The sequence below is a fragment of the Strix aluco genome, chromosome 18, assembly GCF_031877795.1.
Source record: "Strix aluco isolate bStrAlu1 chromosome 18, bStrAlu1.hap1, whole genome shotgun sequence".
Taxonomy (NCBI): domain Eukaryota; kingdom Metazoa; phylum Chordata; class Aves; order Strigiformes; family Strigidae; genus Strix; species Strix aluco.
The window spans coordinates 10,337,434-10,481,612 of NC_133948.1; the positions used below are offsets into that span (position 1 = coordinate 10,337,434).

At 43.7% G+C, this 144,179-nt stretch overlaps 1 protein-coding gene and 1 long non-coding RNA gene across 2 annotated transcripts; one reads left to right on the top strand and one right to left on the bottom strand.

The window, feature by feature from the left end:
- The first annotated feature begins 1,066 nt into the window (after positions 1-1,066).
- On the top strand, positions 1,067-82,449 carry HIC2 (HIC ZBTB transcriptional repressor 2). The gene is made up of 3 exons (XM_074843880.1): positions 1,067-1,398; positions 66,798-66,941; positions 73,175-82,449. Exon 3 carries the CDS (start codon positions 73,211-73,213, stop codon positions 74,921-74,923), a length of 1,713 nt encoding a protein of 570 aa, XP_074699981.1. The 5' UTR covers positions 1,067-1,398; positions 66,798-66,941; positions 73,175-73,210; the 3' UTR covers positions 74,924-82,449.
- Positions 20,221-89,115, bottom strand: LOC141931562 (uncharacterized). Its single transcript, XR_012625621.1, has 3 exons — positions 89,030-89,115; positions 29,022-29,104; positions 20,221-20,267 (listed from the first exon to the last, which is right to left on the bottom strand). It is a non-coding gene; the product is annotated as an uncharacterized LOC141931562 (long non-coding RNA).
- Positions 89,116-144,179: the final 55,064 nt, after the last annotated feature.

Below are 144,179 nucleotides of genomic sequence, written 5' to 3' on the forward strand. Positions count from 1 at the left end.
TATTAGAGAATTCTTAGAGATGTGTTAAATGGTAGGCTCAGCTTCACTAATGAATGACCTTGCTCAGGCTACAGAGAATTTTGGTTATGGGTGGCTGTGAGGGCACAGAAGAAAAGAAAATGTCATCTCACACTTGCAGCTAATATGGTGATTCCTACATGGGACGGTGGAAGAACTCCTGTGCCTGATTAGAATAAAAATGTTTATATGCATTGCTCCTGTTATTGCAGATTAATTAGCTACTGAAGAGGGGGGAAAGTGCTACAAAGGTATAGTTCAGATTTCTGCACAGTTGTACTTTGTGGCAATGGTCAGTAAAATGAAGATGATATCAGTTCACTTAACATTTTACAAAATAATAGCTTGAGCTTGCAGGCTGTGCACATGCTTAGTGTAAGCACCTGAATAGCCCCTGCTTGCTCAGTGTGATTACTGATGTGCTTAAAGTTAAGCATGCATGAAAGTCTTTGCAGGACCAGGGATGCAAAACACAAATAACTTTTCCCCTCGATACGCTTCCAATAGGTAAATAACTAAAAAAAAATGCACAAAACAAAACTTCAGATTTCTACAGATTCTATGGGTGCAAAGGCCATGTCTTCATCTGTGTCTTGGATGGTGCAAACTGCACTGTCAGTCCTTAACAAATAGACAGGAGTGATAAAAAGCTAATATGCAAATTGCGTTATACACGAGGATGTTTTCTTAATTAGTGTATAAAGCTCATTTCAGATTCCAATGCATGTACAAACTATCATCTATATAATTTCTCTTAACACACACTTGAGACCTCATCAGTGGTGGGAGAAATAACCTTAACAAATGCCTTTTTCATTGCTCAAAACCTGGGAGGGAGCAGCAGTATTTGGGTCACGGGGAGGTAGTGGTCGGGCTCCGGGCTGGGTTTCGGGGTGTGGGTGGCAGGGAAGGGGGGGCGGCTCGGGGTGGGGGAAGCCCTGGTCCCTCGGTGGGAATTACCCAGCTCCCCGTCCCTCTCCCAGCCCCGCCGCGGCAACATTTATTGCAAAAGCAGGAAATTGCTTATTACTAAAGTAGCTGGCAAGGGAGCGGGAGCCGATGCTGTTCCACACTGGCACAGCACTTGCTTAGCTGCTGCTCTCCCTGCCTCTCCTTGTTCCGCTCTTTCTTCTTCTTCTTCCCCCTCTTTCTCTCCTCTCTCCCTCTCTCTCTCCTCTTCTTTTTTTCATTTTGGCTTCTATTCAAATGTGGGTCAGGGGTGAGCGGCTCCCAACGTCACAAGCTTGCAAGATGGCGCTGGGAGGAAGGCTGTGAGATGAGGAACAGGCTGGTATAAACCGAGAGGACAGGAGAGGGAGAGGAGGAGGAGGAGGAGAGGGGAAGGGGAAGAAAAGCTGCTGCTCCAGATGCAATAAGAAGGTAACGCGGAGCGGGGCGCGGGCGCGGACGGGGGCGCGGGGCCGCGCGTCCCGCTCGGGCGGCCGGGCGGGCGCTGCCGGGCTCCGCGGTGCAGCCCAGCCCCGCTCCCCCGCTCTTTATTTGCAGCCCCGGGGATTTGCCCATCTGCACGGGTCCGCTCGGGAGAGTCGCCGGGGTGGCGGGGGTGTCCCCTTGTTCCCTGCCCTGCAGCAGCCGTGCCCGGCACCAGCGGTAGTTCCATTGAAAAAAAAAAAAAAATAAAATACAGCTCAATTTCTTTTCCCCCTTGCCCCCCTCCCTCCGTGCCCCGGGCCCCCTCCCCTCGTTCGCCCGGCGCGCTGCCCCGTTGCTTGCGGGGCCGGGGCGTGCATAGGGTGTATTCGCCACCGTGCCTGTCTGGGGATCGCAAATGTTGGCGATTTGGTTGAAGCGGCTGGAAACTTTCCCCCTCCTCCCGTGCCATTTGTGTGTGTGCGCACGGGTGTGCGCTGCCCCTTCCCCGGCGGCGGTGGGATCGGGGCGGGGGGCCGCAGCTGCTGCCCGCCGGGGCCGGCCGGCGTGGGGGTGACCGGCGGGGCGGGCAGGCAGCCCCGGAGCAGCAGCCGGCTCCCCATCCCCACTCGCCCCTTGCAACTGAACCGTATTTTTTTTGTATTTCCCCCCCACCCCCACCCCCCGCGAAAGGAGGGAGCGGAGCGTCGGGGTGCCGGGGGGCGTGTTTGTGCCGGGGATCCGGCCGCATTGTGGAGGAGAGGGCAGGGAAGGGGCTCCCGGGACTTGCATCGCCTCCTTCCCCCCCGCAGTCCGTCCGCGGGGCTGCAAGGCGACGAGCCAGGCCGGCATCCCCCGGCCCCAGCGCCGGCCCCTGCCCCACCGAGCACCCCCTGCCCTACCGGGACCGCGGTGAACTTTTGCCCTGGCTCCCCCCTTCCCCGCCGCCCCCCTCGGCCGCTCGGGATCGCGGAGGGAAGGACCCGCCGGCTCCGCTCGCTCATTGCCCGTGGCTGCGGGTCTCTGGCTTTTGTTATGGCACCGTCTCGGACGCAATGGACGGAGCGCAGGATCGCGCACCCTCCCGCGGCCGGGGGCTCGCAGGACCCTGCCCGCCCGGCTTTGTGCCCCCGGAGGAAATGCGCGCTTCCCCGGCCCCGCCAGCCAGGCGCAGAGCTGTCCACCCAGTTTGGGGGAAAAAAAAAAAAAAAATTTAAATTGTACGCCCAGGCTGGCAATATTGTTGCCGAGGCGCGGAACATTGTCATTCAGGGAGCCGGGAGGGCTGATCGCTGCCCGGTCCCGGGCGAACGGCGCCGCGGAGCCGGGCCGGGTTCCACATCCCCCGGCGCGCCGGTGCCGCTGGCAGCTCGGCGGCGGGGGGAGCCGGGCGTTTTTTGTTGTTGTTGTTTTGCTGCTTGCATTTAAAAGCAAAGCAAAGCAAAGCCAAGCCGGCGGGGGGAGTGGGGGTGGGGGGAGGCTGCGTGCGCGGCCCCCTGCGCGGTGCGCGGCCCCTTGCGCGGTGCGCAGAGCCCCGCGGGCGCGCAGGGCGGCCGCGGTGCCCGCAGCGCCCAGGCTGCTCCCTGCCCGCTCCCGGCCCCTTTGTATGGGGCGGGAGAAGTCAATTATTGACTTCTGCTTGGAGCGGTCCCAGGTGGAAGTGGGCACCGCGGCTCTCGGCGCGCCCCCCGCGCTCCCCGTTATCGCGGCCGCCAGCCGCGCTCCTCCCGGGGCCGCCGGCCACCGCGCCCGGCCCCGCCGCCGGGGGGACGCGTATTTACACGCGGGGATTCGGTGACTCGAAACTTTCTGCCTCGAAACCCGCAGCCGTGGAAAACTCGGGCTGCCTCGGCGCTTGGAGAGGCGGGTAACTTCGCGTTCAGGATCTGCGAGTGGGGCGGGTGTATACCTTTACATCAAATTAATGAATTATAGATGGGACCAAGTGTTTTAGCAGACGGTTACCGAAATCACCCCGCATGTTATTTAGCTGTTAGAATAAATCCGAGAGAGCAGCCAGTTAAGAGCATCAAAATTACATTCTGCTAATAAACTGTCCTTTGACCAAAACTGGTTTAAATTTATTGCGGAATGCTGTTTATATTTGAATGGCTCCCATGTTTTTCCACAAATTAAAGGGAAAAACAATATGCAATAGTCACTTTCATTGGAAAATGTCAGAACTATGAGCAGATGTTTGCTGTGCTTGATAAATGCAGTGTATAAACAACTAGTATTTCAAGATGACTTATTACTATTTTTTATGACTCAGAACTATTGTATATACTAGAGCAGCTCTGGAGAGAAAGCTGTAAATGACTCCTTAGGATTTCACAGCAAATCTACATGGAGAAAATGACATATGGAAAGAAAATTGACTTATTTCCACAACTGCAAGTGGCCTCCTTTTTGCGCCTTTTCATTAGCAATCTAATTCTAAAAGCATTAGGAGCAATTATTTGCAGTGGTGCCTGACATTCTAGGTCTAATTATTTAAATCAGTTTAACTTTTGATGGTTGACCCATTAGGTCAAATCTGTGTGCCCTTTGTTATATTTATTAAAAAAAAAAAAAAAAAAAGGAGGGGAGGGGGGTCTTCAAACTTGCCACCTGCTACTGACATATCATTTTAGCTCTGGAGGAGATCAGCATTAAGAATAAGCAACCTCTTACATTTGTTACTTTCCATTCTAACACGGGTAAGGAAACCCCGCATAAGTGCCCTGTTCTTTTGCGTCTAAAATCCATTGCTTAATCACAGCAGACTTGCATGGCCGCAGGGGTGTGAGCAGGAGGAATGGGAGAATCCGAGGATATAGCAGGTTTTTCTTATGTCATGCTTCCTAATCTACGTGAAATGCAGACGAGATGCACATACATAAAAGGGATGATTTTTCAGTGTTTGGGGGAAAAGCTTCTTCCAAGGATCTGTGAGAGCTCTAAATCTTTAATGCATAAAGAAATAGCTCACGTTAGTATTCACATACGTTGCTGGGCAGAATGACTTATGGATGTGTAGATAGTAATAAGTATCGCAAGACGCTTGAAGCACTTGGTATCACGTGATACGCTGTAGTGTCAGTGCTGAATTGTTTGGCAGAAGCCAACGTGTGACAAGGGGTGGGGGGAGAGAGAAGGAGAGAAAGAGAAGGTGAGAGGCCTTATTCCAAGAGCGTACATGTTCAATTTATTTTGATCAGTCGTTTAAAACAACTAGAACACAACCTAATGCTAATCAGTTTTTCTGTGTAACGGATTGAAACTCCCTAAAACAGCCACCACAGCCCAAAATTGGTGGTCACAGCATGAAATTTGAAGTTATGAACAGCAGATCTTGCAGTAAGAGTTCTCATTTTCTAGCACCTTTACAGCCCATAGTAATTAAGAACTGTCAAACATAAACTGTATGTTGTGCATTCCTTTGACCTTGTGTAGAAAATAGTATGTGGCTGTTCTTTGAGCTTCTGCTACCTTCTTTGATGATAGATGTAGGGAAATAGGATAATGTTTGAAAACCGAGGGGCATTTGCCTTCATATCAGAAGTCCTGTTTGTGCTGACTGCAGCATTTAACCCTCATCCAGTCTGATGAACATATCGTCGCTTGATAGGTAGAGGTATTGGTATGACAAGGTTGTCATGTTTTCTCTACAGAAAACCAAGTTTCCCATCCCCATGCCAAATCTGACAAAGCGTATGAACAAAATTGCAGTTTTTGACAACATCCAGGGAAGAACGTTGCCACAAAGTGGCATTTCAGTGCAGCAGCAAATGTGGTCTTGGAGTGGGAGAAAGCAGAATCACATTTGTGACATGGCCATTATATTGGCTGTATTGTGACAGGGAAAGCTCAATGGGAAGAGGGACCATTTCAGCATCAGCAGACATGCCTACCCTGCTGGGCTTGGAGAAAAATTAACAGGGCTCAGCTGTGGGATTGCAGCAGCAGTGTTGACCCAACCATAAGCAGAAGAGTATCTTTTAAAAAATAGAGATGACTTCTGCTTTGGTTTGGTGTGGAATGAACACCAGTGATTAAACCACTAGGGCTGCTTAAATTGGTTTTTATCTTGCTGTAGTATTGGGAACAAGGACAATGCATTGCAACAGAGATTTCACTCTGCTGTGCAGTAGCTCATTGGCAAAGCAACTGCATTGGTTTGTTTAGGTCTTTTTTTAATCAGCGGTGACAGTGTGCTTACTTCTCTCAAAGGCAGCAGAAACAATGTAAAAAAAAAAAGTGTTCCTGAGAGTTGTATTTTCTTGTTCAGTTAGCATCTCCAGGTTCCAACAGGATGCCAATTTTAAACTGGGTTTCTTTCCTTGAAGTGTACGCGTATTACAAGCTAGCTGTCCAAACTTGTAAGTTACTCACGCTTCTTGTTTGTAATTCCTGGAAAGAAAATTCACCCTCCAGTGCTGGCTCCCACAAAACAAGGAAGAAATGAAACAGTGAGGTCAATCCTGGATTTTAAGCTGATATAAAATGATTGTTACAATAGCTGTAAGGAGGAGACTACAACACTGCAATAGCTGTACCTGCTGTAAGTGACAGGTGGGAGAAATTTTGTTCTTTTTCATCTGTGTTTGGATGACGGCCCAGTGCTGGCCACAAACTGCAATCCAGGATTAATCCTCACATAGTGTTTTCTTTCTGTATATCAGATTTCTCATTTTGTTAATAAGCACAGCCTAGCATGCACTTCAAGTCAGCTGTTCTGGAGTGGAAGCAACAGGGTTTTGCATTATTGAAATGACGGCTCTCATGCTTTCCTAGAGCCCGTATTGTTTGACCAGGGCAGGGCGGAGGGTGATCCTTGTAATCACAAATCCTAAACAGGGATTCTGGTTACTGATTTTACTTAATGAAAAGGGGTGGGGAATCTAGTTTATCCAGGATTACATATGTACTATATCACATTTTCTGATGTGCACACTGTGGATTTGAAGGGGCTGAAGAGTGATCTTTTAAACTGAAAACCTCAAGCAAATGTTCGGGGATGGACCTATTGTGGGAAACTTCCTTCAGCACTGGCTCTCTTGCTAATCCAGAAAGGACAAAACTGCTCAGCTCTCCTGCAGAAAGTGTCAGAAGACACGTGCACTGACAGCTAACTGGGAGAGGAAGGGTCCTTGTCTTCAGCTGGCAATAAGAAGTGTTCAGAGAAGTGCAGGGAGTTTCCTGCTCAAAACTGTCATCAGGGGCTGCTCTCCCAATAAAAATGGCCCTGAAAACAGGGAGTACTTCTTGCTTCTGTTGCTAAATGTTCTGAGAGATCTATGCAGGAGCTAGGAACAACTCCCTCTTGTTTCTCCAGCTTTAGATACTGGATGGAAAAACTTGCCAATGTTGTCCTCACCCAGGTTCTGGATGGGAGGTGGAAGGCATTTCATGTCAGTATGCTGGCCTGAGGCATTCGCTGGCCTTCAGTCTCTTGGGTAAAGGAAGAGGGGGTAGCTTTCAATAATATATCAGTTTGCCCTATCCACTCCCTTCCCCCACTGAACCAAACACTATGCAAGATAAAACTGTCTTCAAATCAGTCTTTTGCCATGAGTTTTAAAAGAGATACATGACGGACTGACTGGGGGAAGAGGCCTCATATGGTAAACAACCTTACTCTGCTCTTCATGCTGGGTTAGTCCCATTCATTCCTGGACTGGTTTAAGATGACAGGGGTGTACAGCAGATTCCTTCCCCTAAATGTGTGCTCATTTCCCGTTGTATAAAGAACCATTCAGTGTGTGGATTCAGTTTTCCAGGAGTCACATAAAGACACTGCCATGTAGGACTCCACTTACTGCATTTCCATCTGCTGTCAAGATGCCACCGGCCAGTTTGACAGTTTGGAAATCTTTTCTCTTGTCCGATAAAGAACAGAATAATTTGCATTGCCAATTTTAACTGAGAATTGAAATCAGCCAACAAGAAACCTTATTTTAAAGCTTGCTTGTTTGTCTACATGGTAGTTACTCTCCAGTGGAAAGACTGGATCTCACTGGTTTGTACCTATTAAAACACATTGATGTGCAACTAAAAATAACTTTAAAGTAAATTTGGTATTATTTTCTGTTAAGCAGGAGGACAGGGTTTAACACATTCAAGCCATGATTTAGCATGTGAATCAGAAACTATTTACTATGTTATTGTTTCTGAGAAATGTATCAAGCAACTTCTTACATAACATTAAATTAAATGAAATGCTAAACCTGAGTATTTTGAAGTGTTGAATACAATTATTTGGAAAATATTTTCTTACCAAAATACTTTCTGACATCCTCCTATGTGACTTATTCTGTGATTCTTATTCATCTCCATTTTAAATGCAAAGCAAACGAAATGTTCTTCGAGCAAAAGGAAATTGATTATTTTCTGGTTACGCTGCTCTTTTATGAGTTTAGAACTAGCAAAAATTAGTCTCTAACGCCTAGTTTTAATTTGGAGGGAAGTAAGCTTTCCTGCCCTCCTGCCCCTCCTCAAATCTCAATTGCTTTCTCCAGTCTGAAAGAACTAGTTATTGAACTAAAACTGAAAAAAACATCCTCTCTGTCCCTTTACAAGAGGCTCCTGATGCGAAAAGGTTAGTTAACTGCCCAGGATTGGATGAAACAATAAAGTAGTGGCTTTCTCTGTTTAGGGATTGACTTTCCTCAGAACTTCACTAGCAAGCACATACAATTGCAGACTGACTTCTTTTTTTTTTTTTTTTTTTAAATATTTAAAAGAAGGTTTGAAATTATGCCAGTGTATAGTGAGGCTTGAACTTGTGCTGTTTTTATTTAATGTTGCTTCCCCTACCCCTGGAAGGGTGAGGTGCTTTGTTATTCCTAGTTTCTGTTTACTCTTATAAAGTATTCAGAATGTTCCTCATGTGGAACTTTTTGCATCAAACTTCTCAAGTCCTTGAAAAAGGCTCTTTGTTCATTTTCTAGGCAGTTCAAATGGTCTTTGATAATGTGATATTAGTGACATGATTATGCCCAGTCCTCAAAGAAAAATGTGGATGTTCTTCTAAGCAGGAAAAATACCTACCAAAGTTGTAGATGGCAGGGAATCCACTAAAAAATATAAATGTGCGTGCACATCTATGAAGTGTATGTAGCCAGAAGTGTAGTACCAAAATGCTCAGTAAAAGGACTTTTGGCATGAGAGTGAGACTTGTCTTGTAATTCTTCAGATGTCAGCAGACTGATGTTTGGCTGAGCCTGTTTTAAAAGTAATGTCACTTATGACTCCAAAAGTTTTACCCAGAAAACTTGGTTATAAGTACTTACTGTTAGGAATTTGTGGAGTGGTTGAATGTATGCACGCATTTAATTCTTCTGGGTGAGCTTCTGGTGTGCTATGGTCATGAAGGAAGTTAAGCAACTTAAGTATTCTTCATCTTTAAAGTATGGAGAATACAATGTCCTTGGTTTGTCTTGTATATTTATCTTATAAATGCTCATCATATTTAAAAGTTTGCACAACAGGACCCTGACCTTAGCAAGGGCCTGTAAATGCTGTCATCAGACACATAATTCCAATAAAACTTCAAAATGGTAAAGTTGCCAAAGGACTAATGTTTTAGTATTATGCAAAACCCATGGTGGGGGAGGAAGAATAGAGAAGATGGCTCTCCAGTCCTTCAGAAATGCTACATTTCTTAGTCTCCACTGCACTTTATCAAACAAGGCTTTCAAAATTGTAGTGAAAATTGAAACATGCCAGCTATAAAAATTATTCACTTTTTGCTACAGCATTGAAAATATTAATGAGACTGTATGCCCCTGCAGTGAACACTGGGTTTTTTTGGAAGGTCTGTTTTGCGCTGCCAGTCTCTTCCTGGGAATAAATAAATGCCTCTAAATAACCCCTTTCAGGATGCGCAGAGCAGCAGCTTGTATTTTTTTGTCTTTCCTCCCTGGCTTGTATGGTGCAGTGCCAGCGTACTGCGTGACGCAACAGTCTTGGAAATTCTTGGAAAAGCACTTCCGTTTGCTCTAGGTAAAAATTGTGTTGGCAGCAAAACTGACTCTGCTGTTCATAAGCTGGCAGCATTCTTAAGTGAACTCCAAGAAAAGCAGTTTAATGTATGCGGTTCTGCACATCCATCCAAGATGCAGAGGTGTTTGAGACTGTTGGCCTGTTATTATGGGTGGTGCCTCTGGAGAAGGAATGTCTTGAGTATTTCCCCAAGTGTGGACCTCTTTTTAGTAGTTGTAGTCAGCTGCTTATCCCAGTCATGCTGGGTCTCCCAGTTTCTGGTTGCTACTTTTAAGTGATGGGTTTAATTGCCATAGTGATATTCCTTAGTTCCTGAGTGAGGGAAAAAGTGACCTGAGTGTGGAGAGAGGACTATAAGCCATTATGTTCATTCTGACAATCTCTGTGTTGGTGGCTAAATCAAAGAGTTGAGTATGAGAATTTGTTTGCCACTGATTTGTGGTTTGATTCTGGAAAAATCATTGAATCTGTCTGTACCTCTCTATCTCTACCTGTGTAAGGGCATGACATTTTGCAGATGGGCTGAATTGCCATTAGCATTTAATGAACAGTAAATAACAGTAGTAGCCGCTATTGTCTAATATTTCACCCTGTTAATTGTGCAAGAGGATTTCAAGCTGAATGCTGTGCTAATAATTCAGTGTTTTGTAAGTGGAACCAAATGCAGAGAAAGCTAGTACATTTGATAGTGCTGTAGTACTGGGAATCATGCTGTTATTTAAAAGCTGCATGGAGGTGTAACTAACAACAGAGTATAGTCATGGAAGGAAAATATATTTTAAGGGTCCTGCTGGAACAGTGATCACTGGAGTATGGAATTAAAATATTTGCCTATCCAGCAAAGAGATCCTTTCCACCCAAGGGTCTCAAAATGCTTTAATAATTAGTAATCTGTGACTTACAGCTGTGTCTCTGGTATCTTCATGTAACCTTTTTTGAGATGTTTATATGACTTTCTGAAAGCTGCACAAGGGTTCTTCCCTAACAGAACAGAAGCCATGGCCATAGCTAGACAAACCAGCTTTCATTCCCAGTAGACGCAAATGACTGATTAAGCACCCCAGTTTCTCTCTTTCACTTGTAATAAATATTCAAAATCTCCCTTTCCCTTCCAAATTTTGAGAGTTCATATGAAATGGGACCTGGGCTACATGACGCCAGCTGTACCGTTTCAAAAGACTTATCAGTAGTTTTCTACCTAGTACCCAGAGCATCTAATACCATATGCCAGAGGCTTGGGATGTTCCCCTTCCATGAACTGGTTGGACAAGAAAGGGGGAAAGGAGTCCAGGTGAGTCCAAGCAAGTTTCCATGTGCATCTGCTCTGCCATTATTCAGAACATTTGCCTATTTGTGCATGCTTCCTCTGCGGTTACACATGGACCCACGCTACCTCTGTTTGTCTAAAACAGCTTGGGTTGTACCCTCACCAAAAAGCTAAAAAAACTCAAAGCACCCCCCCTAAACCTTATTGGAGCAAAAGCAAAGCACATCCCCTTTTGAGGTGGAGGGGAAGCTGCTTCACTGCAATGGCTTTGACCATCAAAAGTGGCGAGTGGGAGGGTATCTGACAGTGTTAGCTCTGTAGATTGACTGGCTGGGGTCATGTTTTTGTAAGTGAGAAGGTAGCAGCTGTCCTTTGTGGCATGCAGGACGCAGCATTTCAGGGGAACTTGCAGATTTTTTTTCCATAAGAACTGCTCCATGCTGTGCCATGCTGCTGTCCCACCCTTCCCTCCTCTATGCTTTGAGGGGGGGGGAAGCGGCTGGGTGCCCATCAGGAATGCTTGCACTGGCACGGGGAAAGCAAGTCCGCCTCTCCTAAACTTACTGGAGACTAATCAGTCAAGTTTGTTACTTTAATTTTGTTTTCAGTTCCCAGTTTTTAAATCTTCAGGGAAGAAAGGATGGCAGCATCTCAAGGGAAGTCAGTGTAATGCCAGGGTGTGGGGTTTCTGTAATTCAGTGCCTGTCTTAGTATTTTTCAACAAAATGCTTGAAATTAAAGAAGTGGAGAGGTAGTATGAACATGGTGGTTTTGCAATAAAATAAAAAAATGAACAGTGCAAACTGGTTGTTGGTCAGATCACAGTCTTCAGAGGAAACTGTCTCTAATAGATGTCATTGTAAGGGTAATGCTGCACTTGGCACCAAAAATTAGATTTAATGCCATAAATGGAGATAAAGCACACTGCAGCTGACAATATACTTCCAGACCGTGTCCCTGGCTAAAGAGCTTGCAATGCAAGGCACAAATAGGTGCAGTATAGATAACTGACTGGGGGGGGGGTCAGATTCTGCAAATGCTTACTCAGGCACTTTGCTTGAACTCAGCGTGACTGCTGGAGTAAGAGCTTGCACAATCCAGCCTCAGGAGTGGGGCTGGAGTCTTATAGCTAGCTGTTGGGTAAAACAGAACTGCTTGGGGGTTTTATTTATTTTTCAAGTGCCTGGTGAGGCAGGCTTTAAGTAAATGCCCGCTTCCGACCCTGACTTGCATGTCTGTTTATTTGCTGTAATCACCTGTAACCTGGAATTGCAAAACTCCTGTGGATATACCAGTGATGCCTTTGTAAAGTTTTCCTAGCAAAAATTCAACTGGATTTTAAAAGCACATGCTTCTTTCAAAAGCTAAGCTATAGCTTAGCTATGAAGTTCAGTCCTGCCATCCTGGTGGGCTGAGAACATTTTGGAAAAGGTCAGAGGGCCACATTGAATGCTATGGGTCCAATTTCCCAGGCTGATTTGTTGCCTGAACTCTTTGAAGGGAGCGGAGCACCTGCAAATCCCCTTCTGGGGATTCCCTTAAAATGTGGGGAAGCCTCCAACAGGTGTGTGGAGCTGGCATGGCCTTGGCCCAAAGTGGGGAGAGGTGTGGCTGGGATGCGTCTGAACCTGTACTTGGGCTGCAGCAGGGAATCAAAGAGGCTGTAAGTGGTAGCTGTTCTCAGCTCCTCTCATTCCCCTGAGCGCAGGGGAGGGATGCTAACCTTCCCCAGGCAGAGTTCAGTAAGCTATTCTCCACTTTTCTGCAGCCTGTTAGGAAGTAGGCAGTGGGCAAGGGAGTTGCAGCTGCTTGTCCCCCCCCTCTGAGAGGGAGCGGGTTGGCTGCCAGGGCAGATGCTGACTAATTGTATCAGGAAAGAAGTGGGAGGCGATAGAGCTGATTCAGATCCCTGGTTTAAAAATCGTGAGCCTGGCTGAGTGGATGCCTGATTAATGTATTTTCTTCTCAGATTCATTTGCTTTGAGGTCACAGTTCAGAGGCTCAGGAGAAAACAGGCAAGACATTACAAGTCTTGCTGGATATGTCACACGCTCACTGCCCAGGTGCTCTCCATGTAAAAGGCTTTGACAAAGTGAAGTCCCAGATAGACTGTGGTACTACAGTGTCAGAGAAGGCTCTGTCTGGGATGTCTGATTGGGTAGGGGTTTGAATCTTTCTTCTTCTTAGGAGGCAGTTCACTGGCTGGCATAAAAAAGTTATTCCTTCTGATGAGTCATTGAATCTTCTTCATAAGACCCTTTGTTTTAAAAACTTAATGTTTAAGGGATAGACAAAGCATTTCTTTTGCTTTCACTGAAAAGAGTGTAAGCACTTCATCTGAGTAGGAAAGAAAAGAACAATTATTCATATGAAATCAGTCTCTACAGTGAATGACTGAACAAAAAAAGTCCAACTGGAAGAGTACATCAGTTCTACTGAGGGCAACAGACTTTTACATTCTGTTCATCCCCAGAAGTCTGAGAGAAAAATGTGGTTTTTCCCTCCTGCCTCTTGTCAGAGGATTTGGCAGAAAGAAATCTACCTCCTTCCCAATCTAGTTTTTAGAATGTATTTGCTCTTTAAGAACAAGTCAGCACAGTAATCCTGTTTCATGTTAACCACTATGAAATACAGTGTTAACTTTTTAGGCCTATAGTGGCAGGAAATGGGATTTAAGATTTTTTTCCTTGAGCACAGAAGAGTTTAGGAGCAGGATTTAAAAGAAAAAATCCTTACAATCCTCTTTCTGAGTCTATTTCCGTAAAGTAATCTTTGAATTCATCTCATTTGCCTATTATGCAATTTGATGTATGATTTTAACCATGATAATCTTTAAATACAAGTTGACACTTCAGATCCCTGTGCTGGCTTCAACTCTTAGTCCATAGTGTCTGCTTATTTCGATTTACGCTTTGGTTGTCTAGCCTGATGGATTCTTTGCTTCCTCCAGAATCCTCAGTAGTGCATATATTTGCTTTTTCCAACCATTTCTACATATTTGCTGTATCACTGTAGTCTCTTCATTCTCTGGGTTGTGCCTATTCCTATCTGTCTCTTTCCATACAAACTTTGTACCATGTTTTGGGCCATCCTTCATAAATGTAACAGTAATTTCTTCACTGTAAGCTACTCCAGAACTTCAGAGGGTCACCAAATAGTCTAGGGTTACATCCATGCAAGTGTTGGTGTAGCATCTGTTTGTGCGTGAAGATTCTCTTTAGAATAAGATCTGTGTTTCAAAACTCTGCAAACATCCTCTCTATTATAATACTTGGCACAAATCTTTTTCCTCCTGACTTGTATGAAACTGATATCCCAGTAAATAAGAAAGTATCATTGCAGATGCTTTTAGGGACAGGGAAAATGAGTAACATCTACTGCAGGAAAATCTTCTGGCTGTCCTACTGATGATGTCCTTCTGCTTCCCTTAGTATAATTCTTAATGTTCGATTAATTCTTCTGGAGCAGAAGGGTCATATGATAAAGTTCTAAGGAATATTCCAAAAGAGCAAACTTGAATGTGTTGCTGCTTTGTCTTCGTAGATACCAGTGGTTAGATTGAAGCCTATGGCTTTACAATTCCCACTTGTTCTTGACCTCAAACCTCCAGCCTATGTCTAAGTCTTGCTTTCCAGAACTGCATGCCCTTATGTCTAGGGGAAGCTTGTGACTGATGGAAGGTTTGATATCAAATGCTCTCAGATCCTATTGAAGTCAGTATGTTGAGGTTGCTCATTGCTAAGATCAGGCCCAACAGCTAAGATGGAATTTGCAGTTCAGATCCCTCCTGCAGGTTACAGAGCCTTAGAGAGAAGCAATAGACAGTCTCATTCCCTGCCATGGACAGTCTTGAGCTTTCTTATTAAATTGATCATTATCTGTTATACACACACACACACATGTGCACTCTTTCTCCAAGTTAAATACATGTGAATAATACCAGACATGAGTGTCCTGTGTGGAATGACTGAACTCAGTTACGCTTGGTGTTCAGTTACAACAGGAAAAAATGGGTTTTGGTACTTAGTGCTGAATAGCAGAGGCCAACTCATCAAGTTTTTCTGTTGCAAAAATGCTATGTCTGAATTTCTTAAATAGTGTGTGTCTATAACAGGCCCAGAGACATGACAGCACACGTGGAGCACATGAAGGGGAAGACATAGGACATGAATTTTTCTGCAGGTTTTAACAAAGCCACAATCTTCCATGCCCTCTCTGCTCTGCCACACAGCATAAAAGCCCCAGGGGGTTTGTTTCTAAAGTCATCTGAGAGCTGCCAGCACAAAATGAAAGCCCCAAGGGTTTCTCCAGTCATTGAAGGGGCATCCACAGCCTATAAATGTAAAAATGCAACTGAGCTGCACTTTGAAAGTGAGAGGACAGTGGCCTGGCACAGTCAGTGGGGAGTCACTGAACAGTCAAGACTGACACAGTGTAGAACTCATGAACTTCTGCTTAAACAAGTCACTTGTTTAACCGGTACGGGACTTACTATGGGGCACAAACATCCCGAATGTTCCTCTACCACCTTCCCCATGGCTGTGCGTAAGTCAGCTCCCCTTTGGGTACACCTGATGTGGCACGAAGCCTGCTGGAAAACCCCGAAGTCATGCTTCATTTCAGACCTGGGCATGTGGGATGGTCTAACAAGTAACCTGAGTAACCTCTGCTGTCTTTTAAGAGGGATTGCCCACCTCTGTGTCTGGAGGCAAGGCTCTGCATGGCCTGTGTGAGGAACAGCCTGAGTTTTTGGCTCCATCATACAGGTACACAAGCCTTGGAAGTGAGTGATGTTGTTGCTTTCCCTGGAGGCCTCAGCTTGCAGCTCACCCTGAGTGAGCCGGGCACAAAGCGCTGTAGGAGGGAGCTGGAGGGCAGCGTGGGCAATGCTCTTGCTCCAGCCCTTGGCTGCTTGAATCCCCAGCAGGCAGAGCTGGCCACCGTCACAGACAGTTGCACCTGATGTGTGGGAGTTACTTGGCACCTTGTGGATGTAGTTTCCCATTGATTTTTGGTGGAATTGATTTATAGAGCTATTTAATGGAATTGATTCTTTTTACAACTTTTTTCCCCTCTTAAAGACCAATTGTTTTTCTTGAGTGATGGCTACAAGTTTGTGTTTATGTATTAATATGCTCATGCACCCGCAGTCCCAACTGTGTTCTTTCTACTTGCACTGCAAAAGAAAGTCTCAATCTCAAATGCCATCTTAAATTTTAATATTATATTTGATGTATGACCTGGAATAAATTAAACGTGCTAGAACTTGCAAGATGAAATCCTAGTGGTGGGTATAACCACAAAGCAGTGTTCTATTAAGCCAAGGACTGTCGAGAATGTCTGTTGTGGTTGTGTCTGGGTTACGAGTGGCTCCCTTTGGTTTAGTGTAGGTGGATATTTTTATTCTGCCTGGCTTGTGAACAAGGGGATGAAAATTCAGAATTTACCTACAAGAAGTGTAAGACTGCTGAGTTTTCCCTTTACAAGCCCATAGGTAGGAACCACATTTTTATCCTAAACCCAATATTTTTATTGTACTTAATGTCTTTCATTGATTGTCACTCCAGAGTGGATTATACTAAGAAAATATGATATTCTGTACCTGGAGGAATACTATGAGAAAGTGTGAATATCATAATTCTCTGGTACTGTTTTGCACTTTGCAGGTCAGTTCTGTCAGTAAGTTTAACTTGCAAATTTGTGTTGTGGTTTCAGGCTTCTTTCTTATTTCCTTCCTTTCTGTCTTTCTTCTTTCAAGAAGCACCAAAATAAATTTGGGCAGGATCCTAGCTCTGGGTGGAACTCCTGAGCAGATATTATGCCACCAAAATTTCCAAATCAGAGACTTAAACATGTGTGCTGAGGATTTAGTATCCAGCTAACAACTGCCTCTCAGGATACAATGAAATAAATAATCTCTGAAATAGCCAGCACCCAAGTCATACAAGGTATCAGTAATCCAGAAGTACCTCCTTGAATGGCAATGTGAAACAAACATCAGCCATCACAGTTGTTCTGTGTGTGATCCCTGTGTGAAATTTAGCTAAGCAATTTGGCAGCTCTATGTAGTACTAGCTGGAGCTTCCAAGTGGTGGTCTGATGTAGCCCAAAGCATGTACATTTGGTTAGTCTAGTTATCACCAGAGAAGTGACAGAGATAGAGTCAGCACTAGTCAACATCCTATTTGAATAGAAAAGCTCTCAACTTCATGACTGCTTATCAAAACTTCCACCCTTGGCCAGCTATAATCTGTAGCCATCTAAAAACTGTTGAGAATCCAGCAGGGCCCCCTACTGTGCATTTAACTTACACTGTGAGTTTAACAGGATGGCCAAGAATAATATCATTAGTATGCTGAATGTGCAACTGCTGAAGAAGTGGGTTGTACATGTGAACAAAGCTTAGCAGGAAAACTGTAGATGGTACGTGCATGATGCAGAGCAGATAATAGCAGTTTATCCGGTTGTCTTATATCTACAACTCTAAATCCCACATACCATTAATTTTGGAAAAGTACTCCAAATGTAAGCAAATTGCTCTGACCCAGATTTTAAACTGGTAAAGGAACCTGAATTCACATGCAAGACAATATGGGCCCTTTTGCAAAACATGGTATTTAAATGTGGCTTGCTTAGAGAAGCTTCCAACAACAATCAACCTTCACCATGTGTCCCAGAAGACAGCAAAGACTTTATTCAACACCTTAGTGATCCTAAATGGCAGTCTTTGAGAGGGAAAACTATATCATTACTTTGTAAATGAAACCTGCAGCAGTTGAATTATACTGTAGTTTTACAGAGGTGTTTTATATACCACAGCCACATTGTAAACTAGATTTTGTTTGCTTGGAATTATACTAGTGATTTGTAGTCTGTCTCTGACAGATGTGTATGTGTCTCTCTCTAACCATCACATGCCCTAAGCAATTATGCAGAGTTAACAAAACCTAGAGAAGGCAACTGCTCTTATCTGTCTTGCCCCATGCCAAGTCTTTGCTTTCCAGTCTCTGCTGGGAAATAGTAGAAATTCCAGGCATTCTTTGGAAGGGAGAGGGTTAAGTTTAAAGAGAAGGGTATCTTGTCTTTCACCACTACTGGGGTGGAAAGATTTTAACTGTGCCTGCTCCCTAGAGGTGCTTCGTTATGGGTGTGATGATATGGCCTTGGCATGTCCTTGTGGGATGGGATGGACATTAAGGATCTGTACTGCCAAGGTTCTTCCTTGTCATATGGACAGATTCTGGCACTGTGATTCTCAGGACGCCAGAAAAAACAGTTACATGAGAATAAGGGATTTCATAGTTGGTGTTATGTAAATTGATCTATAGCAAAGTCTTTATATAAAGGCATTGTTTGGCTTAGGGACTGCAGAGCCCTAAGGCTGTCACTGGGTGCTGTACAAGCACAATCTCTTCCCTGAAGACTGTCACAGTCTAAATGGACAGTATAGGCAAAAGGTGAGAAAGGAAGCAGGGACATGAAGAGATGCATTATTCAGCCAAGGTGGTGTGACAGATGGAGAGAACTAGGAGGAGAACCTAAATTCCTTCAATTCCAGTTTACTTTGCTACCAGAACAGACTACTGTTATTATAGCACTCTTTTTTGCATCCTAACTCTTCCAACTAAATTAACTTTCCTTGCCTCAAGGACTGACACAGTCCCTGTACAGTCTTCTGGTGTATTTTAGCTATTCCAGAGAACTGGAACAACAAGCACACAAACAAGTTACTGCACACTGACTGATCATTGCTTACCCTGTATGTGAGGCTTTAGCTCATGGCAGTGAAAGGTAACCAGATAGAACAGCTTTGTGCTCAGGACAAAGCCAGCCACACAAGTAGAAGTTGTTTCTGGATTTGCACAGTTACCTGTCAGTCTTGCTAGTTCTGGAGATGCCTACCTTCTGTTTCGGCCTCTGGGTGCCTGGTGCTGCACACAAACAGGTGTAAGGCTAGGCAGTGCTAATGCCTCCTCACTCTGCTCTACCTGGACTGTGTCTGAGCTGTAGCCTGCTCTCCCATTAAGTCATAATGGTGTAAGTTGGTTTTGACTGTGTAACTTAAAAAGAGGAACATTTAAGTCTGACCAGACTAAGTCTGACCTCTGGCCACCTACTCTTCAGAACACAGAATGGACCCCGTTTTCACAAGTCTCCTTGAGACAAAGTGCCAGTGAGAGGAAACAAATGCAACTTCTTACTGCCCTGTACTCTGCCCTGGCTCCATAGGTTGGTTTCATCAGAAAGCTCCTGTGGTTGCCCACTCTAATCTTGCTAGTGTTTTAAATTCCTTGCCAGACTCCTACCTTACTAAGAATTGGAGGGATTGCATTTCTGTAGTGCTTGGACTCTGAAGGCTACGAGATGGAAACAAATACTCCTGCTCCAGAAGATGGTAGACAGGACCAAACAGTTACTTACTCTTTGTGTGTTGCCTTGGTAAATTTAAAGACTTCCGTGTATTAAATGATGCAATAGCAAATTCTTTACAAAAAATAAAATGCCTGTAATCAGATAATGGTTGCTCTGGTGCTAGCAGTAACATGGCATTGAATATCTCTTGGTTTGGCTTCCACAGTTCAGGGGTGAGGGGAACTGGAATGGTGTTTACTGAGCCAATAAACTTCTCACTAAACATAATTCATGGGCTCTAGCTGGCTAATAACCAGGACCTCAATGCTCTAACAGTTGGCCCCATACATTTTAAAACAAAGCTTTATTTGAAGTGAAAACTTTAAGAAAAATAAACTTTAGGATTTAGTGGCCTCTAATATTATCCACCTCCACAGGCCATGAGAGATCTCATAACTAGAGAGTGCATTTTTAAATATTTGTATTGCAGTCTCTTTGACCAGTGCTAAAAGACTGCTTGCTCCAGAGATTGCCTCAGTATCATTTTTTGTCTGTTGTTTTCAAACTTACAGGAATCCATACACTTCTTTTAAAATAGCCCAGTGCAGGGATTTTTTCCCCTATTTATGTTTAAAAGGAGTTTCTGCTGGCCATTTCAGTGCTCTAGGCAGTCAGCATTTCTTCAGTTATAAGAATAAGGTGAAGCGCTGAAACAAGGCCTACTCTCTTTAAGATGGTGTTTTAAAAATTATTTTCATAACCTTTCTTACAGTCCTAGTTTTTCTCTGGAGAGGAGAGATCTTCATCTGAACAGGTTTATTTAAACACTTGCTAGATTATGTAGCAGGATTTCCCTCCTCTCCTCATGAATGGAGACCTGTGCTTCTGCAGGTTCACTCAAGGAGCGCTCCTCTTCAGAGCACTACAGAACTTAAGATCTGGACTGGTTTCAGATCCCCATCATTTCCCTGTGTGTAGAAGAGTATTCTTGTGTTCTGTGTTTGTTTAGTTTCTCATGAATGAAATCTAAATTCTTAAAGAATCCCTAGCAATTCTGAGAGGGGTGTGGGTGAGTGGTGGTTCTGCTCTTTGGTGCACATATAATTTATAATGCAAGCAAAGTAGTTCATTTTTAAGGACTGCGAATCAGTTAATTCAGATTTGTGCTAATGGCTTTACCTTCTCTGGGAGACCTTGCCACTTTGTGCTTCAGCTTCTTCCTTGGATGGATGAAGAACAACGCCTGCCTGCCTCCTGTCAGATGCTTTGAAGTCTGTAGATGAAAGATATCATATGAATGCAAAGTACTTGCCAGTTAATGTCAGCAAGTCATTTTGCTTGTACCTTGATGGAAAAAGCTTTATTGTAGGCTTACAATGAATGGATCTGCATATGCACCAGTAGTTCTTTCCCTTTTACTTAAGTCTTTTGGACGATTATATTGACTGCCTCTCAGAAAGATAGAGGGAGGTTAAATAACAAGCAATAAAAGATTATCAGAGGAAATTTCTTGTCGTGTGATACCGTAAAGATAATACTTAGTAATATTTTGAAAAGGAAAGAAAATAACCACTATGCACCCATTCACAAGGAGTTCCTGCTAAATACGATCTCATTCTCTTTCAGGGATTATTTTCTGATGCAGAGCTAAGCCTACTTCCATCAATGCATAGAAAAGTTCTATTATTATACACTGATTTGATAAGATAATATAATTAGTGTCTTGGTTCATTGATGCAGACCTCTACTGTCCAAAAACAACATTAGGTTATTAAATCAATTCTTGTATTTGTTACAGTAATAAGTTAAAATAGCATTATTTAGATACCGCTTGTCTAAACTTAGATAAGTCATTCAACTGTATCTGTGTTTGCTTATCCACATTCTTCTTCTATCTTTAAAAACCAGCACAAATTCACTATGTAGGTGTAGGCTTTGGATATCCTGGCTTTTATTGTTTGGTGTGGCAAGGTCTTCCCTGTCAGTTATTTGTGTCTTGTCTGTGCGGCTCTGTCTCCCCTGCAGCAGATGGGCAGTAAGGAAATGAGAGCTCCAGTGGATAAATGCAGCAGCAGCAGCAGCACCAGCAGCTGCTTTCAAGAACAGTATCCATGAAGCAGGTCACAAGTGAGATAGTGTCTGGGCAGCTAATCTGGACAGATAGGTATCTACCAGCAATTTCTGCTGACACACAGATTGGGAGACCTGGAATTGAAGGCTAAACTGGCACAGAGCCAAAGTCAACAGAGAGAATTTTTAGGTAGAAAGGCAGGTCTAAATTTCCCCAGATTGTAGTTGTCTTGGGGAGCTTGGAAGCCTTCTGGCTCCAGAGAAGGAAGAAAGAGGCCTTGCCAAATGCCCTTTTGAAGTATAAATGCTATCCCAAGCCCCTAGTTCATAGGCTGATACAGGTATTTACTATTCTGCTGGAAGTGGGTTCACTTACTCAAAGGTTGCAGGGAATTGGTTTTGTAGGTAAACTTTGATGTGTTTTGCTTCTTTTTTTTTAGCTTTAGAGGCACAGATCCTATAGGACGACTGATTTAGCTTGACGCTGTGTTACCATTGTGTCTATTGAGATCTTTTTTTTTTTTAGATATTGCATTTTGTATTAACTTGGGCTGCAGACCACAATTCTGCTCTGTCCCCTGGTTTTGTAGCACATTTACTTGCATGGGAACATCCTGCTTCTTGAATGTTTGAGGACTTCCAGGATAAGAGCTGAGCCCTGCTCAGCTTTGTTCCCAAATTCTGCAGTGGAACACAGAAATCTTTGAGAATGCAAAGGGCCAAGTTGTGCTGCTGTGTGCTTCTGGTGTGCTGCTGGCATGACGGTGCAGGGCCAGATGGAGAGGGAAGGCTATTTAACGGGGCCGTGTGTTATTGGAACTTGCCATCTAACATTCCTTGCTTTCCCCAGTGTGTTCTCCCCCTTCCAGGGTGGAATGCAGTAATTGCCATACCAGAAAGAAGCCATGATCTGCCTGTCTAGTCTGGCATCCTTTCTCCAAGAGAGGCAAACACCAGATGCTTGAGGGAAAGGTACAAGACCTCCGAAAACAAACAACTATGGAATAATAACTTGCCCATAGAGGAAGTTAGTGGTTGGCTTATGCCCTAAGGCGAGAGGGTTTCTAGCCTTTACGTGAGTGTTCTGTGTAGCTGGGTGTTCCCTATCATATACAACATACTGGCACTTAAGCCACTCTTGCTGACTCCCTGCCTCTTGAATTGGGGACCAAGGAACTCCACAGGTCAGCTCCATCACTGTGCACTGTGTTTGAGTGGTCCCCGGTCTCAAACCTTTGGAGGGACAGAGATAGCAAAGTGTGATATCGCTCCATAGTGTGTCGCTGATATTGTTGCCTGTAGACCAGCAATCACTCTGGGCAGCTGTCATTCACATCTGTTTATTTTGTTTGCTAGTTTTGATTGTCTGCTGGCTTTGCCTGTTGTCAGCAGCCCCTGTCTCTTGTGCTAAAGGCATAAACTGTGTTTGCCTGTGTGCTTTTTCTGTAGTGCTCCATTTTGTATACCTCTGTCCTCTGCTATCAGTCCCTTCTACCTCTACCTGTACAGAAATCTTTCTATGCTGTGCATGGCTTTGTGCTGTGTCTCACGTCTTCTGTGTGTGTTAGGCCTGATGAATATACTAGCTGTTCCTGGTCTTTCAGTAGCTCTTCCTGAAGAGGATCCTGAGAGACTGTGTTCCAAGCGGTATTACCAAATGCCAGGATTTACTCTGTTCAGTAAAGTGTGATCTGAGCTCTTCCCTACTCCTCCCTTCTAAACTCAAGAGCAGGAGGGTTGGCTCCACTGGTTCTCAATCAAGGCCGCCACTAAGGGACCACTGAACCTCTATTGCGAGTCAAGATAAGAACTACTGTCTAGTTCCCTCCCTCCTGGTGTTCTCCAGTGGCTAAGTCTTTCATCACAAGCTGCACATATGAACAGCGTGTCCTGCCGCATAGGAACATTGCTGGTAACTGGTGTGAAATAGCCTCCAGCAACTGAAAGCAAGAGAGAGGCCTGGCTAGAAATGAGAAGGACCTCAAGCGATAGCTTCATTCTCTGGTGCTGATGCAGAAGTCAGTATTATGCAGGACCTGTGTTCACCTCGGGGACAAGGAAGGGGAGAGTGCTTTTTTAATTATGTATTGCTAATTCTTTCCCAACCAGCCAGCCTGGGATTTCCTTGCATTCTGAGGCAATGCTTTCATCTGTCCCCTGTTTAACAATCTTGACTTGCTTGAGAAGTTGGTTTTCCTTCTTGTGGAAGATTGCATTGGATCCAGAGTGTTGTTTACTTACAATCTATAATAAAAATTCTTTATCCTTTTTTCCTTCCTCTCCTACTCAAAAAGGGGTGGCATGGAAAGTAGCATGTATTCTGTGGGGGAACATCTTTTGGGTTCAGCCTGTTTAGTAACCACAGTTACCAGACTGCATTCACTTCAGGCAGTTGGTCAGTCTCCCTTGCGCTAGCTGGACCTCTCTAGTCTATGGTTCTGATTTGCCACAAGCTCTCCTAGCAATCCTAGGTAAACTGAAGCGGAGAGGTTAAGCCTCTTTTCCTAAATGGCAGCTGGAAATTTACCATTACTTGCCATTTCTCCTCTGTGAAATTATTTTTGCTGAGCCCTTTTGATGAAAAAATGTAGTATCTGTGCAACTAGCTGAGTTGTGGTGTTGCATGGCCCTTAATGAAGCTGTAAGAGGTCTGTTCTGCTTAGGTCAGCTGGAAACATACACCCAGTTGCTTACAAACAGCACAAAAATCTTACTTCTAAAACTCGAGAGCTCTCCTCTCTGTTAGGTGATCAGATTAGTATCTCATGGAAATGGTGGAGGTCAAATCTAGATCCAGGTCCATAAGCAGACTGTTGCACAGATATGGCTGGGATCTGGTGTTTTGTCTTTTCTGTATGTGAAGCAATGCCATGAATGTTTCTTATGTTCTGTTGTCTTTTCCCATTTTTTTATGATATCAGTGTCCTTTTTCCTTCTGATATTTTCATTATTAAACAGCACATATGCTCTGGTAGATTGAAACAAAAGGCAAAGGCAGAGCCAGAGGTAGTTTGTTTGTTGTTTGTTTGCTTGTTTGTTTTTTAAATGCAGCTTGAGATTTGTAGGCATGGATAATAAGTAAAACTGAATTTATAATTTTAGTTAGCTTATTTTTAAGGGGGGGGGAATGAACGTTCTTTATCATGGAAGTGGGGAGACTTCCTATGCCGCATTTAACTCCAGCATAGCATGTAACTTCATCCTTTGTTCAACCCACTAATCCCTGCATGGGCATTCTTAGAATTAAAAAGCTCTTAATTCAGTAAAATGAGATAAACCAAATTAAAGTTCCTTTTAATACTGAATGAGTGTGTCTGTACAGAGATATAATGTGGTTTAGCTAATTCACTTTAAATTCACAACTTTAGTTAATCTGAATTAAGTTTCCCAAGTCCTGCGTGTAAAGACCTCTTTATTTAGAAAAAGCTGCTCTTGTGGAAAGAGCAATGGACTCAGCCCTGTCCTGAGGCATTCTGGCGTGCAGCTAGATTTTTCAGAGAGAGTTTCTGGGCATTAGCAAATTGTCTACCACATCCTTTTCTTCTCCTCTCAGAACGCCTCTGTGCCACCTCCTAATATTGAGGTTTCTGAGCCATTACTCTGAGTAACTTGCTCTGGTTTTATTTGCTGTGCAGCTGAGGAAACAATATTTCAGCAACTTGCATCATTTCAGAACAGGGAAAGTTAAACTCATCCTAAAACCAGCCATGAACATACCCTTTGATTTGAAAGGCTGTCCAGTGGATGTTCACTGCCCAGGCCATACACAGAGCAGGAAGCAGAATGTGGGATCTCTACAATAGCAAAGGTTTGTGCAGTAAAACCCGACTTGCGTTGCATTTAGATGGGAAAGCCAAACCATTAGCACAACTATCTTTTAGGGTCAGAACTTGAGCTTAGAGACTTGCTCCTGGGAATATGTGCTTTTCTGCTTGGAAATGATCTTGTGGTCATGTTACAATTTTCTTAGGAAAGGAGAAACTGGTCACATGGGTCAAGTTTAGGACAAACATGGCTTAATGAAACTTGCTGGTTGCCAGATGCAAGGAGTGCTGGACCATGTGAACTTTGACTGCAAGTTTCACCCAGTTCTGTTTATTGGACTGGTTTCGGACTCTTGCCCTAATGGGAGATTTTTTCATAGAATCGTTGCGTTGTCTCAGGGGCTGCTGTTTTTGCCAAAAGATCAGCTGGGAGGGATCAGTTGGCTTCCTCTAAAATTTTTCAGTTGGAATTTCCAGTATGTTGATCATGGATGTTACGAATAATGGGTAGGAGATAACAGAGCAAAAAATATTTTCTTTTACTCCAACTTTGAGTTGGAGTACAGAGGCAGATAGACACAGGGGAGGTGGTTTTCTATGGGTCAGTTGATGAATTCATGTTCCTTCCACCCGGCAAAGTCATGGCTGACATGTTGAAGTCTCCAGAAGCCCTGAAAACATCATGCGCTGTGCGTGTGTACTATAAATAAACTTTTAAAAACATAATTTAAAAACACCTCTGGCAAAGCACATGCTTAACTGAAACTCGCCTGGTGAAGGTTGACTCAGGGGTGTAGGAAGGAGATGGGGAAAGAGCAAGTGGGAGGAAATAAATGGAACCTGCTGTCAGAGAAAAGCCACTTGTTTGTAATTTTCAGGCTGTCCAAGCTCTTGGCATGTCAGCTTTGGGAGATCCCTAGTGACTTTCTGGATATTTGCCCTTGGCATGCATGTGTGTGCGTGAACTGAGAATTCAAGTATTAAAAAAGCTGCATGAGCAGGTTTAGTCAACCTACTAGAAAAGGATCAGATGTCTTGGAATTATGGTTGATTCTCCAGTTCTAGGAATCCAAATAGCTCCTGCTGACAGTCTCCAATCAATTAGACAGAATAATTTCAACAAGTCCTCTTAATGAATTTTCATGTGTTCAACCCGCAATTTAGGTAGCTGCCTCCCTTTATTTTAAATGGACAATACTTTTGATCTGCACAGAACCAGAGGCTGTTTGGGGAGATGCAGCTCTCTTAGGGTAAATTCCCCTGATAGTATCTGTGTAGGTATATAATCTGCACTGCTGCAGTCTCAAAGCAGGGCTGGTTTACTTGCTTGTTTTTTAAAGATGTATGTAAACGTGCTGCATCTTCGAGCAGGAAAAAGAAGTCTTCTACACCAAGGCCTCTTTAGATTGGCTGCTGAGGGGTTAAATGCATTGCCCAGTTCTGAGGAAGCCTGTTCCAAGGAGGGCATTGACTGGAATAAGGTTTTGCTGCAGACAAACGCTGATGTGCTTGCAGCAAAGATTGCAGGCTTATCAGTAAAGATAAACATGCAAGGGCTTCCAAAACCCTGTGTCCCTGCCACTTGTTTGGGATCCTTTTTCAGAGACCAAGAGAAAATACAAGATCTTCTCCAAGATAGATGCTACTTCGAAGAGGGCAGCTAGCAGACTTTGTAGAAACAGAGACCATGTATTACTGTGTGGTTTGGAACAGGTACAGGAGATATTAGTTTACCTGATTCAAAATAGTACTTGAGACTTTGCAGTATCATGTGGGGTTGGCTCTTTCCACTCAATCTTTTGCAGAGTGTCCAAATGCTGGACAATGCTGGGTTTTGTTGTCCTCACTTAGTTACTTGCCATAGCTAATTTCTGCATGTGGCTTTCTGCTGCCAGGCAATCTCTAGGTTTTACTACCCATTTATTTGCCATTTCCCACAAATACTCTGACTGTTATTTTATTTTAATCCTGCTGCTGAGAGGAGGGGAATGGAGATAATGTTTCTTTAAAAGAATGAAATAAAAATGCACAGGATCAGCTACAGAATTTCTGGGCACAGAACAGACCTCTTGAGTTGCCTGCAAAAACAATGACAATGGTACTATTAGGTATAATTATGGTGTAGCCTTGTAAATAATACATTTTTCTTTATTTCCGTCTCTTCTTGCTTTTATCACTAAACACTGCAAAGCAGGAGATGCAGAAATCAAGCACCTGGCTTCTTGAGGTCAAATTCCAAAAGTCTGCATTGAAAAATACAGGAATTATTCCAGATGGGTGAGGACTGGCACTTTGTTTCTGTCCAGGAAAGTCTGTGCCATTCTGAAATCTCAGCCTGGGTCCCTCCGTTTTGCCACCGAGTCTGATTGACACCTACATGTGTGTGGCCCTTTTACACAGGGGTGGACTTAAGTTTGAAAATCCGGACATTTTTGGACTGTGACAACAGTTGGTATGGTGTTTCAATCCATATTTTAGTTTTTTAAAATTATATATATTATTTTAAAAGGGAGTGTAGCAACTTATTGCAAAAATCAAAGAGGAGAAGAGTTTATAAAAACAATTTAAAAGTTTCTCTCAGTGGAGTGAGTCTTAGAATGTGAAAAGAGGGACTTGTACAATTTCAAAAAATTCTCTTAAACTTGCAATGTGATAGATAAAGCTAGTTCTGAGAATGTGAAAATGTGGGCTCCATGTGCTAAAGCTATTTGAAAAGAGGTGTGAGTGAAGGGGCTGAGGTTGGTGTGAACGTCAGACTTCCTGCCTTCTGCACTTTCTGTGTCGCAGCTGTAGCACGTTCATAGTGTGGCACTTCTTTTAAAAGGGACTCTGAACTAAGCCAGCCTTTCAGGAAAAGACTAGCTGCAGCCAGAAATTCTGGCCCATCGCAGGAAGACAAGAGGAAGAGCTTTGTTACTAGCTTGTGTTTGATCTTAGCTGCTTTTTTTTTTCTGCTCTCAGTAGCATGCTAATGATACCTGTGGGAGGTGAAAAATGGGTGAATTCCTGCTAGGGTGCGGACAAGTTCGCAGTTTAGTTCTTGTCCTCTTCTTCCCCTCTGGTAAAAATTTTGGGGGCTGTCCCAGATACATAAAAAGGAACTTTTTCATAGAATAATTTTCTGTCTTACATGTGCTGAGGACTCAGAAAGGCACTAAGCAGTTGACTCAGTTTGTTGTGTCTCCTCTCCCCCTTTTTTATGTTTAAAATTATGAGTATTTATGGGAAATGACTGGCTTGAAAGTCTAGGACAAGTCTGAGCTGCCCATAAGCCATTCCTTTGCTACAGTTCAGTTTTGCCTTGTTTATTTTGAAGTTTAAAGCTGAAATGCTAAGTGAATCCTGAATTCCCATTCTGTTTCAAATGCCAGTTGCCAGTTTCACATTTCTTACATGTGATTCTCTACATATTACCCCGCTCTTGGTATCAGAGAATCCAGCAGGGTGGGTAAGCTGTACCCCGGGTCAGAAGAACAGGGTGATGGTGAAACAGAAGGATGCCAAATGTGGATGTAAATATGCCCCAGTTTCTGCTGCTGCCCAGGGAGAGAGGGTCTGCAAGTGTGTGATAAGGAATGGAAAGAGACCAAAAGGGATGGGTGGGCCCCCAAAGGCTGCGATCTGGATGCCAAAATATCTTGCTCCAGCTTTGCAAGGAGCAGCATGCAAGTGCTTCAGAGGGAGGGCTAGCTGTGGTTTGTGGTTTAGGGAGTTGACACAAATAGTCTCTGGACCCTTTTTTACGGGCCTGCAAAGCAGTGTTCTGTCTGGGGAACCGGAGCCTGTCCTCCTTGGTGTAATCCTTTCTTGCTTAGCAGGTTCGAGGCTGTGCTCAGACTAAGCAGTCATGGCTGTCTGTCAGAAAGGCTCCTAGCTTAAGAAGTAGAGTTTAGCATCCTACATAGTTTATGTTATATTGGAATTAGATTAGGATGGACATCTCTGTAATTAAACACTTGGGTTTGAATTTCTGTTTTAAAATACTGTTGTAAACCAGCAGTAAGTACTGTGGCAGGCAACCTGTGACAATGTTTCTATGCCCAAGAACTGTATGGGGTAGGCTATTTTTTTTTCTTCTTTCAGTAAGTGAACTGTGTAACTTTTTTGCAGACAGAAAATGCAGAACATCATGTTGACCTTCACTGCTGATGAAACTTCAGTTGCGCCCAGATATAACTGATAGCAGGTCTTACCTGGATTTACTTTCTTTCAGTGCACGTAGCTGGTCACATGGGGGGGAAGTGAAATACTTCAATAATATATATACCACAAATACCTGGATGGAATAAGAAGAAACAAAGTTTGTCAGAGGGGAAAATGCACTGCAAATCTTTCAAATTCAATACAAAAACATTTCCATAGTTCAGATATTTCATTCTGCATGAAAGGCTGATGCTGAACCTGATAGAAGCCATCAGGGTGGAGAGAGATTGTTACCTAGTACTAAAATACCAGCATGCCAGTTGACCTGTACCGTGCTCCTTGTACCTGGCAAAGCACTGGTTACGCTAATCTCCCAGTCTGCTTCCCCTCCAATTGAGAGTTCTTCCACGGGGATGACCAGAGGGAATCTTAGTGATAGTACAAAGAAGCCTGTTTGCTTAAGAGGGCATATGTACATCTTTTAACAATCTGGTTGTGTACCTCCTTTGTGGGAGGATCCCTGACCTTATACAGAGAGGGACAAGTGCTAATTAACTTAATTCTGGGAACAGGAGGTGGTATGACCTTTTCCAAAGTGATTCTTTTGGGCTAGAGTTTGCAGAGGGGTATTTGCTAGGACTGATGCCTGGGTTTGCTATAAAAACATTATTCATAGAGAGGTGTAAAATTCCCTGTGTGGCTGGGGGAAGAAATTAACCTCCCATCCCTCTGGTTTAGGTTCATGGTTCCTTGCCTAAAATTGTTGGTACTGTGGCCAGATTTGTATTATTTAGTATCAAAACAGTTATGTTTTCTGTCTTACCTTTTAGCACCGAACACAGCAAGTAGATCCAAGTTATTAGACCATTGTTTTGGCCACCACTCACTGTGTGTTGTGAACATCCCATCTTTTATTGGTACCCCAGGAGGAAATTAATTTCTGGGGCATTTTTTTTTCTAGACATCAAGATGTTGTCTGTCCTGAGCATTTTCCAAATTTCTCCCTCTTTTGCCAAAGAAGTGGTAAGGATTCTTAATGCCATCTCTTTGCCGTACTCCCTCTGAGCAGCTCAGGGACATAGTTACATCCACCTTGAGTGTGCCTATGCCATTTGATTTTTGTTCTTGCTCCTAGCACTAAGCAATCAGTCCCAGTTGCCTCAGTGTAGACAAAACTGGAGGCAAGTACAGCACTGCCTTAGCAGCAACTGCAGAAAGCAGAGCTTATGGAGACGTGACTGAGGTGAGCAGGACAGAGGGCCGTCAGTCTGACTCGGCTGAGGAAATGAAGGCCCCATGAAGGAGGCAGGTTGCTGAAGACCCCTTGGCTGGCCACGTGTCAGGCTCATAAAGTATCTAGGAAGCCCTGGCTGCTGAGAAGTGGGCAGAAAACTGGCCATGGGGTCTTACAGCTTGAGAGAGGTAAGAAGGCAGCTGATGAGACTGAATTTTCCTCAGGGAGAGAAAGATCTTTAGTCCCTGTTCCCTGTTGTCTTCTAATGGTTTTTAAAAAACCCCAGCAAAGCAACTCTTCCTCATTCCCCCCCACCACCCCCAACAACAAAAAAGCACGGGTTTGCTGGACCCTAGGAGAAACAAATGTAAGCACCTCTTTGGAAAACACTCCTGAGGCCTGCGGCCATCCTGCATTCCTGAGGAGGCTGCAAGCCTCCTCCCCAGCGTGCCTGCCCAGCAGGGCTCTGCAGGCCACGCTGCAATGCCGCCCCTCTCCCTGCACCAGCATACCCACTCAGAGCCAGATTAGGGGCTTGGACCTCTCTCAAGCCTGTCCATAGCCATGTTTTGTACTGCTTGTGCTTGGGAGATGACTGCTCAGGAGAACGGAAGCAGCATCTTTACCATGCGGCATTTTCTGCCATATTCTTTCAAAGGACAGCTCCACGTCTGAAGTGTTGCCAGACTGATCTATGAACATTGTGAAGCAAACAGCTGCCACGTCCTCATCCTACTTCTTGTCATGGCATCACCAGCAGAGCAGGAAGTTTTTCGGTAATGTAACTAGGTAAGGGGTATTTATTTAGATGAAAATGAAGGTAAAATCCCTATTTCCCAGTTGGTTTGACCCCTATTTACAAAGATCTAGTAATGCATGTATGTAGAAGAAATAGCTACATGAGTGAAAATGTGCCCTGCTAATATTAAAAGGTACACTGTGGAATTTTGCCTAAGGATAAAATGTAATTTTAATTGAAAGCTGCTGTAACTTGATAGGGAATATCCACAACAGTCTTGAGGATCTACTTTAAAATATAGTTAAACACAGAACCAACTCCCACCACTCTGTCTCTGAGAGCTTCATGTCCTCTTTGATCCATCCATGGTGCTTACTATTCCAGAGAGACACACATACTGCCAGTAGTCAGAGCTCATTAATATTTATATGATACCTTCCATCTGAAGATGTGCGCTTGCAATTATTAATTAAAATAATTTCACAAAACCCTGAAATTTAGCTCCATTTCATGGCTTACAAAACTGAGACCCAGAAAGTTTGTGCGTCCTTGCATGAGACTGAATGAGATAAAGAGCATGGAAGCTTGCATGGACTCCTATTATGCCATGTTTCTTTATCTTTCATTATCTTTCATTTCTTTATCACCAGTAACTTTTGAAAAGGCAGCACAGGTTTCCTTTGGCAATAAGATGCACTATGAGCCTGTACTACCTAGGCAATACTGAGAAGGTGAGTAAAGAGAACTTACTCTTTCACTGTGGTTCTTCACACAGTATTTGCTTGCTTTTTCAAAAGCCTCTTTAAAAATGCAACCTGGAAACAGCTTGTTAGCCCTGCAGAAAAGACCCTGAACAAATCTTTACTTGAACGTGTTAAACCCTTCTCTAGCACGCTGTATTTTAGTTCCCGTGTAAAAGTAACAGAAGGGATGGTGGGTTATAATCCACATCAGACGTGGGCTCTCTCCTCTCAGTCCTTGGTGCATATGGAATGAAGGAGCTTGGCTCAGTGTGAGACTGATAACGGGAGGGAGGGCTTGCCACGCGATTAGACCAGTTCACTGTAAACACCTAAGTTGCACAAGTGGCTCAAACTTTGATCTTTTTGTTGTGGAAAAGAAATCTGAGACTGTGAAACCTGCCCTCAGTCACAAACAAGGAGGACATTACTCAGACCTGGCTGTGGAAATGTAAATACAGTTAAATGTGATCAAAATGGAAAAAGCACTTCTTTCTTCCCCATCCCTTGCTCCCTGGCATACAGTCTGCTTTTACCAGGGGCTCCTATTCTGACTTGCCTAGCTGTGTGTGTGAGTGCAGGCCCCAGTCCCACACCTGAAACGCCCAAATCCAAATGCTCCCGAGTGCTGTCTGGGATAAGGTTTAAGCCACAGGTGCAATTAAGCTTTTAAGTGGTAAGCCTATTTGGTTAGGGGCACACCTAGAGCCTGCAACAAGCTGAGAGAAAAACGATCAGTCTTTCAAACTGACAGGCAGTTCCTGAAATACTGCTGGAAGGGTTAAGAAGAAGCTACAACATTCGTAATTCTCCTGGTATTTATTGTAACAACCCTCTGAACAAGTTGTCTGTGGATGCATCTGGCTGCCCTAGTGAGGTGGGACTTGATTTTAATTACAAATCTGGTAATGGATTATCAAAATGATGGTGTTGCTAAGGCCCTGGGCACACTTTTCTTAGTCCTCTCTTCTTTTTCCCCCACCCCCTCCTTCCCAAATCTGTCCAAGCAAACACTGGAGCAAAATGAGAAGTTTCACAAGAGTGTAGCCTGTTAGCCTGTGGTATCTTTTCCTATTGGCATTTGGAGCTTTGATTAGATTTTTAGAGGGACAATGTCATAGCAGGTTGTCCAGTAAAATGCTGGTGAACATTTTAAGATGCAAATATTCATAGGCATTCAATGAGCATGTGAAAAATGCTGTATGTGAGACATCAGTGATTCTTTGACAGTCTGATTTCTTTGCACTATGTCATAGCTTTGCTTTTATAATCAGTAGGACAACATCAGAGACCTTTGCTTTGCATAGCCTTGAGTTCTTAGGCAAGGATTTAAAAGTGGAACATTAAGATGTATTAGTGAATGTGTCCTAATTAGACTCTACCTTGGCTACTACATGCTCAAAGGCCATGAGCCTTACCTATGCTATGCTTCTCAAACGCCTGCAACAATATAGCATTTTATCCTAGTCTAGACAAAGTCTTAAGGGTTACGTTGTCTAGTCAACTAATCACTCCTTTTAGTGGGAAAACTGCTTTCCTTCAGGATTATTTCTCTGCCTGCTTTTTCCTCCTTGCTGTCTCTTTTCTCCTCCTTCCTTCTGCATACCTTCCCTGCAGCAACTCTTGTTCCATCTGCTGTAATGTAAGCATTAACTATTTAATTGCTGATTAGGAAAATCTCATCATGTGGGCTTTGGAACAATATTGGAGTAGGAATAGAGGAGTGGGAGGCAGAGGAAGATGTGTGAGTTCCCAGTTCTCTATCACAGGCTGACCTGGGAGGGCAGTAGTCATTCTTGACGCCACGAGGGTGTTTAACGTCTCTTCAATCTAATGGGTAGAATGGTTGAATGGGATTTGGATGTAACTGAGTCCTAGCCATCTCTTGCTGCTGAACTTGCTATTTGACCTTGAGCGAGCTAGGCCTGGCCTTTCATCCCTTAAGTGGATAGAGGGCAAGTACTGTAGCTAAGTGCTTTGAGATTCTTGAATGCAGAAAACATACTCGTGCAAAGGACTAGTTGCTTTTCCTGTATAATAAAATACTGTAGGGTTTTGGAATATTTTCTTTATGTTTCTGCACCAGGTTGTACAGAGTGAGATGAGAAGCTGGAGGAGATCTGCAGTTCTCCAAGCAGTGAAAGCCCTTTTAGCTCTATGTTCCCAAGAGCCATATGGGGGCTTTTACCCAACTGACTTACTTCCTTGTGTGATGCAAATTCAGCTGGTGGCCCCCTTCTCTCCCCTGGCATCAGCTATTCTAAGCATTCTCGCGTTATCAGCATTTCAGCTCCTCTTTGCACTTGCAGTACCTAGTTGCCACTGTCAGATGTAGTCTGTAGTATAATACTTGTGAAAATTCGGCAGACTCCTGGGGGACTGTGGGCAATGTGGGGAGAGAAGGTGTGCAGGTGGACTCTGCAACCTGTGTAGTTGGTCTCTGCCCCAAGGCCTTTTCATGGCTAGTCACAGTTGCCAGTTTCTCACTTGGTTTTGCATTGCCCTGAAAGCTGAGTTGGAGATGGGAATTGGACCTTCTCCCTTCTGCCATGAAAGAGAAAGGACTGAAATATTTTGATAATTGCAGAACTAATGAAATTGCCATTGTGAAAGACAAGAAAATGGTATTCTTAGCAATTAGCAAGGGAAAGCATTTTAGTCAGACTGAAACTATCTTCTCATTTGTATGGGGAGTTTATGGTTAGCAGATGTTTAATTTCCGTAAGCAATTAATATTTGAAAAGCTTAAAAATTATTTATATACATGTAAAAAACCCTTGTGTTTTACTTCACTCAGGGAGTAAGCACTCACACAATGTCTCCTCAAAGACCCCACAAAGACCAGAACTGGCATTCTTGATAACTTTCAAAGAACAGATGGGCCTATATGTAGGAGAGCACAGAAGAGAGGGTAAGTGTATATATGGTCAGGGAACACAAATAAAGGAAAAAATACGTTTGAGGACAGGGACAAAAAATGCCAATATACTTCTCATGCTGTCTGCCTTCATCACAGGCAACCCCCACCTCTTCTCTCCCATCCCCACCTAAAAAAACCCCCAACAATTCCATTTAGAAAACATATTTGCAGATCACGTGGCAGCTGGCAAAGGCTGCTAGCCCTTCTGCCAAAGACAGCTTAAGACTCCTGAAACAAAGCAAACTGGGTTGAAATTCTAGGCATTAAAAAACTAAAGCAGCTGCCTCCCTGACATCCTGGGTTGGACTCTGATTTCAGTTTCACTTCTGCTAGATCTTAGGTAATGTCATTGCTACGGTGTAACTGAAATGAGAACTGGGTCTGCTAATCTTGACATTGGGTCACTCATTGGTAATCCATTTGTTATCTCTGTTACATTTGTGGGAGCACACACACCCACTCCCTTTAGACTGCAGTAATTTATTTGGCCTATTTTATGTCTGATGGTCACTTGAAACTGTACCTCTTGCCTGTCAGCAGCTGGAGTTGTTTCGCTAAGTGACTGTCTAAAGTGAGACTTCCTTGTGCAAATGTGTATTTTAGACACTGTCACCAGAAATCCAGTGGTTCTCCTCTCTCCCTACCCCTCCTGTTCCCTTCAGCTGTTTAGATTTCAGGACACATGGCTTAAATGAACGTATGCTTGGAGTTTGCAAAATGGCTTGGATGACAGGAGAAATCGGATCACACAATGAGAGTTCAGAACCCAGCCACCAATTGGTACAACAGGAGTCTGCAACTCCCTTACACTCGTTATTGTCTCGGCATAACATCTAGCAATGTGTGTTTCTCATGTCCCCCTCTGAAAAATGGTAACGCAATTGAAATGAGCAGGCGGAGGAATGTCACCACCTCCCTTTGAGTGGCTGGGCTGTCAGCCTTTGCTTTCTGTGGTACCCCCAAGGGCTGTGGGTATCAGGGTGGAGAAGGGCCTGCACACCTTATTGTGCCTTCTTGCTTACGCTGGAGAATCTCCAGCTTATCCTGCCAGTGCAGTGACTGCATGTGGAGGAGGGGGAGAGGTTGTGTTGCAACCCCTGAGAAAATTAGTTGTCTCTATTTTATCTTTTGCAGCTGCAGCACTTTTCCCCCCCCCCCCATCACCCCCACCCCCCCCATGCGAGTGGTATGTCTGAACCATATCCTTCAAAACCAGTTTTCTAAGCAGATTAGATGGGTAGCAGAGACAGCTATGCAATCAGGCAAAAATGTGCACTCAAGCCTTCATTTCATGCAGTGGCCAGAGCAGTAAGTGTCTACCACCTGGATTTTTTTTTTTCTTCATTCTCTCCCTTTCCTGTTGTTCTGCAGTACTGTCATCTGTTGCTGTTGTAGACTGAAATAAAATGCTCATTTTTGTCCTTAATTATATCAAAAATAGGGAGGGGGAGGAAGTTGGGGTCCATGCTAATACTCATTAACGTGAAACATAAAGCATGCTCCCTGGCTGGCGTGCTTCACCATGCAAAGTGACATTTGCTCCCTGTGAGCATGTTGAAGGGTAATCTGGGGATTACCCTCGGGTCCTCTAATACCAATTCTCCCCTGACCGGTCTGGAAATCCCGTGTCTGAGTTTACTGCTCCTCTGAATTCAGTATAGTCTCCTGGACTGCTGCTGCATGTGAATTTGGTCTCTTGCTGCCCTGTATCTTTCAGTGCTCCCTATCAGCCTTGTTGCATGCTAGGAATCTGACAATAATGGTCTTCACCTGCTTTGAGATATCATGAGAACTCTTAAGCTTGGTATTGGTTTCATGACTGGTCTCTTATAGGACAACAAACTGAATTTAGGATTAAGCTCTTCCGACAAGTTTGGAAACCTTACGACTTGTTTGGTGTGGGTGGAAAATGGGGATAGGTTAGTGGGCTGAGTGGCAGACCTGAGGAAAAGAGAATTGAGTAAGCTTTGGCTTTCTTCCAAGAGAGGAAACGGAACAAAGTGTCCCAGGAGCCATTTGTTGCTTCTCTAGAGGAGAGGAAGGAACCCAGAGCAAGGCGATCCAGAAATGCTTTTTACTGTGAGTCTGGAGAAACACGGTGGATAAGAGCAGGAGGGAGACAACTCATATGATAAAACTAGAAGAGAGAATTTGGGGATTGAGGTTTGGGGGAAGAACATAGGAGGAGAGAAAATAAACCTTTTATTTCCCATATAAGGCATGGAGAAGGAAAGAAAAGAGAAACTAACCTTGAAGACACTTATGTGCTTTATGGAGTAAGAAAGAAGCTACTAGAAGCCCAGACAAAGTTATATTTGAAATATTGATAGAAAACTGTGCTTTAACATGTTGGCACGATGCACTTGATTATCTTCTGCTGATCCCTCAAAAGTAAATAATTACTTTGAGAAGATGAAAAAATTGCAAACAAAATAAAGACTCAATCATACTGGCATAAAGGGGGTGAAAAAGTGGGTGGAAAGTTGGTTGGATGTGTCAACCACAAAAGCGGTGAGATATGATCATAGAAAATTCTGGTTTTAAAACACAAGGAAATCATGCAGAGGTATTTTTCACACTGACGCGTAAACAGCGTCTTTGGGTGTGCAGCGTTGCCAAATTTACCCTTGTTACAGGGGCAACTTCAGTAAGTTCCCAGCAAAGCCATACGCCATCTGTTTAAATTACTTAGAGGAAAGGTTTGTCTCCTTATTCCCCTTCTATTAGATGTGACAGATTAATGTCTTTGACGGGAGATCACTGTTAGGCTAAATCTTTCTTTGGTTATGATTCCTTATAACTATAAAACAGTCACAAGGTTATGGGGTTTAAAAAGAGAGGTTTATTGCAGTTTCCAACACTGAAACTACAGGCTAAGTGTCTCTTTCTTTTTTTCTAAAGTAAATGAAAACCATACATGCACATACACTCTACCTTTTCTCAAATACACAGACCTAGGGGTAAGAACACACATTACAAGAGAAGCGTTATAGAGTCTACAGGAAAACTACTAAAATAGCTTTCTGTGAATATATACTAATCCACTGAGTCCTCTCTGCTTGTTTTAAGAGGTATTTGTTGAGCATGAGTTGGTGGCACCCCTGTTTAGGGCAGAACTTGGAGCCGTCAGCAGCACCACCAGCACTTGTTGCTAGCCAGATATCGTAAAAGCTGTGTCTGTGCCTTGGCTGGAAGCAGCAAGGGATTGACCATTCAGACATCTGTTGCAAGACCTCTAGTTGAATACTTGTCAGACTCTCTCTAAACTAGTTGTTATACTCAGTTGATGAACTCAGTCCTACAGTCCTTGGGTCACAACAGGAGCTGTGTAGGAGGCAGAGGGGTGCTGATATTGCTGTAACTGAAGTTCCCTGCTGGGGAAATCTCTGTAAGAGTGAGCTTTGTTCACCATATTATTTTTAAGACAGTTTGTAAGAATGCTCCTGCGGTCAGTAGGAGACTGATTTGAGTTTTTCTTTGGAGTGGCTTTTTCAGGGAAAAATACAGTTTCTTAAAATAGAAACATTTTTTCCTAGAAAAGCCCAATTCTACAGTTCTGATCACCTGTAAAATTAATAAACTAGCTTTTTACTAGAAATACTACATTGACCAGTCTATACTACCTAAATGGGAATACCTCGTTGCTTTTCTTTAACTGGTCTGAAAGGCCTCACTCAGAATTGGTTCAAAACATTGTGTTGGATTCCAGGTAGTCCTGGGCTGCTCAGAGAGCTGTTGTCTAATGTACCTGTCTCCTTCTCCAAGGGCCTTGGCCTTGCCATATGACATTACAGCTCTCCTGGAGACCATGCTGTGCCACGGGACACCTCAGTGCATGCTCTGGGAACTGCCTTCCAGCCAGGGAGTCTGATCCAGAAGTCAGACCAGGGTTATCAGGCTGCCAAAGTGCAGTGTCTGAAGCAATGCAACATTGTGGGAATAAAAGCGGTTCAATAGTCTACTGACTCAGAACAAAATTTCTCAGGTCAGGTCACCAAACCAAAATGAACTAACTTTGGTTTCAGTAATGTAAAAATATTCCATTTCAAATGACACAAAATGCACTGGTGTTCACAAATAGGTTTCTTTTTTTTTTCCTTTTAAACTTGTGAACTTCCGTTCTACAAAGAGTCTCTAATTTCAGTTTTTCTCCCCGAATTAAGATGAGAGCAAATGTTGAAATACTGGAATGTCTTCCTTTCTGGGGAGGAGGCAGCTGAGGAGTATGAGCAACAAGTTTCAGGGTTAGGAGAGCTGACTCTGAAGACCTATAGAGCAGGTGATGGTGGGGCAGATAGGTGATGGAGGGGAGGGGAACACAGGCAGAAGGAGGGAAGTAGGTGACAGGAATGAGAAGCAGCAATGATGGCTAGAACAGAAGAGTAAGGAGAGAGGAGAAGTTTCTACCTGGCTCCCTGGGCTGTAGGAACTGCTACATTTTTGTGCTGTGTTATGCTGTTGTCTGTACCTAGCTCAGCACCTTCAGCTTTGCTGAGTGACCGGCAGACGTGCAAGCTGGTGCCGCATGGAGAGCTCCTGTCAGAGGGAGCTTGAAGCACTTCAGAGAGAGGGCAAGAGCTGGGTGAGGTGGAGCTGGAGGTTCACACCAGTGCACAACCAGGCAGTGCTGCATGGTTTCACTTCTGCTCACTGAGCAGTTGAGTCCTTCCGTGCTAATTGAACGGGGGGTGAATGCAGCACCAAAAGATGAGCATTTTTCAGCTCTCACCTGGGCTCTGAGCAGAGAGCGCTGCAGCCCTTGCAGGTTGGAGAATCTCTCTGCCACTAAGTCTTTTTCTGTGAAGCAGAAAGAACAGGAATACTCTTTTCTCGTGTGACTGGGAAAGGAGCATTAGTGGCTGTTCCTAGCACTCTGCAGAGTGTTTATTATGCTGATGCTTTTATTATTTAACAGGTTTCTTAACTTTTTTTTTTTTAAATATACCAAATTGATACACTCCATCCATCAGCAATGCCCTCCAGGAATGAGTAGCTAATTAGAGAGCAGGACTTGTGAAAAGACAAACCCGGGTTATGCACAGAACAGGTTTCTCCAGTATTTATTGCCTACGTTACTGGCCAAGCTTCCTTGTAAGTAATAGTCAAATAATCGGCCTGGGTCCTTTTGTGAATGGTTTGAGTCTGTGTGGTCTTCCTTTGTTAGAGCAGCTCATGGTTTCTGAAAGCTTCTGCACCCCCTGTTCTGAACAGCAGAGCCTGGTGGCACCAGCTGCTTCTGCCTGGAACAAACATTTGCATGTGACATTAAAAAAAAAAAAAAAGCCAATTTCAAAATGTATTTGCTTTTCCTTATCCCCTCATTTTTCAGCCCTTCTTAAAACTCTAAAAATATTTAAAAGATGAATATATTTTGCTTTTGCTACAAGCACCTTTTAAACAAGTAAAGCTTGACGAGGAAAGAAATCTTTCCTTCAGAAATAAAACAGCAGCCAGTGTTTGGAAATATTTTAACAATAGACCATATGGGAGTCCCAAACTATTAAGCTTTATTATTCAGAAGGCGGAAAATGTGGTTTGATATTCAATTGATATACAGCATAAATGAGAGCCGCAAACTCGGCTCCCTTGAGCTGGGATTCAGATGTTCTCTTGAATATAATAACTAACGCTTTGGCCTAGTTCCACAGAATGCATCCAGCCTGCTGATCACAAGCCAAGAAACTGTAGGCTTTTTTTTTTTCCTTCCCCTCTCTTCTCCAAAGTACTTTCCTCTCCTGCCAGCATGAGCTTTTGGCCTGAATATAAATCTCCTGATATTAGATGCGTATAGAAAATGGGGAGGATGCTAATAGCACACAGCAATAGAGCTGTGTGTGTGTGCGTGTGTGTTTGTTTTTCTTCTGCTTTAATGATAAGGTTTTCCCTTCATGATGTGCTGTCAGGGGATTACGTTGGTCATCCGAGGTGGGAGCTTCTTTGTTCCTGTTTCACTGTTTGTTTCTTAGTGCTGTGGGAGCAGGTGAACATCTTTTGGGGTTACTGTGAAGTGGTGCCAGAGACCATGAGTGGAATTTGTTGGAGAGAGAGACTGGAAGTGGTTTCAGTTTCTTTTTTTTTTTTTTTTCCTGATTTGACTTGCATATATTTATAATTGCCCTTTCCCCTTTCTATCAGGTCTCTCTTAACTTTCTCTCCTATAGGGAAAAGAGCCCATAAAAGTTGCTTATAAAATATTACATATATGGACTAAGATTGCCTATATGCCAAGGGAGGCTGATAGTTACACAGATATTGCGATCAAGTAATGACAGGCTGGATCACCCTGATATGTTTTTGACACAGGATCCTTGATTCACTCAGTGTACGGGATGGACCAGCTTTGTCAGTGTGAAAGTGTGAATGTGGGAGGTGTGGTATGAATAAGGAGTTGCAGGGACACAAGAAATGGTCTTGCGGGTCTGACAGTTGACTGCTGCCCCAAAATACTGAGTTCTGTGCTGTCTTTGTCAAAAAGTTCCTTTGAGATGCCAGTATCGTCCTTGGAAATGACTGAACTATGTCCACTGAAACTTTCTGCGCTATGCCTCTCACCAGAACCCAACTGCCTGGGCACAGACCTCAGGCACAGAAAATCATGCAGATGGTGATGTTTAACAGTCAGGTATACCAAATCAAATCATACTCTAACAGCCTAGAAGCAACCTTATCAGAGTATGTTTTGTTTCTGTTCCCTCCCTATAACTCATGCAACATGAGATGGTTTGGTATATATTTCAAGTTGTAGGTATTAAAGATTTTTCTCAGGTTTTTGTGCTGCAGGACTTGACAACTATCTACAAGTAACTCTCCCCCCAGTTTTGTGACAGATGTCCTCAGTGATGTTGGGTCCTATCTCTTCTAGCCTCTCAGAATCTGAAATCAACCGAAGAACCTTCTCTATGGTCTGTGATTTCCCCTGAGTAGGCTAGGAGACTCCAGCATTAAGCTATCTGGCATTTTTCTCTAGAAGTGTGATGAGCCCGAGGAAAAGACTTTCACTTTACACATAAGTCCAGGAATGCCTGTAGAGAATATAAATTATACACTCTGAATGTGAAGTTCAGTTTTGGCTTCTGTCTTTCCTCCATTTCTCTTTTCAGTTGTTCGTGATAGCTGAAATTTTTCATGTTTTTGTCTCAACCCACACACAAATTTTTTCCTTTGGGGAAAACTGGAGCAAAATCAATTTTAGTGCAATTTTTCAAGCCTCTTTGACTTGCACCTACATCTGTTTGGTGTGGGGGAGTGGAATTTTATCATAAAACGTTTGATTTATTTAATGTATTCAATAAGCATCCAAGATGTGCCAGGTACTTTCTCAGCCCTTTTTGGATGAGAAATCTTGCAAGCTAAGAACCTAATAAACAAAGAAGCTACAGAACTCAAAACTTCCCTGCTGTTAAGTCTCCATATATCTTAGGAATAAACCAAGTTTGAACAAAACAGATCCAGAGACTAGTAAAATACAGTGTCACATGCAATACTGATGAGAGGTAACTTTATAGGAACAACTATTTTTTACATATTTCTTGATCTTGTTATCTGCCCAACTTGCAACAAACTCAGCTGAGATGTGTCTATGCAGCAGCTCTACTTTCAATGCAACTATGAGTCTATTTTTATTGATTAAGTTAGTGCTATGGTTGTATGATGCTGTGCTAAGGGCTCATCTAAACAGGGTCATTGATTCAGACCAAGGTAAGTTACAAATCTGAGCGGAAGAGCTATTCCCAATTAACTTCATCATCCTAACAAAGAGGTGGTTGGGAATAGTTAATAAGGAATAGCTGTTCTGGAATAATCCCTTTTTAAGACAAACCCTTACTCTTTCTATAATTGCATTCTAGGAAGCTATTCTGTACTGAATCAGCATGGGATAGAGTGCCTAGAAGACGTTCAGACCAAGCACAGCTAGCGGTGAGTGGGGCAATATACACTGGGATGCCCTATTGCAACTATTATGAGTGAGCAGAAGAATAGCAAAATTGGTTGCCTGTGCATCTCTCTAGAAGGCAACAGAAAGTATTATATCAAAATCACTGTAAAAAGGCCTCTTTTAGCAGGGATGAAGTATGAGCTACCTGTTACTGTCTGAGCATTAACCCCCTGTTACGGACAGAATGCATGTATCAACTTGTACCTGATTACAATTTGATTAAATGTTGGGGCATGGAAAGGACTTGTGTGCTTTTTTTCAATGTGTATATTTACATTATTATGTGGGGAGCAATCAATTTATTAAACCCATCTGATTATTCAATAGTGGGGAAAACCAGCTGGTCAGAGGAAAACTTGTATTGTTTCTCAGGAGGACAGAAAATCAGTTCAAAAGAAATTTGCACAATCTTTTTTTGAGGAGAACCTACACTAACTAATCAAATAAAGGAAAAGCCAATAATTTATAATGCCATGAAAATTTTCCTGCAGCATAAAATTTTGTCCTTGACCTTGCCAAGGATGGGCTGGAGTAGATGGTGCTCTTATGCTTTAATGCATTGTAGTTGTGATATAGCTGCTGTTAATTCATAGTTCTTCTGACTTTTGAAATTCATCTCTTTCCTTAAAAGGAAGGTGGCAGCCTGGAGTGGAGAAGCTCCAACTGCAGGCCTTTGGATGTTAATCCACCCTGACTTTCTTAAGCCTCCTACTTAAATCATTATCTTAATGAATCACCATTGCTGCTATCTTCAGTGCTACACAGGAACATGCAAATTTTAAACAGCCTGGGGGAAAGACCTTTTTGTCTGTAAAGTGCTCTGATACTCGCATTTAGATGTTGCCATGATAGGTACCTTGGATACTACTTTCTGCCTAACCCCATGGATAGATCATGGGGTATAGTGTATCACCAGTGTACGCCTACTAGGTGGCTCTCAGGGCTTGCTCCCGAGAGGAGATGGATGTGATTCTGCTACTGACTGCAAGAAGCAGCTTTAGCTCAAGCGGTTGAAGCCAGATCACTGTGCAGGTTTGTCATTCATCTAACTGCCTGTTGGCTATGCTTTTCTTTAGCTGCAAAGCGACAAGGAGTTAAAAGAGTGAGGATGGGGGTCCCCCCTCAGCTCTGCAGCTGCCATTTTGACTTTCGGGCAAGTTTCTTCACCTTTTCACTTGACTTTCTTCACAACACAAAGAAATATGCCATGCAAATGTTAATGTATCAACTAAATTTTCTCCCAAGTAGTTCTCAAGAAATTTGATACAGCAGGAGAATTACCAGCTTGCTAGAAAATCTTAAGCACATTTGTTGGAAGAAAAACTGAACATAGTGGAACCACTGCAAAGCATCTTCAAGACTTTCAGCATTGTGTTGTCCAAATTTTTCCTTGAATTGGCTAGGCGTTGAGCTCTGCCTACTTCCAGCTCTCCCAGATGATCGCTTGAGAAATGTTTACTTGTAGATGGTGGATACGGAGAGTGCACCATGTATAGTTGTTTCAGATGGCAAATCTTTATGGTTATTTGCAATATGCATTGAAAGATTTGATTTCTTTATTCATTAAAGCAAGAGCTGAGGAAGCTGTTTTACACAAATGTCCTAGATGATAAGAAGTACCCTTCCCAAATTGCAAAGTAAATTCACCCATTGTCCCCTTTCTGTGGCTTAGAAGAAGAGTCCTTACTGTGGGTAACTTCTCCTCACCAGTAACAGTTCTGCTTCTGGAACAATGGCAGGCTGAATGCAGAAGATACCAGAGGTCCTCTAGTCTCATATGGGAGAGGACCATATTAACAGAACTGAGCTTAAATGTATTTTCTGCAGTAACATTATCAACTGTCAAATCTGCTGGGAGAGTTATGCCCACAAGAGGCCAGAACATCTATCTCAAGGAGGGCATCCTCATTCTTCTCAGCTAAATCTTCTCTGAAACCAGTTGAGCTGGATCTGGATGTTTCTAGACTAAGAAGCAATGCATTTTCTTGGCTCATGCTAAAGCTAAGTAACATTTTCTCAATTGGTTACCAAAGAAAGGGGATGTGAGCAAACAGTACATGCTGACTTTTTGCAGCTCAAGTCCTGGACAGGAATCTAGTGTGAGGCAGGAGATATTAACTGCTTCCTTACCCATTTGTGCACACCTTCCCAGACAGCAGCAAGTAACTAGCCGTGTGCCTCAAACTTTTTTTCCTGCCTGGTGTAGCTCTGAACAGGCTGCCACTTTCTTGCAATAGTGTTCAAGACACTTTTTGTAAGCTGCTTTACAATGATAACTTTTCTGCTCATTGTGAGCAGACTGTTGTGTTTTCTGTATTCAAGCTCATAGCCGGTTCAGATCCCTCGTTGGATGGCAGCATTTTATAATACAGGAGGTAAAATAACTGGGGAATCCATCTATTAGATTCAGCACTTTAAGACCAGTCAGAGTAGGGATTTCAGAAGAAATGCCAGAAGTGATTTTTTTTGTGTGTGTGTATTTCAAAAGAGAAAATTGAGGTGACTAACATTTGAGGCTGAGTGCAAAACTTAAACGCAACATTTTTTCATTCCAGTCTTGGAAAGTAATGTTGATGGGTGTGGGCAGGTCTCTGGCTGACTTTCTGAATTGCCTTTATGTCGGAGCTCCAGCAAGGGATTTGGTGGAATTTCTCATCCTATTGAGTAAAAGTGATGTTCTATCCCACATTAGTTTCCTTAGGAAACAGAAGGAAAGGGACTCTTCTCCCCAGCACTTAACACACCCAGTGTTATTTTTGCAGGCACTGTATGCAAAATGTTCAGAAAATGAGATATCCAGAAGGTTTAGATTTTAATATGTTGAACTGGCTTACATTATTCGTCTAGCTTTTGCATGCTATCTTATGCTTGTGGGTAGTAGTAGTTCTGTTGATGTACAAAGGTTGTTATTTCTATAGTTTGCTCATTCAAATTCAGACGTTTGTAAGTATGGAAGTAAAATGTGTCTGTGCTATTATTTTGTTTAAGCTGTCTTGAGGTACTTCTGTTAACCGCATGTTCATGGGAATCTGTGTTTGCTCAAATTACCTGCTCAGGTTTCTGGTCAGGTACGCTGAGATGCAGTGTTTCAGCTCATAACTTTGTTTTGTGTTATCTTTCTCATGGTGCGTTACAACTGCCTCCCAGAAATTCTGAAATTGGGGTCGAACAAACTCTTCTGATGTTTCTCCTGACATTTGCTAATTTGGCAGTATTTGAGCTGCTACTAAGAAGCATAGAGAAACTGCAGCTGAGCACTGTGACTGACAGTGCTGTTATGAACAAGTGATGCACACAGCACTACACAGGTAGATGGATTTTAATCTGCAAGCATATCTACCATTAATTTTAAGGGCTTTTGGAACCATGGTTAGTTCAGCTAAGAGAGGGGAGATAAGCCAAGCAATTATATGGAGCAGCTATATTTGGTGAAGCACGTTTCTTGCGATTAGCAGGGGCTCATGAGGCAGGGTAGTGAATCGTGCATCACAGTGCCAAGTCTGACTGATCCTTCAGGACAGTCACTCATTATATGTGGACACCTGGAAAATTTCTTAAGGCTTGGATATTTGCTGGGATAAGCTTACGAAAGTTTCCTTGGTTGGTTGGTGTAGATTTTAGTGCAACAGTGCTTCCCCCTGCTTGTTGGTGAGAACCATGAACTTTCTGCTTCTCTGGTTTGTGAGACTTCTCACTGGGTGTACAGGTGAAAGAAAGTAGCTGTGAGCTTCGAGTGGCTGCAAACTGCCATGCTTTTGGGAAGACTTTGAGGGGGGAAAATGGCAGGGATTTGAAAGCTGTGTTTGACTGCCTTGAACTGGGTGGTAAAATTGAGAGATCTGTGGCAGCAGTTGTAGGGAGATGAAAAATTTCACCTGTTGCCTCAGCAGTCTACTTAAGAGCACTATCTGAAATGAGTTCCCAAAAAGTTCTTGCAGAGACTAATGGCCAACTGGGAGGAAATGCTGTTACTCTCTGAAGAATCAACAAACTCCCTGAATGTCTACCCAAGCTGGTAAACCAAACAGAAACTATCAATATGCTGCTATGTAAATTCATGGTGTGATAGTATCTTAAACACTATGCAGTTCTGATTACCACCTCTCAAAGTTAGTGGAAGGCTAGGGCAAGTCCAGAGAAGACCATTGAAGATGGGTCTCAAGGCAGTCAGTGTGATTTCTCTCTTTGCTATAGAGAAGAGATGACTTATTACAGAAATTGCAGATGTTTTATATGGTCATGAATGGGGTGGGGAAAGGGAGTAGGGGGTGATTCTTCACGGTTCTTGTGTTAACTCAATTGATTCAAAGCAGGCAAAGAGGAGGCACTCTGTCAAGCAGCAGTTACCACGTGAAACTCATTGCCAAAGGGTGTTATGGATAGCAGAAGTCTAAACAGATTGAAAAATCAATGAAGGACAGATAAGAACTTATTAAAAGTGATGGCCTGGATACAACCTCTGGATCAGGAGATCTTTAACAATTGCACAGGGTATAAGAAGAGAAAAGACTGCCTGTACTCTATTTCACTGCTTTTCCTCCCACCCTGCCCCCCTCACTTTTTTTTTGTTTGGCCCTATTCTGGCTACTCCTGAAGAACAGAGAGAGAGCAAGACCTTTGCTCTCCTAATATGGCTATTTTTACAGTTCAAAACTAGAAAGGAAACTAGCTACACTGCAGTACAGGGAACTAGTTTTGCCTTGCAGCCCACAAGTAATGTAAAGCACACTGAAATGAAGAGAATTAGGAGCCAAATGCCTCCTAATACCTTAAAAATGTGTGTGTTATAAAATGCCTCTGTAGCCTGCTTTCTTCGTTAAAATTCTGACTTAACATAAAGCTGAGCTTGTTAATGAAGCTGTGAGTCACTACACTGTTAGTAGTTGTTTTTCTCACTTTCTGTGTTTGGTGCTACAGTCAGTTGGGTTGCCTGATAATGCACCTAATGAGCTGGCTTTGGCATTTTAACTCGAGTAGCCTAGTGACACCTTGGGCTGGAAGCTGAGGATGGCTGCCTGCTGCAGAAAGGTCTGGGGAGCAGGACAGGGAGGGAAGAAGCAGCAGGTTGGGAAGGAGGCTGAAGAGAAGGCAAGATACTAAAATCTCTTATATATGCATAAAAGCAGGAAAGTCTAATACAGAGCAGGGCTTATAGTTGTGACTGCAGTGGCAACAGTCAGTTGGTATTTGGGAAGTGAAAAAATCAGTTTTACATTTTGCTAGACGATTGTACTGTAATACAGCAGTGCCTCCTGGCAGGGAAAGCAATGTAATGTAAAGCAATACAGCGTGGAAGAGCAGTTGGAGAGCTGTCAGAAGCTGAGTAGCTTGGAATGCTTCCACGTGAACCTGGGAGCAAGCAAGCTTGCTGCAGCGTGGCATTCCCCAGCCCTAAGGAGGAGTATGGACTGCAGCACAAGCATGAACGACGCACCTTACAAACAACAAGGCTCAGCTCTCTGGAGGAGGGCTACAAGAGGCTTTTCTAGGCAAAATAGTGAGAGTTTCTTCCTTCTCTTGGGAGATTTCTCTTAGAGCTCACAGACACCTTCTGAGTTCACATGCCAGGCAGCCCAGGGGCAAATGAGCTTGTACCTGTCAGCTGTCATTGCCTGGCACACCTCAGTACTCAAGGGCACAAGGCTGCCAGAGGGGTAGCAAAAGGCTGGAGCTCTCTAAAGCACAGGCTGCAGGAAAGCTGCTGGGTCTGATCCGATCGGGCAAACAAGAAAGTAATGGCCTTTTTTTTTTTTTTTTTCTTTCTTTCTTGTAACAGTTTGTATTTCCAGAGGGCTTTGGTGCATGGCATTGGCTTTTATTCCAGTTTTTAGATGCTGGATATACTTAGCAAACTTACTTGTGGTTTTTAACCCTCCCCCCTCTCCCTGCCCCCAGCATTTTCCTTCCCTTCAAATCCTCTGCCTCATTCTACGTATTGCTACTATAAATTGCTTGGAATGATGGGTCCTGTTTCTTACTTGGAGCCTCTGGATGCTATTAACAAGTAATTGCTGGAAAAGCTTGTTTAAACATCAAAACCCTACATTATTTTTTAAATTGCCCTTTGAGGTGGCTGAAATGCTACTGAAAGATTCCTTTAATACTGGACAAGAAACTTTTATTAGGTAAGGGAAACAGTGTTCTTACTAGACTATTTCTGAGGTACCAAGTCATCTTCCTTTTAAAGAAGGGATGTGTAGTTTTACTCCCCCTGCATCCTTCTTCCCCCACGCCAGCAAAGCGGATATTTATAGTAAGGAGCAAAAAGGTTTCATTGGCTTTATCCCTTCAATGCATCCAGGCTTTTTTTTTTTTTTTTTTTTTTTCCGGAAACCTGTACGAATGCAATGATTCATTCTGCTTCATTCTAGCCACAACTGGAAATCTAGCAATCCTGGTAAATTATCCAGGGAGATTCTCTCAACATCCAAGCTACATACAGAAGGATTGTCCAGCATGATGCAGGACCAGGGCACTGTGTCTAACACACTACTACTTTTCCTGTTGTGATCACATCAGTCAGATTACTGGATGGTTAACCTGTGGTCAGGGTGAGCTTGAACAAGATCCTCCACCATTCAGAAACCAGTAGCTACACGTATGATGCACCTCTCCTGGTTAAGACTGCTGTAGGGATTGGCTGAAGTGCAACAGGTCTTGCTCAGAATGTAACTGAGGTGTGTTCTGTCAGTGGCGCTATGAGTCACCGTTAGCCTACTAGCAACCATTGGATAATCAGGTGAAATTTGCATTTATTTCACATTCTGAAAACTGTTAGGCAGACCTCCTCACAGGATGAGTGTCTCCTGACTTTAAGAACAAATGGTCCATTTTGCTTTGACGTTCATGCAGTCACAGGGACGCAGTAAATGTATTGACTTTTTATTTTTTTCTACTCTTTCATGTAAGTGTACACACATTATTATAAGAAAGCAGTATGTGAGCTCATAGCTGTGCCTCATCACTTAATGAAGTGTTTGCTTTAAAGAAATTACATGGACCTTCTGTGGAGGCTGTAGAAGCAGTAGCTAGGCTGCCCAGGTCTGAGCCCCAGCAGGCAAAAGGAAAGACTTCATTACAGGTTTCTGAAGCTTGACAGGCAGCCAGGCCTGTGCTAGCAATTAAGGTGTGAATTTTATAAATGGAAGTGCTACCTTGGGAAGGAATAAACAAATAAGGAACTTAGTGCAGAAATGGTTTGAAAAATGTCATGGATTGTGAAGACAAGCGTGAATTTGGAAGTAGCATGGCAAGGTTTCATGAGGACCTGTTTCTTCTGCATTTTTCACATAACAGTGTGTCTGATCAGGTGGTCTGTCTTCTGTTCCTCTGCCATCTTCTTGATAGCAAATTGAGCTTTATCTTTTTATACCTGGTATGTGTATTAAGGTTTTTTGGAAAAAAAGGTTTCTCTCTAATATAAATTGCCAAACAAAATGTGGACAGACACAATCACAGCCTCTCAGTAGGTATGCCACAGAAAGGGAAGCAGAATGCATATTGTAGGAAATTGATACATACCTCTTGCTTTCATGGTGTGCAAGTGTTCCTCTTTCCCCATTGTTGTTTATTTCAATTTGTGTTTTAGTAGTCTTTATGTTAGGAATTTGTGGGATATTAAGCAAAAGTCAAGTGCATCATAGACGTAGTGGCTAGAAGCTACTGAATTGAACAATCTATTTGATACCTAGGAAAAAATACTTGCTTGAAATTACAATAGCTGCCTTAAACAATTTTCATAGATACTAGTGAGTTTAGGTATGACTATTCAGACACTCCTTGTCTTCTGCCAGAGGTTTAAGGAAAGACAGAACTCTCAGCTGCAGAGAGAGTCTGTTCCTAAGCATGAGGAACAAGAGTTGTTAGAAAGTACTCAGCTTTTGATAGATGTAGCTGATTTTGCAGGGAGACCTTGAGGCTGTTTTTGCTGAATTTTTTTTTGCGTTTATTTAATGCAGTAAAGGATTTCAGTTGAGAAAACAGTGAAAGCTTAAGAAACTTGGGATGCTTGTTTTCCTTTTCTAAGCTGGTGAATAAGAACTAGATAATAGGAGGCAAATATCTGGTAGCTCTGGATTTTGAAGGACATGGCAATAAGAATTCCCTTTTAAATCATCAGCTACATCTCACTTCTCTTTAATAAAGAGTCTGTTTTAAATGATAAACATTTTTGGACTTAAATGTTTAGTATGCTTGATAAGAAAATGAAGTAAAGATTCTCAATGGATGGTTACTTTTTGAATTTTCAGGCAGTATGATTCAAATGAGGGAAAATAATGTCTAATAAAAGTCATTGGCTGTTTATTAAAATAATAAAAGGAGAAAAAATGTCAGCTGGATAAATACCTGTAAGATAGAATAAATGTTTCAACTGAAGATAATTGCTGCTCTCTGGTTAGCAAAAAATAATACCAAATTGAAAGCAGACTATATTTAGTTGCAAATCAATATGGCTTAGTAGTTACCAGCCACTGATCATCCTTTATGAAAATAACTAGAGTGTAAATGTAAAACAAGATTAAAACTGGTAGCTTTAAATTACTTTGATTTAAATCTGCCCTTCCTCTACTATTGGATGATATCCAAATAAAGAAATAAGCAAAAGCACATTTAGCTGCTGGCATGGCATTGCCATGGCTTTTCCTGTATTTGCTGTGATGTGATACATAGACAAAGGAAACTCCTTCTGTGTGTTCATATATTAAGTCACTAACGTAACATTTGGTCCCTTTTTTCTTCCTCCAGTTCCTCTGTCTCTCATCTCCATTACCCTCCCCCCAAATTTAAATGGCAAGTGAATTTTGAATTTGTCATGTTTTACATACTTCTCAAGGTGTGTGCGCTGCCTCTGAAGATAAGTGCACCTGGCCTCCTGTCTTCTGTATATTTGATGCAAACTGCAAGAGAGCCCTAAAGAGGTTTTTCTTATTTTACTCCTGGTCACATGTTTGGTACTATAACTTCCGAAAATTAAAATTAATTATGACCTTAGAGGCAGACAGTCCCAACAGTGAAATAGCTTGTAATTTATTTGAACTCTGAAATTCCACTGGTTAAAAATGTGTAAAACTTGCCAATAATTTGTTTATATATTATTTTAAGGAAAAAAACACCTTAATTATGAGTCTGGTTCCTTAATAAAAAAGGATAGCTATCTGGCTAATCATTGCTATGCACTAGATCACTAATTTTCTTCTTAATGACAGTAGGATTTTTACCATTTTCCCCCATAAAACTTCAATTATATAACGAATGCATTTGATTTAAGGGGACGCTCTCTAGGATTTTATGCCCCAAGACAGGCATGTCAGGAAATAGCTGGAGGTTGGTGAAGAACCTCAATTGGATTAAATGCTTGCAAGTACTGACAAGAGTGGGAGTTAAGCATTTGGATGGAGGCCTGTACAGAGGCTCATGGACAGCTCTGTTCTCAGCTACTCCTACTTGAAATGAGTTATTTTGTTTAGCTCTCACCTAGAAATTCAGACTTTCTGAGTCTTCAAAGAAAATGCATGTGCTGCTGTCTGCCTATGGGAACACACAGCTCTGCCTGGGTATATTGAGAGGTTGCTCGTAAGAAGGACTGTTTTTTCCAAAGTCTTCAATATCTGTTTGTGGAAAAATGAAGTGAATGATTGCACTCCTGTACTAAATGTGGGGATTTTCTTGGAATGGCTTCTTAAATAATTGTTTCTGCATTAAATGTGTCACTAAGTATCAAGGTTTCTGGATGTGCACGTCCTGTGTATTGCAGTTATGAAATGCAGCTGGGCCTCCATTTGCCTGTTGGAGACACAGACCCGCTCTTGTGATTTGGTTTCAAGCTGCTTGAGAAAAATGTGACAGAGTATATTCCAAGGTCTCATGACACATGTGTGAAGTTCAGTGCTCTTACCAGGCTGGCTGCTAACTGGCCAGGAAGTCACTAACACTGTGGCTGGCGAAGAATAAAGAAAACAAAGATGCTAAATCTTGGTTATGGGAGATTGTTCAATATTTAAACTCCTGATGTCTGAGAACATGGGGTGGCATTTGCAACAGATGTTTGCCTGGCAATCAAAGACCCAGTGTAGTAAATAGTTTGTTAGAGTAAGAGTTCACCTGGTGGTTAATGCTGATTTTTATGGCTATGGACTTGAGATCACTGGAAAATGAGAAATGCCAGTAGTAAGAAGGGTTTCTAGGGGTAGATGGATTTGGAGGCTGTGGGCTCCTGCTCATTTGTTTGAGAATGAAGTATCATGGAATAGCCTTATTCGGGATTCATTTGAACAGAGATAGCCAGTGAGATGAACAGGTGACTGGGATGTAGAGTATGTGAGAATTTCCCTTTGTTTCTGACTAGTGCTGGACTGATGAGTTGGGATCATTGAATCCACTGTATCACCCAGCCCTCGAGGGGTTATAAAGCTGAGGTGGATTGAAAAAGTTCTACCTGTGCCACTTCAGAAGGTTTATCTTGGCACTGCCTTCATCCCTGACAGCTGCTTGTGATGCCTGGAGCTACGCACCATAGGGATGAGCAGACAAACCTGATGTGTGCTCAAACCTGGAAATCTGAATTAACCAGTGGAATAACTTATGGATGTGGTAGATTCCTCATAAATTAGATGTTTCATCAAGATTGGTGTGTGCATTCTCACTCATGTACTCTCTCTCCTAAAAGCTGTTGCTGTTAAGGAGCAATAAGACAGGAGGATCCTACAGAGCCCTGTGGTCCTCCATCTCTGAGCCCATACATCCTGGCCAGCATCTTCTCACACCCATTGGTGCTCTGGCTCCCTGTTAAGTACTACAAGATGCCTTTCATGAGATGGGTGGCATGGGGGCAGTTCTTCATGTTGAAGAATACTTTTGTATTGTGATGCAAAGCTATAGCTCAACAAAGTAACTCTTCTCTTTTTATTATCTGTGTGAGTCACAAAGAGATGACACAAAAAATGCCATTAATGCATTTGCTGCCCTAAAAATTTTCTTGTTGGCTCTTTCAGCTGCTTAGGCCAGCAGCTAGTATCCTCCCAGACTTAGTGAAGAATTAGGTTGAAATTGCCAAGGAGTGTCTCTTCCTGCACTGACTTCGAGATGTATGAGGCTCGCTCTCTTTTGTCCTTCCTTCATTCTGCACGAGCCATATCTGCCTTGTGCCCTGTCAGCATTTTCTGCTTGGGAATGGCTGAGTGGGCTTTGCTCTGTTAGGCATGTATCTTTTTTTTTTTATTTAAAGGAGATCTTCAGAGTATCTATTTGCCATAAATCAGTTGATAATTTGCTGGTAATAAGTGCAGAGGAGGGAAAGAAAAGAGTGCTTGGAGCCCTCCAGTCCCTTTCTCTTGGCAGTGCCTTGTTCCTGCTCTGGGAGGTCTTTCACTTGTCCCTGAATTGGTTCAGCCTCCAGAGCACAAATGCTCCAAAGCTGCAGTCGCATGGTCGCTGTCTGTCTCCAGAAAGTCATGTGGCAAGGGGCTCTGCATGCTGTGGAGAGCAGCTCCCCCCGTGCAAGGAGTTACAGGATACTGCTGGGGGTAGCTACAGCTGGTATGCACTGGTACTAATATAATCCCGCAGGACTGTATCCATGAGACACAAGTGTGACATGTGAGGTATTTAAGGAGACACACCTGTTCTAGGCACAGGCCCGGGCACTGCATGCCTTGGAAACGGAAGGGTTTGGTGGAGCAGGAAAGACTCTCATTTCATCCACAGGAGGGCTTTGCTTTCTTCTTTCTCCCCAGTTTCACATTATTTTATAATTCCCTAATATTATGCAATCCTGTGGCCTGTTAGCACCAGGCTGTTTCAAAGGCCAGGCTAGTGTTTGCATTTGAACTTTTTTTACCTTAGTGTGTGATTCCAGAGTGATTAGCAGGAGAGAATGGCTTCTGGGGCTGAGTGATGGTTTGGGTGTAACTGCTCCCAAGAAAGGGCAGAGAATTCAGAGAATGTCATCTATGTGCGGGGTTGGGTTTTTCAGTCCTTCAGATAATTTAGATTTTATGTTGTGTTTACCTGTATTTTTATTATAAGGCCTCTGTCTTGCAATTTGGAGCAGTAAATCACATAAAAGTGATATCATTTTACCAAATCTTGTACAAAAATATTTTGTCCCTTTAGTTTGAAATCTTAGTGTCTTTCCCTCTCTTCTTCCCATCTGTCCCCTATCCCAAAAATTTTTGTGAAATAGCTACTTTCCATACAGAAGAAAAAGCCAGCAAGTGTAAAATAAATCTCATGGTTGCGTATTATAAAGAAATTCACTTGCTTAGATTTTTATCTCTCTTTAAATTAATCTGACACTTGTCTGGCACAAGATTTTTTTTTTTTTTTTTTGCCATTGAAAAGGGGATGTATTAAGATGGAGGAAAAAAATCGCAGGGTCTGTCATAGGACTCGATTCCATCTGTCTGTCTTGTCTTTCAAGGAAAATGGAAATTTTCTCTCAAACTTCTTTTTTATGTGCCTTTTTTTGATGTTAATGTGGAATCTCCTAGTTTGCCTCTGTCTCACTCCATATGCCCCTTCTTTCCATGGATTCCTAATCTTGGTGAGGTTTTAAGTGCTGCTTGGTCTGGTACAGCTTCCAGTACTGGGGCCAAGATCTCTCCTGTACCTGATAGACTGTTGTGTGAAAATAATACTGACTGGACAGTCTTTTCCTCCCATCTCTATTTTAAATAAAATTTTCCAATAAACATCCAGTATGCCAATTTTTTGTAGGACTAATAATGGCTGGTGGAAATAAGGAAGAGGGTGTGAGAGGCATGTTTTATTTCAGGACCTGGTTAGTTTGGGCAGTTAGGTATTATGGGGGGAAGGTGGTTATTACCTTCTATAACAGCTCTGAATTCTGAGTGGGGTGGACTGGAATAACCAGACCCTGAGGGGACAACAGATTCTCCTTCTCAGAAATGAAATGTTGTTGGCAGGGGAGAAGATTCTGGGAATGGAGACTCCTTGGCTCCAGCCTCACCTGGCCCATGGGGTAGGCTTACTGTGAGCAGGTCACTGACCCTTATGGCAAGGGGATATATACATCTGAATCTTGTTAATCCTAACCTGAAAGATGGCTGCAGTGTGAGAAGAGCCTCCTCACCTGCATGGGTGAGCAGAGGTACTGACCAAAACCCATGGTCCTCTTTAGTCCCTGTATGCTGTTAGTCGCAGTTTGACCAGCCCCAAAGGCTTCCTTGTGGGCAGACCCATCTTTGTACACATGAATGTGTGATTATGATGCAATGAGATATCCTGATTCTTAGAAAAGGAAGCATCATCCTCATCTAGCTGTGGTGCCTCCCAGGCTAGCTTTGTATCTGCACATCACTGTGTTTTGCTGCACGGGCACAGCCTAAGGTAGACATGGCCTCACTGTCCTTGCTAGCTGGTAATGGTGGGCTCTCTCCCACCCCTGTCCCTACTGGATTCTCCCAGAGTTAATCGATTTCCAACCAAAAACTGTGAAGATATTTATTCTGGGTGTTTTGTGGGGGCTTTTTTTGGGGGGTGGGGTGTTGGGTTTAGTGGGGTTTTTTGTTCCTTAACTGCACCCTGCAAAATGTCCTGGCTGAGTTGTTTCCAAATACTGGCATCTCTAGGGAAGGGGTTATAAATTGCTAATTTAAAGCCTGCAACAGGATAATTAACTAACCAGTTTGATGTAAATGGCTTAATGGGGCTTTACTAGCCCCTTTGAACTTAAAGTAGCACTAAAAAGTAAACTGTAAATACCTTCAAGGAAAGTACTGGCATGCTTGAATGTGGGGCTGCTTGGTTGTAAGGAGCTCGACTTGCCAGGAATCCAGTGGCCTGTGTGACAGCAAACATGTCAAGGGGGTGAGGGGACCAACCAGGCACCCCTTGGGGAAGGCTCTGCAACTACCCTAGTTCTTCAGGAAGCACATAAACTCAGATATATCAGGCTTTCAAACCTGCCCTGCCTGCTTTTGAAAATTTAAATCACAACCTCAGTTTAAATGCAACTGTAATGAATTTCATCAGGATTGAAGAAAAAAACCCAAAAAAACCCTGAGGGAGAGGCAGCCACTAGAGTCCACCCTAATTTTCCTGGAGTTGTATTTGCATTAAGGTCTTTCGGCAAGTCGAGGCAGAAACACTTATTACACCTTGTTTCAGAAGACCTCGTTACGCACTGAATCTGCTGAGACAACGTACTGCAGCCCTGCAGCAGATTCCAGTTTCTGATGCATTTCAGGGACTTTTGTGAGAACCTCTAAACTTTTGTTCTTGCTGGGTTGTTACAAAATTCCAAGGGAGGAACTCAACAACTATTAAGCATCTAGAAATTAAGATCATTACAAAGTGGAAGCATCTCATGTAGTTAGGCATTGATCTCACTTCTGACTGTGCAAACTGGGGTGTGAGCGAGGAGAATTTCAGGCCCAAAGGCAGGCAGGAGTATTCCCTTCTGTCCCTCTGTCTATGGGAGAGAAGCTCCTCCTGGTCCGAGTGCTGCTCTGCTCCATCTTCTCATTGCACATGCACCGTGCAGTGGCAGCAATAATTTGCAAGAACTTTTTCTTCACTGTTCCTTTGTTTCACCACCATCTTTCACCAATTGCCAGCAGCCTTCCTGGGTACTGGAGGATGTTTTGGAGTTTGAAGCACAATCCTCAAATACTGCTGTGACCTCTGACACATGGGATTTAGCTTTACAGCCAGCTTTGCTCAGGAGTGTTCCTGGTCCTTGGCTGTGCTTTCTTGCCTGTTCTGCTGCACTACCCCCGAAGACCATGAGGCTGTAAGGCTGAGCCAGACCAGGGCTGATGCAGGAAGAGGGCAGGACCTAACCTTTTCAGTGGTGGCTCTAACTTGCATGGGCTAAAACAGATCATGATGTCTCATCATCTGTGATGATGGATCTATTTCTCTGTGGTTTGTTTTTTTATTTGGTTTGTTTTCTGGTGTCTTTTGGGGTTTTTTTCAGCTGTACCACTGACAATGTTAACGCTGGCTTTAAAAAAAAAAAAAAGAAACATAAGAGCACTGCAGTCTGTTGTAGAGGGCAGTGATGCAGAAGTGCTACATCTTATTTTAAAAATCATGTCTGACAGGAGATTCAGCCTGGCACTCTAATTGTTCAGGTGTCTATGGGCCTATTGTATGCAAAGATCACAATGCTGTACTGTGGCTTTTAGGAGAAGAGGTAATAACATGGCACTTCTTTGCTCCTGTATGTTGACTGAAGAAGTTGGCACCATGGCACTACCTGCTCGCTGTGTGTGGGTGGGAGCACAGTGCAGGATTAATTTGGGGTTGATTGTGTTGGCAGGGATCTGTCAGCAGAGCTGGCCCAGCTGCCTGGGCTACGCTGTAGCTGTTAATCCTTCACTTTTATGAGCATTAACCTAGATCACATATTTTAAAAAATTAAAAATGCATGCGCTATTAGAGAGAGAGAGATACTTGCAAGCAGAAGAGCTCTGTACACATGCAGTGTTGACAGCGGGAGACTCTCTTCAAGGAACGGCAGAACACCTTAGCATGCCAGCTTTGATATCTTGGCATCTGACTAGGAAATGCAAATACTCAATCTTAATCCATCATTCCCACATGCTGACATGTATCCAAGGGGAACTTCTGTGAATGTTGTTGTTATTCCCATATAATTTCAGCTGCTTCTTTGCTTCCCAGCACCACCCCACCATGTGTCCAACTGAATGCAGTGTCTTCCAAGCCTTTTATGCCAGATCTTTTGGATTTGTTTCTCTCATGGGGCGGCAAAAGGGCATTAGTGTGCTTGTGCAGCACAGGAACAAACCCTGTGTTTGGAGGGGGTGGGGTTGTTTTTATGAGGCTTTTCTCTTTCTAATCCCCCTCAATCTGCAGATTCTTAGATTCCTCATTAAGGCCTTTAAGTAATATCATCAATTAAAACAAAATTAATAAAAAAGCTTTTTCATACATCCCAGGAAAATAAAAATTAAAGAAAAAAGTGGATTGTATTGATGATCTGTTCTTTCACAGGAGAGATGGCTCCTTTCTGAAGTTCTAGTGTGCCTTCTGTATCTTCTAATAACTATACTTTTGTCTTTTATAATTAAAGTTTCAAGCAAATAATAATAAAAAGTACATATGAAGAAAGCTAGAATGACTAAGAATTTCTGCTGTGCCATTCATCCCATTGAAGGACCCAAACTCATTGGTCATTTCTGGGCACATCAGTAAATTTCATCAGTTGTTAGTCCTGTCTGAAGCTTTGAATATCTCTGTGCACACAGTCTCTTCTAGGGGGAAGAAGTAATATTTGCGATATTGGCAAAGTACAATTTATTTTCTCAGTAATTTCACTAAATATTCACTAAAGACACTAAACTGTCTTTAAAAACCCCCACAAAAATCCCCTTTCCAACACACCTTTTGTTTTGAAACCCACCAAACCCAACACCCATCTTTGATTTGTTGGCTCAAGAATAACAGGGAAAATGTGAGTGGTAAAGCCTGGCCCAGCACTCTCGATGGCTATTGCTAGAAAAAGAACAAATTATGTGTAACAGTGCTTTCCTGACCTTTCCTCTGTTTTTAGAAACATGAAAAATTTAATCAGCACTTTTTTTCCCTGGCTATTGCAAATAATAGAAAGTTGTGTGAAAATTAGAACATAATGAAGACAAATTTTAGAGTGGTGACTGCTGCAGGTCTTGGGTGTGTTCACCGAATTGCCTCCTGCTTAGAGAGCAGCTGGAAAATACAAGTCCTTTCCCAACATGTCAAAACCAACTTTTTCAAAGGATGCAGTAGCTGTGCCAAAGCACCTTGCCTATTTGTAAGCAAATGCATACTGTAGGGACTATTTCTGCCTGGGCCAGCATTCTCACATGCAGCTGGCTGTATTAAATCAATTTGATGAATTACTATATACTTTTTAATTTTTTTACAGGCAGGTCCCTGCTATTTCTTGCCTGCACAAGATTAAACGGGCTTCTACATTACATACCCTGTTATAAGACTTTAATTGTCTGGAATGGGTCTGTGTGTGCAATGACTGGTCCTGAAAGGGTCTGGGGATTTGGGATTATTGTCAGGCTTCTTACACTGAGGTAGCAGAGAAAGAAGGTGTGTGAAAGCCATGTTAGCATCCATGATGATCTTACCTTATGATAAGAAGGAGGCCACCTATGCCACTAATTTGGGTTCTTTACAGGAGTTGACTGTTTGGTTTTGGATTTTGGGGTCGTTTTCCTGCTGTTAAAACACATTCTTTGAGTGAGGTGCCTGCCAAGAAAATGCCTGGAGAAGGGAATAGATTAACCCTAGATGGACTGACTTGATGGGTCAGAGAAAGCTGGATGGCATCAGAACATCCCTGTGCCTGATAAGGCCTATCTCTTCACAAGTTCATGAGCCCCAGGATGTGCATGTTCAGGAGCACCTGCACTGTGGCATAACAATGCTACAATTTATTCAGCCCTTCTCTGTGACAGAACTGTGTGTGGCTGAATAATATGCAGCCAAGGGCCAGGGACTGAAAGCAGTTAGATACTAGATACAGCTGTTTGGGAATGCACAATGCTAAGAGAGAGGTTTTAGTCCAAACATATCCTCACTAAACATACTTCTGGCATCATCTGGAAGTCTCTTGATGCTGTTATATTAGTGGGCTCTGCTGGAAGTGGTAAGGATCTAAGAATTTTATTTTTTCCTTCCAGTCCAAGGTGTAGTATCAGTGTTTGTTGTGGCTGTTAGCAGTAGTTTGTGCATGTATTACTCCTTTGGCCAGATTCTGATCCTATTTATGTAGCTATAAAACTGCTGAGTTGTTTCATCTGTGTAACAGAGGTTTCGGTCTCTCTGGCTGTTTTGGTTTTTCTGTTTTGGTTCTGTTTGTTTCTTTGTTTTTTCTTTAACCGCTTTCCTTGCTGAGAGGGGAGAGCTCTATGGGAAGTGATCCAGCAAACTTTTAAAATAGCCTTTTAGCGTGTTTTTTTTAAACTCTTGCTCAAGCTTTTAAATATCTCTCTGTGAATTCTCATCTGAGTGCCTATGAAACCTGCCAGCCAAGCCTAAATCTTGCAGGAGGTGCGGCCACATTTGTGTTCTCAGAGCTCTCTGGCACAGACACCTGGTACACCTGTGTCTCCTGCTAGTTTCAGTACTGTCACAACTTCACCCCTCATGCCTGTTTCTCTGGTACCTCCTGTTTTTCCCAAGGTTATCTTCTATAAATAGAAGCTGCTCCAGCTTTTCACTCCCCCACACCCATCTTGAGAAGAATAATTACCAATGAGATGGTTTTAATAGTGCTGAAAGAAGGAGGGTAATCCGTTCTGCTGTGCTCTTTGAGGCTTTTTTCTGACAGGAAATAAATGCACAAATTGCTTAGCAATTTCCTTAGGTGACAACTGTAAAGTGAGTAGCTTCTGAAATAATTAAACTTGAGTATTTAAATATTTGATAAACCATGGGTTATCTGAAGAATAAAATTGTAATTGTTTTGGCACCCCCAGTGTTCCATGCAAAGGTCTCAATCTGAGTATAAAATATAGTCATTTCCTTAACTGTTGTTAGAGTGGTGGAGGTAACTGTGGTATCTAGTGTTCATCTGTCCAGAAACCAAAACCGTGCTCAATCCAGGCTACCAGAGATGCGTTGGATGATGCAGCTATCTGTCAGCACATGATACAGCAGCCAGAAGATGCAAATGTTTAGAGCATTCATAAACCAGAAAAAATTATCTTAAAATGAAAAAAATAACTAAATGAAAGCATGTAAGGATTTGAGGTGATGATGCTGACTTTACTGTCCTTTAAACTATGTCTGCAGCAGCCCAGAGCTTTGTGTCGTATCAACCAAGAGAAATGAAAGAGAAGCTGTCTCTATAGGCTACATGATGCAACTGGTGAGCAATTGCTCAGATAGCAGGGTGCTCTGTGTTCAGTAAGTGCCTACAGATAGAAATGCTGTGTAAAGGAATCATTGCTGGCACACTGATGCATGCTGGCAAATTAGACTGTATTTGGTGGAAGGGTAAGAATCTACTGCAGCTCTTTAAAATCACCCTTGCTGTGATCACCTCATGATAAAACATTAATTTCTCCAGTGTAAATAAAAGCATAGCACATTTCCCAAATAATCTCTTACAGTAAAAGCAGGTTGGTGCATAAGAGTAAACCAAGTCAGAACAACCAGTCAGCCTACAATATTACCACCCAAAGCTTAGAATGAAACGAGAACAGCGGTACTTTTTCAGGTTTTACAGCCACCTCTTTTGCTCGACTTTGACAATTATTTATTACCGCTAATATTGTGCTTTGTAAACTTATACATTGCTTTATGAAGTAAGACATGTTTCCTATTTTAAGGATCTTATAATCTTGTGGGCTGATAAGGGGTGCAGATTATCCCTTGGCTGTTCATAAATAGCATTAGCACTAAGAGTTTTATTAGTGCTGGGTCCTTTCAAGCCTGTGGCTCTTTCTTTTTCTTAACAACACTTTCCTAGTCAAGTGCTGAAATACGGATTTCGACACCGTGATCTTCCAGGGTGGAACAGTGTGGGGATTCTTTTGTTCTGCTTGTAGTGAAAGAGCAAAACCCAAGCAGAGTCCCAGTGCAGTGACTGTTGCTCTGTGTGGGTTTAATCCACCGCCTTTGCTTGCCTCTCTCTCTGAGACTACAAATCTGGAGTTTGGGTGATGGCAGCAGAGAGCAAGCTTGGGAGGTGTGTGTGTGTGTGTGTGTGTGTGTGTGTGCGCGCGCGCGCGTGTTTTAAATAAACAAACAATGGAACAGCAACTTCAACAAATTGTGAGTGGTGCTAATTTGTTATAGTGCTGTCTTGCCTTCTGGCAGTGTTGATTTAGGAGAAGCTGAGCAGACTGGAACGGATGCGGGGAGCCGCGGGTTCTTTTGCTCTGGGGTGTATATATGTTCAGTATAAAATGCTTCTAGGGGTCCTGTCCTGAGGAGCTTTCAGATTACAGGGTACAGCACATGCATAGGCTGCCAATTCCCTTTTCAAAACCAAATCTTCAGCAAAAGTGCCTTCCCCTCTGCATTGCTCTTCTCCTTCCGCTTTTTTTAAATGGAGAGATGTTTTAAGTCTTGATTCATGACAAGAGCCTGTAATTTGTGTGTTTTGAGGACTGCCCGAAAATCCTTGACCTTGACAAGAATAGTGTGCAGGGAAGGAAAGGAGGAGGATCCTGTGCTTTGGATTGTAGCAAAGTTTTCAACACCCCATGACCTTGCTGGGCTGCCTTTCATAATGTGCCTGGGGCTGTAATCCCCAAAGCTGAGCAACTGTCTGACAGAGAAGGCTGGCCAAATGTGCATGAGATATCTGCAGCCCTGGACCACTGTTGTGCAGTGCTGCAGGATAAGGATGGCAGGATGGGAGCCTTGCTGGGAAGAGGTGGATTTTGGAAGCATATGTGGAGTGACCCTTGTAGCCTGTGAGTTGAGTTTAAAGGAAGTCTTAAGTGAAGAAGACACGGGAATGAAATAGTCAAAATGAGAAGTAGTGGTTGAGGAGAAGGCAGCCGAGGAAACAAAGAATTTTGGAAATGAGTAAACCCTGCTTTCCCCTTAGGTTATCTTCAACTTGGATAGATTTGGATACAACGCAGACAGTTTGCAAAACTTTGAGTCTGTTAGGCCTTCTGCTTTTACAAGCAACAGTGACTTTCTGGCATCCTCTCATTTGCCAAGCTCAGACTTGCAGAAAAACTTTTTGGTGGTTGCAAAGAACCAAATATATGAGGGTTCAGGGTGTTCAGTTAAGCATCCGATTTGGAGGGATGTTCGGCAGTCTTGAATCTTGATACTGCCAGGACCAACTCTTAAACAGTGGTTTGCTTGAAAGACTTCACCAAAGTCTTTAGAAGCTTAGAGACAAAGATTTTTCTGGGAAGTACAGGGCTGAGTATCTGGACAGTTCTTGGGGAGGAAAAAAAAAAAAAGCTGGATAAAGTGCAAAAAGTTCTGCATTTAAGGCATTGTTTTATTTATGTTAAGGAGAACTGTTGCTGCTGCATCTGTAGGTATGGACGAGATAAGGGAATGAGATTTGGTCTTGTAGAAGAAAATGAGACAGCAAAGTTTGTTTCTGTGCGCACTGGTATCTGGCAATATGGTGAGAGAGATGATATTTTGGTCCAAGGCTGTTACTACCCATGTCCTTCCTGCACCCCTCAGTATGGGGCTCAATGTTAACTATTGCAACAAGTTCATGATATTAGCAGTATTCTGTATGCAGTTGCTCCTGTGCAAACTGCTTGTATCTGCAGAAAAGTTTGCTGAGTCCACACAAGAAATAAAAATAAGCAGGCCAATTGCAAGGATCTTTATCAAGCACTCTCCCACTTCTCCCAGTACTCTGAGGCCTTGTTTGCTCTAACAAACCCTGTAACTAAGGTGTCTGAGTCACCAGTGGATTTAACTCCCAGCCGTCTGCTCTGCCTCATCCCTGTCCTGGAGATCCCTCCGCCGTTGAAAGGGCCATGCATTTGCTCCAGTATTGCTGCATTTCACAACCCGGCTATCAGCTTGTACCTGTGGTGACTCAGAGCCCTAAAGCAGTGCTGCAACTGGGAGGGTGCTGTAAAACTGTCGGTTGGAAAAGGGTCATGACGTTTCTTCTTCACCATGCTGTGTGCTTTTGCCCCCAGAGCAGTGCTCAGCACGAAGCTGCCACCCTGTGCACCCCTGGCCAGCTGTGGTCTACCATACTGAAGGACAGGGCCCAAGTTTTTAGGACCAGAAGCATCTTCTTGCTCCATGTAATTCATAGGTTTGTTGATTCTGTCTAACACTCTCTAGGATTAGCTGGGAGGTAGCAACAATCCTTTAGTCATGTCCTAAATTCTTGCATTGTAAAGAGAGATTTCTGTACATCAAGGCTCAAAGGTAGCTGGGAAACAAGAGGAATTTTGCATACCAAAGGGGCCTTAACGGGTGGATGAGCATCCTTCCTCCTGTATGGGTTGAGCTACTCCACTGAATATGTGGGTATTTTAGTGTAATAAGGAGTCGTTAGATTAGCATGGGACATCAGAGCTGCCTTTACTACTTGCAATGCAGGTACAGTTGGAACGGAGCTTGCTCAGTTGTTGCAGGGCTGCAGAAGAGCCCAACATCTCTTGCTGCTCACTGGCTTCTGAGGCTTTATTTATTTTGTGCCACTGCTGTGTTCCTGAGATCAACTGTGCTCTGCAGATATGCAGGAATTTTTAGTGCCTGCCTCTGCTTGACAAGATCTGCAATGTCCATGCCTCTCACCTTCTCCTCCCACTAAAGGGTTTGGGTAGTCTTAGGCTCCCTCCATGTCAGCAGTGAAAATATACAAGGGCTCTGTTTAGGAATTGGCAGGAAGCTTCATTTCTGACTGCAGTGTGATGTTCTAACAGTAGGAAACACCTTTGTTTTAAGCAGTACTCTGCTAATCTCTGCCCTAGAGGGGAAATACAAATATGGAGAAGAGTTTCTTGCTTCACAGGAGCAAAGCAAATTGCTGTAATCTGGGTGTAAATCTGCATTTGAGCTGCTGTCCAATAAATACCTTTATGAAGCATTCAGCCTCTCTTAAACTGAATATCGCTAGTATTGCTGAGTGTTGTCCTGATGCTGGCAGATGCAGCCAGTAGTATGTTGCTCATATGCAGTCTAGAGTGTGTGATCTCTTGGAGAGTGGGGAGCTCCAAATCCCTGGGGTTCCAGCCCGTTATGCTTAAAGTTGCGTGTTATTTAAACGTGGGTTGGCCTGTTTGTGCTGGCAGTGGTCCGTTCAGACTAGTTCAGCAAATGCTCTTGGCTCAGCAGAGCCCAGGTCAGTAAGCAAACACTTGCTTACATTTCACTTCTTCATTGTATTGGCAAGATTTAAAAATCTTCAGTCTATAGCAGTCAAAACAGGGCGATCTGAATACAAAAGACCTATTAGTTCAGTGTGAAAGGGATTTAGTTACAGAATTGTGGGGATAAGCACGCAGGTGGGAATGATGGGAACACTGTCCTGGGCCTGAGCCCAGCAGATGTCCAGGAAGAATGAATAACTATCTCCTTACATTCAGCGTCTTTTTCGCAAAGGCACTTTCTATTTCCCAGGCCAGTGTCCTCCTTTACGTTGTCTCTCATCCAACTACGTTAATTATTGTAAGTCTTTTTCATTTGGCCTCTTATCTTTCAAGGTTAAAATGATAATCAGTATTCCTCTAACTTTTTAAATGTAAGATTTCTATCTCCAGAAGCACAGCTGGAGACATGCTGCTATCAATGTGACAAGAGCTATGCAGAAGTTTCACTTTGCCATCAGGATCTATAAACCTATTTTAAATTCCCGTGAGGTTGCAGGCTTATTTCTGTTCTGGGTTTTTGTGTTTTGTTTTGTATTTTTTTTTTTCACTGGGGCAGGATCACCACTTAGAAAGGGTAGAAAGGCAGGAAGGGACCTGTGCTTAGCATCTACCCTAAGACTGTGCTCCTTGATAATCCTGTGGAGCTGATTACAGGATCTCTGGGGGAAGGAGGATACACACTGCAGAGGATACCCTAGGCTTGACAAGCTGAGTGTATCTGTGAGATGTGCCTTTCCCTGACATGGAAAAGATGTTGCTTTTTCCTTTGGGCAGGGAAGGGTGGAATTACAGATCTTAAGTTTTGTGACTCTTGTACTAGCTGCAGTTTACTATGAATCAACTTGATCTCAAGTCTCCAAGAACGTAGATTAAATTATCAGTTAAGCATCATTGTAAATAGGAGAGGGTATACAGCATTTTCCTTTCCCGTCTTGCACCACAGATGTAACAAAAGCCAAAGGATCCAGCCTGGCTCAATGCCATAACATCTCTAGAAGAGCAGGATTTCAAAGGCTTGGGAAGGGGGACAGGGAAATGGGGACAATACAAAGGATCATCATTTAAGTGTTTCTTCCATTGCCTGTACTGTGTGGGGAACGAGACCATGAAGCTCTGGTGCCAGACGTTTCTCATTGTTGAGGCATTTCTAAATGGTGATATTTAGTGGCCTGAATTTCTGGGCAGAATGAAGCTGGTTCAGACATCCTGGGATCTGCTGTTCTTGGATATATATGGACTGGTCCCCCTGAAGCTCAGTGCCGTTGGGAGTCCTGAATGGAGGTGGCCAGAGAGAGTCATCGAGAAACTTGCAGAGGCCTTCCGTCACAGTACAGCAGTTCTGGGGAGAGGGGTGGAGGGGAGGTTGTTCTAGTAGTTACATATTTAAGGCAGGTGGCCGTTTTAAAATGTACGTTTCAATTTTGATTGCAGTTTTTTAATTGCATTTAACAGCGTCCCTGCTGGTTCTCCATTCTGCATCTGTGCAGCCACGTTCTATTGATGGCCTGTTGTGATTTCAATGGAACATCATGGGATGTACCTGGCACGTCGGGCAGCACTGGATGGAGGTGCCTTTAGCCCAATGTACCTGGCATGGTAAGCGGCAACCAAGTGGTTAATCTGCATTCTACTGCTCGTAGTCTCAGCTTGTATAGCAAGGTGTTCCTGCTTTGCTGCAGCCTTGCACTGACTGGAAATCACTTTGCTCTCCTGATGTTAGTGCTTTCATGCACACAGGGCCCCTACCCTTTGCACCCATGGAGATTCCCCTTCCCTGGGCAGTTTGCCATGCAGTAGAGAAGGGCCTAGCCATGTCAGGCTCTCCTTGTTATTCTAGAACAGGAAAGAGAAGGGACTGAGAAATCATCTGACTCTTTTTCTTCTCTCCTTTTTGGGCCAGGAGCTGGTAGCAGTTGAGCATGTATTGCCCATGTTCCCAATGTCCAAACGTTGCCGCACAGAGGTACCAAACTGGTGCTTGTGTCCATAAGCAAAGCTATACCCTTTCTGCGGGAGTCCTGCAGGAGCTGCTTCAGGGAGTTGGGAGGGCAGCTCTGCCTGGCACTAATTGGAATGTAACAAACTAAACAAGGGCCACTTCTAAGTTTGCTGATGTGGTATCTCTGCGAAATGATCCTCCATTCTCCTTCTCCTTTCCATGTGCACACCTGCAACATCAGCCGCACATCCTGCTCTGTCCTGCATGTCGCTTTCTCTCCCTTCCCCAGCTCTGCAGACCTCTCCCCAAGTAACTCGACATTTTGGTCTTACCTATTTTGAAGCGAGAGATATTCCTGTGAGAAAAACAAGGGTGCTGCATCCTGTTTTCTGCTTGAGCCCACCTCACAGAGCTTTTGCTGCTCCACTGCCAATGATGAAAATGCATGTTCTTGCCTCTGCTTCTGAGTTCTGCTGTCTGCCTGCTCACAGGGGCTGGGGATAGGGAACCATTTGGGCTAACACAGTTCCTGCATTCCTCCCTGTGCCTCTGCTGCTCCGGAATGTGAATACCTTTACAAGGCATGGGCTAATGACCTGCCAACTGCAGCTCCTGGGGCGAAGGTCAGCGGCCAAGAAAGCCCACTTGATACCTTGGGAGAGTCCTGGAAATAGATTCTGTTGGGATGTGGGGAGAGGATGATCAGTTGAGCCAGTGAGCAACAGGAAAGCTCTCTTCCCAGTGCTTCCCAAATACTCTAAAAGTTAGTTCATCTGAAACTGAAGGGTGCAGAAGTCATCTATTTCAGTTTCATCCAGATCCAGTAGCAGCTGGACACAGCATTTTTAATGTCAGAAGTAAATTGATGGGAAAGAGCAATGTAGGAAACAATTGGTTTAATTTTGTCTTGTTCTTCCCCACGCTCATTGCTGCAGTGTCTGCTCAGTGCAGCACAACTGCTTGGGAAGGTGGAGAAACAAGTAAGCAGGCCATTATCTTTTTCTAGGTGTTATTATAACATGCACAGTAGGCTAACGCTTTAACAGCATCTAATTTGATACATCACATCTAATCTGTTTGTTGGTTTTTATCTGCAGTACTGTTAGTTCACTGTTCAGGTGCTCGGTGTCTAGCCTTCTCATCCATCCACAAATCCTCTACGTGAAATGAGTGATTCCTTAGATCTGTTTTTGATTGATTCTTTGCTTCACTGGTGTTGCTTCTTAAAAGGTAAACAATATTCATATGCTGCAATCTATAACTCAGAGATGATACCAAATAGCATCTCCTGCCAGAGGTTGCTAAGATAACACATTTAGCATTCATTCAGCAATTACTTTGAGGAAGAGATTTAGTGATATTAAAGAGAATCAAATCTGTAGTGAATATGTAGATTTTATTCTATTTAAAGGGGTGAAGGGATTCCTCTTCTCCTGTGCTTGGGCAATCTAATTTTCTGAGACGTCCAGAGTCTTTGTGGAAATTGAGAGAAAATTAAGTTTCTCCTGCTTTGTAGTGAGAGCAGCACAGCTCCTGGAGCAGTCTGTGTGTTCTGCACAATCTTCATGCCCATGGGATCACAGTGTACCCCAGGCTGGGCACAGCAGCTCACAGTTACCCAGCTTCTTGGGCAATATTGCTTATGAAAACGCTATCGGCTTTTAGCTTGCGAAGCTTTGTTTGATGTGTGGCATCTGCTTGCAGCATTACTGTATTCTGTGATTTGTGCCCTGTATTTTTCATGTCTTTGCATGTGCTGTGTCTCAGTGTCATGGATATGGTGGAGGTAGTGGAGAGCCTCAGTCTTGCTTCATTCTGTACTTGCACAAGAATATTTGAGCAGGTTCAATTGCTCTGAAAACTATGTGTCTTAAATGACCTAGGAAGCAACCTGAATCTGAAAAAAACCCCATCTCTAATGCTATTTGTCCAAAGCCTTCTGTGATCCTGTTTTAAATGCAAAGAAGTGAAATGTTGCACACCAAATTCAATTATAAAAGACTGTGGCCCCAGTGAGACATCTACATATTCTTGAGGTCTGGGATTTAGGTTTTTTTTTTACTAGAAAAGCATCTGAGCCTTTTCTGAGCCAGGGCTCCTCTGAACTGGGAGTATGGTTTTTCTATCTTTTGGCAGAAAACAGAAAAGGAACGGTTCTTAAAAATGATACTGAGATACAAGAAACATAAACCACTGTGATTTTTCAAGGCTTTATGGGGCTTTTGTTGTTACTATTGGTGGCAGTGATGTTATCCAAACGTTCAGGGTTTGTTAAAGAGCCAGTCTCTGCAAACTAATGGATAGCAAGGCCTTTGTAAGGCTGCACCTGCCATTTGTTTGGAAGATCTGCTAACTTTTATACTGGACTTAACCTCATAGCTGTATTTGGTCCCATGCTTTCAGCTAGAAGTGAGATTTTAGGAATGCCATAGATTAAGGAATAATGCCTGCTTCTCTTTTGCTAACAAGTTTTCCAACACACCCCTCTTCCCCTACCTCTGAAATGCATCATTGCTAAAGAAGGGTTTGTAACTGGTCAGCTCTGGAAAATATCTGGAATGGATTTATTTTTGTTTAGGACTGCACAAGATAAACAAGCCAGGTTGATGCTATAAAGCTTTTGTCAACAAAGGTACGTCAGTCAAAGGTGTGTTCTCTGACCCATGTTGCTGTCCTGGTAAAAGCCCTCGGTGGGCAATTCTGCCAAAATTTTAAACATGAGGCTCTAAACTTGGCTGAAGGTTTTGCTGCCTTGTTCCACTGCATTCATTTTGTTGGGGTTGCTAAATCCATGTTAGACTTCAGCTAACAAATTCAAATTTGATAGGCAGTGTTATAGTGCTTAAACCTGACCACTGCTTTTAAAATCTACTAAAGGTCATAACCTACCTCATGCTTATGTCCTACTGAACATGAATACTTCTGTAAAATTTGACATGTGAGATAAATAGAGGTAATTTAAACAACTTGTACTATGCTAATTTTTATGCTGCAGAACCTACTGAGGTTTAATAATAACATTATCTTCCTCATGAAGGTCAGTAAAAAGCAGAACTATAATTCTACCCCTGTTTTCAGGGCTTTCCCTGCTGGCTCATTACCTGGTTTCAATATCATTTAAGGCAGATAGAAAAAAAAAAAAAGAAATAAAAATCTAAAAATATTTCCCATTACTAGCTGCAGCAAGCCTTGACTCTTGCAAAGGCTTAGACAAACACATATACAGAGATTTCTAGACCTCTGCTTCAAGTGCCACATGAATGGGAAATAAGTTCGCTTTTACTTCAGTAACATACTTTTTTTTTTATTAGTCTGTTTAGGCAAAAAATATCGGCTGTGCTGTTTCCTTTCCTATATTTGTCCTTTATGGAACACTTCAAAATTGTATCCAGGGATTTTGTGTGTTCTATGCATGGAGAAGCACCATTATGTTTGTAGTGAAATAGTGTAGCAGTAGGCTGTCTCTTGCTTATTCTTGAGCAGGATGCATTTATATATAGATGCTGTGTTACGTTGCAAGCCATGTTTTTGTCCTTCCCTATCAATATATCTCAGTGACCCAGAAGTAAGTGCTTTTACTGGCCTGGCTAGATAAAAGTGAGTATTTGGTGCCTCTGTGCTGTTGCTTCTTCCTCTTAATCAGCAATTCTGGAAGCAAGCCACTAGAACCAGACACATTGCCTGCGTGCTGCAACTCTGATGTAACTAATTACAGCAAAACTTGTTTTTAAAGTGCTCAACACTGTTCAGTGGTGGTAATCCCTGTCTCTTACCACGTTTTTGTGATGCTGCTGCATGAATTTCTATGACAGAAACACTATAGATGGAGAAGAAATAACTGGCTAGCACCGTGGCAAGCCTGTATGGCTGCCACCCTTTCTAAAGCCAGCCACCTCTGGGAACAACATTCATGTGCATAAAAAGGCACAGTGGTGACTCCACCGTCTTCTTGTGTCCCATCCATTATTGAAACAATATAGAACAGAAGAGCAGAGCAGCCATTTTAGCTGTGGGTCGAGGTGACAAGCCACTGATATCTGCGTGGATGCAGAATTAGGTGCTGGTGCACGGAACAGGGGCTGTGTTCCAGGGTGGATATACATTCTACCAAATGTACATCCAAGTACCAGGCTGACCAGCTAACCAGTTGAAGAAATGTGACCTGTTGAAGAAGGGAGGCACCTGCTTGGCAGATCTGTTGGTAAAAGTATAAGTACCAGGCTAGTCAAGCAGCAACATTGAAGAAAAAATTGTATTGGTTTACTTTTTGGTAGCTTTTTTCATAACGCAAAGTCTTTTTGTTGTGCAGAAATGATGTAAATTTACCACCTTTCTGCCAAATTAAATCTTTCTATTTATCACCAGTTAGTGAGAATCAGTTTTGAAGGAGGTTATTTTTAATATTGACAGTATCACTCCTTAGTTCTTTTTCTTTATACACATACTTGACACAGAGGGAAGATAATACAGTCTAATGCTTCATCATTTGAAAACTGATGGGATGGAATGTGGTAATGGGACTCACAAGCAATAAAAACATTAACTAATGATGATTTTAAGAGAAAAGTTAAGCTCTTCATTTCTATAGACTTATGGCCTGCTTCTCCTTCAGTAAGACAAATCTGTTTCAATACCACAGTGAACTTGGGAAAGGAAGGAAGGAAGTGGAAGGGTAAAAGTGGCCGTTGTATGTTTGGTATTTAATTCTTACATTTGAACCACAGAAACTATTTTAAATCAACTTTAACAGATAAATGCCCCTTACAAGTAGTAGTTGGCACTTTCAAACAAAAAACTCAAGAAAAGAAGTTTAAAAATTGATCTTGGATTCCTGAATGCAGCCCCTGATTTAAATTCTAGTTTTTAGGTATTGTAGTACCTACCAAATGTGCAATTGCAATTAGTTCTGATACGCCTCAAACTACATATTTCCTACAGTCCATAGTACTGGGAAAGTCAATATAAATATCTAAACTAAAATACATAGTGAACACTGTTTGTGAAATACATGAACTACACAGAGGTAACCACAATTTTCGTCTCTTCCCAGTACTTCAAGGTAGAGAGACTTGATATGATTACTTGAGTCTTATCAGTTTAAACAACATTCCTTCAAAACGAAAGGCAGGGCAGAATTAATTTAAGAAAATTGTTTCAGATTGTTGAAGACAGTTGGTGGCATTTAGCTAGCTCATCATCCTGAATTTCAGCCAGTTGAGGGTTGATTCTAGCCCTTCATGTGAATGGACTGGGATATGGACATTGCAGGGGGGTGGTTTTTAAAGCAGCCTTTCATACTCTTAAGGAGATTTCCCATTCACACCTCAGTGTGATTAATTCCATCTTCAATGGATTTAGTTGCTACATGCCATTTTCTCAACCTCAGAACAGCTGGGTGTTTTAAGATTTCAACATGTAAGAGCCAAAACACAAACTATATGTTAAAGCAGGGAAGCTGCAGCTTATGATAATTATTTTACATGCTCAGATATGTAAATGGCAGTGAAGTAGATGCTTCTTTTTTCTTCCTTTTTTTCTTGCTCCTCATACTCCCTTCAGATTTGTGTCAGAAGAGGGAAAATGCTTTCCCCTGTACCTAACTATTGTTTTCCTGCTGGTATCTTTTGAATAGTAATTCCAGCCACCGACGATTGCTTTTGTAAAAAGTTATTTACAAATCTCATTTTTGAGACTTGAATCAAATCTTAGCATGAGAAATACTTCTCTCTGTATTCCAAGCAGGATCACAGCTTGCAGGGCTGAACGTACCCAGAGCTCCTTAGTCAGTGTCAAGCCTAACATAGATTGCACCGTGTTAAGCCAGTCTATTAAATGTAACTTGTTCAAGTGGAAACAGCAGGTTCACACCTCTCATCCTCCTGTTTTGCAGGTGGTAAGGTGAAGGTGAAAGGAAGAGAAGGTGGAGATGGAACTGCCAAATCATGCCAAACAACTGCTACTGCAGCTGAACCAGCAACGAGCCAAAGGTTTCCTCTGTGATGTGATCATTGTGGTAGAAAATGCCCTGTTTCGTGCCCATAAGAACATCCTGGCAGCCAGCAGCATGTATTTCAAATCCCTTGTCCTGCATGACAACCTGATTAACTTAGACACGGACATGGTGAACCCCACCGTGTTCCGGCAGATCTTGGACTTTATTTATACTGGTAAGCTCTTAACGACTGACCAGCCCGGTGAACAGAACTTTAATGCTCTCCTCACCGCAGCAAGCTACCTCCAACTGCACGACCTGGCAGCTCTCTGCAGAAAGAAGCTGAAGCGGAACGGCAAGTCCTTTGCTGGCAAGGCCGGTGGCCTTGGTGTTGGGAGATCTGCCAGGAGTCAGAGACTTTCCACTGCTTCGGTCATCCAAGCTCGCTATTCAGGGTCAAATGAGGGGTTGAAGGGCTCGCACTCAAAGGAGCTGTCAAAGGGAAAGCTCTCCGATGACGAGGTCTTCATCAGCAGCTCCAACCAAGAGAACTGTCACTCCTTAAGCAGGGGAGCCAGTAAGAACGGCGGTGGGGGCAGCAGTGCAAACGGGAGCACCGGCGACCAGGAGCTAGGCCTCGACCTGTCCAAAAAAAGCCCGTCGCTCCCTGTTGCAGCCTCCCACGATGACACGCAGCACAGCGAAAGCCAGCATGGCTCTCCCCAATCTGCCTCAGCCCCCGCAGCCAACAGTGCCTCATCGTTTGACGAGTCTGGAGTCGGAGCCCCTCACAGCATGGCGGACAGCAGCGACCCCATGGAGATGGATCTGAGCGAAGAGTGCCACCATTCATTGACGGAGAGCAGCCAGCGCAAGGGCCTTCGGCACTCATCCCGCAAGAAGGAGTGGATCAAGAAAGACAACGCCTTTGACCGAAAGGAGGGAGGCAAAGATAGGGATGACGGCGAAGGGCTGCCCAATGGTATCTTGCTGGGTCCCTTGTCCAAGTCTGTGGAGCGGAGTCTGGCCGGGGCCTACGGTGCAGACCTACCCTACCCGTGTAAGGAGGAGGTGGAAAATGGTAAGGAGAACAGTGACGACAGCGGCCAGAGTGAGAGCGAGAGTGGCGGGCATACTAGTGCCAACTATGTCTACCGGCAGGAGGGGTTTGAGCCAGTGGCCTACGGTGACAACCTGTATGTCTGTATCCCCTGTGGCAAAGGCTTCCCCAGCTCCGAGCAGCTCAATGCCCATGTGGAGACGCACACCGAGGAAGACCTTTACATCAAGGAGGAAGGCACGTACGGCGGCAAGGATGAAGCCGAGGATTTGTCCAACCCCAACCAGTCCTATGCCGCAGAGTCCCGACCCTTCAAGTGTTCAGTGTGTGAGAAGAGCTACAAGGATCCAGCCACGCTGCGGCAGCATGAGAAGACTCACTGGCTGACACGGCCCTTCCCTTGCAACATCTGTGGCAAGATGTTCACGCAGAGGGGCACCATGACACGGCACATGCGCAGCCACTTAGGGCTCAAGCCCTTTGCTTGCGAGGAATGCGGGATGCGCTTTACCCGGCAGTACCGACTGACAGAGCATATGCGTGTCCACTCAGGAGAAAAACCTTACGAATGTCAACTGTGTGGTGGGAAATTCACCCAGCAGCGCAATCTGATCAGCCACCTGCGAATGCATACCTCTCCCACATAAGCCAAAGACTCCAGAATGAGCTTCGAGCCCATCCGCAGTGATTTACCTTTCTGTAGACTTGCTGCTTAAAAAAAAAAGAAAAAAGAAAAAAAACAAAAAAGGGGGCAACTCCCCATACTCTGTTCAGTCATGGGAGGCCTAAACAAATGTAGCTTTAACATTTTAAAAAAAAAAGTTCCTTTTTTCCCTTTTTTTAAAAAAAGAAAGGTCCACAGCCAAGCTGATGCATTTAGTCCAACTCTCCCTCCAAATCTTGGTGATCTGGCAAGAAATGCCACTTCTTTTTGCGCACATCGACTTCATTGCCATATTGATTATCTGGAGCAGGTAGGGGGACCATGGGGAACTTTCAGCCTCTGCTGGCTCCCTCCTCTCTGCCTCTTTCCTTCGTGTTACTGTCACCCTACTCACCTCTCTTAAAACCAAATTCAGCAGGGGCATTTCTTGCCATTAAAAAAAGTACACCTTTTCAGTGGCCTAAGTAGCTGTGAAAAAACATAGAGTTGAATTCACAAGCGCAGAAGCTGTGTCTGTGGACCATCTCACAGGGTTGGCAGCCCCTTCAGATACTGTGGGAAAGCCACAGCAGTGGTGGAACCCACCACCCTTCTCCTGGGCTGGCAATGGTGGGGAGAGCAGTCTACCTAGGTGTGCGCCAGCCCAAGTACTTCACTTAAAGAAATGGTGATGCCTCCCTCACCATCCCTCTCTCTTTTGGTTTTGATCTTTATCCTTGGCACACGTAACCACATGCCACCTTTTCCCACAAAACACACAAACCTCTTCTGCCTTACCCATGACTGAACAGGGACTGGATGCCCTGGGAATTTCTTTCAGTGAGCAGGGGGTCGTCTTTACTTTTCTAGTAGTTTCGTATGAATATTCTTTGCTTAGAGGTACTTGTTTTATTAAAGGAAAAACCATTGTAACGTTTATGTGAATGTTTGAACTGGAAGGTCTGAGGTTAATTCTAGGGTGGGTGGGTGGGGAGGGGGTTTGATGTAGGCTGGACTTGCTACAAGTTCCTTAGGTACTTTTTTATTATTTTTTATTTTATTTTTTGTGTGTGTGTATGTTTTTAGCTTTCCTCCCTCACTAAAGAGCGAGTCTGTGTGGACAGACTTGTTACCTTTGCTACCTCTTGAATTCATGAGAACAATAAGATGGTTAGTGAAAGATTAGGCATTTTTTTTCTCATATTGTAAGTAATTAAATGTATAAAAGTAGAAGCTAAATTAAAGTTAAGGGATTTTTACCACCCCGTCCTTCCATCAAAAGTCAGCTAGAGAAATATTAAAGCAAAGCTTGGCCAAAGACAAAGCAAAAAATACACTGAGCCAGAGGCTGTGCTGGCTGCTTGGACTGGCTCATTCGCAGTCTCTTGGCTGTTTGTAGTCACTTTTAGATAAAAGAAGAAAACTTCTCTGAGCTTTTTGGGCCCTTTCCAGCTTTGTTTATTGAATCTGGATACTATGGGGAGGGGAAAATGTCCCCCTCATCTTCCACTCCCCCAGCACATCTGGGTCAGTCTGTAAACACCTGGCAGGACAGAGGGTGAGGGCATAGCAGCCTATAATTTACTAGAATCCAGAGTGCAATAAGGTGGGGGAGAGGAGGAAAAAGCAAACCAAAGTGTTTCATATCCTCCCTTTTAGACAATTTAACACACGCACACAAAAAAAAAAAAGAAAAATGAAAAAGAAACAAAATGTTCTTGCAACATCTGCATAAGACATCACAGCCAACAGCTGCTATTGGTTTAGGAGAGAAGACAGAGAACTTAGCCCACCGATTCTTGGCCCCCTTGACTTTGTTGGCGTGACCTTGTGGAAAGCTATGGCTTATTTCAAGCCTCCCGTGACTGTGGTGGTAAAAATTCACAGCCAGTAGAATCATCCCTTCTGAATTAAGGTTTACACTTGTGTTTTTTCATTTGTTGTTTGTTTTTTTTTTTTTTTTCCACTCAAACCAGTATAGTCGCTATGCGTAAGGTTTACCAAACCTCATGTTTTGTCTTTTTTAAAAAAACAAAACCAATTTTTTTAAGTTTCGACCAAAAAAGAAAAAAAAAGAAAAAAGTGAGCATGTTCGACTAAAACAAAAAATTATAAGCTTCATTTTCTATTGGTTTTTTTTTGTTTGGTTTTTTTGGTTTTTTTTTTTTTTGGTTGTTTTTTTGTTTTTGTTAAGGTAGACTAGTCCATAAGAAGTTTTTGGGTCAATTGAATGAACTGAGGAAACTGGAATCCAGGCTCCAAGCAATAGACAACCCAAAGGCGCTGAGCCTCGGCCTGGTGTCACGTTACAGGGAACACGCTCGCCCTCTCGCCGCCCCTCGCGCTCCAGTGTGCTTCTCCCAGTGCCATTGTCTGCTTGCTCCCAGACGCCTTCGAGCTGTGGAGCGTGAGAGGGGAGCATGGAGTTTTGGTTTTTTTCTAATTGTGCTGAGATGCGCTGTTTTCTTTTTGGGGGATTAGGTGGGTTTTTAGTGTCTTTAGCACTTCCACATTTTGACTATATATTGAATTCTTTTCTCCTTGATTCCTTGCCAAACCCCCCTGAGAATGTCCCCAAAGTAGTCTTTGGGGAGGACAGGGAAGGCCTTGCCATCTACCTTTTTCTCAGAGCAAGTCTCAGCAGGGCCCAGGGACAGCCGTGCAAGATTAGTTCCTAGGCACTTTCACCGTGCCTTTACCTTCCCTCCAACCATCCTAAAGCTGAGCTGAATCCCATGCTGGCTTAGGCTGCAGCCAGAGCAGGCTCCCCTTGCTGTCAGCTGGCTAAGGACCCATCAAGTCCGGATTTTCAAAACAATTTTTAGCTCCCTTAGTGAGAAGGGCACGGCCAGGGATGAGCCCCGTCCCCTATTGTGGGTTTTGGATGCAGGTTTCCCCCATTCGCCTGTGGCCCTGCAGTTTGCTGAGATGGGGCCACCACCGCTGTGGCACATGGCCAATGATGGGGACAGCAGGCAGGTGGCTGTGCAGAAGCCACCCGTGGGACAGCAGTTCAAGCTGTGACTGACTGAGCCAAGCCACAGAGCAGCCGAAGGCACGAGGAAGCAGTGAGCTCCTCAGCAGGCAAATAACCTGCTCCCCCTCACTTAATTCCATTTTTATAATCATGTGTGTGGGTGATGTAGCCTCTCCCGCCCCAGGCCCCCTCTTCATTTGTTTCTTAAGCCTTGAGAATCATGTTGAAGTTTCAGGACCCAATGCTATTTTTAAAAAATTTTTTTCGGAGCGTCTTTTTTTTTTTATTTCATCCCTTCCCCAGCACTTAAACAATACGACATAAAGTCTGTGTACAGCAAGAGTATTGTACAAAAGGAAATTTTGTTCTTTTTTCAAGTAGCTGTGTAAAGTTGTGTTCCATAGATTGAGTATAAACAACATTTTCCAAATTGTGACAGTAATAATGAATAACTAATAATACTCAAAACTTCAGGGACTGTTTCAGGCCTGCTTGGGGCCTAAACACTCAACTGCATTTGTACGACATAGTATTGTATCAAACATTTTTCTGTATTTTAATGAGAAAGCAAAACACTAGTTTCATATTTAAGATTTTAAGAGTTTTAGGGTGGGGGGGAGGGAGTTGCATTTTTTTGTTTTTTGTTTATTTTATTTTAATTTTTTTTTTTGAAATACACAAAGAGCCTCAAGAGGAATAAAACAATTTAAAAACAAACAAAAAAACAAAAATAAAAAAAAGAGGCCAGGCAGCTTAAGTATATGCTTTAGTCACTTAGTTCCAGAATGTTTTCGGAATAACAGGAAAAAAAAGATAAAATAGCAAAAGTTGTATAAAAGAATAAAGAAGCTCATACCCAAATTCACAAAACTATTTTTTAAACCAAAGCACATTTGAATGAGTATGGAACCTCACTTGGCTCAGAAAAGTACTAATATATTTATCTCATTGTTTACATAAACTTTTACAGTTTCAGACCTCAACAGATCTAGGGGCCAGTCAAAATTAATCTTTGCTTTTTCCATTGGTTTGTCTCTGAAGGCTACGCAGCGTTCCCCAGCTTGGGAGGGGAGGTCTGTGTCCCAGCCTGCATTCCAGCACTGCTTGGGGAGGGCGGGGAGAGGGAGGGCAATTAGAAATATGGCATGTAGATATTATTTTTTTTGTCTTCAACCCATGAGAGATATTGCTGGGAGTGAGACCCAGGCACTATTGCGGAGGCATTCCAGCCTACCTCGTCCTCAGAGGAGTCTGAGGGTACCAAGAGGTTAAAGAAAGAGAGATGCAAGAAGCTCTAGAGATAGAGAGGGATGTTGTCAGAAGATGGTGTGGGAGCTGCTACGCCCAGTACATCTCCTCAATGTTAGCCGTGGAGAGCTGGGCTGAGCTGTTTTCCGATCCTTTACTGCAAAACCTCCAAAAACAAATTCCTGGCAAAAACCCCAAAAGCCCAGCTCTGTGCATTTGGGGGAGTTATCAGGAGCCACAAAGATCACAGAAGACACCAAAGAGCTATTGACATGCAGCTTCTGTGAGGCTTTGTGGCTGCTGACATGGAAGAGCATGCACAACTCGGAACCGCTCCTCTGCGCGGGGCAGAGGCTGTGGCAGAGGTGGCTGATCTCCCTGCAGTGACTTGGGTAGCTTTAATGGTCTGGCGTGAGGTCAAGAGCACGGGCGCCTAGCTGCCTCCTGTTCGGAGCTGTGCTGGGGCCTGAGCTGTACTGTTCAGAGCATCTGAGCCACCTTTTAATTAAACAGCTGGATTGATTCACTCCAGACCTTACAGTCATGTGCAAAGAGCCCAACCAAAACTCCTAAGGCTTTCTAGATGGAAACCTAAGCTTGATTTGCATGTTAGAACAGTCTAAAGATGACCAGTGAAGATGGTTTGCTAAAATACCGCTGAAGCCAAAAAAAAAAGGTTTAAAAAAAAGCTCCCCATCATTAGTCTTGACCCTTTGTAGCTTTTACCTTCTACACCAAAGCCACCTCAAACATTTGAGGGGGGGCTGATGGAAAATGAAATATTAATTTTGCCTGGTCTTAATATCTAACAAAGATGGTGCAAACACTATTTGACAGTGTTGTTTTTGTATCAATATGTATGTGCAGTAATGAATGTATTTATTTCTCAGATTCTGTATGCACAGTTTTGCAATGTAATTCAGAAAGTTGCAAACACAAAGATGTGTCCGCAGGGTCTTCTCTACAGGATTTCAAAAAATGAAAAAAATATATTAAAAAAAAAAAAAAAGAATCTCAGAGACTCTCAGCATAGCCATAAACCATAACCTGTGAAGACAATACAAAGACTGGACTTTTGTAGCTTTGCATAGAAGAGGAATTTATGTTTTGCTGTATTTAAATGTTTCCATTTACAGTGTCACTCTTTTAAGATTCCTGTTTTGGTTTTTGTTTTTTTTTTTTTTTTCCTCTCTCTCGTGTGTGTGGAAAGCATTGTTTTCAAGCAGTGCAGGTTCAAAGTCTGGGTTAGCAGTATTTTACCGTGTCGCTTCAGTTCTGAAAAGCAGGAGTATGGGTCTTGACCAGGGAAACATCCAGTGCACTCAGTGAAACAAAACAAATTCCAGGGTGACTGCTGGCAAAATCCGGAGAAGGTAAAAGTCATCAGAGGAACGGCTGTGTGCTTCCGATTGCAGCTTGTGACTGAGACAAGTCTACTGTCCTCCCTGAAGGACAGGACGTAGCTCCTTTGCTAAAGTTCCCCTCATCCCCCGCTTACTGTAACCTGTGGTAGCAGTAAGGATCTCAAGATTAGGGAGTCGATGCCTAAGAAAACTAGAGGAAGCTTTGTGCCAAACCCAACAGCCTCTGTGCCATCTTGTGATGGGCCTTGCAAACTATACTGAAGCATCAGATTCCCCGTAGTGTAAGGTGGTTAGAGTCCCTGGGAAAAGCTGTACTTTACAAAGCCTCTTGTTCCAGTATCGATGGAGTTAACAGTTATGGACCTGCTACAGCCTTAAAAATTAGCATGAAGAAAGGATGTTTGTTGATTTCTGGATATTTGCCAAATTCAGAAACCTTTCCAATCAGCTGTGCTGCAGTTAAGGGAAAAGCAAATAAAAAACAAAGAGACAAAACCTCCCTACATTTTAAATGGGTTTGAGAGGCTCTAGATAGTAAACATTTAGCTCTCCCCAGACAGTAGAAATGCTCATCATTGAGATGGCATGTTTGAATAAACATTTGTTTAGTAAGAGTTTAAAATCTAAATGAGCTCTGAGCTGTAATTCTGGAATAATTAAATAGACTTGTAGCATTTTTTCTTAGTTTTTGTTTAAACCTAAGGATTTGCTCAACATCAGCAAAGTCTCTCCATTTATTTTAAAACCCTTTCTTTTCATAAGCTTACTCTTGCACTCCAGAACCGGCCACATTCTCGAAAAACAAAATCTGGGGGTTGCTTTCAATAGCCGAAAGTAGCTTGTTGCAATGTTTTAAGTCCCATGGTACTTTATGCAGGAGACAAGCAGGCAATCAGTAGCTGATTCTCAGCCCATTTCCACTCCTTGTATTCTGCATTTTTTTCAGAGTAGGGTAAGAAATTTCACCTTTGATGATTCCCCATTAGACTCACTAAATTTGCTGCTTTCCTTGTAAAAGGAAAAAATTTGGGATCCCTTATGAGGCAGTTCCAGCTCTACTGTAAGACTCCTAGCTGGACCTCCTAGTCAGGAAGTTGTCTTCATTTCAGCCCTCGTTCATCTCTGTGCCACAATAGAATTGCTATTTATTCTGCTTTCCTTATTTTAATTAACTGGACTCAAAAATGCTGAAACATAAGTTCAGAGCTAGAAGTGCTTTTTTTTTTTTCAGTTGTCTCCTACCACCCTCTTCCCCAATTTTCCTAAGCCTTTTGAAGCCCTGTGTTGAACACATAGGGATCAATGGATCAGTGTTTTTTGAACAGAGCAGAACCTGTGGGATGCAGTAGGGAAGGTCTAAAACAGAATACCTCATGCTACATTTGTTGGCAGTTAGGGGATACACTTCATAGTGCTCGCTTTTCCTGAGGAGTGGAACTTTTTTTAAAACTTTCTCATTCACGAGTTATCAATCAGAGCACCTAGCACAGCTGTTGCTCTAACTTCCACAGGAGTTTTGACTGGCTGGGGATAACTTTTCTATGAGGAGAGGATCTTGTTCTGGCTGGCTGGATATTTTTCCCCATTTTATTTTAGTATTTTCAATACAACTGAAAAAGGGATGTTGCATCTCTCTCTTTTTTTAATTTTAAGCCTTAACTGTCAGTCAGCCTAGGAGCCCTGGATGTTTCCTGGGGAGGGGGAGAGGAGGGAAGGGCAAGGGAAAGGCCGACATTCCTGCTGCAATGTTCTGTTCATTTCCTTCAAGAGCTTGAATTCAGGTCAGAGCCACACATAGTTGTGGCTTCAACTCAAGTGTCATATAAAAAGATACAGAAATTATAATATGATCTCAGCATTCAGAAATTTGCAGTCTTAATGTACAGTGATGAGAAACTGTTATTTTATGATCTTTTCATTAAAAGCTTGATTGAAAAATTACATCTTTTGCTCTAGAGTTCACCTTGTTCCTATAGCTATCTCCATGTTTTTTCCTCCCTCATTTATTCTTGCCCAGGGATCCAAAGCTACTTCATCAAGCAGACACACCCCCCGCCCCCAGCCTAAAGAGCCACACACTACTTCTCATTTTATGCACCTATGCACTTTGCTCGTAAGCCAAACTCTGACCCTTGTTAGAATATAATAAAGAATGAATTGCATGGGCCAGTCTGGCATACAGTAAATGTGCAGGCAATGGATAATGGAGGAATCCTAATTTCACCTTTTTTCTTGTGTGACCCTGAGCAATTCAAGGCTGTTTTTGAAAAGTTACCCTTGCTTTGTCCTAACCCCAGTATGAAAGCAGTGTTTGCCAGGGACAGTAGATGGTAGATAGACATGCCAATCCATAAATCCCTTCAGTCTATTTGGGCTGTAAGTCTAACTCCCTGGGCACATCTCTGAGGAGCAGAGAAGCAGCTGAGGCAGAAAAGTTTCCTAAAAGAAATTATCCACCTGTGGTGCAGGTAAAAAGGGAGAATGCTTCCAGGGAAGATGGCTGTAAGTAATGACAAAAGCACCCACTGCAGATTCCAACCTCTCAAATGTTAAGATCCAGACATTTTTCCTTGGGCAGGTTAAGTGTGACCCTAGAAAAATTAATTAACATTTCCTTGACCTGGGTTCTTAATGGTGTTTTCTGGTTCCCAGGCCAGCTTTTTGGATCTAAGGATCCTTCAATAAAATACCTATTTAATGGAGACAAACTAAGTATCTTCACCATAATGCAAGAGCCAAGCCTAGTATTTTGCAACGCTTCCCTTTGCCACACTACTCATCACATAGTTTGCTGTTTCTCCCAGAGCCTGTTGGAATGCCTTAATATGCAGCAGAATAACCCTGGCGTTGAATTCATATATTTATTTTTTTCTTCTTCCTTTTTTTTTTTTTTTTAAACACAATGCTGACTATATTTTAAAGTGACTGACTGAAGGAGCTTCAAGTTTAGTCAGTTTTCTGACAGGTTGCAAAGTCAGCAGCACTGGTAAGAAAATCATTTTTATTTGTCCTTGGAGATGTGTTTTACCCAGCAAGGTTAAAGAGAAGGACAAAAATGAACAGAAAAACAGATGAAGAGCTACAGAAAACCAGGGACTGTTTTTCAACAGCTCAGATGTGGTAATGAGCCTGTACTCTTCTCCCAGCTACCAGTGACTTTTCCTTTTTTTTCCCCTTTATTTCTAATTTCTTCTGGAAGTTCTTGCTTCCTGGCACCCATTTCTCTGTGGCATTAAGTGGTTTCCAGCATAGTTAATAGATTGCATGTTCTATTTTATTTTCTTTGCCGTGGTCAGCTCCTTTTCATCTCATAAGATCCTGTGACAACTATACAAAACTCTTCATATAATAACTCACAACTGAAATGCAGCTGCCTCTGCGGTGGAACACTGAAATATGTACAACCGAAGTGCAGAGCGCAGGATGTAAAGGATACCAGATATGTCTGGAATGCCTGGGAATTTGTACTTTTTTCCCTCTGCTTTCATTGCCCCCATTTATTGGTAGGACTTCTTTTCTCCCAAACCCACACTTGCTTTCTCTCCACTACACTTCTCCCTCTTGAAGAGCAGTCAGACATCGGGTCAAACCTTTGAATGATAGGTTTGGTTTTTGCTTTTCTATGGGCAATATAATTTAATCAAAATTGGAACTTTTCTATGGGAACAAACTTATAATTTTTTTAAAATGAAATTTTGTTTCAGTCTCTGCTGAGGTCCCATTTGGACCCTGCTGAGTAGATATAGATGCAGAATGCTTGTTTGTTTCATGAGAACTCTGATGACTGATATCACATTAAGAAGTTAAAAGGGAAGGACGGGTTTTTTAAAAATAATAATTTCAGGTCAGTAAAAGCCAAAAGACTAGTACCTCACTTCTAAAATTATTTCTAAAATATCCCTTCATCCTGTTTTGTATTGAAAATAAACTTGGAAGCACTGGAGGTTTTATCTGCAAGTAATGCTAAATTTTCAACAGCTTTAAGAATGCTGAAGCTGTTACCAACTATTAATTTTATGTATCTATCTGGGTTTTGTTTGTCTGGATGCACTACAAAGTTGCCCAGGTTTAAGCAAATTGATTTTACTGTGCACTTGTGCAAAGCCTGCTGTGTGCCAAGTTTAGTGTGACCTGGCTTATAATAGCTAAAGCTAGTGCATTTGCCTTAGAAAAACTCATTTTTCTTTGTCTTGTTCTTTTCTTGCACAGCGGGAGCCACCTCCTGCAGCCCCCCGTAAGCTGCATCTTGAGAATCCAACTGAAGGGGTTCCCACAGGAGAGTCTGGCTGCTGCCAGCAGAGCCATTCAGTCCCTCACTCCTCCCATGTGGTCTATATATACTCTTCAGCTCCCAACTCAGGACTATGGGATCCTTTACGGCAGGAAGCAAACAATGCAGTGGTTGCATCCAGTTGGGAGCCCAGCCCCTAGACTGCAAATGTAATGCTGCTTTCATCCATCTCTGCACATTACTGTTTGCCCCAGGTCACAGCGTGCTTCTGGTAACACTACTCTTTCTTGGTGTTCATTTCACTAAGACTCTATTCTTCCAGCATCTGAAGCCAACACCCATCTTACCCCTCACCTTGAGGTACCTGGATTACAAAACTTGTCATAGAGGGCCAAAAATACGCCAAAGTTTACTATTTGGACCAAAATTGCTTCCCTCTACAACTCCTCTGGGCACTGCTTTTGTCGCAATTCTGCAGTTTCCTTCCTCCTACAGGTCATCACACCACATCTTCCTTCTTTCCCTCATGGGCTCTGTAGCAGTGATCGGTTTTGGTTGGGTTTTTTTTTTTCCTCTGCAGTTGTTCTGTCTCAGTGATGAACACTATTGGAAACTGCTGCAGAGCAAGGTCTGAATCCATATGTTTCAGCTTGGTAGGTTGAGCCAGTTGTAAAAAAGCACGATCTCCCTGCAATTACAGTGCATCCATAGCTCCAATACTGTAGAGTGAAAAACATTCATCATACTGTCTTCTGCTGTTCCAGGTGCTAAGAAGAGAGGCCAATGTAGCTGGTATGTATCAGCCTAGGAGGTGATTGATGGTCCTGCCTACTTCCTTTGCTTTCTGCCTTCTCACCATTTTGCCCCTTACCTTAGTTTCTTGCTTAGTTACAGAGAGCACTGGGAAAGGAGAGATGTTGCGGGGCTCTCTCAGCAGCAGAGGGTAATTTTTCTGATAATTTGGCTCTGAAGCAAAGGCCTAATTCTCCCTCTCTGTCCTTGTCCATCCTCTCCTTCTTGTACACAATAATTAGATTTAAAAATCCAGACAGAATCCTGCACCCCTTCCCTCTGGATTCAGACTCAGCTGGTTCATTTATTTTTGGTTAGAGGTTTTGAATTTGATAAAAATCAAGAACAGTTCCAGAAGCCTGACCTGAAGCAAGCAGCACTTAAGGCTAGTAAAAACGTGACATAGCCTTCCCTTGATTTCAGAGGACGGTGGTGGCAGATGCTAGTTCTAAGACTTTTTGGTCAGCCTCCCTGCATAGCATGTGTGTGCACTGTCTAGTTGTTTGGTGTGCACCTACTCCCCAGTATGGGCACCGAGGATTCAGACGCAGGAACCTGGCCAGACTACATAACCACATCCCCTGGCTGTGGCCACACAGCGAGCACTTTATGAGCACTAAGGCAGGAATCGAGCTCCACACCTGGGCAGATGCTGCTTCTCTGTAACCCTACAGATCTGTGTGCCTTTACAGTAACAGGCCTGGCCTTTCAAATGCCATCTGGGACTGGCCAGACAGATCTGACCACAGGACACTTGGAGAGAGCAGCATCACCAGATGTCACTTATCAGCCTCCCAGGCATCTGCAAAACGTGCAGAACTAAGCTCTGGGTTTCTAGCCTTGTCACCAGAAGCTCTTGCTACCCCCATCGCCTGGCAGCAGCCTCCTACCAACTCCAGCTGGTCCCCTTGCCACAATAGCAGCCAAAGGCCAGCCAGGGAAGATTGCACAACCAGGCCTTGATCTGTATTTTCCACTGCTCAGCCAGCAAACCCCTCCTTTTTTCCAGCACAGCTGTTTTCCATCTCTGCTCAGGAAACATGCTCTGTTTTTGATTCCTGGGTCTTGCTTTATGAAGCAATCATGGGCAGGCTGTCTGGGTGGAATGGGTCACAAAGTGGCTGTGGGATAACTCTGGATTCTGAACGCCAACACAGAACAAAGGGGAGCTTTGCCAAGGCTCAGGTGAGCCTGGGGTCAGCACACAGACGGGCTACTGACGCAAGCACGAACGCAGGGTTTTCTTTCTCTGGGCTGTGGCATTTGAAATCCCCCCTCCCTTTTCCTCTTTTGCCCGCTTGCCACAGCCTTTTCCTAGTTAGATCCACATTTCAGTAACAATGGTGGGTGCATGGGTGATGGTGTCAGTTTTTTGCTACATCTTACTCACGCAAAACTCCTAGACCAAGGTGTCTCTTCTTAAGCCACCAGCCTTGTATGAGTAGGTTAATAAGCTGCCAGTTTGTCCCCTTCTAGGTTTGGCTGGCGGTATCATGACATGCAGCTGTGGCTTGGTAACTTGTAGCCCTGCCATTAAAGACACTTGGGCCACGGCGCAAGTGGAGGATGGTGGGGTGGCAGATGGTGGGAGGAAGCCCAGGATGAAGTGCAGACCCAGATGTGCTCCACTCAGGAACACCAGCAGCCAGAAACACCCTGGCATTGCACTTCTTGGCTCCCTCCCCAAAACACTGGAAATTAGCCAGCTCCCTGGTCATATCGACCTGGAAATTAGCTAGCTTCCTCAAGGGTTAAGGCATTAATGTTAACACCATCTATATTAGCTAAAAATAATATGCGTGCAAAAAGGTCTGAGTTACAGCTGTTACAGAAGTCATACCCTGGCTTTTCTGAGTCCTTCACATGTGAAGTGTGGTCCTTTACAGCAAAGGCTTATAAAGTGTCTTTTAGGCTGGAATGGGTAGAAGGGGCAGTTACGATGAACAGCCTTGGAGCTCACAAAGATATGCTCTGGAGCAGGCTTTGAGATCAACCAAGGGCAGAACAAATGGTGAAGGAGGCTGGTCACTTTTCTCTTTTTTTCCCCCAGAGGGGCAGAGCTAAAAACCAGCTGGGCACTGTCATCAAACTGCCTGGCTGTGCATCTCGATAGAGGCAACAGACAGAAAAAGAGAAGGGAAGCAGAGTTCCGCCTCCTTTTCTTTTACAAATTTACAGTCAATCAGTTCCTGGCCACTCTAACTGGTTTAAGAGTGTCCACACAAAGGACTTACTGCCATAAGAGGAAGGATTCAAAAATCACTTAATTGAATCATTGCTGTCATCACACAAGCCACAGGCTGCAGCAGAAGCAGTTGACATGTGGGCAGCAACTAGGGAATCTTCCACTACAGCTACTTCTTTGCTTTTAGTGGGAGTCTTTGTTTCAGGGCTGGGGGGGCAGGTGGGAACTGGAGGAGGGGAAGGAAAGCAAGCAGGCTCAGATGTCTCTAGCAGTGCATTGCAGTCCTGCCCAACAGACAGATGTAGCCTGCTCTTCCAGTCTCAGGTCTCTCCTGAGCAGAGCGTGCCACTCACACCAGATTGTGCAATAGCAGTTTAGGATGTGTACAAACACTGACAGGAGGGAGAGATGTCAGTCCTTGGTGTAAACTCTGACCCAGCCTGGCTTCAAGCCACTGATCGCAGTGGTGAGGTGAATATATGCCAGGGCTTGTCACGCACTCACAATGCACTCTACCCTTCCCGACAAGGTCTGTCAGGCTCCTCCTGTGCTTTGCTTTCTAAGTGTAAGCACAACACATTCTATGAGTGCTTTGTCCTTTGAAGGCAGCAAAAGTGAGAGGGATCTCCATTATTTTAGAAAGCATTTAGCTTAATCTCATGAACTCCTTACAAGATGGGTATCTCCCAAACCTCCTGACCACTGTGAATACTTTCTACAGAGGCATATTAACTTCCCTTGATTTGGTTGGAGTGCCTGCGTACTCTCATTACACTTTTGCCCTATAGAGTACTGTTCTGCAAACTATCATACTACAGAAGACCTCTGACCACAAAGTCCAGACCAGTTCCTGGTCCATAGCAAAACTGTAATACAAGTAAAACAACAATTTTCAGACGGATCACCCTTTCTGTCAGCATCAGGTAGCCCAACAGTGGCTCATGCATGGTCTGTGGGGCACATCCTCCCAGCGGCATGGCCCTTTCACACCCTAGGAACCAGTGAAGCAACATTCTTGAGCAACAAAGGGAAGCATGACACAGTGGCACATAAAATGAACTTGTTAAACTTCTTCCACTACCATGTTCTTTCTGCTGGGCTCTGATTTAACCTTATCTCCAATGCCAGTACCTTGCCTTTACGTTCATCCACATTTTGTTAAGTCATTTTTACAGTTTCATTTTCTTTTGCACAAGGCACAGTTAAAGCTTAAGGAAAAGAAAGACTTGCTTTGTTTTAATGCCAACGGTAATTTTTAAAAATTTCTTTTTTTGCCTTTTCAGTTTTTTCAGTCTAAACAAGAGATGACATACCTTTTGAAAAGCAGCTTTCCTGGGGTTGTTTGTGCCTGAAAACATATACACCTGGAAATTCTAGTGCTTGAGAGGAGCTGTAGAAGATCAGTCCGTAAATGTTTTTGCTGCACTTGGTAAGCTAGAAGATGGGCTGGATTCCATGCTCAGTGACTTCAGTCTTCCCTAGAAATGACAATACATGAAAGCATCAGCACTGAAACGTAAGAGCAGACTAAATGATGAGGCTTCTTTCCCTTTAACAGGATCTTTTGAACAGCCTTCCTCAACATCTCAGTAGAGTTGACTCTACCAAGATATTCAGAAAGGTGATGCTTTGACAACCTGATCTCAAATTATGCAGTATACCAGTATATATATAAGAGATCTCTCAATACTGCAAAAACAACAGTGCCAGAAGCACAAAGCAAAGCTTCTCCAAGCCTTCTTAACACAGTCCTAAAAGTTTCTGTATTGGCTGGCTGTACCTGCCTCATTAAGCCTGGAGAAAGGACAGAATTAAAGTGCATTTCTTTTACATGAAGCAAAGCCTGGCACTGTCTGCTGCTAGAGAGCACTAAGTTCTTCAACAGCCTTGAGGTGCTTGAAGGGAGGATCTGTGAACACATGAAAAAATACATGCGAGCAAACTATGAAGCCTGTTACAAAAGCCAGAGAGGTTTAAGCTGTGCTGCCCTTCATAGGAGGCCTGTTCTGAGAAGAATTAGGTTAACATCCCATCTAAACCAACTCCCCATGTCGCTTAAGCTGATGAAACTGAACATGTATGCACCATGCAGTGGGAGGGAAAATTTCAGAAAGGGTCCTTTACATCTACAAGCCTTTGATCATTCATTTAGCCTTTTGTTCTTTGGTACCCACTACAGTCAAAGCACCCCATCAGGCAGCCAAGGGGATGGCTGTTATAGAAGTGTGCATAGCAATAAGGAGAGTTAGCAAAGCTATGTCAGGTTGCTCTAGGCCTTATCCAATTGAGTTCTGAAAATCTCCAAAGATGGAGCTGTCATACACTTCCTGGGCTACGTGTTCCAGTGCTTAACCCACTCTCACTGTGAAGTATTTTTCTATATATCCAATTGGATAGGTAATTCAGTAGGCTGAGGGGTTTGTCTAAAATGCCAACATTATACTTTCTTCTGAGGCTCCAGGCCATCAGGAAGATCACACAGTGACAGCATTACAAAAGGAGCCTGCCATATAATTATGTATGGGCACACAGGCTGCAGGGGCCCAGGGGTCTGGAGATGACAAAAGACATGGTAACTGCCTGGGCCTTGTCTTTGTTTCTCAAGGCCTGTGCCAACTGTGCTGCCACCCATGTGTGCTGTGCATATCAGGTAATGGTCTGGAAAAGCCTTCCCTCTAGAGGCACGTTCCATGTTCGTGGTCTTTGCTGCTATGCCAGCTCCTCCTTCCTCTTCCTTATCTTTGTGAGCCTGGGACTGTGGAGGAGTCAGCCCATGCAAGGGCCGCAAGGAGTGGTCATCCTCTTGTTCAACTCTTCAGCTTGTTAAGGAGTGGCACTGTGCAATGCTGAAGGCAGGAGCAGGGCACAGATCTTGAGCAGCAGATGTGGTATGGCACAGAGCAGGAGAGGGCCTGAGGAGATCCGTAATGCTGAAAGTAACAGATACCCCTCTTCATCTCTTAGGCCAGCTAAGCCTCAGTGACTTTATGTGCTTTTACAATTTAAGGTACACAGAAATCCATATTTAGAAAGTGGCAATAGGAAGAATTCAGTTAATGCCACCGTATCTGCATCCACCCTGCTTTAAAGAGTACATAGGGCCTTGCTTTCCTCCGACAAATGGGTGAAGGGAGAGGCCAGGGACTGGACATGTATTCAGTTTGTTCTCCTGGCTTTGAAAGGCTTAGTTATAGTAGGGCTAAGAGCCAAATGCAACTCTGTCTTGAGCTGTTCCTTCTCCTCCTCCACTAAAGAATGATCTTTAAGCTCTGGACCCTCACCTCCACCCAAAATGACTGCCCTGATTTATTTTACGCTTTTTTGTTGCTTCCTTTTAAATTGCTCCTAAGCTAAGCTTTTGTTTGCCAAGTTTTCAGCCTGCAGCAAATTTTTACAGTCGAATTATAACCTCCTCTCTTTCCCCTTGAAAAAGAGGTGTTTTTCTGGATATGCTGCTGTCCCACCCATTGCTCACCTTGCTGCTGGGAGACAGGGGAGATGGCAAACTTTCAAAATATCAGCATCTCAAAGTTCAGTGTCGCAGGCATGGGCACACATCTGGTTAAACCATTTCCCTCATATCTTGGCTCAAAATCCTTGGCTGAGACATCTCATGTCGGTAGACGTGTCCAGGGAGCTGAGAGGGAGGGAATAAAGGAGACAAAGTGGTTAGGTTTCTGAGAAAGGGAATGGTTGTGGGCTGGAATATAAAGAAATGCCAGGACTGCAGAGTCTGCTCTCTCAGCACGTTAACAGGGCTTTGACTCTTCAGGGCAGCATGACACTAGCCCACGTTTGAGAAGCCCCCTCTAAAGCACAGGCTGCAAAAAGCAGAAGACAGCAGAGGCCAGTGCCCTCCACTAAAGGGACAAATGGGAGACAGTCTGAAAAGGTACTATGACCTGGAGCCTCAGAGGAGCTTGGACACTTCTTTTCCTCAGGGATTTTGGTTTCCCCACTTAGAACCCAGTGAAAGCCTTAAAATCCCTGCTCAGCTGCCAGTGAATTCCCAGCACCAATTTTGAAGCCAGGAAGGTTCTGGAGAAGACATTTCAAAGCAAGCAACTTCATCTCCCCAACTGCCTGCTTTACCAGTGGGATCCAGTCCCTTGTGCTTACTCAGAGCATGCCTAAATGTTATCTGCGGTCTGGGATGGGGTGTGGGAAGGCGCAAACAGGAGGGGAATAAGACATATTTCATGGGGAATTCCCTGTGAATGTGTCAGATCAGGATTGAAAGTCCTTCACAGGATTAGAGATGCTTCTTGTACAGGAATTGATGCCCAAATTACTCTGCATTACAATCTTTTATTATTTTTATCAATTTACTTCCCCTCCTCCCACAAGATCAGTTAACAAGCAGTGGTTGCCTCTCTCACTCCGGGCAGATTGCCTGCCTTTCCACCACACTCCCTCTCCTCAGGAATTGCTCCGTATTAGGAGCCACCATAGTGTATAATGACACTTTTACTGAGGCTGACATTATCAGCAAGTTACATGATTGCTAGCCTTTAAACTACTCAGTGCACAGGTCTTCTAGAAAGACTATCGACTGGGAAGGAGAACAACCAGCATTCAGCACAACAAAAAGGCCAATTCTGGTATTGAGCTTCTCTGCAAAGAGGGGAGCTGGACCAACTCTGAACTTGACGACATCATGAGATGTGAAAAGTCACACAAGATGGTGCATGTCATGTTCTGAGAAGGTCTAAAGGTAAGAAAACCACAGGGTAGAATAGATCTCTGTTACTTTCCCCTGTGAGTTAGAATCTAAGTGAGGGAAAGAGGAGCCTCTTTCTACAGGCAAGCTCTCAGCTGCATTTTAGCTCTCATTGTCCAGGGAGTCACAGAAACTGAGGACAGAAAGGGACCTTCTGGTCCATCCATCTGCTTGCTCCAAGGCAGGTCAGCCCAGTCTGCCATCCTTCACTGAAATTTTTCATTGTGTTTTAAACATTTCCTTCACAGACATCACAGCCACCTTTGCACTTTATTTCAAGGCTTCATTTGCTTTACAGCTATAAAGATTTTTTCCTAATGTCTTGCTGTAGTTAAAAACCTTGGCATTTTGTCCTATATACCCTGGATATGGAGAACAAATTATACCCATTCTTCTTGTATTGTCCCTCCAGCCCTTTACTACTTCATGATGTTATCACATTTCTCCTTCATTCTTGTTTAAGAGCCTCAGGCTCTCTCAGTTCTCCTCTTCTAGACCTCCTAGATCCTCTTCTCATACCTTACAGCAAATGCCAAGCTTGCTATCTTAGCAGAGAATGGCATAGCCCCACACTTTGGGGGCAGGGACTGAAGTGTAGCTACATGCCAGATTGTCTCAAATAACTGAGTCAGCTTAAAAATGTCTTCTTTCCACTGGCTTTGCTGCGGTACTACAGTTCACCCCTTTCCTCAGTTGTGATTATCAATTAGTCTGCAGGTTATGTTCCCGCACAACCTGGAAAATAACAACTTTTAAAAAAAATATGTAGAGCTGTTTTTAACTGGGATATTTTCAGGGATCTATGAGAACTTCTGAGGCTCGTCTCACCTCCCAAGCCATCTTATTGCAACTACCCTCTAACAGGTATTTTGCAAGTGTAGTTACAGAATCACAGAATCGCTGAGGTTGGAGGCACCTCTGGAGATCATCTAGTCCAATACCCTTTCTCAAGAATCAACTCTCAAGAATACCCTTTCTCAAGAATCAACTACAGCAGGTTGCCTAGGACACATCCAGTTGTGTTTTGAATTATCTCTGAGGATGGAGACTCCACACCCTCTCTGGGCAACCTGTTCCTATGTTCAAACACCCTTACAGTAGAAATCACTAAGAGTTTGGCTCCATCCTCTATTCCCTCCCTTCAAGTATTCACACACATCAGCTAATCATATCCAGCTCCAAAAACCTGCTCTTTTCTCTTCTCTACACATCTTCTTCCCGTTAATACTTTCTCTGGTCAGTAAAGCAGATTCCAGTTTTAGGGAGCTGCCAGGGTGACACACACAACTAAAACCGCTCAGGTGTGCCCAAATGTTTGTTTGCTCTTATTCTGATCATATCTGCATTGGCAAGCCTTGCTGTACTTCACAGTGACGAAGAAACAAGGATTTAGGCCAGGTATCAAGGCCAGCATCAGAAGACAGGGTTGAAGAACTGCTCTACTCATCTTCTGTATCAATCATGTCTAGAAGCCTGTGGGGTGATAAATACTTAAAAGCCCATGTGTAAGGAATTTTGTGAGGCCTGCCTGAATCTGCAGGCAGCCTGAGAAGCATGAATAGCTGTCACTTATCTCAACGTAAGATAACTAAGAACCACAGTTCTGTAAAGAGTAGGAAAGGATAAGAGCAGCTGCCCAGTATCCTTCTGAAAATACTGGATTTCTTACCCAGTCTCCAAACTACTATCCTGGCTTTTACAGGGAAGGGGCACGGTAGGGTGAAGGTAGAGAAAGAAACTCTGCTCCTCCCTCTGCTCTCAGTGGTGTGCCAAGATCCCAAATTGCACTAATTTGAACTTGCCAGACTTTTCAAGGAAACAATTACATGGGTCTCTGCCCTTGGGACTTTGCATTGCAAGTCTCCAACCCTTCGAAAATGCTTGACTTATAGCTGCTCATATCAACATGATATGAATGAGTTACAGGCAAAGAAGAAAGGCTGGGACATGCATACCCTTGCAAGGGTTGTCAGAGAGCAGAAGATGATCACAAACCTCTCCCTCTCCACCAGGTGAAAAACTTTACAAAACACTTGTGACCTTTCCCTTGTCCTTTGTCCCCCTCGTCTAAAGCCTGATTTTTTCCCCTGGAATATTTGTCTTTCCTACATTTCCCCTCAACTAATGATCTAATCAAGAGGAATTCTTCTGGTATTAATCAGATGAGCAGGGGAGCACTTTGTGATTAATATTATCAATGGGGATGTCAGGAAGGCTTTTGACAGGATTACCCTTGGAATTTGCCGTTTATTAACTAGGCCATTAGCTAAAATGGCACGGCTGGGGTGGGGCTGGTTTTGCTTTGCACATGGGAGATGGCTTGTTTGAGGGTGGGGAAGCTGAGGGTGGTGGAGTTCTGTCTCCATCTGATTCAGAGATCTCAAACAGCTGCCCTGGCAGCCCTGAGATATCTTTCCCCATCTGTGTGTCTTTGTTTGCTTTCATCATCTCTTCCCATTATTGGGAAACCATCACAAATCAAGCTGCAGACGGAGCTAGGAGAGCTTGCACCACCAAGCGTAGGCTTGTGGTCCTGACCTGGGGAGGCCGGAAATGAAACCCACTGTTACAGGCTGTTCTGCCATGGGACGCCAGAGATAAGCGCTCCAAGCCCCTAGCCCAGGGCACCAGGAACCAGAAACCGGGTTTAGAAATAGAGGCATATTAGACTTGCAGAAGCAGCTGGGATACAAAGTAGGCACATGCAAAAAGTTTAGGCAAGCAAGGGAAATGAAACAAAACAAAAAATTTGTTTTCTCTTCTTGAAATTTAGCACTGCTGTTTGCCCAACAGATAGATAAACATGGTCAGGTAATGGAAGAATACAATCAAACATGAAAGAGGAAACAAATGTGAAAATATACCAGCAACACCCTTCCCCTCCAAGCGGGCTTCTATCCCAAATTCCAGAGGCACTAGGCATTATTTGCTGTGCTCCAGAGATCTTTACATGGGCTATTGCTGGAGGGAACCTTTGCAAACTTCAGTGTCAAAGACTACCGCACCAGAGAAGAGACAGAGGCACCCAGCACCAAAAGTGGCTGGGCCATAAAGCAAAGGGCCAAAGAGTGAAAGAAACTCCCGTAACACATCGCAGGACATGTCTTCATTCATTCCTTATTCATGAAATGAAACAAGACTTCTATTCAGTGCTATTTTTCTTGGTAGCACACCTCAGGAAAGGATGGCAGGGGTTCCCTCTGCACTGCTAGTTCTGCAGGATGAATCCCACCTGATGGCACTTGTTTCCTCACAGAAAACGGGTCTCTAATCCTCGGGGGCAGGTGGAGCACAGAGCTCCAGAGCAGAGATTCTGGGGAGAAGACAGCAAGTGCTCCTCAGGACAGCTGTAAGTCAGTGTCTGGGGAGTCTAAGGTGAATGTAGCCCTGACAGTGGCCAGACTTGAAAGCTGCCTCAAAACAGCATCTCCTTCTACCACTGGCAGAGACAAAACCCTTGGCTGGATGGAACCAGCCCACTGGTGTGACCCAGCAGGGCAATTTTTACATTCTTACAAGCCCCAGAATCACAAAGGCATTGAGAGCTTTTAGCACCTCTCAAATTTTGTACACTGCAATACCCATCACTGCATTCAGACACCCCACAGGATTTATTTGTCATGAGTAAGTCAATGAAGTAACTGGACTGAGCATGGACCAGAACTGGGCCCTCGCAGAGCATTTAGACAGTGGAAAGAAACTTTGCTTTTCTCGTACAGAGTACTGAATACAGAAAGGCAAAAACCAGCGCTCATTTCTAAATCCTGTCCTGCCTGGTCAGCTAAAGAAAGAATTAGTACTAGAATCCAAAATGCTGCAGGAACAAAAGCACGTCCAACCCATACAGTCTCCTCTGCTTCGATACACACAGAGAACATATTTATGTAATTCCATCCACTCTCACTTGAAATGTGGCACTTATGCAGAGAAAGGCCTGCAAAAGGAAGTCCTTGAAATCTCAGTAAAATTTGTAAAATGGATTTCCTATATCATAAACCAAGATCTTGCATCAGGCCTTTACCGTTTATTCAGCATGAATAGAATTAACCGAAAATTCAACAGCTACTCCATAACTTCTCACATTGCCTATGGAAAAACCTATCAACTCATGTCTCAAAGTCCAGGTGTGAAATTCCTAATTCTCAATTTGTTCCAGCAATTGCTCTGATGAGGGAACATCCCAGAAAAAGTATTTCTTCACCAGGTACTTTGCAGAAGTCTGGCTCCAAACCCAAATTCCCTATACCAGTGTCATCTTCTTCACCTTAAGCAGATCACTTAGGCTTCATTTAGAAAGAAGGTTATGGGTTCTCCTCGTGGCAGCTTGCTCCAGAGAAGTCCACCCAAAAGATAAATGAAAAGCCAAAAAAATGTCAACATAAAATAGAGACTGAACCTAGCAAAACTGCTGCTGATATTCGGGAGCAGAAACCACATGCCTCTTGCCTGAACAATTTCCAAACCATAAATGATGTTTAATGTGGAAAAAGTCATAAATGTACAAAAGTTACTTCTAAAACCAAAAACACAGAGTTTCTTACTTACGGCTTTGATGAATGAAGTGTTTTGTATTCTGGCGTCACGCTTGGCACTCTAAAGAGCCTTTCTGCTAGGTGGAAATTAATGGCACTGCATGTCAGCATGTCCACTGGCTTTGCAGCAGACTGGAGAGTGCCCTTCAAGATCCTAACACAGGCTATTTCTGTTGACTGCTCGGCAAGATGGAATATGTTCTCCTTCCACCAGTGCTAGATTGCAAGAAAGGGTTAAACGATACTAAAAGGACTTTAAATGTTGCTGTGCATTACGTTCTTTTGTGCTCTCAGTTCCTACCTGTCTTTCAGCTACTGTCCAATTCAGCAAGAGACAATGTGCGAATAAATCACACACAAACCAGAAGCCGCTCACATAAAGCAAAGCAGATTAAGGTATTTCAAAAGGACACAGGAGTTAAGGAAATGATGCTCTAGTCTCTTCTCTGTTACTGTTGATTTGCAGACATTTCCAAGTGTGTTCCAAAACTATATTTAAAATTAAGCTTTTAAAATAAACAGTTTGCACTGGGCGCCAAGATTGCTTTAATGCCAAAATAGAAAACTGTCTGTCTGGCACATGCATCACTTTCCAAGCAGGAAATCCAACAAAGCGTTTAATACAACAGACATCATTTGATAGTCTCAACTAAGACACCCACTTGGCACTGGCAGTAACCAGTCTTCCATCAACTGCCTCCAAAAATGATGCTTGCCTAACTCGTTATCATGCAAAACATTAATGGGAGTATCTTCCTCTTTTGAAGTCCGTTGGAACTGGAAACGTGGGCTGAAAACGCCTGGTACACAACCGTGCAGAACACCCGAGAACCACCCTTCCGAGATGGAAGCAGACAGAACAACATTGGAAAGCAGAGCTACCCAGCCTTTTCTGTACGGTGAGTCACAGCATGTACACACAGTGCTGGGGAATCCCTATGGGAGCTACAGCCATGGGGAACACAGGGAAGCAAAGCGAATAACTGTTTTATGGAAGAGGCGCTTGCTGGAAGAGGTCAGCAAGCCAGTAGCTGCCCTGTCAGCTCTCTGAAGGCAACTAGTGGCTAGTCAGCAGACCACAGTTTTGAGTGTTGCTATCTGAGCCGTTTTCTTTTTTCCCTACCACTAGTTACTTTTCACATTGTGTAATCCCAAACTTTTGTACAAGGAACTTTCTCTCTTCCTGCATCAGAGAGAGGCATGGGGTCTTCACCTGGTATGAAAGAGAGCTATATTAACTCCTTCACTTGCAAAAAGCAGTGATGGGTAGTGTAAGAGCTGCTACAAACATGCACATATTTTTGCTTATAAACATATGTATGACACCAGGTCCTGAGGACAAACAGTCTTACTATCAACACTTGAAGATTCATAGTTTTCCTAGGCAAAAATGGTCTGTTGAAAGACATTCATAGCTGAGAATATTACATCACCATATGATTTGTTTAAGCATACTCAGTGATCTTCTAAAGGCTTGTCCCTACTCAGAGAAAAGACATGCTACCTACCAATGGATCTTTTTGAGCAGGTCCTGATAGTTGTTTTCATCATTTCTAATCACCAGTGACTCTGTTTTCCTTTTTCCACCTGCACCTCACTCAGTGAATTAAACAGACTGTCAGTGGCTCAAGGCCAAGTCTGGCTCTCTCACTCTGACAGCACGCTTCAATTTTGCTGTTCGAGCACTTCTTCCGGGACAGGTGCCCAGTAAGTGCTTTAGAAACCAGTGTTTACTATTCACAAGAGGAAGAACTTCAGGAAAAATACCATCATAACATCCATGATGGGTTTTTTTATCACTCTTGTTACAGAAATGCACTTTTGGCATGCCAGCCTTCTGAAATGTGCCTCTTTTGGGGTCCAACCCACTCTAGGTTGCAGTTTTCTGTGCACCTGGAGTGAATGTTGCCTCAGGTCTGGTAGCACTCAGATCCATGACAGTGTTCTCCCTGGGACACTGGGAAGCAGTGATTAACAGGCTCCTTAAAGCCAAGTAGTTAGAACTAAAGTATGTCAGAGGAAATATGTTCCTTAACTTACCCACTGTAGCATACTTGGTCTTTCCTTAAGGCTGGAACTGGAAAGACCCAAATCCTTTGTGTCTCAGCAGACACCTAATTCCTGAACAGACAACAGAGTTGAGTGTCACCCCTAACAGTTCACGAAGTTCTCACTCTCTCTTTTTCACTGTTAGTATATTTTGCTATTTGACTACTAACAAGTTTTCTCCACAACGTAAGCAACTTCTACATCATATTAGTGGCTGGTGCAGCTAGGTCAGAGTCTGTATACACAGCAAAGTGTCATATACCAGACGCAGAAGGAATTACCTTGAGTTCCACATGAATGATGAATTCATCAGGGGTAGTTTTGTTTTACTCTTGTTCATTATCAAATGCTGCTCCCACTTCTTATCCATTTGCAATGTGCCTATGTCTTTAGAGCTTCTGTACAGTCCCCAGCAATCCAGGTGTTGCTCCCGTGCTCCAACCTGGCACTTGCTTGTAATTACCTTTCCTGGTTTTCCTATCCTTTACCCAAAAGGTTGAAGCACTTTTTCCTCTTTGCTATTTCTTAGCTCTCACATGTGTTTTCCTCACACCTATTCAAAATTCACCACCATAACAATCCAACATGCTACCACCGTCCATGTCACAGCAACAATCTCTGAGCAGTCATTCCTGAAGCTGCTATGGAAACACAAGCATTGCTGAAAAAGAGTTTTCTGGGCCACTCATGGCTCCTCACCTGCAGCCTGGGGGCACACCACCTGAAGCTGCTATCCCAACACCCTGTTTTCTATCTCATTAAGGGCAGAAGGTGAACTGCAATCCTTTATTCCTCAGCATGGAGCACAGGCATATCCTGAATAAATTCATTTTTTAAAAAATATGCTCATTTTTTGGAGACTACTTCCAAACTTGACTTAAAAAATAGGAATGAAGAATACAGTGGTACATTATTCAAATGAGTGAAGATCCTCACCATTGTAATGCTGCACCCTCTTTCTCACATAAATTTACTGAGCTTCAGTTTTTAACCACTGCATACTAATACATTTTTTTTTTGCCCTAGATGGACAACTCTGTTATCAAAGCTGCACTCTCTAAACAAGTAGCAAGAGATTACAATAAGGCCTCCTTTCTTTCAGTAAATTAAACATATTGTTAAATGAGGTGCTAAAATTGATTCCGAGTTATCAAATGCAGAAGTCCGAAGCTCAAAACACATAGACCAAGGGACAAGTGTTGATACAGTTTTGAGTCAATAGAAAAACTGGGATTATTTCCACCAGCGTTGGTGAGAGCCCAGCCAGGTTATAATGCAATAGAGGCACTCCTGAACCCCAAATTCCTCTAAAGAAGGAACCAGTCCTTAGACCAGACTTGAAGCTTTCTAATGAAGAGACACAAAAGTTTGTCCTGTTGCCACACAGACTTTGTTTGGTGACTAAGTATGCCTGAGTATCTTGTTAACATGCCCTAAGATCTTGAAAGCTGACCCTTTGCAATAAGAAGTGTGACAAAGAAACAAGCTCTTGAATGGGGAAAAAAAGGGCTGTATGCCCCAAGCACTGTAACCCGAATAAAGGTGCTTTCTAAAGGAACAAAGATGCTTGTACACAGGTGCCTGCTACAATTGCTGCTCCTTGAGTCAGTGGGTAAAGTGCAAGACAGCAACACTGCTGGGAATTGGGCAGCACGGGAATTTGAAGCAAAGAGGCCAGTCTGCTTAGCCTCTCGATGTCACAACATTTCCTGAAAATTTCTGAGTTCCAGGAGAGCTGCCCTACTTCCTCTGAGCCACTGTCTCCGAGCTGCATTCGCAACACTGGCGGCCTGTGTATTTCAGGAATGCGAAAAACTGGCACAGTGAGGTCTATGATTCAGCCAAGATGATGTGTTGGGACATGACTGAAGTTAATTAAAAGGAGCTTAAGACAGACAGACAAAAAAAAAGTTTGCAAGACTTCTTAAAGAGCCAATTAATTATTATTTGTGGCTGCACACGCCAGCTGGGCCACAACATGGAATCTCCTCAGCCCTTACCACTCACCTCAGAGCCTTTATACAACGCCAAAGAAAACCCATATGCAGGTCAGCCTTCGGCAGCTCTGGGCCAAACCCCCTGCACTGGAGCTCGGTAGAGCTTTACTGAAATCAGCAGAACGGCATCGTTTACACCCACAGATTTATGCTAGGTCTTAATGGTGGACACAGAAGCAAGAAATGAACAATTTCTTGTCTGACATGTAAAAAAAGCATGGGCTACTGTGGAGCAGGATGACCCCAGTGACAATCGTCTTTGTGTGCACGGACTGGAGCAGGAAGGACTGACTCTGCCTGGAGTCAGGGTGGGGGAAGAAAGAATAAATGTGAACAATTTCATCCTCTCTACTGCACGATAGTGATCATTTTCAGAGCTACACGAGGCACCCACACTAAAAGAAGCATAGTTTCCCAGAACACACTTCCAGACTAGTTTCCTATGAGGAATTCATTGCCTCCTTAGCAATTCCCTAAGACTCTAAATTCCTCTAAATACCCAAAGACTAAATTCTGAGTCCTGAGTCTAGGGCCCCAAACGCTTCATTACCTCCGTAAGGACAGCAAAGCAATGCTCACATGAATGAGCAACCTCCTCGCTTCCAATTCTTCTACATGTTCAGCTAGCACTGTCCCAGAGGGACAGCTGAGCAAAGACAGGAGTGGGTCTTGTGTAGACCAGCCTGGCTGGAACTCCGAGTCACGTGCACTCACAGAGACAGAGCAGTCAGAGCCACCCACGGCCTGAGCAGGCTGCCCAACCCACGCTTACCAAAATTTGCACTTTTCCTGCTCAAGAGGAATAGACCTGTCAGTAACCGACACGTATGTTTAACAGGAGGCCGCAAATTTTAACAAAGGGACTTTTTACTTTGACTCCCTGTCAATTCAGTGGCTTATGGCGATTACAGCTTACAAGGCTCCTGTGTGCGTGTGACTGGCACGGCTGCTCCCGGGCCGGGGCGAGGAGCCTCCTACCGCTGCAGGCCCCACACCTGCTCGCACAGCCCTACCTGCACGTATACCTTGGCAGCCCCTGTGGCATTTGCTGGGGTGGGGGTGGGAAGACCATGGTGTCATTTACACACAGGTTGAGCAAACCAGGTGCAATCGGTTTGGGTTTGGCTGAAGAATCCTCCACCCTTCTCAAGCTATTTAACCCCTGCAGTGCCAAACCTTTATGCATGCCCAGGGCAATGAGAGCATTAGTCTACAGAGAAGAAATCATCATTCCCAGATTCCCAAAGGCACCACAGGAGGGACAGGTCATATTAAAGACCCATTACCTAAAGACTGATAGCCAGCACTCTAACTACTGTACTCTGAAAATTATTTAACCAAAGCAATGAAAACACATGGTAAATATCATAAAACCAATTGTCATCTGAAAATTATTTCATTGCCCTTCTGTTACCTGGCCTTGGACAAGATAAAATGATGCTTGAAAACCTTCTGAAGAGCACAGCAATAGGGACCAGTGTGTGCAAGTGCAACGGGCAAGATGACAGCAACCTACCCACTCCTCTCCGGAGGCTGCAGTAGCTCTTCTGGTGCTGCCCTGGTGAGTGTGGATGGCCAGCATGGGAAGTCTTAGGAAGGGTTCCCTGCTTCAGCCTTGAGACCCAGTGTTTGGTGCCACCATGCAGGTTATGTTCCAAAAGTGACCTGAAGGGGTGTATCTTCTACACAGCTTTGAAAATAAAGCACCTACTGCACACAGCAACACATACACTAGAGCATAAGCAGATAAACTGTGGCACTTCCAAGCAGCACACACCCCAAAAGCAGTTCATGTGTAGCTCAGATAAGTTACAGCAAGAGGGCTGTAGTGGTACAAGGCCCACTGGGCACCCCAAGCTTCCAGCAATACCACTGTACATCCTTTGACATGTTCAGTCCAGCTCTACCCCACAGTAAAGAGGAGGCAAGACCCCTGGGACCCACGGTCCGAAAAGCGCCCCCTGGAACACCTACCTTTTGCATTCCCACCCACCGAGCTCTCTGGTTTGTGGGATATTACACCTTGCGGGTCTCCGACACAGGAAGATTTTGGTATGCAGTTTGTGGGGGCTGGACAATTATCCATCCCTGAGCTCAGGGGTCCATAAAGTCAACTAAGGGCTGCATACTCCCAGTCTGTTATGTTGCTCAAGACTAATACTATCATGACAAAACCTTAAGACAGAAACCCCTACGGGAAATTACTGACTGCAGATCACTCAAGCTGAGGGGGACATATTTGCAGAAAAGCCTGGACCAGCAGATTTGAGTTTCTATCTCCAGTTGTTCTTCTAACCCTTTCACAAAGGGTTGAAGAAACAGGGGAGGGAGTTGGGGGGAAGTCCTGACTGAAAGTAGCTTAACACCTTGCTGGATCCTGTCCAAATGCAGTTTCAAATTAACAACTCCAAACTAGCAGGAAAAATGCTTCTCTCGACCCCCAGGGGGTCAGTTCGACACCCAAGCATAGGCGCAAGGCAGAGCTCAGATCTGACTCAAAAAGACAGGGTTGCTCACCTCTCTCGGGGGCTGAAGCCCGGAGAAAGGGGCACCGCTTCTAGGAGGGGACAAAGCCTGCAAACCCCACAACAAAGGCCACTTTTCAGCAGCACATAAAAGGAGGGCCTGGCTCTGCCCCCTCCAGCCAGACCCCACCCCTCGCAGCGTGGAGGCCTTCGCCCCAGCGCCAGCCAAATCTAATGAAGTCTGACATACAAGACAAGGCGGACAGCCACTTGCCTTAGGCAGCCCCCGCCTCTCCTCCTCACCCACAGGCCTCCCCCCTGCCCCCACCTGCCCCAGACGGGCGCTGCTTTGCTGGAAGAGCTCACGCCAGCCCCCCAGCACCATCCCTGACTCCTGCGACAGCCTGCCCCTGAGTCCAGCTCCCTCCTGGCCAGCACCCACCTCTGGTCAGGCATCCAGCAGCTCACAGCCCTGCCAGCCCCTGGGAGGGTGAGGTGAACCCCCTTCCTCCCACCAGCTCGGAGTGCCCCCACGACCTTCACTGCCCCAGTGCGATAGCTCTGCTCGTGTTGGGGAAGAGGCGGCTGATGGCTGCAGGGGGGCATAAGCCCTTCCCTGTGTGCAGCCACGATGGAGCTTCCCCTTCCCTAACACCCTCTGTACCCAGCACCCATCAGTGGGTGCTATGTACCTGGGGGAGTCTTTGCCCCCAGTCCTTACATTTTAAAGCACAGCCCAGGAACTGGGCCAGATCCTCAACAATCCAAGTTTCCCTTCAGATAGGAGAAAAAAACCCCAAAGCTTTAGAAGAGTCCATTTAAGCATTCCTGGGACAAACAAGCAAGTGCTGAAGGTAGAAAGCAGCTCAAAGCAGTCAGACCTGTCTTGTAATAGCAGGGAAGGCTGAATATTTCCTAAAATTGCCCCTCCTGCATTACCTACTCCACTCCTCAGGTCAGGGCTCAGTATACTCCAGAGCAGGCAAGAATCTAGCAAGGAAAGCTGAATAAGCATTGCTTGAAAGGGAGGAGGCATGGATTCACCAAAGTGAAGAGGAGGAGAAGAGAGCACAGGCTGTTTTTAGAAGTACTGGCACCACCTTAGTCTGCAGCAGCCAGGAAACTGGTTGGAAGCCCCACGACTTGAGCAAGACACCCAGACCTGGGAGCCAGAAGAGGAAGGGACTTGGCAGAAATTCCCCTGCAAAGCAAGGAATCATTTCTGCAGCAGAATATTCAGCTTGGCCTGGCTGCAAACAAACCCTGCCAGATACCTGATCATGCCACCAGTATATTAGCACTCTGCTCCCCTGCTCTAATACAGCCATGAATCTTCTTCATCCACTTCTATCTTCCATTTGATCTTTTTTAGACAGCTTCCCTCTAACCCCAGTCTTCCTGTGCTGCCCTGGGGCCATTGCAGTACTCTCTGCACCAAGAGCAGCCGGTGTCCCATCCCCCTGGCTCCCAGCTGCCCACCCTCATTCCTCCCACACTTGCCCTTCGGGCACTGTTTTCCCACCCCCTCCTTTGAGAGGCCACTGCTCGGCTGGTAGCACGTGGAAGGGTGAAAACCACTGCTCTGGTCTTCCTACAGTTAAAGACAAAGAGCCCTAGCATCAAAGAGCCAACTCAGGGAAATTTTGGCACCATGCAGGAAGCTGAGATAACCTGGCTGACTCATTGCTAAACTCATTGCTTCAGTTTATCTTTACCTTTCCTCTCCAGGACTAGCTGTATGTGGCACACCCCATGGCACAGTCTGGTATAAAGCCCAGGGCAGCTGGACTGTTTGCAAGGAAACAGAGCAGTTAGGGTAATATTAGAGCACTGTATTTATTTGCTTGCTTGCTTGCAACACAGGAGGAGCGTGGGAGACTCAATAGTAGGCAGATGGAGCACCTGACACCCACAATACAGCAATGGAGTTAAAATACACCTATCTGTACTGCAGAAAGTTATCTGTGTTAAGGGTTGGTGGTGCCAGCAAACCTATGGGCAAAGTCTGAGAGCTTTACACCCATACCAGCTAGAACTTCAAAAAGAGAACAATACCACTATACAGATGGACACCTAAAAGCTTCACTGTGCAAATGACAGCCATATCCTTATTTTCTGAACGTGTTTGTTCCTTTTGAAATCGTAAAAAATGAAGTAGAACAAATTTGACTGTTAAAGATATTTTCCAGGGCACAACAATACACTGAATATTTTCCCTTCACTATATTTCATGGAAATAAAAATAACCCCTTAGAAAGACTATAATCAGCTGGTTAGAGCGCATGTATCTCTCTCCCCAACAGACATAGAAAAGATAAATCTACAGGAGTTGTAGTCCGGTTTTAACGTGTCATCTAATAAGACTGTCAATTCTAGTCTCGCTATGAACATCTGTTGCTAGAGGAATAAAATCCTAGCTGAAAGTCTAGAGCTAAAACATAACTACCCTGGAAACGTCTTGTTAATGAACAAATGACTATGTAAAACATAAACTAGCATTCACAATTGTATTTTAATTATCCTCTGTGTTGAAAAGAAGCATAAACATATCCAAATCCACTTGAGGAATGCTAAAAAATGAGACAGAAGAAAGCAAAGTTCACTTTGGACCTGATACTTGCCACGCTGGGTTTGAAGTTACACAGGAACAGCCCCTCCAGCAACAGTTCTGATCCCAGACCTTTTGTCCAATGAATCCTGCTGCAGATGGGACCCTGCATTCTTCCCCTTTTAGAATAAACGCTTGCACAGGGAAGGCCTTGTGCCCACACAGCAAAGTGGGTGACACCAGCAGGCATGAAGGGAAGTACAGAAAATGGTTTTGATCATGGCTAAAGGGGATGACTGATAATCAGAAAAGTACAAACTTTGTTCTTGGTTATTTTAAATTAGAAAAAGTCTGCATATTTGGGTCCATGCCTAGTTTTTGCAAGCTAGCTGGATTCCCATCCTGTCCTTTCTTCCACACACTCATTCTGGCCATGAGTTTAAGGCCCCTGAAAGGCACCAGATGTTGGGGGGGTGTGTTTGTTTGTTTGAACTCCCCTTGCAAAAACAACAATAAAAGAAGGGAAGAAGATTGGATGACTTTAGATTTGCTTTCCAGCAGAGTATGACTAAGGCAGGGAGGTAGCTTGGTAAATACACTCAGGGAGGACGTTGGGGAGGGACAAAGAATGTTTGGAGAAACTCAAGAGAAAAGAAGCAAGAGGGATAGAAGTTTCCAGTCATTAGCAGAGTGAAGAAAATGGAGACAAAATGGGTGATCAGGAGAAAGTTTTTATGGACACAGCCTGGAAGGGGAGAGACAGGAGTTTCATCTCCAGGCACAGTCTAATATGGACCCAGCAGACTGGCAGCTGAAATAATAGGTGAGAAAAGCAAGGGCAGGAGACAGACCAGAGAACAGGGCTCACTTGGTGGTGAGCAGTCCAAATGTTGTGCTGGACCCTGTTTTGGTTAGTTGCTGTTGTGTTACTAGGGATTTCACACTGTCTTTCTAGAAGTTTATAGCATTCAGGAGCCACCTTCTTCAGGAAGTTCTCCATACCTGCATGGAAGAGCACTGTGATCAAGATGAGCCACAAGCTGCTATTGGGAGGTATAACAGAAAAGGTGTGAGGATGAATATGAGGAGAGAAAGTGTCTGAGGAATCCAAATTGATCCTGGTTTGTGGGACAGGGGCAGTCTGAGGAGGAAGGGATCATGTAGACAAAAGGAAGGCCCTGGAAGGAGAGAACACAAGTTCTTTGAACTGAAATTCTGCTTTACTTTAAAACACACACATTGCAGCAGAGATGCGCACATGCACGCACACACACAAACAAGTCATGTATCCACATGAACACAGTTGGTTCTGGATATTCCTTCTTTCTTTAATTGGTCCCAGGTGAGGCATCAACAATCACATCTGGAAATTTTTATACAAATGGCAGGAAAGCCAATGACTCGGGTCACAAATATTTCACGCTCTCTCTTTGCCAGAAACACAGGACAAATGTGGTTTACATCTGCCTCCCTATAAATACACACACTCACATTTGCAAGATTCTCTGCTATGGCAAATACTTCTGCATGTAAAAGCAGGGCTGGTCAGTGTGCCTCCCATCCCACCCAACGTGGATTCGGTCAGAACTGAGAAACTGGATGATGGGTGACACCTGTGGTCCAGGTCAGGCTTATCATTGGGATAAGGATCAAGAGATGGCAAAGACATCCTTACTGACTGTAGAAGCAAAACACAGAATCAAATTACATGGATGAGCACTTTTAAAAGCTGCTACAGCCCCAGCCTTCCAGCCCGACTCTCCATGATACCACAGGAGAGGCTGTCAGGCACACCCAGTTTCTGCCTGACATTCAAACTCAGCTTAGCTGTCAAAAGCTCACCTTTCAAGAAAAAAAGCCACCAGTCCTCCCTTAATCCCCTACTCCTCCTGCCTCAGCTGCCAACAGGCTTGCTGAAGAAAGGCAGTGGTGGCCGTAGCTACCACCTGAGTTTATCCACTCATTGACAAGAAGGGATTTTACTAGTTTCTTGTCTGTGATGCACCAATTCAAGCAGAACACAGCCTGACTTAACTAGTTCTACCCAGTGTGCACTGGTGCTGCAAAATGCTATACAAATTCAACACATCTCAGTAGTAAGGGCCTATCTCTTTTGTTCTTCAGAGCCTGGACTCAGATCAAGTGCTAACGGTAGCACTGTTTCCTAGCTCAGCTCCATTTGGGAGTAAGCCTCAGAACACTCCATACCCTTGACACTGTTGCTGTGTGAGCATTACAGTTGTAAAATGGGGACACAGCTACATGTAGGTTACTACCTACATCAACAGTGTTCTCAGGAACGCAGAGAAGATGTATTTCTCTTCAGTACTAGCTAATTCTTAGAAGAACCATAAGATCTTTGGTTCTTTGCTCTTCTGAGATGTCCTCATAGTATAGATGATGCTGTTAGTTCCCCTGCAGTAGATACTGATTTAGAAGAACTGAGAGACCTGCTGGGTGCAACAGAGTGTGCAAGGAAGGCAGAGTCAAGGCACAGTCGGGCAGGAACAGCTTACACATAGGATCTGAGCCAGCTCTGATCCTATCTATGGCAACTTTGTGTTGCTTCAGGGGTAAAGAGACTGCAGAGGTGACTTAACTAGATGTCAGAGGGAATCTCCTAACACCACCAAAGCAAACCATTTGGCACTTTTTCATTCCCTCTGCATGCTCTTGGCATAGTGTATGTGGCAGTAGCTATTTACAGAGCTCTGCCAACCTCTGGGTAGCAGGGTATGACAGGGGTCACTGCACTACGCCCCTAGAGCAGCCTAGAGTCTGCATCTATAAATTCCAGGATGATGAAGCTGCTTAGCAGACTTAGATCAAAATATTTTTCCCTCACTGAGGAGAATGCCTAAAGCTAAAGACACAGCTCTACCTACCTCTGAATGCCCCGTTATACCTCATGCCATCAGAATTTGTAATGGACATAAGAGTCAACAGCACCCAGCTACTGCATCTCTTGAGGTTGTTTTTTTTCTTAATCCATGGCATTTAGCTAGGGCACCTGGCCATATTTTCCCTCATCTAAAGCTTCAAAGCATTTGGAAAGTTCCATGTATGTTCAAGCAAGAGTGGATCACTCAGGCACAACACCACATTCCCTTAGAGTCAGTGGAATTCTAAAGGCAAAACACTTAAAATTGACAAAAGCTCATTATTTTTTATTCAATGTTTAATTAACACATCCAATGTACCTCTAGTCCCACTGTTGCACTATAGCTTACTCACTTTGTTTTTTTTAAAGGATTAAAGAAATTTGATTAAAGACAGCATCTTTCGATCATTTGTTCATTAGATCTTTAGAGCACTCCATCAGCCAGGCTAAAATGTGCAGTGCTGCTGGTACCTGTCCTATCCTCATAAGTCAAGAACAGATACTGTCTTAACAGATACCTCATTAGCCTCATTCGTTTTGGAGTTTTCCTGGGGAACCCCTACATGGGTCACTGCTGGAAGCAAGATCACTGAACTGATCAATGGATTTGTCATGGACGGCTCACACCATTCTTTTCTGGCACTCTGGGAGCTTTCCTGAAGCCCACACCAGGCTGGCCAGCATCCCAGCAGGATGGAGGTAATACATAGGACTAAGAGAAACTGAACCAAGTAGAAGCACAAATGTTTGGAGTCCTTGTTCTGAGTCCTGACAGACACTGCCGTGCTCTGATTTATTCTCTGTAGCCTTTTTAAGGGCAGACATTGAAATGACCTCCCCATGTGTCTCCACCAGCGCTCATCTGGTATGCCACAGGTGTGAGGCTGTTGCTCTCTTAACATCTTTTAAATGTTCCACCAGATGAAGAGATGAATTCCCTTTGTTCCTCGGAGATGGAGTTTCTTTCATTTCCTGCATAAGGATGCAGTCCACACTTCTAGTAGAGGGAACAGATGATGTAGGCCTAGAGGGTAAGGGTGCATTTGCATGAGATGGGTTATCAGGTGTTTTTGCACAATTAATAATTTATGCCCATTGGGCTGTACATGTCTGGTAACAGCAGTACTTTTCTGAGGGTGTGCTCTTTTTCACAACAGCTCAAGAGAAGAAAACCACGCTTTCAAATCCCTTTGCTCTCAGCCCGTGGACAGAGTCCCTGTAAAACCAAAGCTGGACCCTGATTTGGCTTATTTGCATATGTGATTATGTAAATCAACCCACTGCTTCTTATCCCATAGCAGCAGACCTGCCATACTAGGCTGCAGAAGAGCCTCCAGGTCTGTGCCACAGTGGAGAAGAAGATTGGATTATAGAAAGGGACATATGCGTGAAAACAGGTCCTAGTTGCATATTCACAGTTCATCAGCAGGCACATGGGAAAAGTGGGATTTAACCCTTCACTGTCAGAGAGGCAGGGAAGAGGAAAATGGTGCAACAACCCTGGAGAATGCTTAGATATAATGCAGCAGCCTTTGTTTGAACATGTTTAAGGATAAACAACAGAAGTATTCTGTGACCACTCAGATAGCAGCCTGTGTGCAAAAGGGTTAATGATCACTGGAAATCAAAATGGTGAAAGATTTCCAGCCCCAGAATCATCACAAGAAGAGCTGTCTCATTCAGGTGTCACTGTCACCTTGTGATGTGCGCACACTCTCTGCTTGTTGCTTGCTCACCAGCGTGCACAGTACCTCCCTCCTGAGATGTACGTTCTGTGTTACTGCACAGCTCTCCTGCATCCCACTGCTGTCTAGATTGTCATCTGTCTCTAACTCTATATACCTCCAGCCTTCCAGCTGCCATCCTACAGATGCAGCATCCAACCAATGCTAGCTGCACTGCCCAGGTGCCCAGGACATGCCACAGCCCTACGCACCTCCTTGCTCTTTCATTATGGATCTGCCCGTGTAGCGCCTCACTACCCCCCAGGGGCAGCTGGGGCTTTAGCCTGTTCTGTTAACAAAGCAGCTTCTTATCACTGGGAGGCTCACCAGGCCGGCCAGTGGTGCAGCACTGCTAGGGTTAACACAACCCCAGTCCAGCATATCTAAGCATCTGTAGGAAGTGAAACATTTTTAATGCTGTGAGGAAACTGCTGCATGGACTACAGAAGCGAAGAGATCAGGCCACGTCCATCAAGAGGAAATAGAAGCAGTGTTCAGGGATGCATGGAAAGTGCTGAGTAGTCACAAGACGTATTTTGCAAGCTCTAAATAATCTCTTACTAAGGCTAATAAGGCACCTCTCACAAAAAAAGCATGAAAAGTAACAAAAGGGAAAAGAACTGGCATTTCTGGAGAACATGGCTGTCATGAACCAGCCATCTCCCAAGGACTGATTTTTAACTGACTGCAGGAGTAAGTGACAATAACTTTGGGGTTCTAAGAAGTGTCCTGAAGCAATACTAAATATGCATCTGGATTTCTCTTTGTTCTGAGATTTGAACTCAGGCCAGTTTTGGCCAAGAGTCACTCAACTTTTAAAGCCAACTTTGTCCAACCTAAAGTTTCCAAACCAGGGCAAATAAAGTGGATTTGGCAGAGTTTCCTTTGGAAGGATTTTGCATGTGTGACACAAACTCAAAGCAAAAGTGAGTGGGGGGGAGGGTTGGTTTTGTTTTGTTATTCCTGCCAAGACTACCAACACAAGCGGGGATTTTAGCAATACTGTAGGTTCACCCAGACCAGTAACATTTCTTCAAATGATGCTGTTTTTACCTACCCTGGGTCAGCTACCCTAACCTACCCTTTGGGAACATAAGGAAAAGCATACTGACATGCAGTAGCTGACACTGGCTAACTCCATCTCATTCTCCTACTGCAAGCAGGACTGAGGTGAGAACAAACGGTGCTGAGTCAAAACCAAACTTAGTAAAATGGCAGTGTTATGCATAGCCCTGGCAGTCCCAGAGGACCTCACTTCAAATATCTGCAGTTTGAAATGTAAACGAATAAAATAAAATTCTTTCACTTACAGGATTCCTCATCCTCCTAACATCCTCCCAATCATCAGTTTTGATGCCCCTCAAAGGCAAGATCAAATGCAGGAAGCTGGGGCATCTGGATTGTATCTGCACTAATCCTGCAGTTTAGATGCCAGCTTCCTCTTCTGTGGTGGCAGTCCCTCTGCAAATCATGCCCAGAATCAGGGGAACAACCAACTGTGAGTTTCTTTTCACTATCTTCAGAGTTGGGATTTAGCTGTGGGGTTTCTTGCACCCTAGCTGCACTGCTTTAGCCATGGCACTGTACTGATTCTGTGGTCAGAAGGATGACACCATAGGAACAACATCCATCTAACTCCAGCAAAAAGTATTCTGGCAACTTGCAAGACAATTACTAAGCTTCCACTCATTTGTGTTTGCTTCCTTACAGTGGAATTCAGGGTATGCGGTGATGGAGTCCAAACAGCTCTAGAGGCTTGTACATGACTGCCAGTCATGGTAACTCCAGAGAAGAGAGATAAAGCAATAGAAAGGAAGGAATCCAGCCGAGGGAAGGAACACACATACGGACAAACCCATCCCACTGAGCATTACAAGGAGGAGCAGGGTGCAGAGTTCAATGCATCCTTAGGGCCAGAGCTTGGAAACAATGGGAAGGACTCTTGGATGTGCTCAACAACGGCAGTATGAGCTAGCTGCTGGCAAGGGCTATCAATGGCAGCATTCACATGTTATGTTTCTCTTTCCCCTTTTCTGAATGCCCCTAGCAGGCTTGGCCCACTCCAAGATACCAAGCCCATACATACACCAAACCTCTTCTCTTTGGTCTCTTCAAGGCTGGACATGGACCTATACTGTTACCTGTAGCTGAGAAAGCCCGGGAGCAGCTCCCTACAATTCCACCAATCTCTTGCAGTCAGGAACTGACAAAAAGGTGGAAATGGAACTGTACCCTCCAGAGACAGCCTGGCACATTTAATCTGCACCAGCTGGAAAAGTGACTGCCAAATACTGGAAACTGCTTTATCCGTGGGGTTAGTCTAAGGCAGCTCTAACAAGAGCTTCATGCCCTAATAGTAGAGTATTTTCTACCCTTCGCTCCTCTGCGTGCCCTTCCCCAAGAGTCCTGTGGCACCAGATAAAACAGACCAAGGTCAGAGTGTGCTCTGAATGGCAGCTGTTGTAGCACCCACAGTGCCCTGTCCCTAGCCTGAGCGAGAGCATGGCATGAGGCATGAGGCTGCCCAAGAGGTTAGACTCCAGCAACATCTTCCCATTCCCGGCTGGCTGTCTCCCATGTGGCGATGCATAGCACTATTCACCCGACTATTGGCCCAGCCCAGAACTGTTTTTATTAGAAAACACTAAGGCAAGCCTTTCCAAGCCTCAGAAGAATCATCTTGTAAAGATCTGGGCTTGAGATGCCAAATGATTGCTGCTTTGGCGGAGTCTGCACATTCATTTTTTATTGGTCACAAACGCTTTCCAGATGCTGGCATGCTGGCTGCAGATTGCAACTCTGGGGACTTGGCTCCCAGCCCCAGTCACTTTGTTAAACTCTTGACCTGCTGTGGGTTAAAAGAAGCGGGGAATGGGACTGAGTCACCATAAGGGCATTGCTAAGAGAGAGTGCGCACTACACAGCAGAGACCCATTTCAGCAGCTTTCTGTGCTCAGCTGGCATGGAAAACATTTAAGGTGGTCCACAGCAATCCAGCTCAGCTGCCAAAGCTGGTGAGAACTGCAGCATAACACCAGCCCGGGGTTTAGGAGCAGGGACAGAGAGGCTGCCCTGCAGCTGGATTTTCCACACTGCAACCCATACACTTTCCATCTTTTTTTTCCTCTGCACAAGTGTATTTCCCATCCCTGCTCCAATACTAAAGCAATCCTCTGAGCCAGAGCCATGTGCAACATCAGACTGAAAGCTGAAGCCAGGAAACCTTCCTTGGGTTCAGGTTTCATGACAAGCCTGAAGCTTGTTCATCAAGGAGGTTTGCAAACCTTTGGGGAAAAAAAGACTTTCTGGATTCTCAGTTGTTACAGGATGTCCCAAATAGGGGCGGGGAAAGAAAAGTGAACAAGCAGAAGGAAACACAGTTTTGATAGAGCTGTTTGATATTTTTCTGAATGGAAAAATTTCCCTTTGAAAAATGTAGCTGTTAAAAATAATTGGGTTTTTTCTCCCCCTCAATAGGGGAATTTTTTAAAACTAATATTTTGCACTTTTTGATAGATTGCTCAACTGAAATTCTTCTGCAGTTGATTACTTTCTTTAATCTCAGTTTTTCAGAAGAAAAAGTTCTCTCAAAATCTCAGTTCAAAGAGAATACTTTGAGCTGAAACAAAATTTTTCATTCTGCTTTGAAATATCCAGCCAAAAGCAGTGTTTCAGAGAATGCATTTCCATTCAGAACTTCTGGACAGAAATGAAAACAGTTCTTGATGAGATCTATTGACCTGAGCTTTGGTGCAGTTTCCCCGTCCCCTGTGTGGACACCCTGCTGGGGCTCAGGGAACAGAGTCCCTTGGCATGTCCTCTGACCAGGACATCACCTCACGGCTCTCGCCCCTGCTCTCCTATCCACTCCCTTAACAAAATGCTGCCTAAACCACAGCCCTGACAAGCTCCTGGTCTCTCTGCTGGGGCAGACAATGAACTATGCTGCACTGGATACAAGGCAGTAGACAGGACACCAGTGCCAGAATGAAGATGAGGGCTGGAGATCCACAGAAATGAATCAGCTCCTCCAGCACTCACACAATGATGCGGTGATGACAATGGCTGTTAATGCCTGGTCACTCCTCTGCTGCTGCCTCAGCTGGGGGAAACTGCTATCAGAGGTCTGCTTGCTCCCCTCCACCCTAGCAGCTGGGGATGGAGATTTTTCAAGACACAGAGAGAAGCAGGATGCTGAGGGATGGCTGGGTGCCTCACTGCTCTGGTTATTAACTTCTAACCTTCCTTCAGACCTGCACAGGAGCTTGATGTCACCCATGGGCCATCAGGCAGGCAGGCAGGGCCTCTGGGTCTTAAGCAAAAAAGGGAAAAATAAGGGAGCCAGTCCTTCTGCTCAAGCCTTCAACAGCCACAGGCAGAGGTTTCAGTAGAAGCTGGGATCTGCCTCTTTGTCCTCATCCTGCTCATCAGAGGCCTGCCCACAGCTCGCCTGCCCATGTTTGCAAGCAATGCACAATCCCTTCAGCATTACTTGTGCACACAGAAAGCTCTGCAGTCCTGAGGGAGTACTGAGGGAAGGTTTTATCCCATGGAGCTAGTCCAGTGATGCTAATTAAATCATCACATTAGAGCTGGGGGCTTTCTTGAGTAAGTGTTACCACTTGAGCTGAATCGCACCTCAGATCACGGCCAGGTGTGCTGCCTAGACTCCAGAGCACCCTGCCAAACTCATTTCACTTGTGATGCTAAGGCCAATTCCAGCACAGTCTCCAGAGATTAATAAAATAGTGGAGCAATCCAGTGTAAACCTGAAACCTTTTAGATTCAGCCAAGTGGAAATCCAGCCTGACTCCCCACCCAAAAACAAACAACTGAGAAAAAGAGAGAAAGTTTTACATAATAATCTATCCAATGTTACAGCAGACAGGGTTTCTCTGAGGACATTATGTAATGTCTCGTAAGGGCTTTTAGCTGAATTATCAGGTGACTTGCACAATTACTAAAGAGAAAAACAGAATCACAGGTGAGCAGTGGGTGTGAGAATACGCATCTGCCTGTTGTACATTAGCAGCAGCAGAAGTGATTCAGATTCAGTGAGATGCTATTGGAAATAGGCTCATGCTACAGACCTCAGATTTAGAGTTGACAGGCTGCAAAACCTATAGCTGTTTAGATCTGACATTCTGGTCCAGGCCTGTCTTCTCCAGTGCTAGGGAGGACCACTCCACAATCCTTTGTAGAGGGACAGACTCCCCAAGGTGAGTTTTTCTGCCTCCTCGTATCTTCAGGCCTTTACACCAGGAATCATGGTTCTGGGACAGATCATTTGTGCCACAAGGACCCAAGAGAGAGTTCTTGGATACTTCCTCTCCTACAGCCCAAGGAAGGGAAGGATGAAAACACTCTGCATGAACTCACACTGTGTAGATGCTAACATTTACTTGCATGCTATCTCTCCCCCACCCCTTTCAATCACTGAGAGCTCCAGGGGCACAGAAGGAAGGACATGTGCAAGCACAGCCAGTACATCAGATAATATAACCCCACATGCCAGCCTACTGAGTTCTGTCTTAAACTCAGCTCACAGCAAGAAGGAAAAAAAAACATCACTTTTTGCTGGGAGTCTCCTCCAGAATCTCTCTCCTCTGATGGTTAGGAACCTTCTAATTACCAGCCTAAAGTTACTATTGGCTAGAGGATACCCATTTGTTCCTGTGCCAGTGTTGCCTTTAGTTTAAGCAGTTGTTCTCCCTCCCTGGCATTTACCTCCCTTTTTCCTCCTGTCCTGGTGTATTTATAGAATTTCTGTCAGCCTCCACTTTGCCAAACTTTTATTGAGGGAAGATTTGTCTAATGGGTTCTACATTTGATTTTGCCATACACTGGTCTGTACTTGTCCAGCTTCAATGTTTGAGTGGAGCAGCTTTGCTTTCAGATCAGCATTGTCCTTTTAGCACGTCACAGAAGAAGTACCTTATACATCCATTAAATGAATGAATGCTCTATTGCTATGCAGTGCTTTGCAACAGAATAAATATTCACATGAAGACAAATCTACAATGTAATATCAACATGGTAGCGATTATTGAAGCAACAGGTAGATATTAGCACACAGAAGGAAGAGAAGAATAAGGTGAATGGTATTGAGAGCCATTTGAAAGAGAAAAGAAAAGGCACTTGGCAGAATGAAGAAGAATTAACTTCCAGACAAGTGGAGAGACCTAGTACTTCTCTTCAGCAAGCTCCTAGGCAACAAACCAATGATAGACTGCAGTAGAAAGAACTCTTCCTAAAGAGAAAAAACCAAGTGTTGCCAAAATTTTAAAATTAAAATGTCATTTCTATAGACAGTTCTAGTAATACCAAAGTAATTCTGCACACGGAATCATAAAATTATACCACAGGAAACTTAAATCCTTAATAATCCCCCACTTGCATCATAATCAAATTGCTAGTATCATAGCACTATTGTGGTAAAACCAGCCAGACCAGCAAAGGAGAATGCCTCTTGGGTGAGTACATGCAAGTCTCACATAGTGTTGGGATGAGATAGGAAGGCTTTGTCCTGTCTGCTTTTGGGTTCCATAATGCTTTTCAGTGTAGTAATATAGCTTATATGCACACTATCCTCTCTCCTGTGAGTGCAACCCAGAGATACATATGTGAGCCCAAACCAGCATGTGCAGCTGGCTTAAATACATCTGTGAACTACATTCCCAGCAGAAATTGCCTTAGACTCCGTTTTCTGGCCAAATTATTGCTAACATTTTGAACTAGTTTCTGCTGGAGACGTTTTTAAGGCTAGATTTTGTACATGGGTATAAATCAAACAATTCTATTGACAGCTGGCAGAATTATTCCAGATTTGACTGAGGCAGCTGATATAAAATCTCAGCATTTCATGCCCCTCCCAAACTCTGCTGTGAAGTCTTGTTGGTTAACTAACTTTTGTATTTCACCCAAGAGGCAGCTGCATTAGACTAGAGAGTGAATAACTCTCTGAGTTAATCCGTTACACTGTGTTGCTTCCTACAGAGGCCAGTGCTACAGAGAACACAGCCTATTATAATTGAAGGTAAGTGCAACTGATTAGGTAGAATTCTAGGAGATACGGTCAATCACCCGGGAAGCTTGAAAACACATTCACATCTCTTTTAAATGCATCTAGTTCTACGTTTTATAGATTCAAAGACTTTTACTAACCACTGCTGCAAGCCACCAGCAACACCTACTGTTTAACTGATGGGTGTCCTACCAATAGCTCTTCTGCTCCCCCTAGCACTTGTTCCTATTATTGCAGATTATTTGTTGAATTGCCAATTACTACTAATTTGATGATGTTCTGACTGCAAAGCTGGGTTTCACCCTCCCACGTGAAACCTGTGGGAAGGAGGATGGGTGAAAGGAGAGTCATGAGAAGACTGCCCTGAATCAACCTGGGAATAGCTGGTTTCAGCTCACCCCTACACATACTGGCCCTCACTACTCCTGCACTCTCAAGGAGGTGCAGAGCTTGCTTCTCCCAGGGTCCGCTGCAGGCCAGAAAGCTTGTTCGTTTTGCTCCTGTTCTGGAATCTTAGCCTTGTTGCCTTCCGCTTTGGAGTGGGGAAAAGGTATATCTTAGTGTTTGTGCCTGGATTTGCACTCTCAGGCTTACCTACACCTGCATATGAACACACATGCACAATACATAGCAAGAGTAAGCAATTCATAGCAGATCTCCCTGGAATTCTTCCACTGTGAACGCTGCTAAGTATCATCATCATCACTATTACTATCTTAATAGGTTTGCAGGACATACCACTGCTAACTCACAGGTTCAGTGGATCTCAAACCTCACCTCTGGTGCCTCTGCAAAAATGGACCATATCTCCCTTCACCTCCCTGGACCAACGGGAACTTCCAGTACAGAGCTCCCCAGTGCGTGCAGTGCGCTGCCTCTGGATCAGGGCATTCGCAACACCGACATCAGCACCTTGCATCAGGAGTCTCATTGCTCACTTGTGTCCTCTGTGACTCACCGTCTGTTCTCATGATTGCATCTGGTTCTTTGTAAGCATTTCAGCAGTAATAAATAAATGTATGCACCCATACTCAAATACGCCAAACATGGATCTGATATCACGATGCTGACAGGCATCAAGAAAGGAACAGTGGGTTTAGGGTCCCTTATCAAGGGGCAAAGATTGATGTTGATATAGATAGCCTCATCTTAATTAAATGAGAACAGGCTCTAAGGAGGAGGAGAGAAAGACAGTCTTCTAGGGGACAATCTTTGAAAAGAAAACTCAAAATCTCCTACAGACACACCATTTGGGTTCCCTGGGGTTAAGGCAGGAGAATGCTCCCCAGAACACACCCTAGGGTTAGGGAGATAGGAGTATGACTAATTCTAGTGCATCATACCTTCCTCCCTCTGGAAAATAAGGAATAAGCATTGACTGTCCAGGAGCAGATAGCAGTTTGGGACTGGGACTTCATCTCCAGGAATTTCTCATCTCTTTGCTGTCTGTGAAACAAATTTCTCTCCTAAACATCTCCCACTTTCTTCCTCTATCACTCCCTTCCTCTGAAAGTGTAAAATGAGTCAACTGGATAGCAAATCAAAAAGGAAAAAGAAGATATGTTTATTAGAAGCTGGAGAGAATAAAAATCTACCTTCAGTTTGCAGGGATTGGCACGGATTCCTACCCATAAAGATAAGCTTCCACAGACGTAGCTCTAGGAGGTTAGATCTTCCTCCAAGCATGATAGGCCTCAATCCAGTGGATAGTACAAAGAGAACAGGGATTTCCCCAATATTGGTACATCATACTATGTTAAGTTCCACCTTCAGGCAATATATAATGGATGAATTATAAACCCTTGAAATCTCGTTTTCTAGTACAAACATTGGTAGATTCTTGAAACAGTCATAATGATATAACAATTACACCGCATAGCATTGTTTACTAACTGCAATAATACACCGTAATAAACTCTAATCTACCTTGATATTATAATACTGTAGTATGATCACAGCTAAAACAAATATTATGCTGAACTAATGCAACTAATTTAGCACATATAAAAATCTTAGCTTAATTTCAAGTTTCACAATTGCAGAAAGTGCCAAAACAAACTGAAGTCCACAGGCAGAACAAAAGGAAACAGAAGGTTATACAACCAGCAGTCTTCAAAGAGAAAAAAAGACTGGCAAAGGGAATCACTTTACAGAATTTGAAGGAAAAGAACATTGGGAGGGTTATAAAACAACATGGTTAAAATGGTCACAAAAATGTTTCATTTCCCTTTCCTATACAGGATTAACAAAATAAGCAAACTGCACACATGCAGTGACAAATTATTTGGTCATATTTGTTTAATACACATACATCTAAAGATCACACTAAATAAACCTCCATAATAGAACTACGCTGCTGTTCCTGCTATAATAGCAAGAAGCATCACAGCTGTACTATGATCTGCCGCATGCTGCAGAGGAACGTTCAGACTATTCCACAACCTCTTCTAATAGCTTTTGGAGCGTCAAGAAACATGATGAGAACATTGCATAGCCATAGTAAAGCCCCTCACACCCAGATCATCACTAAGGTGCCCTGGCTGACAGTCATTACTAACAGTGCTTCATAACTGTCACGGGTTGTAGAGTTTTGAAACAGTCATGTAGTAGGTATGTTAAAGCAGGAGGATAAATCCATATTCAGGTAGAAATGAAAACATTTCCATTTGCTAACCCTAAAATGCATGCACATGTGCACAAACACACCTGTGCACACACCCCCCTACTTTCTCGTAATGCTTTCCAAACACGGTGTTGCTGCACAGGGCATCACAGCTTTGGGGCGATTGCTCCGAATCCTTTAGGATGAAGATTCTTTTTTCCACTCTCCAACCTAACATAAGAGTAACCATCTTCTGGCTTTTGCCCCTGCCTGGTTTTGTTCAATGACAGTCAGTTCTAATGTTTGCAGTTAGATGTACAGCAGACTTTTCAAAATGGTGTTGAGTTCTTCTGGTAATCTAATAATTGCAGTGAGCAGGCTGGACAGGTCTTCCTGGCCTACAGAAAGGACTGAATATGCCATCTCTGGTTCCACTCCTAACCCTTCGTTCAACAGCCTTTTAATTTGCTTATTTCACTGCTGGATCCACCCTATACATGAAAGGCTCAGTAAGCCATCATTCAAACTAGCAGAGGTTTGTGCAGAAGCCTTACATGTAGGCAGAGCTACAGTTAACATGGTTTTGGTTAACCCCACAAAACCAACATCTCCAACTTCTCAAGAAGAGCGATGACTCTTCCTCTACCACCCCACACCATCATAGTTGAAATGAAGATGTAAACACTTTTCGTCCATCCCAGCCTCACCCCATTCAGCACAGATGTATGTGAAACACTGATAGTTCAAGTCGTAAGACTGAAAATCAGGGTGTTCGTTTTGGAATTGGTGGGCACATATACACTTAGCCTGGAACATCATAAATGCAGTTTGCCCTGAAATCACCTAGTAAGGATTCATGCCTGAGGGACCTTCCCATTGCTTTCTGCTGCCACTCAAAGTACTGTATTACAGGTGTGGAAGTGTCACTGGACCATGAACTCTGCATCCTTCCCTTAGAGTGAGAGAAGCAGGGTAGGTCTACCAATGCTGAGTTTCATGCTGCTGCAGGTAGATTTCTACCATCAAAGTAGTTCTGGTATCTCTGCATTACATTGTAGTCACTCTAATTTAAGAAGAGAGGAAGGCAAAAAAAAGATTGGAGACTGATGTTTTATGAAAGTTGAGATTCTCCCCCTCTGTATGATAACATCTGCCACATCAGAGAAAGCCCAATAGCCGTGGGCTTCCCATCCAGCTCTGGCTCCTAAATGGCAAAGCTGCAAACAAACTCTAAATTAGGCAATGACTTCAGGTAAAAGCAGAATTACCACACACTTGTCAAGCAGCCAATTCAAAGCAGCAAGACATGAGGAGGAGGCTGAAAGTTTGATGGCTTTGCTGGCTTGATTGGCTGCCACGATGCCCAGGATGACCGATGACACTTTCTTGGGCAGGAGCCATCTCCTGCAGGGCCCACACCCTGAGCAGAGGCTGCTCTCCTTCAGAGCAGCTGGCTCCTGCAATGGGTTCACTACCTAGATGTTTGCTCCTTCCTGACTTCTGAAACAGGTCTTACTTGTAGGGGGCGGGTGTGGGGGGGGGGACTTGGTGTGTCTCTGGTATTTATAATTATGCATTTATTGAGCTTGTGCAATCCAAACTCCAGCTTCAGGCCAAAAGTTCATTGCTAGAGGGGTTCAATAAAGAATTTCCTCCTGAGAATGGAGGATTACATCACTTGCCAAGTGTGTCAGGCGGTTTTCCAGCCTCCTGTTGGGTCACACCCATTTTGACTAGTGGCTGGGTACTATACATGCCTGGCCATATCCTTAAACTCCATTGGATTAATTGTGTCTGCATGCCCCAGATATCAGAAAACTGAGTAAGGTTGTCATACAGCCCTTCCTGTCACAGGCCTCAGAACCCCAGAACAGCTGAAGCAAGTCAACACATAGGACGAAATTGGGTTTCCAAGCAGCAGACAGCCAACTGTTGAATATTTTGCATGTATATCCCTAAAACACCAGACCGTTCTTTGCAAATCTCATCACACAGGTAAGTCTTTGGTGATAATGACATTTTTCTGAAGGAATGCTTAATAATGAGGGACGCATCACTTACCATGCTAGAGACACTGCATACATTATAAAAAGTGATGGTTCCTGCCCCAAAAAGTTCACAGTCTCTGTTCAGCATATCATGTTCCTTTTTGTATTCTTGTAGCATCGTGAAGAGCTAAATACTTGATAGTATATTATCATCTCACACTTCAGGAAATACAAATACTGGTGCTTCCATACGCCATTGACCGATCATTGCCTGTCTCTCCATACACAAAACACACACCTGAAAATCCTGAAGTTAAGAAAACGGTTCACCTCTAATGCTCTTATGGGATATTGCACCATGCTGCCATGACGATTAACAGAACAATCCTAGTGCAAACACGTAAACCAGAGCTCTTACACAGGCAGTTTATTATGGAGTCTGATACCACTGTTGGTAGTAAACCAGGGGAATGAGGCTAATTTTGTTATCAATATTAAGGTTCATATGAGTTTAAATGCTCTTCCTCAGCCTTTATGTATCAGCTTCCTCAATGACCTTACTGCATTAAGCCTTGCAATGCAAGAAACAGTTTTGCAGATGGGGAAACTGAGGCAAAAAAAAAATTAAAAAAATTCCCCCCCCCCCCCCAGGAGATCACACAGTGAATGAAAACTGAAGCCAAGAAAACCTACCTGTTGCTAGTCTATAAACTTCATTTGCTGACCACCAGGCTAAATGTCCTCTACCTCAGATGGGAGCACAGGCTTATGGGCTGATTATGAGAAGCAAGTTACAGGAAAACATGGATTTCAGTAGAAGAACAGACTGGAATGGAGGGATTAATGTGATTTAATGGGTCACTTGGGGAGGAGAATTGGCAAACATAAATACAATCCTATTCAGCAAAATTTACCTAGCAGATAAATGAGGCCCTAACTGTAGAGAGATACCTATATTGCTGTAGATGCCAGGTCCCTTTTCTCCCAAGGAAACTAACAGCTCTGTGCCCACCAGCCTTAGAGCTCCTGCACTCAAAATGGAGCAAGGAATGCACAAGTATGATTTGGGGATACACAAACAGCAGCGTGTGGTGATTTTTTTCCAAGCCAAGGCTGCCAGAATGAGCGTAACCTCCCCAGCTCCAACCCTGATGCAAGAGCACCCTCAATTCCCACTGGCAGGGTGGATACTGCACATACTAAGAACCTTGCAGTATGAGGCTCTTTGTTAAGGATTACTCTGACACCGAGGCCTTCAATAAATGCAGGGAACTTGTGTGGTTCCAAAGTTCCTGGAGCCAAAAGCCCAGAATAACACAGGATTTTCATTCCCCATGTTGCACAGCCTGGAGCCAGTCTGGTGTCTGGGATAATGGCCAGTGATGTTTCTGAATGTTTTTCAGGTCCTACCAGAGGTTTTGAGCTCAGCAGATCCCCATGACAGCCACACATCTTGTGATTTGAGACTGGCTTACTGCGGCTAAGGCGGGCAGCATTATCTGCCATGTCAGCCCCCTAACGCAGGGCACGTCAGCCATGTCAGGCATCCATCTGGTCTAAAGAAAATGATCACTGAAATGTTCTGTCAGTCTTTAAACTTACTCACTATGGTGCAGCTTAGCTGGAGAAGCCTCTGAAATCCAAGGTAACATTTTCAGAGACAGACATATATGCAAACTCAGGAGAAAAACTGGGGCTGGAAGGAGCCTCCAAATATAAATCACATTGTTGCTGACCAATAATTGTGCCAGACCACCTTAAATGGACACTGTGCCCATCTGCTCTTCCCCCCTCCTCCCCCACACCTCCTCCCTCAGGGTTGTAAACCATCCTGCAATATTTAAAGTAGCATTGTTCACCTCCCTTCTGAAACCCCTGGACCATTTGAGTGGCTATATATTCTCTCTGTGCTGTTTGTTATTCCTGAGGACATGCACATTGCTGAACATACTAATAAAAATTTCATAAAAGAGGTTGCCAAAGGGGTGTGTATAAGGGGATTTGTAAAGCTCGCTCACACACACACACACACACACACACTCACTCACTCACTCACTCTCCATTCACCATTGAGAAAGGGCTGCAGCAGGCAAAAGCAAGTACCTCTGTACAACAAAAAGAAACAGCTCTGCTCCTGAATGGGACCACGCAGCCTTAGGTAACAGAGCAAAGATCTGTATCATCCAGTGATTCAATATAAGCAAACACAGAAGCGTGTTCCTTTGCAATCCCCAGCAAGTTAAGTGAAAGGCAAGAGGAACTAGCAAGAAAATGACTGTACAAGGCACGCCAGTATAATAGTGCTGTGTGTGCATGTTGGTGTACTGCCTACTTACCCACAGTGAGCCTGCTTGTACCTTTCCTAAGCGCAGATTGAAAGGACAAGGAGTAACAGTGACTAGAAATGTATTCGGGAATACCATGCTCTTTTTTTTTTTTTTTTGCCCCCCCCCCCCTTTTTTTTTTTTCTTTTTTCTTATAGCTTTAGCACCAGACTTGCTGGCTCTAGAGACTGAAATCTCAGCCATCCGCTGCATGCTGTACATAACAGGAGCAGCAGGTCTCCGGCATGTGCTGCCATCTTCATGGGATGGCTCTGCCTGGAACTGCTGGGCTCCTCTCTGGGGGGTATCTCCCGAGATTGCCAATACCAGGCTGGTCTCTCCACAAATTTTGGGATGTGGAAGTCTGAGACCTTCCCAGTTCACTTCCTTTAAGGTGACCAACCACACTGAGGTCTCTGTGCCTTCTTATTGCTTACTACTTTATCTTAGGACTGTTGATCTTTACTTTATAATGCTCGTAGTCTGCAGCCTGGAACTCAGCTGAGTAGCACTGGGGCTGGTAATTGACTCCAGGCATATACAAATTCTAAAAAGAGTTAAATTCTAGTTTGAAGCGCCGTGCCTCAAAGCTGATCAGAATTAGGTCTCATATGACTGGAGGCATCGAGGAAAGCTAAGGTGCCAAGGAATGCTTTCTGGTGTTCTGTTTGATTCCTTTTCCCCTTTGCATCTTTCCCTAGGTGATCAGTGCTCTGCTTAGCAGATTTAACACTCACTTTCAACAACTGGATAGTTAGCTCAGATTTTCTGGGCAGACCAAGGGATTTTAAGCATCTCTTAAAACTCTTTAAACTGGTCTGTGTGTAGCATTCAGCAGATGCTGTGCTCCACCTCTGAGCAACATCTGTGTTGGAGGTGAAGTCACACGCATTTTATCTGAGCTATATCTCTGCCTCCTAAATGGAAAGTACAGTATAAATGTATGTCATTATAATCAAATACAACCAGAAAAGAAACAAAAACCCCACAAGATTCAAAACTGCATGTTTTGTCTGTACTAAAAAGGTAGAGCATTTATAGAATTGTAAATAAATGACCTAGTGAAGTCAGAGTCTTTGTTAAGCCAGACATTAGGAAATCATTGCAACGCAGGTTATTGCCCTCACAGAGAGTAACAGCCCATGTGGAATGGTTATGGCAGAGCATTCAGTTACACATTAGGGATGTTTTTATTATAACACATATTTACAGGCTTCATGATCTGTCTTGTAAATACATATTAAGGAAATGTAAGCAGCCAGTTTTCAGTGCTGGGCCTTAAATATTTGCCAGTTTTACCTCAGAAGAGCTTTCTTTGTAGCTGCTGCAATAGGAAACACCCAGAAAGGACAGCAGGTATTTAAGGAAGCAGCAAGCTTAAAGGAACCAACTGTCTTAACACTTAGGAAAGAGGACTTCCGCACAAAAAGACAGATGTTCCAGTGATGAGGCCTACTCCATTCTTTGAAATACATTCATACAGATGTGGGCATTTGGGTGGGCTTCTGGTCAGATGCCTGAACCTCCAAGGATTTTTATGTAACACCAGGATGCTATTTCTGCTCGGTTTTCCACCCAAGCCTCATGCACGATCAACTGCTGTACCATATAGCAAGCATCAGTAATTATTACACAGGCAAACAGATGCACACTGCGTGAAGTGCCTTGGCCACAATTTTACTAATGTGAAAGAATATATTCACTGAGAAGAACAAATTCTTTTCCAGATTACAATCTGTATGTGCTGAATATTCCATATCCATTCACCAGCCCAGCAAGCTCCACGTGTGTATATTTAAACACAAAATGTACAGATGTTCACTGTAATTTGCCTTGCTGAACATCATGTCTATTTAATCCATTTTGAAGGTCAAATGTATTTTAATATTTTGGCAAATGCCTTTGGAACCAACTTAATTAAACACCACAGTTAAATTGGGCAGTATGTTTGCCTCAAAAATGCTTACAACGACTAACCTGAACAATTAGCTACAGGCTTAGACCGATGCAGCTGGAGAACTGGAGCTGGGGTGACTGTGCTCTGCCAGACCTGCACTGGCTCTGAGCAAGATCAGCGTGGGTGCCTGTGCTGCACTCCTGGCAGCGCACTACGCAACTGGGGTGACAAGGAACAGCAGAAGGCACCGAGGCAGAGCACAGCAAAAGAAGTAAAAGCTGGAAAATTTAAAAAGGGAACCAGCCAGGCAGCTCAGCAATGCTCTAAACCTAAGGGCGGCTCATCTACAAAATATCTGAGAATCACTGTCAAGAGCATCACACAAGTATTAAGGTGAATGGAGTATTAGTGCTCCCAGGAAGGGAGCCAAGAGCTGGGACTGGAACTCAGTTGTTCTTAGAAGATACCGCCTTCATGTGAAATATATACATAGAAAAATATATGCTCATCTCATGGTATACATATGTATGCACTGTTTCGCTACATGAGTGCTCAAGCAAGACACCTTTTGCATGTCAGCAGGAGTTTATGCAGGGTTTTCACGTGACATGTACATCTTATTTTCACACGTCAGCTCAACAGCGTGCGTGAACACCAGATTGCAGGCACATGTGCACATGCATGTGTTCTTGTGAAATACTCTGGCAAGTATGCAAGCTTTAGGAAAATGTTCTGTCAGACATTATGTTGACAGATGTAGATGCATTGCCTCTTCCAACTTACAGAAACCAGTCCAGACATCATCTTTCCATACACAAAGCCAAAACTGGAGTGTTAAAAATTCAGCATTGACATCACATCCAATATTTTAATTGTTATCACTTGACCCTTTGGTCCATGCTTGTTCGAGACAGCTTCTTTTTTATTAATATCTCAGCACACTGTGTGACACAACTTGAGTGTGTCCTAATTTAATTTTAATTAGTGCCGACTTTTGCTTTCCTCACTAATGAAACAGTGCTCATTACGAAGTGTAATTGAAGACCCCTAGAGGGAGGGGCGCCTGGAGACCTCATTGTGTTGGTACCCGGCATCCTGCCCAATAAAATTCCCTTCTGAACGAAAGCAGTTTTATCATTAATTCATACTGCAGGGGGGCTAACTAGCTGCCAGCCGCTGAGTTCATACTGCTCTTAGGAAGAGCCCAAAGCCTGTTTGTTTTCTCCAAAGAAACAATTCCAATTTTCTAATGACTAAAATACTTACATCGTAAATCCTTCACTCTTGTTGTTAAAAGTATCTTTGAACATCGGCTGTTATGAAAGTATGCCTCTTCATTAGAAGCAGACTATTCATGAACTTTTTTGTGTGTGCTTTTAATTGAGCTTGAATGATACAAATATTGAGTTGTGGTTAACTCCATTTAACGAAAAAAAAAAAAAAAAGAGAGAGAGAGAGAAGGAGACATGCTCTGTTTACAAGCACTCCAAGATGACCCGGGCAATCGAAGTAAGAAACAAATAAACTCAGATGAGCAGGCCAGGCAGGTGGTTAAGTGACCATCTTTGGATGCGCATATGGCCTCCACGAGGAAAGAGGTCTGTATGCCCAGAGCACCCCCAGACTCAGTTTCTTTGCTCCATAGGTGTGTAATCATGGTAACTGCAGAGAAAAATTCTTCAGACAACTGCATGTACATTGTTTATGGCAGTCTCAGTGCTTTTTGTAATTTTGGCTTCAAAAGTTTCACCTCTCGGTTACCAGACAGAACACAGAACTGCCATCGCACTCTTGCCATGTAATGACAGAGTATTTACAGGGATTTGTTCAGAAACAGTTACTGCACTGTAGGTTCACCTTCTGCTTCTTTTCAAGCCAAGACTGGAGCATGTCAAGCCTCTACAACAGGACAGGACAAAGCAAAATGGGGCCTCCAAGTTTATCAGAGCTACCACCATATCAAACACTGGAAATAGGAGAGTTGGTCTGGTACCAGTAAGGGTGTTGAATCTGGGCAGTCAGCACCATGTCTTGCAGGAGCTGAGGGTGCAAGTGCCCAGACACACACAAATCTGCCCAGGAAGGGGATACAGATTTACATACAAAACTGATCCAAACTTGCACTAAAACTTTTACTTCACCAGTATGGGATTAGGTTTTACCTATCACACACTGGGATTAGAGACGCTTATCTAGTGTTAACCCAAATACTATTGTGTGAAAAAGGCACCTCCTGCAAACAGGATACCTGAAAAATGCAGAGCCTTTTTGCCGGCACAGATCATAAGAAATTGCTGATTGTGATTTTCCCAAAAACCAGTAGCAAAAAGGCATACATTTTACCTAGAGCAGTGGGGACTCAAAGGTCTTTTCCCTCCCTGGTTGTAAGCAACACCACAGCTTGTAGTCTAAAAAGTATCTGAAATGATGGCAAAATGACCTCTTTTGGTTTCTAACCCTACAACGCTTCTCAGAACAAAGGCCTCCCAGTCAAGTCAGGTGTGTGCATGCTGATTTGTGACACTCCCTGCCACCCCATTCCACTGCAACAATTGCCAACAAAGGTGACTCTTTTTCCAATTTGTGCTGCCCAAGTTGTATGCACAAGCATTCTCTAGGCGGAGATACAGCTTAATATCACTGAGAACCTGGCCAGAGTGTATAGTGTGCTTAAAGCACAAAGGAAAATGGCATGTTTGCACATATCCAGTCCATCTCCCTAAGCTCAAATTAATGACTCTTCATTAACTTTCCAGAGATGACCCCGTATAAAGCAACAGCAGAATAAAAAGATCCATAGACAATCGTGCATTCAGATGACTCCATTTCCAGTGTAGCTTGGAAGCTGAACCACAATTTAATTGTATCTCATAACAGGAAAATCTCTGTGTTCGTGTGTCCATTATAAGCTTGGGCTTTGGTGATAAGAAAGTTGGGGGAGACCCAGGGAAGTCATTTTGCCTACTGACTCACAGCACCCATCACCAGCAAAATACCATTAGCAAAACTCAGTCCCTTTTAATAATGAAGTGTCTGATAGACACTGCTACTGTGGTTCTGCTATTAATCTTGTCCTGACGCTGTTACATTAGGGGATGTAAACTATCTTTTCTCTCTACTCATTATGGAAGCTGTGCAATTCACATCCTCCCAGGAGTGCTCCAATTAGCCAAGCCTGCATCACACTCAGCTTTCCATCAACTCACTGCGTTACGCTGCGCTAGAAAAGCTAACCTCCTACCACAGGCATGCACAGAAACAGCCTGTGGTACCATATCGCTACTGACTCTTCAGATATATTCTGCCTAAAGCTGCAGGTTTTGGTCTCATCAGCAATTCCTGAATCTTTATACAAGAAAAGCAAATCCAACAAGAAAATATTTTTAAGTAGCTAAGACACACACGATTCTTGATTGTAGCAGAACTAGGGGGGAAGCAGAGGCTGTGTGTGACCTTAACCAGGCTACTTTTACCTATCAAGCAAGATTTTGTACTATCCAGCACTACTACCGAAAGGTATGCTCTACAGTCTGAGTAATGCCCTCTTCCATTTCCTGGCACAGTCAATTAGCAAATAGTTAACTCGGTGTTTTGTGCCTCTACCATATTTTGGCAGGTTTTTAGCTCACCTCTTGGGCTTTCCTAACTTGCACTTCAAAGTACATGTACCCCAGCCCTGGTGTTTTACATGAACAAGTGGGTTCTAAAAAGAGATTAGACTTGCTTTGGCTTTGTTTTGCTTCTTCCAGTTTAAAAGCAAATACAGTGGCTAGAAATGTCTCCACTAGTCTCTGGTCACACCTCTTGCTCCGCATGCAGCAGCCAAATGATGATGCTAATTCCCTAGCCCGAGCTCTGCCGCTGCCTTTCTCATCTGCTAGCAGAACTGCATTTGCAGTTGCTCCCTATCAATGCTGCCTGTCGAGGAGCAGAGACTGCCTGGGATAGGCAGAGGTTTATTGCTGCTTCCTGTGGCTCAACTATAGCTACACCAGGACAAGCAAATGTAACCCATGGCTCCTAGCTGCTCTTGGTTGTTGCCATCACTTTAGGCTGTTTGGGGGACAGCAGAAGAAAGTATATATAGTATTTAAGATTTCAGCCTTCAGAAGTTAGTTTCAAGCTAGCCTGAAAGTAGAAACAACTACTCATGCAAAGTGATGCAGAGCTGTTGATTACAGAGTCTGCACACCACAGGCACTGAGCATCCCAGTCACTTCAGCCCACACTGACAGTGGAGCTGTCTCAGTGTCAGCCGCACACCCCCTCTCACCAGCGCACACCCCCTCTCACCAGTGCACACCGCAGCACAGCCGGGACACAGAAGGATGCTCCAAAGGATGCTGCAGAGACTGGGCAGACTACAGACATTATTGAACATGCATCCTCTGGTGTGTGTACTTCAGAAAGATAGCAAGAGGGGGTTTATTTTATTTTATTTTTTTTTTTTTTTTAAAAAACAGCCTCCCTGCAACGTGTAACTTTTTAAGCAAGTTCTAATCCTGACACCACTTCATGTATCCCAGCCATGCAGCCTTCCTGAATGGCTGGCGACAGAGCCCAGCTCTAAAATTTTTTTTTGTAGGGAATAGCTATTACTAGCATTTTCTAAGCTCTCAGCTCTCCTTAGTTTGAAATGCAAAGTATGCATATGTGCATTAGCAAAATGGCACATTGCACTGCGTGGGAGTGAACCACTCTGGAGGTGACATTGGGCAGGGGTTACATGTGTATGGAGCAGCCAGATGATGTGTGAATCCATTACTGTTATCAGCAATGCATTCAAATGACCTACTTTTTAACACTGTCACAACTGCCCAGCAGAAGAATTCAGTAAACTGCTGGCATGCAATTCTCCATCTAGAGTGACAGAGTAATAACCCATACAGATACGTAGCAGGCTAATCCTCTTCAGGTATAGCCACATTTTTCTATGCAAAGCTATCAAAGCAAGGTAGAAGAAGCCAAGAGAGACCTTTTTAATCCTCTGAGTGCTCTTTTCCAGCATGGAGTCACCAGGTCACTATACAAGATGGTGCTGTAAATGGCAAGTGCCAGAGATCCCAGGTTCTCACACAGGCTGAGGATGCAGAAACTCGTTCAGCAGCACCTAAGTGGCACAGACAGTTTATCACTGTCCCCCTCCTTTGCTATTCATTGTGCCTTTACATTTCTATGAATGAACTCTCTGCATAAACAGCAACTGTCTTGTTCTCAAGTCAGCACAGCCAGCTGAAAAACATACTACAGAGCTCCATTCTTACAAGGAGACATGATTGTTTGTCCTTATATTCCTTACATGTTCCTATTTGGGACTGAAAGAACGAAGTTGCATTTCACATGCAGAAATGTATAAATGCAACCACATGCTTTTAAGCATATCTTGACATAATGCCTATAATGCAATGCTCCCATTTTAATTGAATCCATTTAAAAATACTAAATCATAGCTTTTTGTTATCTTAAAAGTAGAACAATTGTACTGACTATAGAAGGATGATAATAAAACAGTAGTCTTATAACAAGTGTGTTGCAAATGCATTAAGAATATGCTGAAAAGACAACTATAAATCTTCAGCGTTTGCCAGAGATGGGTTGAAGCAATGAAGTAACTCAAGTGAAACAATCCCACTGACTTCAACAGGGCCAAGTTTTCAATCCAGGTCTTACTGAGATTGGGTCCTGTACACATCACACACAGCTGAGCCAGAAGACAATTCTGATCATCCTCCAACCACATATGAAGAACTGCCTTCTGTTTTAAAGGTGCGAGAAGACAGGCGCTCAGGAGACTGTCACTGAGGGGCTGATCCAAGCCACCCTCGGGTTACCAAGGAACTTGTGTCTGGCACAGATATGGCACCTCTGGACTGAAGTCAAAAAGGGTATGAAAATACAAGAGGAAGAGCTGACTCAAGAATCTGCTTTTCCTAAGTAATACCATGCCGGGAAGCATCTCCTCTCCTCTGCTCCCAGCATTTTGAGGCTTTTGAAAATCAGTCTGGAAAAAAAATCAGTCTGTCCACCACTCATTTGGGAGCCAGGGCAGGGACACAGACTGCAGCACTCTGTCTCCCACAATGGTAACACAACAATTCATCTGCCTCTCCACTCTCCTGAACGCGCCTGCTATGAGTAGGACAGATTATAGCCACAGAGGGTTGAAACCCCTTTGGCCAATAAGCACCAATCAGAAGGGGGGGGGGATCATAACATTTCTCCTTTAGAGGAAAAAAAAAAAAGATTGAAGCAAGCATTTCATATATGTAGGATACTGAAAAGTCCTATGTCCTCATACATCCCTTGAAGGCTGTAGGCACATAAAAGTGTCTATGCATTACTTACATCAACAAGCGTGTTTATAATGTCACAAAGCACACACAAACAGCAAGTAGAGCTAACAGCAGCAGGAGAAAATAAATGTTTAGCTCCAGCATAATAAATACAAATATTCAGACAGACACAATGAAGACCTTCAAGCATGTTAGTGCACAAATGCATCTTCACTGCCACACACATGCATACCACTCCTCCCATTAATAGAAAACCCTCTCTTCTCCATTTGTCCTTTTCCTGCTCTTGTTCTTCTTGGGATTGCAAACATAGCTTAGCAAATGGCCATTTCAGACCAGAGCACCCCCCTATGGTGTGATGTTTTACTCCTTAAAGGTGTTAAAATGTAACAGATGCAAGAAGGGGTTCAGCTCACATGGGAACAGGGCACTGACACTTGGAAAAGCTGGTGAAGGAGAAAAGGGGGCTTTCCAGTCCTGCATACCCCTGCAGTTACAAGCAAGACGCTGTAGTGTGGGAAAGCTTGTCACACTCTGTAATTATGCACAGAATATGTCAGGTACTCACAGTACAATAGCACCAACTTGCTTTGAGTTGGTTATCTGAGTGCAAGACCCCATTGCTACAACTGCAGTAGGAAAACAAACTGGTTCAAGTCAGATTACAGATTACTCCAAATTTAGAAACAGCCCTCCAGATTCTTCATCTATCAGACATAAAAGCAGCTTTCTTCTATAACCAGCACACACAAAGCCCTGAACCCTGCAAACCACTTGCACCACGTGAAACCTTTGTATGCAGCCTGCTAAACACCCTCCTCAACACAGTGAATTTATCAGATTGTGGTGTCCGTGAAGGGTTTTGCTTCATCTGCACCAGGAGTAGGGATTAAATTTCTTTGCCTGTTGGGGCTCAGGGTGGGCCAGCCAAGCCCCTGCAGCTGCCAGCCAGAGCCCAGACACCAGCCACTCCTTGGACTTATTCATGCCAGACCAGAAGCTGCTACTGCAGGAAAAGGTGGCAGAGATGCTGCGTTACTGACACTCGTGCTCTTGAAGCATGCTGTACTCGATCCCCTGCATATAAAGGGTCTGTTTTGCAGGTTGGTTGTTATCTGCTCCTCCAGACAGCTGAGCATGAACCAAAGTTTGGAAGTCTGTCTTGATCGTGCTGATCAGATCTGAATTAGCAACCTCAGGTTGCAAGGCAAATTACAGAGGGATTTTTCCACACGATTTCTTAAAATTAAATCACAAGCAAAAAATGCAGCTTAGTCCTTCAAAAGCTGCAATTTGCTAAGGCCCTCAAGGCATTTTGGCAAACTCTTCACAACTTCACTCAAATATTATTTACCTCTCTGGGCTGCCAAATTTCAAGATAAACTCCTGTTCCGCAGACCCCTTCATTTCAGTATGAGCCTGGTAGCAAGACTGCAGTCTGTATGGCTTGGTGTGCAAACCAGGGCAGACAGCTCAGTTCTTCCTACCAAGGCCACTACTCTGGTCAGGGGTGGGAAGAAGACAGAGACTTTTTGTGAGAAGATGGAGGCTGTGGAGCTGGGGTATGTAGGTGCCCAGAGTTCAATGTTCAAATGACATAAAGCTTGCTTGCTTGCTTGCCTCTCAGAGCTCTGCCATTTCACCATGCAGTTCATGATCTCAGCATGCACTAATGTTAGTTCCAAATTAAAGAGCACTTCTTTGTGTTCTGCATAACGATTTACCAGAAGAGACCTATGCCCTCGTGCTTTCACTTATGTTCTCCATACAACTCCGTTACTCCTGTGATTTCGGGACTTGTTTTACAGCAGGAACTTTGGTGCTTCCTACATGTCTGTCATCCTTCTGGGACCCTGGAAATGCCAAGGCCTTAGGAAACTCTGGAAATATAATTCTTTACTGTATAATTCTCATCTTTCACAAGATACGTTTTCCCTAAACTTTCTCTTCCCAAAAGCATCACACACTTTCCTGTTTCATGCTATTTCTCCTTAAGTTCTACTGTGCAACCTCTAATTTTTGTAGGCAATCAGCATTAGCACAAAATTCATTAATGCTTTCACTATTAGAAATATGTAATCCAAAATGGTTTTCTTTTCCTTTCCAAATCTCTCATTTCAAAATGGGTCATTCAAATTCAGTTTCTGCAAATTGCAGTCCAAACTCCTCATGCCTCTAGTATTATTATCTAATGAATCTGCATTGGTTTTGCACCAAATCCAGATAGGAATATGCTAATAAGCTTCACGTACAAGCATTTCAGTTCTCAAATTCCCCTTTGTGTTCCCTTTGCTTTCATAGTGACTATAATCACTCTACATGAAAAGGAGACTAAAATGGCCAGTTCACACAATGGGACTTGCTCTGGCATGAGCCAGCTTTGGAGATGATATGAGCACAGACCAAGAGACAGCTTTGAAGATGACATAAAACAATGAGGCTGTATTAGAAGTAGCTGTATCTTCTTCTTGGTAAATCCCACTCCTTTTTTCTTGATAAAGGAGGGCTGCTTCTTTCTATGAAATCATCACTGCACAACAAAACAGTGGCAGAACAGCTGTGAAGCTTCCTCCGGTTATGCCCCCTAACTTGTCTAAATGTCTCTTTTAAAGCAAAGAGGGAGGAGATAAACATATCCAGACCTTTACACATTCCCTAAACACGTGTGTAATGTGCAACCCCAAGATATATGCATGCACTCACCTAGCACAGTGACATTCAGAGGATGTGTGTTTATTCTCTCCACAACCTATTTTCCAAATGATGGGAGATTTAAAGTTTCTAATTTTTTCCTTTCCCTTGATGAAGGATTTTCACTTTCTTAACCCCCTGGGGAGGCAGAGTCACAGAAACAGCAGCAGGGCACTGTAAATCTTTGAAACTAATAATTATTAAACACATAAATCTATTTAATGCATAGAGCCCCCAAACATGCTGACTGGATAATATGAGAGAGAGGGAGATCCGCACATAGCAAAAGGGCCTTGCCATCTTTCCAGACGTGAGGCTGGAACTGTATTTCAGTGACAAGGCTTCATTTGCCAGAACAGTTACTGGGCAGGAGCCCTGGGAAACCTTGGGCTTCCAGCTTTTCATTCCCCTCTACCAGCAGCTCAGCTGGAGGCCCTGGCAGGGAGCTGTAAGCAGAAGCTGGGAACCAGACCTCCTGAGTTGTTTCAATGACCACAACTCCCCATCCATGCCAAGCCCTGAGCAATTTTGGGCCCCTAAAAGGGAAACAAGGGAACTGCCTTGCCCAAGGCAATAGTAGAGACACCCGAGTTGGGGCTCTACACAGATTCCATGATGCAAACTTGGATCAGATGGTGCCAATGCCGGTCTCACGCACTAGTGCTCAGAGGGCTCTGGCTCAAGGAAGCCAAAGTGGGTACTTCCCTCTCACAAGAAAATGGCCTGGGTGCCAACCATGAGATTTAGGACAGGTGGGTTTGACATACAGAGTTTGCCTCCACTAATACTCTGGGAAAAGGAGGAACAAGTGCTGCATCCTCTGTCAGGAAGCAGCTTCTGTGCTAGGCACAACAAGGTGTAACGTGGCCAAAGAACAAGCACTCTGCAGCAGGCATGGGAGAATTAAAGTCTCATTCACTGCCAGCCTGAGGCTAGAAGGAAGGGTAATGGACCTTTACAGGTTGCATCTTCCCATTATGGTTCCCCTTTTCAGTCCCCAAGCCCACTGCTTCTACACATTCAACTACAGTAGCTTTTTGCCAGCGAATGCAGTTGTTGCATTTCTAATTCATCTGTCTTTGCTAGGATTTATTTGGCCTCCAGCAGGCAGCAACAGATTTCAGCATGCGCCTTTCCCTTGCAGTAGTCAAAATGGTAGCTGGTGTGATGCAGCAACTGTTTTCTATGCCAGAAAGCTTGGAAGTGGCACTGCTACAGATCTCTTCCTCTTCCACCACCCCCCAAAACAAAGGAAAGAGCAAAAGCCTGCTTTCAGGAACAACTTTTCTCCTGACTTTGATAGGACATAAGCAGATCTGCAAGACTCTAGCTGGAGACAGGGATGAGGTAAGAGAAGGTCTCACATGAGCCAGTTCAGTACCTGAGCACTGGGGGCATGTCCTGCTTGTGACTCACATATTTTGCCATAAAAAAAATAAAAATTGAAGTGTGATCACTCTGTGCCTATTCTCAGTTATGATTAAGGTACAGCCAGGCTCTCATCAGGTCTGTGACCACCACACTTGCAAAATAACAAATCTCATTACAGACTTTGCTTTTCTCTCCATATATGAATCCACATCCACCCCATTCATGTGCCAGGTACACAAGTTCAGAGCAGAGTCGTTGTTAAACAGACTTCCCTAAAAAACAAACATCTTTGTTTCATAAGAAAAAGTTTGCTGTTGTCTTGGAATAAAAACTTTGAATTCTGATTTTACAGTAGGAATTACTGGTAAATTTACAAATATATTTTACTATTTGGCTCATGAAGGAAAATTAAGATTGAGGTGCATTAAGAAATGTGATACCTGTCTCTACCATCAGCATGTTCCAAATGATCCTACTTTAAAAGAAAAAAAAATTTAATGTGTAAAATCTAGTGTGCCTTAATCTGTTTAATTTCAACCAAAAGCACTATGACATCTCTATGATAGTAACAAATCTGTATCTTTACAAGGCAGACTTAGGTATTTTTGGATGGTTTTTCATTCCTTCCTTTATTTGGATTCCTTTAAAGTTTTATTTCAGTTCTGAATTCACTGGGTACATAATGCACACTCCTGGAACGACACATATTGCAATGCTTTACTCCTAAATTACTGATATATAGTCTCAGCTTTAGCTCCATCTTTAGCAGACTTTTCCTGCAATTATGATTCTGAATGTAGATCCAAACTTTGCATCTGAGGATTGTCTCTTGCTATTTGCAATAAAGAGAACTATCAAGAATGTAAGATGCTTTAAGCAGAACTGCACTTAGAAGAAAGCTACCCATGGGACTTCAGTAGATCTTAAAAAAACCAAACAGTGTAGGAATGTAGCAGTGAGGTCTAGTACATCAAAATTCAAATATGTTTGATGAGGAATTTGAGCAGAAGATTGGACAAAATGACCTTCAGCGGTTTCCCCTAACTCAAAGTATTCTATGATTTATGAGAATATCTTGTTTTGGCCATTAGAGAATTTGTTTCCATCTATTTATTTATTTCTCTGTCTATCACTCTTCCCATCTCAACAGATGGAAAACAACAAAATGTTCCATTTTTGCTCTGAATCCCACCACCGGAGAAGTTCTAGATGGTCTGGACCAGGCTCTGCTCCCGTCAGTAATGGAAACATGCTGAATACAACTGTCTGCACTTTGAACAGGCAGATCAAACGCTGTGAGTGACAGGTTGAGAAAATGAAACAATCATCTCCATATTTTGTTGTAGGATTTTTTTCCAAGAAAATATGAAAGTGAAATGTGGTGGACAGGTCCAAGGAGACTGAATTTAATCCGCTTTTGAAGTTGTTTGTGGATGGCAAGAAAAAAATGTGAAAAGGGTTTTTGGACAGCTCTCCTATTTTGCAAGCTAATGGAATTTGCTGAAACAAGACCACCAGCTGCTTTGCTTATAATGGTTTGCACTAGATTTCAATACATTCATTTCCTTCTAGTAGGTGCCAATTCTATTCCACACTGAAGATGGGCTTCATCCAGTGCTCCGAATGCAAACATCCCTTTAACCTAATGGTACTCAAAATTCTTAATTAGAATTCTGTGATCTGGAATCCTGAAAAATAAATCATTAATTTCCTGTGTATGAATAGGCAAGATAAGAAAGATATTTGATAAAAATGTTTTTAAAGCATTTCTAATGTCTACTTTTAAGCAAACGTTTCTTGGAAGTTTGAAAATGTTCAGGTCCTTCTTTCCAAACCGTCCATTACTTATCGGCTGGTTTCCTGAGAAAACAAGTCTTACACAATCCTGCTCTACACATAAGTATATGTTTGTGCAAGTCTCTCCATTAATAATTTTGTGATTTATTAATATTTATTACAATACCACACACTACATATTGTTTATTAGTTATAACTCATTGGCCAATTTCAACCAAATTTGACAGATATGGCATTCTCAAAGATACTCAAAGCTGGTTTTAGCAAAACCTGGTTTTGCTAATTCTGCACAGTTGTGCACATAATTACTCTGCATTTTTTACACATCTCTCTTTTCTGATTCAAGGCAAGACTGTCCATGAAAATACCTAGAACTGATAGAACTGGGACTGTCATTCTACTACTCTCTGTTGAGCCAGGGAGGCTAGCTAAGTTCTTATGTAAACATAGCTTAACTAACCAAAGTTTTGATGTCCATCCTCCTCTACTAATGAGCCCAGAAGAGAGCAGTGAGAATGATGAGTGCTTAAGCAAATCTGTTTTTCAAGCAAAAATTACAGCAATTGAGGTTGTTCAGTTTATACTCTTGAGGAATAAGAAAACCCTGCGGAGAAATATGACAGAAGCACTCAAGCACAGAAAAGGATATGGCAATGGGAGGAAGAAATCTATTCTCCAAGTCCGTGGTGGATGTAATAAAAGTGGATGTAAAATGAACCAAGGACAGTTCAGGTAAGACACCAAGAAGCTATTTCTTATGGTAAGGAATAATAAAGCAATAGAACTGGACTGTCAGGGAGGTTCCGGGAGAGCTCTAAGAACAGGCTGGACTTCTCCCAGGAGTGGCACCAGGAAAGCTGAGCCTGCCCCGAGACAGAAGATTAACTTTGATTCTCTTTTGAGATCCCTTTCAGCTCAATTTGTCTATGCTTCTGTAAGCAGCAGAGTGGGTTGGGAAAGGAGAGAAAGGGAATAAATAAATAAATAAATAAATACAATAGTAAAGGCATTTAGAGAAGAATTCTCTAAAAAGGCAGAAGACTAGAAAATACCATACATTAAATGAGTCTAAGCATCATTGTTCACTGCTGGAGAGACAACTGAATAAGAGTCCTCGCCCATGCCACGTGCAACCACAGTTGCCGGCCAGCAAGCCTATTCCAGTGCAAGTGCAAGGCTAGTTCAGAAAACTATCCACCATCCTTTTTGTTGCCCTCCAGCTTTATACCAAAAGCTTCCAAGGTTTGTCAGTCTGTACAGTACAGGGTTACCCTGAGAATCTCTGTCATCCTTCATCTGGCACATGTCATTGCGTCCCACCGTCACCCTCCCCAGGCTCTGAGCTGGCCTCCCAGCAAGCTGTGAGCAAACCCCCCAGAGAATGTCATTGAAATCTCCAGCTGTAACACACAAAGAAAGTAAAGACAAAACTTGGGACCTACAGAAACAGTTCAGGTTCCAGTTCTGCTACATCTCACTTGCAGCGCCATAGAATCATAGAATCATTTAGGTTGGAAAAGACCTTTAAGATCGTCGAGTCCAACTGTAAACCTAACACTGCCAAGTCCACCACTAAACTATGTCCCTAAGTGGCACATCTACACACACATCTTTTAAATACCTCCAGGGATGGTGATTCAACCACTTCCCAGGGCAGCCTGTTCCAATGCTTGATAACCTTTTTGGTGAAGTAATTCTTCCTAATACTGAATTTAAACCTTCCCTGGCACAACTTGAGGCCATAACCGTCGCCACACTCCCATCGGAAACCTGGGCACAGTATTTCTTGGTGTGAATAGGTGATGTGAGTCCAAGCTCACAAACCTCTCGATGCCTTTGGGACTCCCGGAGTGACAGGGCTCTGTAAATGCTCCAGGAGCGCGTTTTGCACATCAAGATGCTGCCACCTAACGGCAAGAGAAGACGAGCAGCACCTGGGTAAATCGCCGACTGCCATTTGCAAGCTTGCAGAGGCCTGGGTTTTCTTTGCAGATGTAGAGATGCCTTGAATTTAGCCTAACTCTGGCGGAAATCCCATTCACTCTCCCCCCACTGCTGCACCTTCCAGTGGGCACACGGATCCCTGAATACCATCCTCCCCACACTGTTATTTACTAGTCACACTGTAAGTCATTGTTATTGCCTCCAACTCTGTCCCTTCTACGCATCCTAGCCAGTAAAACTTCCCCTGCCGTGTCACATACACATTAAATATCCATCCCTGTGATCCACGCATGATCGATCTCCCCATCCCACATTACAGTCATGATTAACCTTCTCCTACTACGTCACATATTCAATACACCTCCTTTGCCTCCTTCACTCAGACAAAATGAATCTCCTTAGTATTGTCAATAATAATTTTCTTTATATCCTGCATAACAACATGAGGCAACCTGACAGAGCACTCAGGCAATAATTCAATCTTAGCTTCCCACCGACGTTCATTAAACTGAATATAACTTCACCAGAGCTGCCACTGAATTATACCCTCATATCCTTGTGGGAATTGTATATTATTCCCCAGGGAATAGCAGCAATGCAGCTGAAGATGAAATAATTCGTTTTAAAAACCCCAGGATTGTATCTGATAGCACATTATTTCTTCATCTCATTACTCATTTTGCATATTAGTAATTAGCAGAGGTTATTTTCTCCATTCCCCCCACCTTTTTGTTTCACTTCAAGTCTGATAACATTAATCCATGGGAGATAAGATGCTGCAAGGTTTTAATACAGCTGAAATGAATGAGATCTTCACTAGAGGCAGGCAAACCCTAGGAAAATCAAATTTATTATGACAAAACCAAAACCCACGCCTCACCACTTCCCCCTGTATTTTGGCATCTGTCCCTTCCCCTAGAGAATGAGCCTTCCCTGGCCCTACTGGGCAGCTGGATAGTGCGAAGCTCAGGTGGTCTCTGTGATGACATTGTGGTGCTGCTCCTACTGCTGCATCTCTGGCCTGAATTTCTATTGCTTGCTTTTGAAGAGAGTCTTATGGTTGACTCAGCCCTAATGATAAGCACAAGATTTTCTCCCAGTCCACAGTGGTTTGTTGTGAGGGCTCTGGAAGCTGTTCTGTGATGGTGCTGTGTTGGGGATGGGGAGAGCTTGCTCTGTGCCACAGAGGCTGTAACCTGTACATGAAAATAAATCAAAGAAATGCAACTGAAGTTGTCTTCCTGCCTTGCGCTGCTTCCTCCAGTCTCCATGGCCCTTGAGGAGTTTCCTTTAGCCAGCACATACAACCCCATTTCCTACAATGGGACTATGTTGACTTCAGCAAGATGGCCACTGGCCACAAAGCAAGCTGAGAACCACTCTCTAACATGCCAGCATCAGTCCTGATCAGAGAACCCTTTCCCAATCTCCACCAAAGCAAACAGGGCTAAAAAGCCCATCCACAGCTCTGCCAGGCTATGAGCAGCAACTGCCAGGCTCTGCCTTTCGCTTCTTTTTCACGGGCTGTCTGTTCCTGTGGTGTTTGGGGACAGAGCCCAAACATTCCCCCTCATGTCACTCTCCCACTCCTGCACACGTTGCCTGCTGTTAAACCTTATCCTGCTGAATACCATGTGTTTGATATTAATTACATGTCCGAGCCCCATGAAAGTCATTGAAATTTAATGAGATGCAGGGATGGAACCACTGAGCCAATGGCATTCATTAAGGGTTGCCATGGAGATCAGTTTGCCAGGCTTGACCCACATTAAGTGCCACTGGTCACCTCCCAAACAGACAAAAACATGAAATTAAAAAAAAATTGGAGCCAATTCCTGAGGGGCTAAGCACTATGGGCTCTGACGGCCTTCAGTCAGTGCAGCTGGGGCTCAGCAGAGTTCAGTGTGTGGCCCATGGCTCTGTCAGGGAACGGGGCTCTAACAGAAGTCAGGAGGTGCTCCTGAGTGGCATCTGCAGAAAGGAGAAAAAAACCCACGAGCTCACTGACACAAAGAAGCCAGCGAGCTCTTTGCACTTCACTTCCATCCCTTACAAGTGGTGCAGCTAAACAGGGCTGTCACTTGAAACACATTCAGTGCTGTTTCCAAAATGTTGCTGTCCCTTGCACATATTGGTATTGTGGCTCTGAGTCCAGGGAGATGGGGTGAGAGAGTGAGAGAGCAAGAGACAGGGCAGGGAGGGGGGGTGGAAGAAGAGAGGTTGTAACTCAGCATGGAAATACTAAAATGAAGACATTTTAAAAGAGAAAGCTTCAGTGAGAACCAAGGATGCCAAGTGAGAACCAAGGCTCTGCACAGAGCTTGGGGAAAGCTGACGTTACTTCCTGGCGCAGCCAGAGTCTCTGCACAGCCTTGACCAAATCCCTTACTTGTCATCTCCCCCATTCCCCTCCACAAAATCAGGGTCACAACATGTCCTTCTCTCCTACCCTGGTCTACCGAGATAGAAACCAAATCAAAGTAGGTGTCCTGCCCGTGTGCTTTTCTAGTGCCTAGTGAAAGGGGCAGCCTGACCTCAGACAGCTCTTTGTAGTCTCTCAGTATAAATAATAATAAAACAGAATTAATTAACCAGCTCACCAATCTGTCTCCTTTCCAGCCCACCAGTAATCTGTAAGAATCAGACTCAGATGCAGCTACAGGAGTGGCTGGGTTAAGGGGGGGCAGCAGGGGAAGGCAGGAGAAGGCTGGCTATGCAGTGGTACACACAGCTCTGACACCCAGGCACTGTCTTTATCTCTCAAGGAACGCTGGTGCCATTACAGAACGGCCCCTTACACAGAGCTCGCTGCAGGTGATACACTACAGCAGCAGCACAGCTGCCCTGCCTCTGATTCCCAAACATCTTTTAATATTTTATTTTTCAACCTTAGTCCAAGCACTGACATACCAGCAGACACACACAACTATCACATCCCAAGTTCTAGGAGGGAACCTCCAAGAATGTGATAGTTTAAGCCAGGCTTCAATGAAATGAAAAATGCCCTCATCACAAAGGCGAAAATATAAGTTACAATTTATAAGACAACTAACCCCTAAGCGCAGAGGCCGTCCTTTGAAGCACAACCCAAAAAACAGAGAGAAATTGCAACAAACTTATCTGAGTACATCTGGTTCACCTAACCCATCTGCAGCCCTGGGAAAGAACCCCATTGCCAAAAATGGCTGAAACCTTATCCTTATAGCCTACGGGGGTTCAGATAATTATATCTGACATGAAAACTTGTAGCACATACAAAAAAACTGGAGGGGGAAGAAAAGGTCAGCTGTATAAAGATGCAATCACTGTGGAAGGGGCCAAGTTACAGCATGGTGAGCTGTTTAAACAGCCAAGATAAATAAGATACAATTAGGGTTACATTGGCTCACCCTTTTGAGATCCCATATGTGGGTGTATGAACCTTAAAAAAAAAAAAGGGCCAAGCTATCAGGACTTGCTGCTTATTTAACTTGGCCCATTTCAAGGCTCAGCCTGTTATAACTTCATCCCATTTTTGCAGCAAACATCCCATTTCCAATATTTTTGTACTTGTCAAGTGCTTTCTGATCACATCTCTCTTCTTTTTATTGTTTTCATTAGAAAGAGAAAAGTGCTG

Bases quoted from the DNA above. Each gene is read 5' to 3' on its own strand.
- HIC2 (XM_074843880.1), top strand. From the start codon at position 73,211: ATGGAACTGCCAAATCATGCCAAACAACTGCTACTGCAGCTGAACCAG.